This window comes from Schistocerca piceifrons, chromosome X (genome assembly GCF_021461385.2).
Source record: "Schistocerca piceifrons isolate TAMUIC-IGC-003096 chromosome X, iqSchPice1.1, whole genome shotgun sequence".
Classification (NCBI taxonomy): domain Eukaryota; kingdom Metazoa; phylum Arthropoda; class Insecta; order Orthoptera; family Acrididae; genus Schistocerca; species Schistocerca piceifrons.
The window spans coordinates 799,915,987-800,060,165 of record NC_060149.1 but is presented as its reverse complement, the minus strand read 5'-3'; positions in this window follow the sequence as shown (position 1 = coordinate 800,060,165).

Below are 144,179 nucleotides of genomic sequence, written 5' to 3'. Positions count from 1 at the left end.
CCCTCCCCCCCCCCCCCCCGTGTCTTTCGACACTGCACACACAAGTGAGATTAATAATGGGCTTCCCGTGACGGCGAAGTCCACCAATGGAACGTTGGCGGGCACTTGTGAAATGCGACCGGAGCAGACGCGTGCTGCGGCCAGATAACTGGGATTTGTGAGCAGCAGCGCCGCCTCCATCCAGAGTGCCCTGTAAAAGGTAGACGTGCTTCCGGGCGATAACAGCTCAACAGATGGCTTCTCGCCGCGGGAGGCACCGGCCACGTGCTGCGCCACCCACTGCTTAGCTGTGCTGTGCTCCGTCTATAATTTTTTTTGTCTTTATAATGCTGAAACATTTAATGGCCCCTTTCTCACCGATTTCGGGAAAAAATGTAATCTAAGGAACGTCTGAGAGTGCTAGAAACGTAAAACAGGGTCGATGTTCGGGTCTATGTCTTCAATGAAAAGAGAAGCATAATCTAAGAAGACGCTTTTTCAGCTAAACTCTTAAATCTGCTGGTTATAATGCAACTGTCAGCCTATTTTCAGTCTTGGATATTCATCTGTATGAACAGTATATGACAGTGGACGATAGGCTATTCCGTTCTAGAAATTACAAACGAATAAGATGGATAAAGTGATGTCTGTCAGCTAGAGTTGCACTTTACAAAAATTACGATTAGCTTGTTTTGGTGCCCCCTCCCTTCGGAGGTTCGAGTCCTTCCTCGTGCATGGGTGTGTGTGTTGTTCTTATCATATGTTAGTTTAAGTTAGTCTAAGTAGTGTGTAAGTTTACTGACCGATAGCCCTTAGAAATTCACACACATTTGAACATTTTTTTTGTTTAGGTGCAGTACATAAATGACATAGTAAACGGTGATACTACCGGTAGTATTGGTAGCATTGGTAGGGAAAGAAACATAACTGAATATGTAAGAGAGAAACTGGGAGCCGATGACTTCTCTTAGTTTCTTTTCTTTGTTTGTTTGTTTTACACATGATTGCAACCGCACATCGTTCAGTGTTAGTCCATCGTGTGTTTTATATTGTGCCGTTTCTCTGCACTCACCAGGACGAATAGTCTTGAAGAAAATTTGGTTCTGATTTCGTGACAATGAAAGTAATCATTTGGCGTCAAGAGACATCTGTCATCCATCAGCGAGAGCAAACGTTTACTCTTATCTTTGACAAGCGCGTGAACTCATTAACACGTTGGTATTCAGCGTTGAACAACCTGACACCGATAGCATGATGGTTAGACGGTTCATTGCCAGAACGAATTAAATGAAAAGCTTCCTCCAGTATTCGGTCTCTGACATCAATAACGAGCTCCTGAAGCATAAACAGGTCTCGTGAAGACTTCGTCTATGTCTGTTAGGAACTGTTGCAGAAGTGCCCCATAAAACTGATGATATGGCGTTCGAGAGACTAGCTTCCACATCAGATGAAGTCGCAGAAGTAGCAGAAATTGCTGTTTCATTAAATGTTTCTGAAGTGGTCATCGAAATTCTTCCTGATCCTTGTAAAGGTTCCTGACAAGGGAACCTCCCCATCGCACCCCCCTCAGATTTAGTTATAAGTTGGCACAGGGATGGGCCTTGAAAAACTGAACACAGATCAATCGAGAAAACAGGAAGAAGTTGTGTGGAACTATGAAAAAAATTAGCAAAATATACAAACTGAGTATTCCATGTGCAAGGTAGGCAACATCTAGGAGACGCTTAGCTTACGAGCGCCGTGGTCCCGTGGTTAGCGTGAGCAGCTGCGGAACGAGAGGTCTTTGGTTCAAATCTCCTCTCGAGTGAAAAGTTTAATTTTTTATTTTCAGACAATTATTAAAGTTCAGGCACTCACACATAATCAACTTCGCTCTCCAAAATTCCAGGACATGTTTAGATTTGCTTGGACATATGCAGGATTTGACGGTCTACACACGGAAACATTTGAAAACGTAAAGAAACATATGTTTGACACAGCACAGGGAAAACTGTGCGACTGTGAAACTGCTGCATTCATTTGTTGCAGTTTATGTGACAAACTCTTATGTTTTCATCACTTTTTTGGGAGTGATTATCGGGCAAGGTAGAAGAATCTTTTTACCCATTCGCCAAGTGTGCAAGTTAGGTGGGTGGACACCATATTCCTGTCATGTGGTGCACATGCCGTCACCAGTGTCGTATAGAATATATCAGACGTGTTTTCCTGTGGAGGAATCGGTTGACCTATGACCTTGCGATCAAATGTTTTCGGTTCCTATTGGAGAGGCACGTCCTTTCGTCTACTAATCGCACGGTTTTGCGGTGCGGTCGCAAAACACAGACACTAAACTTATTACAGTGAACAGAGACGTCAATGAATGAACGGACAGATCGTAATTTTGCGAAAATAAAGAAAGTAAAATTTTCACTCGAGGGAGGACTCGAACCAAGAACCTCTCGTTCCGCATTTGTTCACTCTAACCACGGGACCACGGCGCTCCCCAACTCAAATCCTCCTTGATGTTGCATATATTGCTCATGGACTACTTAGTTTGTATATTTTGTTCATTTTTTCATAGTTCCACACAACTTCTTCCTGTTTTCTCGAGTGATCTGAGTTCAGTTTTTCAAGGCCTATCCACTGCGTCAATTTATAACTAAATCTGAGGGGGGTGCGATGGGAAGGTTCCCTTGTGAGCACAAGTTTGATATATTGTGGATAGATTCTACAGTGCTGGAAGTTATCACGCTGATGAGTAGCCACTGCATTATGATATACATATGGTCAACAGTAATCACACGTGGCTTCCGTCTTGGTTTCGATAGTCTCTGTATTGTACAATTTCCACAAATCCAAACCACGACGCATGATGAAGAACGTTGATCACCTGCTAATGTTCCGTATCTTAGGCGGCCCTTTATATCTCCTCACTGCGTTTCTAGACGGTTCAACGGCTCAAAGCGATCGAAATGAAGTAACACCAGAAATGTATGAAACACACCTAATATACAAGTAACGCGACTGACCAAGTCCACTGGGAAAACATCCGTAGTCTACACTTATTTATGATAGACTACAGTAGACTACGGTAGTTTTAAAGCTCTACTGTCTGCACACACAAACCTTTAGAAAGCAATAAAAGATTGACTTGAATACAGATTTGCGATTTATTGTCAGCAGATGATAAGAATTGACAAATGGATGGGAAGACAAGTAATGTAGGATTCTGCTTAATTTTAACTGGGTGTCTACACTTACTTATAATAGTCTACGGTAGCCTACGGTAGTTTTACAACCCTACTGTCTACACACAAAAACCTTTAGATAACAATAACAAACTGACTTCAATACAGATGTTGCGAGTAAGAGTGAGTATAAGAGAAAAATTAGTAAATGGAAAGGAATGAAACTCATGTAAGATTCTGGTTAATTGAAGCTGAGTGTTTTGAAAAGATTAATGCGAAACAACTTCTGCATCGAAACTAAAAGCTTTCAGTGGCGGCAGTTGTAAGTTGTCGGTTCATGCGGTTGCTTCTAGACGTCTCCCTGGTGCACATAGTTCGCCCGATCGCTCGCTTGTCCATGGCCCAACGTGCGTCGATTCGAGAGACCAACAACACAGCAGCATAAGGAGATTTGCCTTCTCCGTTTCAACAGGTGCTATTAAGCTACAAACGCGCGGCTTGGTTTTCGTAGAGATTTCGGCACTGCGCCTTGTACACCTCAAAGCATTCGACGATAGCATCAGTAATTTCAAGACCCTCCGAGGTCACCTGTAGTTTTTGAATGCAGTTTTTTGAGGGGTTTGTGAAAGACACAGTCTATGTACTTCCGCTTCCAACTACTCTGAGTGGACAGCAATAGCAGCGAATGTAGTATCTACACCTACATCTACATACATACTCCGCAAGCCACAATACGGTGCGTCGCGGAGTATATCCTGTACCACCACTAGTTATTTCCTTTCATGTTGCAATTGCAAACGGAGCGACGGAAAAACAACGGTCTGTATTCGTCCGCAAGAGCCCTAATTTCTCGTACTTTATCTTTTTTGTCCTTACACGAAACGTATGTTGGTGCCAGTAGAATGATTCTCAATCAGCTTCAAATTCCGGTTCTCTAAATTTTCGGAATAGTGTTGCTCGAAAATAGTCGCCTTTACTCTAGGGATTCGCATTTGAGTTTGCAAAGCATCTCTGCAATACTTGCTTGTTGTTCAAACCTACCAGTAACAATTGTAGCACCTACTGTAACTGTTTCCATGCCTTCCTTTAAACCGACTTCTTGCGGACCCCAAACACTAGAGCAGCACCAAAGAATACGTCGCACCAACATCCTATATGTGGCCACCTTTACAGATGAAGCACAGTTTCCCAATATTCTCTCAATAAACCGAAGTCGATCATTCGCCTTCCCTACCACAATCTTGACATTATCATTCCGTTTTACACCGCTTTACAACGTTACGCCCAAATATGACGTGGCTGTGTGAAGCAGGATGCTGCTAATGCTGTATACAAACGTTACAGGTTTCTTTTTTCCTACTCATCAACATTAACGTACATTTTTCTACATTTAGAGCCAGCCACCATTAATCAAACCAACTAGAAATTTTGTCTAAGTCATCTTGTATCATCGTGCAGTCACTCAACTTCAAGACATTACCGAACATCACAGTGTTATCAGCAAACAGTCGCAGATTGCTGTCCACTAGATCATTTATGTACACAGAAAACAATAGCGGTCCTTTCACAGTCCTCTTGAAGAGACTCTTATCTCTGATGCACACTCGCCGTTGAGGACAACATACTGGGTTTCATCACTCAAGAAGGCTTCGAGCCACTCACATATCTGGGAACCTATTACATATGCTCGTATCCTCGTTAACAGTCTGCAGTGGGACACAGCCTCAAATGCTTTTCGAAAGTCGAGATCTCCAGACATGCTCACAAAAATATGGGATGAGGTTGACTATCGTATGGATGTTTCTCGTGCCTCCGGCGGAAGATTAGTTTAAAGTTTGTGAAAAGAAAATGAAAATTTTGGTCCCAAACATAATTGTAAATAGTACGACAAGGATGTATGTGCCCCATTCAACGAAAAAGTTTCATTACTGGCTGGTTCAAATGGCTCTGAGCACTATGGGACTCAACTGCTGAGGTCATTAGTCCCCTAGAACTTACAACTAGTTAAACCTAACTAACCTAAGGACATCACAAACATCCATGCCCGAGGCAGGAGTCGAACCTGCGACCGTAGCGGTCTTGCGTTCATTACTGGATTAATAAAAGAAAGAGCAAAGTTAATGCTTGAAGTGTGCTACATATTCTCCCCCAAGTTGAGTACAACGCACTGGACTTTCATACAACCACGTGAATCTGTAATAAAAGTCCTTTTTTGGGACGTTGTTCAGTTCACATGTTGATGTTGTTGTTGTGGTCTTCAGTCCTGAGACTGGTTTGATGCAGCTCTCCATGCTACTCTATCCTGTGCAAGCTTTTTCATCTCCCAATACCTACTGCAACCTACATCCTTCTGAATCAGTTCACATGTCACACTGAATTGAACGTCGTCAAAGTATCGGCCCTGTGCGTGAATCTTGGCACTTTGTCGTTTTGTGATAGGATAGTATTACTAACACGAAGTCTCGTCATCCGTGAATATCTTTTTCCACAAAAGGCCTGTCAACGCTTTACATTACAATCAAGGCCCGGCAAGAGTTCACACGTTGTTGATTCTGAGAGGAAGCCAAGGTGTGGGAAAAACTTTGCACACACTTTTCTGTTCTTCGAAACACTCTCGAGAATTTCTTAAGCATTTGGTTTGAAAATGTTGCCTCACTGCAATTAGTGACACCACGACTTTGACACACTAAAGCCACACCTCCTCTGCTTAACACTGCCTGCTCACAGCTGACTGGTCGAATGCACATGTGTCGCTTACAGTTGTTAGTTCAAGCAGCTACCGTAGTTAATGCGCTGACGTCGCTTATACGCTGGGAATAAATTCAGTCTCGGAACTTTGTTGACTAACCGTGTATATGCATGTCATAGTTATACCGTTGTGAATTTGTATCATTCTTTCGAAAAAAAATATCTCCAGCGCTCGAAGTTTCTATTTTGATTGATGTTGAAAATATACTCTCCTGAAATCAGAAGAATCTGTTTGAAGCACCCACGACATCTTAAAATCACACTACACTCTTTGTGTGATGTATACAGCACCATTTTACTTGAGAGCACTTTGACTAAAATTAATTGCCTGGTTCATGAGTATGCCTTTTCTAATGTCTTTATTGTAACGATACGTCGGAATGCAAGTTAATCGTATAGTTGTAGCGTGCGAGCAGGAAGCGAGATACGACTTGCTTCCGCCTCCAGCTTTATCCACAGCGACGCGCTCGTGACCGACTCAGTTTGGTGAGTTGCACGTAGATTCTCAGAATGAGTCTGGAGTTGAAAGCAGGCGCCTTTGATGTCAGTTCGTGTCTGTTACCTCTGAGGCTCAGATCAGATATATCCAACCACTGAACTTCGTCAGCTCGGTTGTGTACGTATGCTCACGCCTAGATATTATATTGGTGCAGATTTTAACGATTATCATCCTTTCAAGTTCTTGCTACAGCTCTTTGCATTGCTTCCTCACTGTTAATAGTTGTTGGGATCTTCCTCACTCGCAGCAGAGAGCCATTTTTTCTCGTCATAGTCAGCATTAAAATTCTTACAACCTTTTTGGTTCGGCCATTGACGGGCGACATTCCCTTCCTACGACTCATTTATGTGCTTTCTCGGCGTGAGACTGCAGAAGCTGGCCAATAGGGCATACAGCGGCCAGCGACTGTATCAAATTGTGAATTATATTTTCTGCAACCATTACACTCATGAGCCAAAACATAATGACCACCTGCTTAATAGCTTGTTTTCCGTCTTTGGAACGAAATTACCTCACTTATTCTGCGTATCAAGGATCCTACAGTTTTTGGTGGGTTTGTGGAGGTATGTGGCGTTAGATGTCTGCGCACAGGTCACGTAATTCGTGTAAATATCGGGCCGCTGATTTGCGTACGCAGTGATGGCACCCACAAACGACCCGGATGGGCTCCATAGGATTTACATTAGCCGAATTTGGTCGCCGAGACATCAACGTGACCGAGCTAAGTGTCGCAGTGGTTAGCACACTGGACTCGCATTCGGGAGGACGACGGTTCAAATCCGCGTCCGGCCATCCTGATTTAGGTTTTCCGTGATTTCCCTAAATCGCTTCAGGCAATTGCCGGGATGGTTCCTTTGAAAGGGCACAGCCGATTTCCTTCCCCGTCCCTTCCTAATCCGATGGGACCTATGACCTCGCTGTTTGGTTCCTTCCCCCAAATCAACCAACCAACATCAACCTGAGTTTACTATAATGCTCCTCAAACCACTATAGCACTGTTCTGGCTCCGAGACACAGACAATTATATTGCTGAAATGTGACATTGCGCCGGCCGGGGTGGCTGGGCGGTTCTAGGCGCTACAGTCTGGAACCGAGCGATCGCTACGGTCACAGGTTCGAATCCTGCCTCGGGCATGGATGTTTGTATGTCCTTAGGTTAGTTAGGTTTAAGTAGTTCTAAGTTCTAGGGGACTGATGATCTCAGAAGTTAAGTCCCATAGTGTTCAGAGCCATTTCAACCATTTTTTTGTGACATCGCCATTGATAAACATAACAAGCATGAAGGGATGCGGGTGGTTCGCAGCTGTAAGCATGTCTTCGATTACTACCCAAGATCAACGCAAGCGGGGGAGAATATCTCCCATAGCATACTACTGCTCCCACCAGTCTGCGTCCACGGCGCGCTGCACGTTTCGAGCCACCGTCCACCTCGATGACAGCGTTTGTGGAGACGACCGTCGACCTAGTGTAGCAAAAATGTGATTCACCCGAAGGGCTGACACGTTTTCATTGATCGATAGTCGAATGCCGATGGTACTGGGCCCACTGCAATTGTAATTGACGATGTCGTTGGGTCAACATGTGAACACGAAGGGGTGGTTTGCTGCACACTTCCATGTTCAGCAATGTAGGATGAATGGTCTGGACCGGAAAAACTTGCGCGTGCACCAGAGTTATGCTCTTTCGTCAGGGATGCCACAGATCACACTCTATCCTATTTTATAGAGCAGACAAGCTTCCGGGCCCCACGTTCTGTGAAAAGTCGTGGACATCCAACTCTTTAGCGCCTTTCACTGTCGTTCTCTCTCTTTCCGTAGATGCTCATGACAGTAGACGTGAACAATCGACCAGCTTTATCCTTTTGAGATACTCGTTCACAGGCTGTGCGTAATAATAATCTGCCCTTTGTCAGAGTCACTTTTCTCTGTGAATTCCTCCACTTGCAGCCCATATCTTCGTTAGGATGATTACCGTTCCATGTCTGCCGCGCTTACATACTTTTATTATCGCGTCACGTGCCAGCAACGCCACCAGCAACATCCAACATCGCGGTGGGCAGTGGTCGTAATGTTTCGGCTCATCAGTGTGTACTACTCTGTGCAACCATTGTACTAAAGGGATCGATAGTTAAATTGCGTATTAATACGAACACCTGTTATGATTTTATCGTGACATTTTGACGAAAAGTCTACGGCGGAGACCCGAACTGAACACGCTGACTTTATTGCTCTGCTTAGGAATTTCATTCCACGGGAATATCTGGCAACACCACAGTAATTTTTGATCTTTTATGTGGTATTTATTTAGCACCTGGGACGTAAGAAAATACGTTTAAAATTTACTAAGCAGGAGTAGTAAAACTGCCCCTGTGATTGTGTCTTATCGCTGTTTAACACAGTTTATCGAAGAAACGTGTAATCCAATATTGTCTAGCACTACCGCTAAAGGTAAATCTGTACGTAGGTGGTTTGTAAGGTTCTCGGAACGAAATAGAAAAAGAGTACTTACATCAATGAAACTATTTTTATTTTCCAATGTAGTCTCCTTGTAGATTAATGCACTTGGTCCAACGATGTTTGCTGGCCGGTGTGGCCGAGCGGTTCTAGGCGCTACAGTCTGGAAACGCGGGACCGCTACGGTCGCAGGTTCGAATCTTGCCTCGGGCATGGATGTGTGTGATGTTCTTAGGTTACTTAGGTTTAAGTAGTTCTAAGTTCTAGGGGACTGATGACCTCAATGGTTAACTCCCATAGTGCTCAGAGTCATTTTAACCATTTTCTTCCAACGATGTTCCAGTGCCTTGATCCCATCTCGAAAATGAGTTTCCTCCAGGACTGCAGAGTAGTTGTCAACTCCGGCTATCAATTCTTCGTTTGAAGTGAATATTCGCCCACCAAGAAAAATTTTCAGTTATGGGAAAAAATGGAAGTCTGATGGAGCCATATCAGGTGAATAAGGCGGGTGTGGCAACGATTCATACCTTAGTTCGTGTAATTTTGCCATGGCGACGGCGCACGTGTGCGGGCGCGCATTATCTTGATGGAAGTTGACTTTCTTCTTTGCTAAACCTGGCCTTTTTTCGAATATCTTTTGTTGCAATTTGTCCATGAGGTTAGCATAGCATTCTACAGTAATTGTTTGTCCATTGGGGAGATAATCTACAAACAGAATCCCCTTCACATCCCAGAACACTGAAGCCACGACCTATCCCGCTGAAGGAATTTCTTTGCTTTCTTTTGTGGTGGAGAATCAGTATGTTTCCATTGCTTTGACTGTTGTTTTCTCTCTGGGCTATAGTAGTGCACCCAGGTATCATCTGTGGTCACAAATCGGCGCAAAAAAACTTGTTCGTTTTTCCTAAAACGGGCCAAACATTGTTCCGATATGTCCATTCTCATGAGTGTTTGATCCAGCGTCAAAAGTCGCGACACCCATCTTGTAGATAATTTTTTCATTTCTAATTCTTCAGTTAAAATGTGATATACCCTTTCAGACGACATCTGGGAAGTGTGAGCAATTTCACGCACTTTCTATCGGTGATCCTCCATGACCATTTTGTGCACTTTTGCAATGATTTCTGGAGTAGTGAACATCTTGGCCGACCTCTGCTCTCCCGACCAAATTTAAATTCATTTGTCCACTTGCCCATAGTTGAATATGAAGGAGCAGAGTTCCCTAGTGTATTCTGGAAATAGGCATGAATGCCCTTTGTTTTCATACCTTTCTTTACGAAGTATTGCTCGAATCTCGATTTTTTCCATCTTCGAAAATCACTACGCTGGAACAAGAACAGAGCCACGTCCCTTGCACAGCTCTCTTCCAAGAGCACTGACGTGGCACGTGTTACAGGCAACAGTCCATTGAATATTACGTGAACAACTCGTTGGGCAAGTGCTGACCTCTCGTGGTGATTCCGAGAACTTCTCAAACCACCCTCGTATAATTAAAGTATGATTAAGAGACTGGAAGACTTTTGTGCATTCGGTGACATTTTAATTCATACAATAGCCGACTCTAAAATTATATCTGTTTTTGAGTGGACGATAATCATCGCATAGGGCTTCCTCAAACCAAACTTTGGAAACGAGAGGTGAAAACTTTGATAAAAATGATGCTTATCCTAAAAATGCGTCCACTTAAAGAGAAGGCGAATGCAACCTGAGCAGTAACTCTAAAGCGTTAGTTACGTAAGAGGTATTTGCATTTCTGGAAAAAAATATCGAAACGAACTACGCTATCTGGACGCACCCTTTCCTTAAGGATGAACGTCTTTTAAGTAACATGCCGTGTTATCTTTTCTCTGTGGAGAAGGTAAGAGAAAACGCATCTACGCTCGTAGCCCTTCTGCCTGCCACAGACTCGGAGGAAGAGAGAGAACGAGTGCTTGCAGTGAAATTTCAACTTCTGCGCCTGACACATGCTCACGTAGCGCCTCTAGTTGGCTAGCAGATTCTCATATTTCTCGTCGGAAGAGTCTCGTACCTCCAGAAAAATGTGTAGAGACATATTTTACAAAAGTACGACAGGCGGTAAATGCTGTTTAATAATGACTAGAGGTCTCCACTCATTTATGAATTTAAGTCAATAAACTTTATTTATTTTCATATCCATAAGCGGATTTTAAACTTTGCATGTATCATATGCAAGTTTCTACGCGATAGAACGTGTCTCACCAGATGTAAGAGACTTTTAATATCATAAGGAACGTAATGGCACTACCCGATAAGAATCAATATCTATTTAGACCGAACAAGAACATTAGCAACCTCTCTGTTTAAATTCCCTTATTTATCGCTGCATTGCACAAACATTCGACAACGAGGCACTAACGCCTCAGCGGCCTTAGGACGTGTGGCATTGTCTTCAATATTAACTGTTGTTACTTAAAATCAGAGCACGAATCCTTTACATAAAGTTAACTTCAGTTATTTCGAAAGAGATGGGGCAACGATTATTTGTATAATGAAGAACTGGGTGCAGAGTCATATCAGACATATTCCAACACTATTTTTTTTTTGGTTAATTCACGAGATTACAGCTGTCGACGATTAGCCAGAGACGTCAGAAACTTACCGTAATGTAAAAAACTTGTATGTAGTGAAAAGGCTCAAATAACGAGTGAAAATATTTGTCAAACACAATAAACATATTTATGGTTGTAGTATTTAATGGGGATATCAGTTCTGATTTCAGTGGTGGAGAATATTATTTCGTACACTTAGTAAACACTATCAGCAATGAATAAGTTTCACTGCTATTTTTCTTGTGACATCTTGTTCTTTGATTACTCCTTTCCCCGGCCGCCCCTACCACGCCGTTATTCACCACTAGAAACTCGACTGACTCTTCATCTTGACCGGAGAACGCGGATAATGACCGGATCAAATCATTACAAGCTTGCGAGGCTGAGGATTTTAGCTCATTTCTCATCGTTTTCGTATTCTCCTGAAACGCAAAACCCTCTGGCCCATAAGAATATACACTTAATTACTGGAAAATTTCTGTGCAATTAATCCGTTTGATTGACAGGCTGTGTGTTGTTCTGCTCATATGTGAGGGTCTACCTTCATCTGAGATTGATTCCAACTGGAGAATTCCACTGATAGAGGTGAGGTAGCGGTTCACAGTTCGGCCATCCCGCTTTAGGTTTTCTCCATTTACCGTACATTGTGAACGTGAAATGCTGCCGTAAAAAATTGGTACAGCTTTTTAGAGGTTTCCAATTCATTAAAGATTTATTGTTATATTAGTGCATATTGAGTACATGAGATGATTACATTTACAGAGCAAAAGCACGAGCGGTTCTGAGGTTCCAGGTATCGACCCATTCTGTAACACCCATACTGGTACGTGGTGTAGCCTCCATGGGCGGCAATGCAGGCGCTGACCCTGACTTGCCGGCCGGGGTGGCCGAGCGGTTCTAGGCGCTACAGTCTGGAACCGCGCGACCACTACGGTCGCAGGTTCGAATCCTGCCTCGGGCATGAATGTGTGTGATGTCCTTAGGTTAGTTAGGTTTAAGTAGTTCTAAGTTCTAGAGGACTGGTCACCTCAGAAATTGAGTCCCATAGTGCTCAGAGCCATTTGAAACATTTGACTCTTGCTTCCAGACAATCGTACAGATGGCGAATACTGTCCTGGGATACGTTATGCCACGCATGCTCGACAAATTCACGTAGTTTTGTAAGAGTTGTTGGTTGACGAGCCGCTCGAGTTACTTGTCGTCCATCATATCCACATGTGCTCCACTGGAGAGAAGTTCAGAGATCGTGCTGGCCAGTGAAATTGCTGTACATCTTGCAGAGCACGTCGAATTTCATGGACAGTGTGTGGGCCAGCGTTATCGTTTTGGAACAACACATCACCTTCCTGTTGCAAGAACGGAAAAAGGACGGATCTAACAACATTTTGTACGTACCGAGCGCTGGTTAGCCTTTCCTCCAGAAACGACAAATGTGAACGAGGGTTGTAGCTTATCACACCCCAGATCATAAAGCCCGGGATGGAACCAGTGTGTCTTGGAAAAAAGCACTCTACGAGACAGCACTCACCAGGTCTACATCTACGCGTAAACGACCATTACTTTCTTGCAGGCAGAATCTGCTTTCATCGCTGAAGTCAACGGCGCACCATTCCGTTTTCCAAGCGATCCTCTCACGGCAACAGTCGAGCAGTGCACGTCGATTTTTTTTTCATCTTTCATTCTTCTCCCAGATGAGAGGCATATGGATAGCATACTGCTCGTTGGTGCCTTTAGCATCTAATTTTATGCTGTTAGGGCACTTTTTATTTTGGTTGGGAGAAAGGATTTTCCTATTCCCTTTGAGTATCTACTCCTTTTTAATCGCTTTGTTTCGCGTGAGAGGGTGGTAATGATCGTGGCATCTGCCCTAGTCTCCCTAGAACGCCAGCAAGGATCTGTTCCATTTTCTCTTGGTTGAATCTTTGCTATTTGTCTTCCTCATCTAGTGTTCAACGTGTGGTCACTTGATGTGAGCTGTGTCCGTGTTTTTTGATGTCGTCTTCCTCTTCAGTTTCATCTTCAAGTATGTGTTTTATCTTGTCCTCTTGTACACCTGTGATGGTAAATCTTATTGTCGTTGTTGTATCAGTCGCCTTTATGCAAATTTTGCTAATTATGGCCGGAAGGAGATATTTAGTTTTGGACATATTAGGACTTATATTGTCTTTCTAGGAGTTCGGTTATCGCTGTTTTGTTCTGATATCGGTTGGTGCCAATTTTGGCAGTTAATTCCAGCCATCTTTTCTTTAGTGGTTTCACCTTTCAGATTTGGAAGACTATATTGTTTCTGGTCCTGGGATTCATCTTTACCGTACTCCTTGATATTGACATCTCCGTGGCAATTATTTTTTCTGCTATTATTGGTTTGCCATCTATGCTGGTGCAGAGTACTGTAGGCAGGGACGAACGACGGTTTTGCAGGTGTATACCATCGATTCTATTTCTGCGTCATATGTGTGTCCTCTTAGCAGACGAAGTAAATTTATCCTTGTTTCAGCTTTTGCTACGATGTGTTTGCATGCTGGATCCATGACATGCATTTGTGGAGGGTGGCCCCACATATCTTGAATTGTCTTTTGCGGTGATGGTTGGTCCCCAAAGATTTTTTTTTACTTCTTCTGGTTTTTGGCTACGGGTACGGGCTTTCTTATGTTGGAAACGTATTAGTTATGTCTTAGATGCATTCGGCTTAATTTTCCTCTCCTGAGCCCTTCTTCTAGGGGAGTTAGGCAGTCTTGTGATTGTTTGTTCGTTTCCTCCGTTGTAGGTGCGTGGAATCAGTGTGCCGTATCGTCGGCGTAGGGTGTTAAACCCTCGTTCCATTTGGTGGGGCCTGGGATGTCTGCTGTGTATAAAGTATGTAGCAGAGGAGAGATGGTGGCCCCCTGTGGTACTCCTGCTTTTGGTGTGAAAGGTTTCGATGCGGAATCATTTGACAACTTTGGACGTGCAATTGTCTAGCATGCTCGACAAAAGGGTAGTAAAATTTGGTGGTATACCTACCTTGAGGAGCTTCTAGTACAATCCCTCATCCCACACTTTGTCGAACGTCCTTTCTAGAAATAGTGCGGATGCACAATACAGGAAATTTAGGCCTTCGATCAGGACACTGCATAATTTTCCAATGGGATGTACAGTGGGATGGTGCTTTCTAACACCCGGTGGCATTTTAATATTTTGTAGTTTCTTTCTGCGAAAGTGGCGAGTGTATTTTTAATTATTGTTTCGTATCTTCTAATTCAGAAAGTCGAGTGATTGGGCGATAAGATAGTGAGTCGTTAGGTGGTTTTGCTGGTTTGGGAAACATCGCAATTTTGCCTCTTTCCATTGAGTATAGACGTGGCGTATTTTCAGGGTTGCATTGTATAGTGCTTTTTCCCCTAAGAGATGGGCAGATTTAGTTTCGTGTTATGCCATCGATTCATGGGGCGCTGTTTATTCCTTTCACCACTGTGGCTTTAGTGGAAGATAGGCTATAGGTGACCGTGCCTGTACTCCCATTGCCAATAATCTGTTCAGAACAGTTCGTGTTGACACTTGTGGACTAACAAGCCCTCTTATCTGTGCTAGGAGCTGTACGATCTGCCGCTCCTGCCCTTACAATACGACGATCCTGGCGGGCGTCTGCTGCGTGGACGCCCAGAACCTCGTCTACATGTGTAAGAATGTTCACGTGACCACTGATACAAGCATCTTGCATAACTAACGCAGCACGTCCAACTTGTGTGGCAGTTCTCAGAAAGGACCATCCCACCACTTACAAGGTCACGATTTGGTGCCTTTCAAACTCGATCAGTCAGTTGTAGGAATCAGGAGTGCCTCTCCGTGGCATCATTGCCTGCTTTCTTCACACTTTTGCACCTCACTGAACCTTCTTTTGTGAAAATTCACTTTTAAAGTTTAGACATACATGGAGCTCTGGTAGCTATGGCACTACATTTTCTCTTGGCGGACATAGTTGAGACCCCTATTAGTACACCTACACTGAAACACCAAAGAAACTGACATAGGCATGCGTATTCAAGTACAGAAATATGAAAACAGGCAGAACACGGCGCTGCGGTCGGCAATGCCTATGTAATACAACAGGTGTCTGGCGCAGTTGTTAGATCGGTTACTGCTGCTACAATGGTAGGTTATCAAGATTTAAGTGAATTTGAACGTGGTGTTATAGTCGGCCCACGAGCGATGGGACGCAGAAACTCAGAGTGGAGATTTTCCCGTATGACCATTTGAGGAGTGTACCGTGAATACGAGGAATCCGGTGAAACATCAAATCTCCGACATCGCTGCTACCGGAAAAAGATCCTGCAAGAACGGAACAAACGACTACTGAAGAGAACGTGACAGAAATGCAACCCTTCCTCATATTGCTGCAGATTTCAATTTTGGGCCAAAAAAAGTGTCAGCGTGCGAACCGTTCACCGAAACATCATCGATATGGGCTTTCGGAGCCTAAGGCCCAGTCGTGTACCCTTGATAACTGCACGACACAATGCTTTGTTCCTCGCCTGGGCCCATCAACACAGACATTGGAGACTTGATAACTGGAATCTTGCCTCCTGGTCGGACGAGTCTCGTTTCAAATTGTATCGAGCGGATGGACGTGTACGGGTATGGAGACAACCTCATGAATCAAATGGTTCAAATGGCTCTGAGCACTATGGGACTCAACTGCTGAGGTCATTAGTCCCCTAGAACTTAGAACTAGTTAAACCTAACTAACCTAAGGACATCACAAGCATCCATGCCCGAGGCAGGATTCGAACCTGCGACCGTAGCGGTCTTGCGGTTCCAGACTGCAGCGCCTTTAACCTCATGAATCCATGGACACTGCATGTCAGCAGTTTAAGTTGGTGGAGTCTCTGTAATTGTGTGGGGCGTGTGATGTGAGACCCCTGATACGTCTAGGTACGACTCTGACAGGTGACACGTACGTAAGCATCCTGTCTGATCACCTGCACCCATTCATGTCCATTGTGCATTCCGACGGACTATGGCAGTTCCAGCAGCACAATGCGACACCCCACACAGAATTGCTACAGAGTGGCCCAAGGAAAACTCTTCAGAGTTTAAACAGTTCTATTGGCCACCAAACTCTCCAGACAAGAACATTATTGAGCATATATGGGATGCCTTGCAACGTGCTGTTCAGAAGAGATCTCCACCCCCTTGTACTCTTACGGATTTACGGACAGCTCTGCAGGATTCATGGCTCCATTTCCCTCCAGCACTACTTCAGACGTTAGTCGAGTGCATGCCACGTCGTGTTGCGGCACTTTGCGTGCTCGCAGGGGCCCTACACGACATTAGACAGGTGTACCAGTTTCTTTGGCTCTTTAGTGTACTGTCCACAGGTGGCATATGCGTCCATCTGATCAAAATCGACGTCGTCTTTCCAGGTGTACTAATTTTTTCCGGCATTGTAGTTAAAAAAAAGACATAGCCGACTTTCGTGCCTATCTTTGTTCAGTCCGAAATTGTGCTACCTCTCTGATGATCTCGTCGTTGATGTAGTGCTAACCACTAATCTCCACTGCTTTATGTTCTCTTACCGGGATTTTCTCCTCAACACAGCATGCCAGTTTACATGGAATACACGAAACACTCTCCTTTCTAGCATTCAATAGACATATCTTCGGTAGCCCTCGCTGCTGCGTCTACTTTATGCAAACCTCGTTCACCGCATTCGCGGCAGGTTGTCAAGCTGTCTAAAGTAAGAAGTCCAATTGTTAAATACATCCTTAGTAGGGTAGAGTCTTTTACCTTGGAACATATTCCAGATTTCGCTCTGAATTAGAAGTTTAATACATTTTCTTGTTTCACCTCTAAATGACGGCATTCACCTTTTATGTGCTGCAGTTTTCCTCTGAAACAACACAAGTTACTCTGGGAAATAATGGTTTATTCCGAATGTAAAAACATATTCCAAAATACGACGTGGACATGTACCGAAGAGCCGGCCGTAGTGGCCGTGCGGTTCTAGGCGCTACACTCTGGAACCGCGTGACCGCTACGGTCGCAGGTTCGAATCCTGCCTTGGGCATGGATGTATGTGACGTCCTTAGGTTAGTTAGGTTTAAGTAGTTCTAAGTTCTAGGAGACTGATGACCACAGCAGTTAAGTCCCATAGTGCTCAGAGCCATGTACCGAAGAACAAATATTTTATTGAAATTTTGAAGAGAAAACCTTGTCAGTACTGTATTTAGTGTTCTACTTGTTACATTATTACATACTACACACCAATAATCAGGAAGTTAGATCAAACTAATCAGAGTATTATCAAAAACCAACAACAAGTTAAACATATTTTGAAATTGAAACTATCGCGCAGACAAGTCAATTGCGCAGGTACACGTGTTCGGGAAAGTAATCCGATTCGACGCAAATTTTAATGGTTGTTACCTTTGTCGTGGGATCGGCAATTTAACTGATGGCAGTTCTGTATTGTGGGGCCAGTGTCTTTAGAAGGAACCTTCTCCTTTAGTCGGCCTGCTGGGCAGTAATTGTCCGAGCACAAGAAGATTTACGACTCACTGGAACACGAATGTTGCAGATATTGGCAATCTAAGCATTTTAGATCGGCTTTATAAGGCAAATTTTTGACATATATGAGCTTCTTTTAGCTCGATAAAATAGGGTGTCACTCAAGAGTAACGAAAGTTAGTTACAATTTTACTCACGAGAAGAAGAATGGGAGTTGGCCTATCAAACACAAATACGAATGCAGGCTGAGTTTTAGAAACTCCCCATGAAAGAGCAGACAGAGGCATACCCCTACAGTGAAACACCTTCCTGTTGTATATGAAGTAAAGCAGTTCAACTTCTGCTGGGAAGCCGTTCATGACTTTGGTTCTGAGCTTAATATGTGCTATTATGAGCTATTATTCTGTCAGCAGATGCGTTGCTCAGTTCGACCCTGCCATTGCCACTCATAGAACAGCTGCCAGATGCTGCCTTTCTGAGATGGAGTGAAGAAGTTGGGGAATGGATGACACAGGGAACAGATATACCGCTCGGTAGAGAAACGCACCAAAGCACCTGAGTAAAAGTCCATCTGCCAAAGGTTCATTTGTCTCAAAGCAATATCTGTACCCAGGAAAGTGACCCAAAGATAAAATATTTAATAGAAAGAACATGTTATAGTTTTCTTTTTGTTCTTAAAATGTGATGTAAGGGCGTTAACTGTTTAAAAATAATTTATTAAACTACTTTGTAAAGGATAAGTACACTAACTTAGACATAGCCAAATTTCATAAATTTTATGTAAATGAAAAGATTATAATTTTTTAAATACATGGTTGCACTAGCCGGATCTAGTGTCCTTATTCTGTTTAAATTATATAGTTAAAGTCAAAATGGTTCAAATGGCTCTAAGCACTATGGGACTTAACAAGGAGGTCATCGGTCCCCTAGACTTAGAACTACATAAACCTAACTAACCTGAGGACATCACACACATCCCTGCCCGAGGCAGGATTCGAACCTTCGACCGTAGCAGCAGCGCAGTTCCGGACGGAAGTGCCTGGAATAGCTCGGCCACAGCGGCCGGCAGTTAGGGTGATTTTGATAAATAATGAAGTAATCAGTGTAGGTTTGTTTCTCATGCCGGATAGCAGAAAAAAATTCCAGCACGACATAAATAAGATTCCCACAGCAGCCTGACAAAAATAGCGCTACATATTATTTGAAACAAAGTAATTTAATTATACACTTCAGTGAACTCTGAAAATGGTCTTTATTTTTAGCGTGATATGCCATGCGGTCTGTCAAGAAAAGCCGCATATTTATAACAACAGCTTGAGCAGCGCGAAGAATACACCCGTAGTTACACGGTTCAATATGCTGGCAATTCTAGACAGATTACTGTATTTAATGTTTTATTTCAGCAAAGTTATGCGGCCGTGTCGTTATGGTAAAAGCTAGCAAACATCCGCAAGAAACCTTCTCGTGTCTCATTAAAGGATAATTATTTGTCTTCTAGCATTCCGCCAAGCAGGTCTCACAACAAAGTTTGTTTTCTGAGCGTTCATCCGCTTACTGTTAAAGCGCTTATTTATCCTCTAAATTTCTCATGTCATGGTACTTCCATTAAAATTCAAGCAGAAAAAGTTTCCGTTTATATCTCGCTCCTTTTGAAGTAACTGCATGTATTCCGTAACGCTCTTTTTAAATACAGAAAATTTTCCAACTTTGTTTTTTGGTTACTATACCCGCAGCCCTTTTCGCCTTGTAAAGATTTTGAAACAAGATTTTGAAATAATCTACATCCCTTAGAGTATTTCAATTTTTGACACCTGGTGTAAAGCGAGAAAATCCCTCACTATTTGCACAGTTTTGAAATTTCTAGTTAAAAGAGTTTATCTGGTAAATGCAGTCGAGCCAGGTCGGACCACATTGTTAGAAGATGAGATGTGTCGCTTTTACCAACATTATGTTGTTTTCAGCGTGTTTCTCACAAAAGCAATTCAGTTCCTGTTTCAGTGTCAGGTACTGTGTTTTGAAAAGTGAAAACATAATTTTTTTTATCACTTGACTGGGTAGGCGAGAACACAGAGAAAAGTTAGTAAGTCAGTCTTTTTCAGTGCCTAATGCCAATGATGTTAGAAGTAAACAACAGTGAAAGCTTCTCATCTGTTTCTCTGAAGTTGCTATACGACGGACATAAATAAACTGCTAGCAGTGATACGTGGATCCAGCGTAAAATGGTATTTATAAAGTATCTAAATAGCTGAATTGTATGTTACTACGACAGCAAAATATACACGGCCCGGGACCGATGACCGTCGCATTCTGGTCCCTTTAATCCCACAAACCAACCAACCTATACACGGTCCAGTTGTATTAATGCGAAAATCGCCTATGTTCGACGTCAGCGTGCAATAACCACTCTCATATGAGGATGGCAGCACTAAACAAAAAAAAGTGCGAGGTCATCGTCATGGGTACTAAAAGAAATCCAATAAATTTTGGGTATACGATAAATCGCACAAATATAAGGCCTGTCAATTCGACTAAATACCTAGGAATTACAATTACAAGCAACTTAAATTGGAAAGACCACATAGATAACATTGTGGGGATGGCGAAACAAAGACTGCGCTTTGTCGGCAGAACACTTAGAAGATGTGACAAACTCACTAAAGAGACAGCCTACATTACACTTGTCCGTCCTCTGCTGGAATATTGCTGCGCGGTGTGGAAACCTTACCAGGTAGGATTGACGGAGGACATCGAAAAAGTGCAAAGAAGGGCAGCTCGTTTCGTGTTATCGCGCAATAGGGGGAGAGTGTCACTGATATGATACGCAAGTTGGGGTGGCAGTCACTGAAACAAAGGCGGTTTTCTTTGCGGCGAGTTCTATTTACGAAACTTCAATCACCAGCTTTCTTTTCCGAATGCGTAAATATTTTGTTGACGCCCAACTACGTAGGGAGAAATGATCATCATAATAAAATAAGAGAAAGATTTAGGTGTTGCTTTTTCCCACGCGCCATTCGAGAGTGGAATGGTAGAGAAGTAGTAGGAAAATGGTTCGATGAACCCTCTGCCAGGCACTTAAGTGTGAATTGTGGAGTAACCATGTAGATGGTTACCATGTAGAGGAATAGCAATGGAAGATGTATAAAGCGTGTTGGGGGACACCAGTGCAGTCGTTGTCGTAATGCGGAAACGGAGCCATTTATCTGATGTGCAAAAGGGCACGATCGAGCAAGATCTAGGAAGCTCGTAATCTGTACGTAAAGGATCAATGGAGGAAGCACTTCCGAATGGCTAAGTTTGTAAGTTGTTCGCGTCCCGCCATGGTTAAAGTACAGGGTTATTACAAATGATTGAAGCGATTTCACAGCTCTACAATAACTTTATTATTTGAGATATTTTCACAATGCTTTGCACACACATACAAAAACTCAAAATTTTTTTAGGCATTCACAAATGTTCGATATGTGCCCCTTTAGTGATTCGGCAGACATCAAGCCGATAATCAAGTTCCTCCCACACTCGGCGCAGCATGTCCCCAACAATGAGTTCGAAAGCATCGTTGATGCGAGCTCGCAGTTCTGGCACGTTTCTTGGTAGAGGAGGTTTAAACACTGAATCTTTCACATAAACCCACAGAAATAAATCGCATGGGGCTAAGTCGGGAGAGCGTGGAGGCCATGACATGAATTGCTGATCATGATCTCCACCACGACCGATCCATCGGTTTTCCAATCTCCTGTTTAAGAAATACCGAACATCATGATGAAGTGCGGTGGAGCACCATCCTGTTGAAAGATGAAGTCGGCGCTGTCGGTGTCCAGTTGTGGCAGGAGCCAATTTTCCAGCATGTCCAGATACACGTGTCCTGTAACGTTTTTTTCGCAGAAGAAAAAGGGGCCGTAAAGTTTAAACCGTGAGATTACTCAAAACACATTATCGTATGGTGAATTGCGAATTTGCTGCACGAAAGCGTGAGGATTCTCTACCGCCCAGATTCGCACATTGTGTCTGTTCACTTCACCATTAAGAAAAAATGTTGCTTCATCACTGAAAACAAGTTTCGCACTGAACGCATCCTCTTCCATGAGCTGTTGCAACCGCGCCGAAAATTCAAAGCGTTTGACTTTGTCATCGGGTGTCAGGGCTTGTAGCAATTGTACACGGTAAGGCTTCTGCTTTAGCCTTTTCCGTAAGATTTTCCAAACCGTCGGCTGTGGTACGTTTAGCTCCCAGCTAGCTTTATGCGTCGACTTCCGCGGGCTAGGCGTGAAACTTGCCCGCACGCGTTCAACCGTTTCTTCGCTCACTGCAGGCCGACCCGTTGATTTCCCCTTACAGAGGCATCCAGAAGCTTTAAACTGCGCATACCATCGCCGAATGGAGTTAGCAGTTGGTGGATCTTTGTTGAACTTCGTCCTGAAGTATCGTTGCACTGTTATGACTGACTGATGTGAGTGTATTTCACGCACGACATACGCTTTCTCGGCTCCTGTCACCATTTTGTCTCACTGCGCTCTCGAGCGCTCTGGCGGCAGAAACCTGAAGTGCGGCTTCAGCCGAACAAAACTTTATGAGTTTTTCTAAGTATCTATAGTGTGTCGTGACCATATGTCAATGAATGGAGCAACAGTGAATTTATGAAATCGCTTCAATCATTTGTAATAGCCCTGTATAATGTGCATCGCAAAATGGCGCTGTATGAAACCGCCGGCCAGGTAACTGTGGTACACCACGGGTCATAAATAAAAGGGTGAACGATGGCTGAGGTGATGTGTACGGGCGAATAGACGTACAACTACGATAATAATCGAAGCAGACGAAATTAATTAAGATTTATACTGCTACCGGGATTCGAACCCTGGTCTTCTTGTTTGCTAGGAATAAATGCTAACCATTACACCACCACACCACAATGGTCAACATTGCTGCATGAACTACCTAAGCTCAGTGCCCTCCCCAACACAAACTTCAATTTATTTTTCCCTTACATATTGTCACTACTGCCAGGGCTCTCCGATATTGGTAAGCACCCCAGCATTGGACGTAATGGGTCGTCCTTGTACCATTGGTGATCTTATAGATCTTCAAATTAAATTTTTCCCTGAGACATTTAAGTCTCTTTTTTATTATCCACGATAAAAATCGAAGCAGACGAAATGAATTAAAATTTGTGCTGCTTCGATTATTATCGTAGATAATAAAAATAGAGACTTAAATGTCTCAGGGAAAAATTTAATTTTAAGATCTATAAGATCACCAATGGTACAAGGACGACCCATTACGTCAAATATTGGGGTGCTTGCCAATATCGGATAGCCCTGGCAGTAGTTACAATATGTAAGAGAAAAATGAATTGAAGTTTGTGCTGGGGAGGGCACTAACCTTAGGTAGTTCGTGCAGTAATGTTGACCTTCGTGCTGTGGTAGTGTAATGGTTAGCATTTCTGACTAATAAGCAAGAAGACCCGGGTTTGAGTCCCGACCGCACAAATTTTAATTCATTTCGTCTGCTTCGATTAATATCGTAGATAATAAAAAAATGAGACTTCAGTGTCTAAGGGAAACATGTAAGACGTACAACTGTTGAGCAAATAACCGCCCAGGTGAACGAAAGGGCTACCAACTGTCTCCTCTTATTGACCGCTTAGCGAACTTTTCTGCATATGGACGCCGCAGCGGGCGCCCATGCTGACTCCTCTTCATTGGCGACGAAGTAATGCAACTGGACGTCCGCTCAGTGACCACATGTGGCCTTTTCGCGTGTAACGGCTGAAACTGACACCCTACGAAAGGGACCAGGCCGTAGGAATGAGCTTTATGATCTGAGAAATATTTGTGTGGCATTTCCTTGGTGATCTCGTCAGTTTGGAAGCCATAATGGCTCAATATGTACAACTATTCTTTGGGACAACGTCTACCCCTAAAAGCAGAATGTTTTTCCTCACCACGGTGGCACCTACCAGCAGACCAGTACAACGTGTCACATAGCTAGTAGTGTATGTGCGTGGTTCGAAGAGCGCCACGATTACTTTACCTTACTCCCCTGGCCACCATACTTCCCGAATTTAAACCCAATCAAGAATCTGTGGGACTACCTCGATCGGACTGTTCGCTCCATGGATTCCGAACCGGGAAACCTACCGCAGGTGGGCACAGCACTGAAGTCGTCACGATTCCACATCCCTGTCAGTACCTTTGAGAAGCCCGCCCGGTTAGCCGAGCGGTCTAACGCACGGTTTTCCGGAGCGGGAAGGAGCGCCTGGTCCCCGGCACGAATCCGCCCGGCGGACTTGTGTCGAGGTCCGGTGAGCCGGCCAGTCTGTGGATGGTTTTTAGGCGGTTTTCCATCTGCTTCGGCGAAAGCGGGCTGGTTCCCCTTATTTCGCCTCAGCTACACTATGTCGGCGATTGCTGCGCAAACAAGTTCTCCACGTACGCGTACACCACGCAATCATAGGGGCTACAGTCGTCTGGCGTGAGACGTTCCCTGAGGGGGGGGTCCACCGAGGGCCGTACCGCACAATAACCCTGGGTTCGGTGTGGGGCGGCGGAGGGGTGAAGTGGACTGCGGTAGTCGTCGTGGGGTTGTGGACCACTGCGGCGGGGACGGAGCCTCTCCGTCGTTTCTAGGTCCCCGGTTAACATACAACCTTCGAGAACCTCACTGACTCTCTTCCTCCACGACTCGCAGCGGTCCACGCTGCAAAATATTGTTATCCAGTCTTCTGACAGGTGGTCGCATTAATGTAACTAGACAGTGCATTAACATTGCAGGCAAGATACTGTTTGATCCGTTTAAGTGAAGTATGTTCTACTATACCAGTCTCTCTATTCATGTGTGCTCGTTTCTCATAGATACACATATGCTGGTGGTCTGGTTCCTTGAGCCATAATGAACAAAGTGGCACAGCGGTTGACGTACTGGACTACCTGTTGGAATGGTCAACTTTTGTTCCCCGCAGGCTCTTTCTGATTTAGGTTTGCCTATAGTATTTCAGGTTGAGTGGCTCCTTCAAGAAGAGCCCAAAGTTTCTGCCGAGTATCAATGGCTAAAATAATTTTACTTCTCTAATGATTACTATTTCGACAGGCCGTCATATGTAATCTTCTACAATTTGTTCATTCCTTCTTCATCTCAAGACACTCCATAAGGAAAATTAAGTTGCAAGCTCCACATAATACCTTAAGAACTCTCACAAAGATGGCGACTGGACTTTTAAATGAATAACGTAGAGTACGTCGTTTCAGAAGAGGGATTATGATGACCATGATAGAATTTAAGATGCTCGACATCTTCATAGGTAGCGTCAGTACCATTTGTGTTGCCTTCGAGAATGCCACGCCGGCCGTTGTGGTCGAGCGGTTCTAGGCGCTTCAGTCTGTAACCGCGAGACCGCTACGGTCGCAGGTTCGAATCCTGCCTCGCGCGCGGATGTTTATGCTGTTCTTAGGTTCGTTAGGTTTAAGTAGTTCTAAGTTCTAGGGGACTGATGACCTCAGATGTTTAGTCCCATAGTGCTCAGAGCCATTTGAACCATTTTTGAACTGAACCCCAGTAATGATTTGCAATGTAACACCCACGGTCGTAATAGCTGTTTCACTGTTAAACACTCACAGGGGTTTCTTATAAATGTTAATACAGGAAACATTATTGCTAGAATCAGGTATCGAATGCTGATATCAGACTGAATTTCGTTCTGTATTCGATGTGACAATGTATGACCCCTCATAACACTTTTTTTTAGCAACACGGACATTCATAATTATTTTTCGAATCTATTACCCATAGTACAACGTGACTTAAATGTCTCGTCGGTTTCTGTTCCAGGACGTGGTATCCATGTTTTCGACGAAATACACGCAGGACTAGAACCGGGCAACCGTAACCTTACTTAGCCAGAAATTTTCAGTGCTTACTCCGCTGTAAAGTGAAATCTTAATTCTAAATACGTTTAGATTGCGACCTTCAGCATAGAGAACGTGTAAAATAAAAAAATAAAATGTTTTCAAAGAACACAACGTCCACGTGCGACCTCCATATCTGGAATTCTTGTGTTTAGCTTTCAGTTCACCTTGTTCACTGTGAAAATCTGCAAATGTTCAGAAGCTCCAGACATTCGCGGCTGGAGAATACTTCGTTGGAGACGTGTGGTTTTTTGTAAATCAGGTTTTGGTCTTAAGCATAGTCTCCTGCCTAATGTTTCGCTTCATGTTATTTGAGGCATAGTCGGAAGCACAGAGCCATTTGAACCATTTGAGAATGCCACACGACAAAATTGAGGGTTGTACACAAGACTTCCTTAGCGTCACTGCAGTTAAAGCAGGCCAATGGTTAAACGATAGAGTATAACACTATTTTAATACGTTTTCTAAGTTTTTTGCGAACGTCTACGGATAAATATCGAAATATAGGCGTACGCCCTTAAAGAAGACTGTCGACTCTTTTGGCCTTCCGAATTCAACTCCGATATTATCCTTCGCGGCTTACTTCTGGACGTATCAGTAATCAACCCATTCCACCCCCACCCCCTCCCACCTCCAGAAAAAAAGGTAAAAGCGTGCGGTTACTGTTCGCAAGGCTATGGCTGCCTGCCTAATCTCAGACAGTATTATTCTATTCTAAAAAGTTCTACGGCTGTCCGTCAGGCAAAACACACTGTCAAATCTGCGAAATTTGTTCGGTAGACGTGTTGCCATTTAGGGAAGAAGCACTTTTTTAAAATTTAATATAAAGAATCAGAGGTCGTTGTCGTTGTGGTACATCGTCTGTACGTGTTACTTCAAACGAAATCCTCCGTCCTTTTAAACGGCGAGCAGAAAATTTTCCACTCACATAAATCGAGTCTCTTTCTGTCGGACCGCACTGTTTGTACGGAGTGTGGAGAGTGAACTATAAAGAGGCTGCGCTGACGGGGGAGCAAGTGGGGCAGACGGATGGGAGCGTCCAGGAGAAATCCTCGCGTAGCTCCGGCTGCAGACTACACAGGCGCAGGCCCAGCGCTAAGCCGCGGAAACAGGATTACCACTCGGACTAGGACACAGTTTTAATCTCTCAGACCAGACCACAGTGGCCGAGGAAGTCCGCTTCCCGGCTGTGCTAAGTGCTAAAGCGACCGCTGACGCACACCGCCGCCGCGGAAGTTATCCTTACGGGTGATATCAAGCAGCTTCAAGCTGACTCCTCTTGTTAAAAATAAAAATAGTTTCGGGAGAAGGGAAACAACCTGACAGGTTTGGCTGCTCATATGTGAAGCTATGGATTAACTTCGGACGCCAATGACTAAAGAAGACTGCACACTAATGCTCCATTCATTCTGACAACGGTTCTTAGACGGTACTTTCCTCTCGCCTTCGCAAGTGTCATGTGTATTTCCAGTTTGCAACTAACCTGCTCAGTAGGTCATATATGTAATGACATTAATATTTTCATAGCTTGAAGCACTTAAAAATGAACAGTCGCAAACCAAACGGTTTCGCAGTTAGCATACTGTAATAGTCTCATTCGAAACTCCTGAAAGCGTTTTTTAATGCTTGCTGGCATGTTGAACCGCTTAATGAGTCAGGTATAAACGAATTATATGGACATGTATTCAAATACCTTTTTAATAAAACAGTGTCAGAAATAACTCTACAAAATTTGTAAACGTTGGATGTACTGATACTTTCATCTGGTATTATTAAAGTACAGTACAGCATACGGAATGCCCAATGACATAGGAGACCTGTAGCACACTTCTAAGAATAAAACAAACAGAATATAAAAAAAAACAATTATTTCATAAGTTATTTGTGCCGTAGGACGTAACGAATAACGACATTGAAAGATTCAACCGCCCGATTGCTCGAAAATGAAAACTGCATTAATTGCGTAAAATCTGTCTCGTAATTACACCGACAAGGAGAAATTGAGTTTCATAATAACTGAGAACGTACATGTTACCCTAGAAATACCGTCAAATTTTCCAAAATGCACATTACTAATAGGGGGGGGGGGGCGGTAGTTGACGCCCACCCTAAAAAAATCTAGAAAAAAATAAATTCGTTAATTTCTGTTTACTTATATTAACTGGATTCGCCGCGCAGGGTAGCCGCGCGGTCAGAGTTGCCCTGTTACGGTTCGAGCGGCGCCCCCCTTTAGAGGTTCGAGTCCTCCCTCGGGCATGGTTGTGTGTGTTGTCCTTAGCGTAAGTTAGTTTAAGCTAGATTAAGTAGTGTGTAATCCTAGGAACCGATGACCTCAGCAGTTTGATACCATACGACCTACAAATTTCCAAATAACTGCATTCTTTTTAAAGAGGTACTGATGTGTAAGCGGGGTCGAAAAAATGAAAATTTCGTTTAGTGCACTCTTACCAATATCAAGGCAGTTTCTACAACTACCAACTGTACTATGACCACAAATACGTTCTAAAATTCAAATTTCGTAATCTGTTGTTTACTCCTACTCACTACATAATTTTTAAGGCACTATTGATGTGTAAGAAAGGTCCTGAAACTGAAAATATCTAATATTACACTTATTGAGAAAATGACATCTACTACTAGGGTTGGAAAACTACTGTAGGCTACTGTAGACTATCATGTATATAAGCGTAGATTTCGACGGTTTTCCAAGTTGCTTTGGTCAGTTAAGGTAGTACCCGAAGTTTCGATGCGTTGGGCGTGTTGTATACTTGTTTGGCGTTACCTCATAATGATTTCTTTTCTTATATATGCACTCAGCGTCTTACTCCATTCCCTTAAATACCGGAAACAGCGAACGGTCTAGAAACTGAGTGAGGATATATAAAGGGCCGCGCAACGTACGAACAGTTTTGTTCTACATGATTATCCTCCTGTCTGTTTCTGAAGAACAAACAGTATTTATAGAAAAACTGAATTTGTCAATGTTTAATTCGGGCTTTATTCGAAAACTGTTGATTCTTAACAAGAACAGGGGGATGTTATGGTAAAGATAATACAGATTTATAATATAGCGCTAGAAAATGCAATTTTCTCAACAAAAAGGTAAAATAAACAAACAATGCTAAACAAAAATATGTCAAACTTCGCTTCAATACTTTGTCGAAATTTTATAAAATATGTGTCCCTTATTCATGAAGAACTTTCGCAGGTATCAATAATAACAGGGAGCTCTTGCCTTTGATCATGATGAAGAACGTACTATTGAATACAAAATGACAACAATTTTGGGCGTGTGTGTGTGTGTGTGTGTGTGTGTGTGTGTGTGTGTGTGTGTGTGTGTGTGTGCGTGCGCGTGTTTGTGTACGGGTGTAAACTGTTCTTGCATGTTTAAACTGTACTTACATCAGAAGTAATTGCTTTGGTTTCATAAAAGCGCAGACGTTACCCGAGCAACTAATTTTTATTACTTATAGGATACAATTTATATTGTGCAAGGATATAAAATGCAGAGTGGACTAACACTGAACTATATGCGATTCTGAAGGTGTGCGAAACAAACAATCAACTAAAGAGAAGTCGTCGGTCCCATTTTCTCTCTTACACATTTATTCATGTTACTTCCCCTACCCGGCTGGTCCGGCAGAGGTTCGAGTCCTCCCTCGGGCGTGGGTGTGTGTGTTTGTCCTTAGGATAATTTAGGTTAAGTAGTGTGTAAGCTTAGGGACTGATGACCTTAGCAGTTAAGTCTCATAAGATTTCACACACATTTGAACATTTTTTCTTCCCCTACCAATTCTACCAGTAATCCTACCATTTACTAGGTCGTATATTTACTGTACCAAAACTACTGGCCCGTAGTTTTGGTAGAGCGCAACTGCCTAATAGTAAGGCATAAATTGTTGGGTTAAGTTTAACTAAAAACTTTAAAACATTTCTGGACTCCAATAGAAGGCTTCGATGGCTTCATTAAAAGCAATAAATACTTTTTTCAGAAATTTAAAATACAAAAAACTGACTAGATTACAGTATTTTCAAAAGGTGGGCATAAAGTGCCCCTTCCCCTAGGTAGTGCGAAGGTTAGTGTCAGTTTATTCATTCCTCCGAAATATTCAGTAAATAAGTCACAGAGAGAAGAAGCAAAGTGATCAGGACACAAGACCTGACGAGCAGATTTTCAGTCCTGAAATTCCTAAACCATGCCCGACAGATGTCAGGATGATACTTTCAACAAGTCCGTTGACGATTTTGTTCCGTGATCCCTACGATTACAATGTTGATGTAACCTTTTGTTGAAAATTTTCACCAAGATTATCATCAGTCGGGTAGAAAAGAAAAACATTGTATTATAAGAAAGAAGCCACCTTTAGAAGATCGGCCACTTGCAAGTTGGGAACAAAATTATAGAACGGAATAAAGAGTATGAATTATCCCTTTGTCTGGATTCGTAGACTTTGAGAAAACTTACGATTCTTTCCAAAAAAGTCTCTACTTGCAGCCCTTGAGCAGCAAGACATTCATTTAACTGTTGTTCGTATAATGAAGAGCATACAGTCTGTTAGAAGTATAAGCGCAGATATTGTTACCATTGGTACCTTAACATTTACACACTTCACTGGGTTAGTTGTTTTTTTTTCTGCGTCAACAGTCCTCCCTCGGACACGTCACATAGTTTACTACCTTTTGTTTTCTGCACAATCGTAATTGCACCATTAGCTGGAGTATGCCTGTCAGTATAGACTAACCGTTTTGCGCCCACTCGTCCTCCCTTCAATACATGTACTGCTGCCTGGGAAGCATTAGCATTACTAGCTTACTCGTGTCATCTGTATCTGGAGGTACTAAATAACCTAAAAACATACTACCCCAAACAGCTATAATTATTAGTTCGCAAGAGATGTAAATACTAGTGTAATGTTTTTCAGTACACTGTCTTCAGTCATCAATAAAAATATCTGCACTTATACCTCTAAAACCCTGTATATATCAAAGCTACATCTTTAATTAAATTTCATGAGAAATTCATACCTGAAAGAAGAATAAAGTAAGGAACCTGATCTTAGCAGCTCTATAGAATGTTTTCAAATCCTTAATCGGGGAAACTAAAGCTGTAAGTGTTGATGAGACATATATAAACAAATAGCATTTTGATGATGAAATTGTACAGTTTGCTTGTAGTGCAAGCAACTAAACTTGATCAGTAAATGGAAGGGTTTACTATAGCAAGTTTGAAAGAAGGTCTGAATAAATTGTAATAAAATTTTAGGGTGGAAGGAACGTGAACTCAACTCCTCTTGAATAAAAGTCCAGTATCTAAATAATTTACCCATCTCTTTTGATCAAAGATTACAAGAAAATCATGAGTCAGTCTGCTGTCTGGCTGCACAGTTATTAGTCATATTTTGTACAATTATACGCTGTTAAATTAGCTGTCGCCAGAAATGTACTAAAATTAAATTTTGTGACGTCATTAGCTCTGTAGATGGTGATCGAATCCCACTTCAACTCCGCCTAGACGATTTTAGACGGTGGTGTCGGAAGGGCATGTGCTCAGAACATGACTTCGTCAGCCGTTAATGTCGGCCATAGGAAATAGAACAGCTATCTCTCCCCCCCCCCCCCCCCTTCCTTCAAGTAGCTCCTCATATTGCGTTAACAGGCTGAGAACATCCTGTTTCATTTCCCCTACCTAAAGAAAATTTCTGGTTGTACTGTTGGTCTTCTGTGTGGCGGTCAGACACGCTCTGTTCTCAGCCCCAGAGGCCAAAATGACTCTGAGCACTATGGGACTCAACTGCTGTGGTCATAAGTCCCCTAGAATTTAGAACCACTTAAACCTAACCAACCTAAGGACAGCACACAACACCCAGCCATCACGAGGCAGAGAAAATCCCTGACCCCGCCGGGAATCGAACCCGGGAACCCGGGCGTGGGAAGCGAGAACGCTACCGCACGACCACGAGATGCGGGCAGCCTCAGAGGCGAACATTTTTTTTATTAGGGACAGAGAATACTAGACTGTCAGTGGAGGAAGTTAATTACGTTGTGATGGTGAGTGATGTATTAGTAAATGAGTGTTTTTCTGCCCCACTGAGAGTGTGTAAACACAGACAGCAGCGTCGAAACACACACTCACTCAAACAGCGAACACTTTCACCAACACTTACCACTGGCAACCTTACACAACATCTAAAATAATTAAAAGTGCATCAGAATAAGCAGTGTAATGCAATCAACCCAGTAAACTTGTTCTAACAGGCTCATCCATCCCGCGGTCATTACACCGCTGTTGGGCTGTAACATTTGTAACTGAACACTTAGCATATAAGTAACATAACAGGTAAATTCCAAGACACATAATATAGGAGCTGAGGGTTAATTAATAACCCCAAGAAATAACATGTTTTACCATCACACACCACTGTGCTCTGTGCTCTCCATAATGTACACAATAGTCATAGAATTTTTCTAAATAGTATTTAGAAACATTAATCAGTAAATTAAACTGTAGCGAACAGGGACTGCAAGGTTTTCAGACCAGGCTGGCTCAGTGGCTCAGATAGAGTAGTATTTTTTTCTTTCTCACTCTCTCTCTCTCTCTCTCTCTCTCTCTCTATATATATATATATATATATATATATATATATATATATATATATATATATATATAGGATGTTACAAAAAGGTACGGTCAAACTTTCAGGAAACATTCCTCACACACAAAGAAAGAAAATATGTTATGTGGACATGTGTCCAGAAACGCTTACTTTCCATGTTAGAGCTCATTTTCTTACTTCTCTTCAAATCACATTAATCATGGAATGGAAACACGCAGCAACAGAACGTACCAGCGTGACTACAAACACTTTGTTACAGGACATGTTAAAAATGTCCTCCGTTAGCGAGGATTCATGCATCCGCCCTCCGTCGCATGGAATCCCTGATGCGCTGATGCAGCCCTGGAGAATGGCGTATTGCATCACAGCCGTCCACAATACGAGCACGAAGAGTCTCTACATTTGGTACCGGGGTTGCGTAGACAAGAGCTTTCAAATGCCCCCATAAATGAAAGTCAAGAGGGTTGAGGTCAGGAGAGCGTGGAGGCCATGGAACTGGTCCGCCTCTACCAATCCATCGGTCACCGAATCTGCTGTTGAGAAGCGTACGAACACTTCGGCTGAAATGTGCAGGAGCTCCATCGTGCATGAACCACATGTTTTGTCGTACTTGTAAAGGCACATGTTCTAGCAGAACAGGTAGAGTATCCCGTATGAAACCATGATAACGTGCTCCATTGAGCGTAGGTGGAAGAAATTAAAATGAGCTCTAACATGGAAATTAAGCGTTTCCGGACACATGTCCACATAACATCTTTTCTTTATTTGTGTGTGAGGAATGTTTCCTGAAAGTTTGGCCGTACCTTTTTGTAACACCCTATATATATATATATATATATATATATATATATATATATATATATCCAAGTCTTTCCTATCACCATATCTTCTTAAAATTTGAAAATTTTTGTTTCTTTTTTCAATTTCCGATGTATTTTTAATTTATTATTACTTCCACTATAATTACTGAGAACAATAATTGCTGTTTTTAATATGCAATATGTTTTGTAATCCACATGAGAAGCTGTAAAGTGAACGACCTGTTATAAAACGTAAGGCAACAGGTCTCTAAATGAGCAATAAAATCAAATCGTTCTGAGAGAATGGAGAACAGCATCAGAGACGATTTTGCAGTGCCTGTTTTGTCGAGAAGATCGACGGAATGTTCCTACGAACATGTATGCATGTCCGAAGAAACAAATGGTTCAAATGGCTCTGAGCACTATGGGACTTAACTTCTGAGGTCATCAGGCCCCTAGAACTTAGAACTACTTAAACCTAACTAACCTAAGGACATCACACACACCCATGCCCGAGGCAGGATTCGAAGCTGCGACCGTAGCGATCACGCAATTCCAGACTGTAGCGCCCAGAACCGCTCGGCCACTCCGGCCGGCCCGAAGAAACAGGCACTGTGAAGATTACAGCCGTTATGCAATACATGAAATGCATTCGGAGTTGCGAATACGAACAACCACCAGTTTTAGAAGGGCATGACGACATTTGTGCCGGACCGGGAATCGAACCCAGGATTCCCGCTTTACGCGAGCGGTCACCTTAACCGCTTTGACTAACCGTGCATGACTAACGGCCAGATCCAAACTTCCACATGTCGTTCCCGCGTCACTACCTGTGCTCGGTCAAACATTATGTAATTCTCGTACAGGGGCGGACATTTTTAATTGAAAGTTGCTGCCCGGTATCGGCGAGTAAATACAATATTACAGTACCTGTGTTGTTAAGAAAAACGATGCAATATCGTTCTCGTTAACCACACTGGAACTGTAATGTCGTATTTGTTCGCCAATACCGGGCAGCGATTTTCAATTAAAATGTCCTCCCTGTACGGGAATCACATAATGTGTGCATGAGTACAGGAACGACGACATAAGGAATTTTGTGTCTGGTCGTGAGTCGTGCACGCATAAAAAAAAGAGGTTAATGTAACCGCTCGCGTAAAGCAGGAAATCTGGGTTCGAGTCCTGGTTCGGCTCAAATTTTCATTGTTGTCATGCCGTTATACAGATTACTGTTCGTATTCGCAATTTTGACTACCACTCAGGCACTAAAAGACATGGAACAGATCCGTAGTAAACAGCTTTCGCGGCTCATATTACATAATGTCAGATTTTGAACAGGACAGGGAGGAGTGTGTCTACAAACACGTATGCAAATTTGACGGTCTACTTGTATATCAGTAAAGCCTAATGGGAGTAACAGTTATTGAGAGGAAATTTCTGCAAGATACGCCGCTTTCATGGCATTGTTTGGACGTGCCGCTCTGTTTACCCGGAGGAAAGCGCGGGAGATGTGCGTGGGAGAAGTGTGGATGGGTGTGTCGGCGGGGCGTGCTCCAGACCACGGCAGCCTGTGGTCTCAGCCAGGCAACCTGCGCGTATTGATCTGCCCGACGGTGTCCGTCACATCTGGAAAACCGGACACACATGTCCCGCCTCTGCTCAAATACATATGGGGCTCTACTCCACAAAATGTCATACCTAGCAGCCAAGAGGAGTCTACATCTAAAGCGATACGCTCGACTTTTGTCGCTCTTACTGGAAAGTTTATGTCGTGTGGTGTAGTACGAAGTGGAGCAAAGGTCACTCTCGGGGCGATGTCTGTTGCCTATGTTATGGAACCTAAATAGAGTGTGATCGGATTTTACTGTTGACCCCTTTCAGTAAGCCCCTTTTTTCTTTGGAAGAAAGGTGCGTTATTGGTTATAGGACCTAAGGGGATTAATTTAATCATGGCATCTAAATATGAACAGTGTCGCAACGCTGTCGGCCTCTTCAAATGCAATCCCTGTACGTTAGATGTGACTCTGGGAACATCCCTAAATTTAAATTTTTAAATCTGAATTAGCCGCTGTATGGCTGGCTGCCATGTTGACATATGGTCAACTAAAGCACAGATCGAGGGTTGTGTTCAGGTGGGGATTTAAGATTTCTTACGTTCTCCTCCTCCCCCTCCCTCCCCCCCCCCCCCCCCCCCCCGCAATCCAATATACAAATATTTTAACACTTTGCCGTCCGCACGTCTCGTACAAATTGATTTCGCTTCGCGCCGGCAGCGCTAATTCGGATTACTTGGCTTGTCGCCGGCCGTTCTTGACATTATCGGGAAATTATAGATTGATAGATTGTTAAGTTCTACTAACCTCATCGTTGGTTCTCACGCGTTCTCAGCCCTGTTCCCCTACTTTCATGAAATTTCGAAGATATACATACCCAAAAAATACAAAATTTGTTTGTTTCATATATTTATTTGTATTGTCTTTGGTATTTAGTATTTCCCTTTCATATGATTTGCAGCAAAACAGTCTCCAAGATGTAACGCAACTCCACAAGACTTGCACATTAAGTATGTTGTTCTTCTTTTTTCGTTTCTGGAACATATATGGCAGTTTCTTCGCTTTCGTTTATTCGTTTCGGAAATAAGTATTATTTGGTGTTGCTTTATGTGACCAGAAAGTCTGTCAACCGGATCATGATGAGACGTACGCGATGTGGTCGCAATGTCCAAGTTGATCTCAGAAGCAGGTACATGGTCTTTTATTTACGAATCAGACACTTTCAATAAAAAATAGTGAAATCGGAGACTCTTGTGTTCTGTATTGAAATAGTGACATGTACGGAATGCATAAATGATGCGCAGTTAAAGAGGTACATGCAAACCTTTTTTGACCATTATATAGTTTTCCTGTATATTGGGTAATAGCTCAAATATTGGTCTGCCGATCCACTCCTTTCATGTAATTGTTGTAGTCTAATACACTTTTTTTTTTTTTTGTTCTGTAATTGGTTTTTGTACATTTTCTTTGATTGTCAGTCAAAGTGGCATTATGTATTGTAGAGATCATTCGTATCGTTTCAGTTTTCGAAGCTCTTCATACCTGTGCGAGAACTTCACCTTTCCGTTGAAGACAGGCTTCAAACATATTGACATTTGCGCGCTTTAATTTTTCCGGAAAGCCACTATTATGTCGTATCGTTCCACACACTCGAATGTTCTTTTCAAGTAACTTCTCTGCAAGTTCTACACTGTTATAATAATTATCCATGTAGAGGTGATACCACTTTCCATAACAAGGTGTCAATGGCTCCATCACTGTTTTTGCTAAAGGCTGTCCAGCCCGGAATATATCTTGAATGAGGAAATGTATCCCGTACTCAAATCACACAGCATCCGAATGAGTATGCCACATTTCGTAATTTTCGACGGATTGTAAACTTTAAAATTTAATCGTCCATGCAACAGATATTTTGACTTAGAAGTTAATTGAAACTTTTTGAAAAAATAATTAATTACGAATTCCACTTTGAAAAGCCGATCGGCATTACCCAGTTTATTGTTGTTGTCGGAAAAATGTTAAAATGATAATATTTGCCTGAATCGGTTGCAGGACATCGTTTTCGAAATATCGGAGTGTCTTTCAATGAATTCGTTGACCACTAATCATCGATCCTTGCTTTCTTTACATTTCCCGTAAGGATAGTGAGCCGAAACCATTTTCTAAGTTCGGGTCCCGCAACGTCGACAGATTTGGCATTTTTTTCATCCAGTTTCCTTCTATTGCAATTCTGACTGTAGGACTTGTTGGTTTCGTTGCTAATATATTCAAATAGATCGTTCCAAATATATAATTTTACGATACTCTCAACGCTCTGTGTATCTTTGGGAAATATGTTTGCACCCGGAGATCCTTCAGATTTATTGCTGGTCCTCGGTAAATCAAAGTCTGGCTACTATGCTCTGTCTTCTTCGTCAGATTCATCCGACTCAGTTGGTAACTGTAGCGTTCGCCGAATTCTTCTTGGACGTATTTCACTATCTTCCGACGATTCTGATACACTTTCATTTTTTTTGAGATCCAATGTCTTCTTCCCAATCGGCCAAGTCGTCCAGAACACCAAACAGGACGTCCGCGCATTCATCGTAAATAATCGTAACGTCTCTTTCGTCTGCCATAATTAAAGGGCCCAAGTACTTATAAATACAAAAAACTTGTTGACGTGTGTAGCTTATTGTTACCTAAACAAAACACCAACAGAATACAAAAGATACTTAAGTGCTGTCGCTGGCCACTGAGCGATACTATGCACACGACACAAATGTGGTCTCACCTGTCACTGAACGATACTATGCACACGACACCACAGTGGTGTCGCCGGCCACTGAGCGATACTATGCACACGACACCAATGTGGTCTCACCTGTCACTGAACGATACTATGCACACGACACCACAGTGGTGTCGCCGGCCACTGAGCGATACTATGCACACGACACCACAGTGATGTCGCCGGCCACTGAGCGATACCATGCACACGACACCACTGTGGTGTCGCCGGACGGAATAAAGTTAATATAATACACTGATGTGACAGAAGTCTTGATATACCAAGATGCACATATAAAGATGGCGGTAATATCGGGTATACAAGGTGTAAATGAGCAGTGCAATGGCGCAGGTGTCTTTTGTACTCAGGTGATTCAAATGCATCGGTTTCCGACCTGATTATGGCCGCAAGACGGGAACTAACGGAGTAAAAAAAAAAAATTCAGGCATTACTTCTGAACACAGACAACGCAGTCGCCGACGGCCTTCACTTAACGACCGAGAAAGCGGCGTCTGCGTAGAAAAATGGCTCTGAGCACTATGGGACTTAACTTCTGTGGTCATCAGTCCCCTAGAACTTAGAACTACTTAAACCTAACTAACCTAAGGACATCACACACATCCATGCCCGAGGCAGGATTCGAACCTGCGACCGTAGCAGCCCCGCGGTTCCGGACTGCGCGCCTAGAACCACTAGACCACCGTGGCCTGCGTCTGCGTAGAGTTGTCAGTTCTAACAGACAGGCACACGGCGTAAAATAACCACAGAAATCAATGTGAGAGGTACTACGAACGTATTCGTTAGGACAGTGCCGCGAAATTTGGTGTTAATGGTCTATGGCAGCAGACGACCAAAGCGAGTGCCTTTGCTAAATGCGCATCGCCTGCAGCGCTTTTACCAGGCTCGTGACCCTATCTGTTAGACCGTAGACGACTGGAAAACCGTGAATGGTCAGATGAGTCCCGATTTCAGTTGGTAGGAGCTGATAGCAGGGTTCGAGTGTGGTGCAGACCAACGAAGCTATGGTCCCAAGTTGTCAACAAGGCACTGTGCAAGCATGTGGTGGCTCCATAATGGTGTAGGGTGTATTTACATTCAATGGACTGGGTCCTACGGTCCAACTGAATCGACCATTGCCTGGAGTTGGTTATGTTCGGCTGCTTGGAGTCCACTTCCTGCCATTCGTGGATTTTGGCATGTCACCGGGATATAGTTGATCGCGATTGGTTTGAGGAAAATTCTGGACAATTCGAGCGACCACCCAGACCGTCCGACATGGATTCCATCGAACATTTATGGGACATAATCGAGAGGTCACTTCGTATACAAAATCCGGTGCCGGCAATACTTTCGCAACTATGGATGGCTGTAGTGGAGGAGTGGCTCAACATTTCTGCAGGGAAGTTCCAGTGACTTGTTGAGTCCATGCCACGTGGAGTTGCTGCAATACGCCGGTTAAAAGAGGTCTGACACGATATTAGGAGGCATCCCAAGACCTCAGTGTAAGAATTTGTTCAGATCGATGCTTAACAAATTGCTTTAGTATAACTTACAACAATAATGAATAATTTATACGATATATAATCGAAGTGTGCACTCATAATTATTAGCATTTCACTTAGCAGGGCGACTGTGAACACAGTTCTGCAGACTGTGGCTATTGGAGCGTGCATACCAGAGCAATGCTGTTTCTCCCAGTCGTTTCCGCCTACCGTCTAGAAAATCAGTGTTTCTGTAATTACTTTTCGCCTTTGCCATTCCGTCTTGCCTTACTCAACTTCAGGTGGTTTGCCGGTTCTGTTGTTGGAAGCAGATACGGTTAACCTGTACATGGGTGCCTTTTCCTGATCGGAGTGATTTCTGCAGCCAGTCAGTACGGTTGTAACTTGCATGATAACCTTACCGTTTTTGACTTCTTTCACGACAGTTTATTTTCCATCAATTATCTAAGAAACTTCGAAATTTATATAGGTAAAAATATAAAAGGTTTTATTAAAACATTTTTTGGTGGCCATGAGCCCCCTTCAGCGTATTTGCATCTGCACCTCATCTGCCACACTATTCCAACCGCGCACTCTCCTGCACCGCTGGTAAAACTTGAAGAAAAAGTGGTTGGAACACTAAGATTTCTCGTTGCACTACCGATAGTTCATTAGAGAGGAAGTGCAACCTCATATGATGAGGATGAGGTACTGTATCGAGCGTGACCTTTTGAATTGCACCATCCCGATATTCAGTTTAACGCAACGGTGGAAAACCTAAATCACGATATCCAATGGTGGGTTGAATTCGACCCCTCCCATGGACACGAGTGGAGTTTCTAGTCACGCCTCAGTATGAATGTGGGTTTCAAACGTGTCTTTGTTTTGTGTGTACTCTATAGTGCAAGATTAAAATATACGTATGTGAAGGTAGAATTCCGTGTTCTGGACCTAGACGGGACAATCGATCCCGACCGATCGCCGTGTCATCCTCTGCCAATGATGTCATCTGATGCGGTGTGGAGGGGTATGTGGGCAGCACACCGCTCTCCCGGAAGTTATCGGGTTTCTTGACCTTGGAACGGCTGCTAATCGATCGGCTAGCGCCTCAGTTGACTTCAAAAGAGTGGGTGCACCGTGTGCTAGTCCTCCTAAAAAAGGAAAAATTCATTACGGTCGCGTTTTTAAACGACTACATTTCTAACAGAAGTTCACGTGTGAGCGGCGTCACAGATTTGATACGTTAGAATAACTTTGTTGTTCAAATGGTTCAAATGGCTCTGAGCACTATGGGACTTAACATCTTAAGTCATCAGTCCCCTAGAAATTAGAACTACTTAAACCTAACTAACCTAAGGACATCACACACACCCATGCCCGAGGAAGGATTCGAACCTGCGACCGTAGCAGTCCCACGGTTCCGGACTGCAGCGCCTAGAACCGCAAGGTTACCGCGGCCGGCCCGACTTCGTTGTCAAGTAATGTACTCTAGTGACTGAATTTGACGCTGCTGTTTGGAGGAGCATCCTTCATGCCTCTGCATGTCATTCTTTATTCAAAAATTCCTCGTGTTCACTAACTCATTCCTGGAAAACCGCGTTTATGTGAATGAATGAGACAAGGCTGACTCTTGACAAGGATGATTTAAATGTTCGCTTCTAGTGTCCCTGCCTTTTATATGAAATCACACCACAACTATGTAGAGTAACTGCCTTTGCTCCTCGTAAAAAATAATGCAGCGCACGAGGAAGTCTTATTGATCTGTAAACGAATCTACCTCCTCACCACTTTCTGTGCATCACGCGAAATTGTAATGACGCCTTTACTGGCATTTACGTACACTAAATCTGTATTCGAGCAACAAGGAGGAAGCTGGACTCTTGATGAAATAAATAGGTGTGTAAAACGGTTGTAAATCTCAAATGATAAACCAAGAAAGATTACGTATTAAAAAAAAGAGTTATATTTTAAAATAACTGACTACATACCACGATCCGTCCGACCTAATGTCAGCACCTCGTGCTTCTCTCTAGCACAGTTCCAGGATGGTTGCTGCAACGACGCTGCCAACGCGCCCTTGCTCAGGACTTGACGTGAGACAGTAATCCGCCGCTAGTAACCTCACAGTCGATGAGCTGTTACCGAATAAAGAAAAATTCCTTCATTGTACTAGGTAAATGCACTGTAGGTGATAGTTCTTCGGCTACGCCTTCATGCTAGTATAATAATAATAATAATAATAATATCTCTCCATAGATGGCCAAAGTGCACAGCAGCAGAGTCGCTGTCTCTTTCGTTTGAATGAGACCAAGTTTCCTAGTATAGAATTAGTAACGCAGAGAGCGATTCTACATCTACACCTACATGGATACTCTGCAAATCACATTTAAGTGCCTGGTAGTGGGTTCAACGAACCACCTTCACAATTCTCTATTATCCCAATCTCGTATAGCGTGCGGAACTAATGAACACTTATATCGTCCCGTACGAGCTCTGATTTCCCTTATTTTATCGTGGTGATAGTTCCTCCCTATGTAGGTCGGTGTCAACAAAATATTTTCGCATTCGGAGGAGAAAGTTGGTGATTGGAATTTCGTGAGAAGATTCCGTAGCAACGAAAAACGCCTTTCTTTTAATGGTGTCCAGCCCAAATCCTGTATCATTTCTGTGACACTCTCTCCCATATTTCGCGATAATACAAAACGTGCTGCCTTTCTTTGAACTTTTTCGATGTACTCCGTCAGTTCTATCTGCTAACGATCCCACACCGCGCAGCAGTATTCTAAAAGAGGACGGACAAGTGTAGTGTAGGCAGTCTCCTTAGTAGGTCTGTTACATTTTCTAAGTGTCCTGCCAGTAAAACGCAGTCTTTGGTTAGCCTTCTCCACAACACTTTCTGTGTGTTCTTTCCAATTTAAGTTGTACGTAATTGTAATACCTATGTATTTAGTTTAATTTACGGCTTTTAGATTAGACTGATTTATCATGTAACCGAAGTTTAACGAGTTCCTTTTAGCACTCATGTGGATGACCTCAGACTTTTCGTCATTTAGGGTCAACTGCCACTTTTCGCACCATTCAGATTAACCATTTTCTTTTCATCAAAACCACATTGTGCAGCACAGAGACATTAAAAAAGTTTAGCAACACACCATCCAAAGCTACCATGAACTTTTAGAGTGTGTCTTGTAACTCAGTATGTATCCGGAAGACCTTGCGCGTTTTACGCTATTATAATGCTAACCATGCTCATTCTATTTCCTGCGAATACATACGGTGTATGCAGAGTCGAAACGACTTTCATAGCCGATATTTCTTTTCATCTATAACACACATCCCATGTATCCAACTTTAAGCTGTAGAGTTCATGTGAACAATGAACGAATTTCAGAATTGTTTTTTTTCGAGAACCTTTGTCCACGATATTAACGATAATGCTTTTCAGACATGCATGCATCACTACAAGATACGCTTACAAGTGTTAATATTCACAGCGCGTTTGAGTGGGTAGATGCGTAATCAAAATCTAGGTACTTCCAGTAGTCGTTTTCCTTAAATATTCTCATTTCGCAGTTGCGCTTTAGTGACCTATCATGTGTCGCAAAAGTTACTGAAACAGCTTACAAACAGTAGGACACTTCGTCCGTTTTACTTAATGGTGACATGTTGTAGCGGATTATAATGGAAGTTACTGACTTTAGAGAAACATTCTACTCACCGGCAGTATACGGACGCAAGAACACAAGAATTGTTTCTACACCGAATTGACCTGAACATGCAATGTAAGTTTTCGTTTTTAGAGAAAGTGGTTCTTATTTCTAGTTTTATTTTGGATACTGTCATTTCTTGCAATGTTTTTGATCAAGTTCCGTCAAACTGTAACAGGCGAAATGGAGTGAACGGAAAAACCAATACTTTAAAAAAATTATCTCATTTTCGAGTTTGTTGAATTGTAGAACAATGCATATTTATTTTAATGGAACAAAATCGAAAAATCTATAAATATTATAAAAATGTGTACCGTATATGTATGTATATTTGCTCCACATCTCCTCCTAAACCAATCTTGGTACACGTATCACTTACTGTCTGCAAAGAACTGCTGCGCGGATAAGAAACACCTACGTATTAAAAAGGTGGGGACGAAAATGAAGTGCAGCCCACGACGCACGAATACTCACACTTCATTCATTTACTATTTGAGAATGAGAGCATTTAGTTACTTGCAACGAACTTTACACATAATTTCAACCCTTTATGAAACTTTTTCTCGTTGACAACCCCCACAAAATGACGAAAAAGGGAAGAACTTGATCACTTATTATATTTTCGCTGTATTCCAAGTGTTTCCTTCGAAGACTTGATTGCAATCAAGTCTTGGAAGGAAGCACTTGGGATACGGTTTAGAATTCACGACGTCCAGGAGCTTATGGCCCCAGTATGACAATATCGTTTATATTTGCGAGATGTATATGGAGCCTGAAAACGGCATAATGGAATGCCGAAACTGGTAGTTAAAATAAAATAAAATGGCATCTCAATTACACAACCGTTGGCGAATTTCATTATTAAATATTTGACCAGCCACTGTTCCGTGTCCACAATGGATCAACAGAGAAAGACGTTTACGGTTGAAAAACGCTTTAAGACGAGCGGAAGTGTTAGTGTAAGCGTGGCCCTATCGAAAGGAGAATTACAAGAAGGCGAAATTCCAGTAATGCTGACTGACACACTTAAAAGTAGATGATGATGATGTTTGGTTTGTGTGGCGCTCTACTGCGCGGTTACCAGCGCCCGTACAAATTCCCAACCTTTGCTTAGTCCAGTTTCGCCACTTTCATGAATGATGATGAAATGATGAGGACAACACAAACACCCAGTCATCTCCAGGCAGGTGGAAATCCCTGACGCTACCGGAAATCGAAACCGAGACCCCGTGCTTAGAAAGCGAGAACGCGACCACGAGACCACGAACTGCGGATCGTAAAGGTAGAGGTAACTATTCCTATGTTTCGAAAATGTCAGTTCCTTCCCTAGGGTGGAAAGAAAAGAAGTTTCAGTAAAGTTACTAAAGAAGGGCTGGTGACACACACCCCAGTTTGAGAGGGTCCTGCCTTTTGTGAGGAAGCTGGCAAAAGGCTGCGACAGATTTAGGTCACAGATAATACAATGGCAGCGTGAAAAGACAAGATTGATTAAGAGCAAGAGGCACAAGAAATGGAATGAACAGCGCAATCTTTATTACTAAACGGCTACTAATCAGGAGCACGTTGTAAAATCCCAGTTGCAGGTTGCTTATCTAGCGAATTCAGGGGCAACGAACATTTGATCTTCAATATTTCATATCATTTTTGACCAAATTTAAAAAATAAAATGCTATTAGAACCTACTCATTAAAATGTGTGTCCGGCCCCGGTAGCTGAGTGGTCAGCGTGACAGACTGTCAATCCTAAGGTCCCGGGTTCGATTCCCGGCTGGGTCGGAGATTTTCTCCGCTCAGGGACTGGGTGTTGTGTTGTCCTAATCATCATCCTTTCATCCCCATCGACACGCAGGTCGCCGAAGTGGCGTCAACTCGAAAGACCTGCACCAGGCGAACGGTCTACCCGACGGGAGGCCCTAGCCACACGACATTTCATTAAAACGTGTAATCTTATAAAGCTTTAACACAGTAAAACAAGTATTACAGTTAGAAACAGTATATATGTGCTGAGGCAGCTGAATTCAAGGTGCGTCAATTAATCAGACTGTATTCATCCATTATTTGATAACGAGAGCTTTCAGTCACTTCCAACGAATCTTAAGCAACATTTCAAACTCTTAAGAAATTTTTCCTTGCTGACACCCCCACAAAATGATGAATGGGAAAAAGTTTATCACGTACTACATTTTCGAAGATCATGCCGTCAAACTTCAGCGTCAAGATGAGGTTTTAATCTATTACTACTTAACTACTAACTCGCAAAAAAATTTAACGAACAGTATCCACATATCCCACTGAATGTACCTCTACCTGTACGACACATAGTTCAGGAGAAATGAAGTCGTAAAAACTGAGACGTATAAAATCCTTTGCTCCAAACGGAGCGCAAATTACGAAGACTATATTCGTTCAACGTTTGATAACGAGAGCAATTAGCGAATTGCAACAAACTTTAAACACTATTTCCAATCTTTTCTAAACTATTTCTCGCTTACATGCTTCACGTGAAATAATTAACACACGAACTCAGTAAAGTGTTCAGACGTTTGAAACTATTACATACAAGAGTTCGATTCTTTAAACAATCGGGAGTAGGAGGTTAACAGGTAAAACCTAAGGGTAAAACAAAAAAGGTGCATTTCGCAGGTATTCCACGGCTACATTTCAATAAAAAAAAATCTCTTTCCAATGCGCTGGTTAATATGCTTCGAAATTGAAGATCAAGTCCACTGTAAACTTGAAGTCAGTCTCCTTTTAACACTTCTCCTTTTTCGTTTTATTCCCAGTTACAAAAATTAGCAGACACTGTTTCACAGACAGAAAAGAAGAACTCGAGTATAGATATTTTCACGTCTTTTCTGACTTTTCTTTTTTTTTGTGAACTGCACCGAATTCACACCTTATTTGTAACAATGCAAGGCGTTACAACGTCTACAGACTGCACGTGTACGTTGCATCAGAAAATTGATGTGAAAGGAAGTGAATGGAACTATCGTACTTTACACAGTTCTCTGCGATTTCAACTAAAGGCACAGAAAAAGAAGGAAAACTGTAATTAACATAATTACTTGGTTTAACAGGTACGAAAGACGTAGGAACACTAATTGGGGACTATGAGAATTGGCCCACTCGTGTCAGTGTTCCGCGACGCAGTAAGAACGCGGGTTTGAAGTCGGACGAGACAGCGAGAACTTTTACAAGGTGTATAGAAGGCAGCGCGCCAGGGCGCGCACCTGTGAGCTATTCTGAAAAGTGCCCTGCGGAGCGTGTCTGCTTTAGCAAACACAGGCCGGCCGCCTTTGTCGGGGCGCGTCTCCCGCGCAGAGCTGTTTGTCAGCGCCACAGGCCCCGCCCACGGCAGACGCCCGCGCCGCCCCCGCAACCCTGCCACCCAGCCGCCTCCGCCGCCGCTCTCGATCCACATCCAGCGGCGCGCCTGTCCCCATCGCCAGTTTTAAACACCGATTTATGAACGACGTAATTACATCTCCGAGCAAGCATGCCGCAAGCCATTCACTGTAAGTGCGCTGCAGAAAAGGGTTTTGTTTCTGCGTCGCTATCGTCGTTTACTTTTCGCGCTTACCTTCTTCTCTTTTTCTAACTATGAAAAACTACAAGACGGCATCAGGATAGTATGCACGTTGACGTATCGCGAATGCTGCAGGGCGTTAAAAATTTTCAGCTCCAAATACTGTAGGAAAGATGATTTTGCTTATGAATGCGAAATGAGTAGGACAGCTATGCAGTGCTTTTAACATAAAACACTCCTCAGGCATAGGAAATGAGGCACTTAAAGTAGTAAAGGAGTTTTGCTATTTGAAGAGCAAAATAACTGATGATGGTCGAAGTAGAGAGGATATAAAATGTAGACTGTCAATGGCAAGGAAAGCGTTTCTGAAGAAGAGAAATTTGTTAACATCGAGTATAGATTTAAGTGTCAGGAAGTCGTTTCTGAAAGTATTTGTATGGAGGGTAGCCATGTATGGAAGTGAAATATGGACGATAAATAGTTTGGACAAGAGGAGAATAGAAGCTTTCCAAACGTGGTGCTACAGAAGAACGCAGAAGATCAGATGGGTAGATTACGTAACAAATGAGGAGGTAATGAATAGAATTGGGGGGAAGAGGAGTTTGTGGCACAACATGACAAGAAGAAGGGACCGGTTGGTAGGACATGTTCTGAGGCATCAAGGGATACAAATTTAGTATTAGAGGGCAGCGTGGAGGGTAAAAATCGCAGAGAGAGACAAAGAGGTGAATACACTAAGCAGATTCAGAAGGATGTAAGTTGCAGTATTACTGGGCGATCAAGAAGCTTGTACAGGATAGAGTAGCATGGAGAGCTGCATCAAACCAGTCTCAAGACTGAAGACCACAACAACAACAACAACAACTCCTCAGGACAACGAAAGTACCGTATTGCACATAAATAGGCTGAAAGACCCGTTGCTGTGTGAATACACGAATTCTGAACAAATCCGGGAAGCAGTCAGATCCGTTAAATGTGGTAGTAGACAAACGGAGTGATTTAAAGTGGAACGACAACATGAAACTAATCATACATAAGGCAGACGCCAACCGAGTTTTATCGGAGGAATCCTCGTAAAGAGTAGTCTACACGCGGATGAAGTTCAAATGGCTCTGAGCACTATGGGACTTAACATCTTAGGTCATCAGTCCCCTAGAACTTAGAACTACTTAAACCTAACTAACCTAAGAACATCACACACATCCTTGCCCGAGGCAGGATTCGAACCTGCACCCGTAGCGGTGGCGCGGTTCCAGACTGAAGCTCCTAGAACCACTCGGCCACCAGCGGCCGGCGCGGATGAAGTGATTACACTGCTGCGGACATAATTACACGTTCTACTCCGCTGTTCCCCATGTCCTGTGGACGTGTATGCGCGCGAAACGTATTCTCCTACAGTGTGAGGCCCACGAGAAAGACAGGTCACGGTACGTACGTCACAGCACGTGACACTGCAGGTGTTGTGAGTGTCAGCAGCCATCTCCCGCGCGAAGCGAGTAACTATTTCAGACGAGTTTGATAATTCTTGACTTCGCGTTTAAACGCATGCTAGCCCTCCACGGCACGCGACAGAGTTAAAACCTTTAGTGGGTACCATTTCAATTACATAATAATTTGCCGTGGGCCTGCACGAAGCCGAGTGTTCACGAAGTTTGGTGGACGAGTTACTTCCATATCTCACAAAAAAGATACTCGTTTCGATATCTTGAAACGTTTATGAAATATGACAGTTGTTATGGCCATATGATTCGCGATACGTAAGGACAGAAATGGGCGCGTCGCGCACGATCGTCTTTCGGATATAAATATCAATAACTCGAGAGCTAAATGAGATATTATCCTGTTGCCAGTTTTTAATTAAATTTCGATATCTTATGTACATTCCATTTACTGCAAAGTATGAGCTAAAATTAACCATACGCACAGTTTACGCAATGTGTTTTTATCACTGCAACCTCTTCAAAAGGTCGTGCAACGTCTTACTTAATTCGATGCAGCGCAGTAAGTGTGACGTATAACGAAAATAAATTCAATTCCTTATCGTGGGAAGATATCAGACTGTAAGATGTACAAATATCCACTTTTCTTACCTAATAGTTTCCTTAAAATCGCATGTTAAGTAGGCCTGTTTTATATCGGCTGAAATGCTGTCTCTACATAGGCACCAGCATACAGCGAGCAGTACAACCGTAACAAAAGCCGTCCTCAGAACGGAATGCAGACAGTAGTATTTCGCAGCAAAAAGGTTAAAAAAAGAACCCTCGTTCGACCGATACTTGAGTACTGCTCGGGAATCTGGGACTCTTACAAAATACAATTGATAAAGGAATTAAAGCAGATCCAAAGAAGAGCGGTGTGGTTTGTCACAGGTCATTAAGTTAGCGCGAGAGCGTAACGAAGATGCTAATCCAGCTCCAATGATTCAAATGGTTCAGATGGCTCTGAGCACTATGGAACTTAACATATGACGTCATCAGTCCCCTAGAACTTAGAACTACTTAAACCTAACTAACCTAAGGATAACACACACATCCATGCCCGAGGCAGGATTCGAACCTGCGATTGTAGCGGTCGCGCGGTTCCAGACTGTAGCGCCAAGAACCGCTCGGCCACTGCGGCCGGCTCCAACTGCAATGACAGTCGCTATGAGAGACACGTGAGTCGCAGTGAATGGAACGGGAAGAAACCCTAATGACTAGTACAGTGGGTCGTACCCTCTGCCATGCACCTCTAGATGGTTCGCCGAGTATAGAGATGTAGATATAGATTCGACGATCTAACGCGCCAGTTGGACAGAATCTGGCGTGATATCCCTCACTAGGCCATCTAACAAATCATTAATCAATGCCAAGTCGAATAACTGCTTGCATAAGGGCCAGAGGTGGACCATCGCGTTATTGAATTGCTCAACTTGTGCAGCTCGTTCTCTTGAATAAATAATTCAGTTTTTAAGAAATTGTAATTTGTCTGTACAGGTACATCACATCTCCCAATTTCCATTACATTCGGATAATTAATTCGTGGTGCGTCTTCCTTTTTTGGCTTAGAGCGTATTGTGAACGAAAAAAAGACAATATTTATCACTCTACAAACTGGATTTCTGCTGTTAAATAGTCACCAGGTACATAGATAAATATATTTAGTCCAGTCACAGTAATATGACCACCGCCAATGTTTGACGTCGAAGTGCAATATCAACTTACTGAATGCAGGTACAAGCACTAACAGCGGAAGGTATGTAAAGTGTGTCACGGAGGGTGTGGAGGGGGGAGGGGGGGAGGGAAGGACGCGGAAAAACCAGGCAGTAGCTGTAGTAATGCACGAATAGAGCAATTTATTCGACGTCCAAAAGGGCATGATCAGTGTCTTCCGGGGCAAGGGTGGAAGCATTTCCGAAACGGCTATGTCTGTAAACTGATTACGTAGCACCGTGGTTAAAGTATACCATGCATGACAAAATGGCGCTATCCAAAACCAGCGCCGAGGCGACTACACTACTAGCCATTAAAATTGCTTCACCAATAAGTAATGCAGATGATAAAAGGGTATTCATTGGACAAATATATTATACTACAACTGACATGTGGCTATATCTTCACGCAATTTGGGTGCATAGATCCTGAGAAATCAGTACCCAGAACAACCACCTCTGGCCGTAATAACGGCCTTGATACGCCTGAGCATTGAGTCAAACAGAGCTTGGATGGAGTGTACAGGTACAGCTGCCTATGCAGCTTCAACACGATACCACAGTTCATCAAGAGTAGTGACTGGCGTATTGTGACGAGCCAGTTGCTCGGCCACCAATGACCGGACGTTTTCAGTTGGTGAGAGATCTGGAGAATGTGCTGGCCAGGGCAGCAGTCGAACATTTTCTGTATCCAGAAAGGCCCGTACAGGACCTGCAACATATCGTCGTGCATTATCCTGCTCAAATGTAGGGTTTGGCAGGGATTGAATGAAGGGTAGAGCCACGGGTCGTAACGCATCCCAAATGTAACGTCCACTGTTCAAAATGCCGTCAGTGCGAACAAGAGGTTACCGAAACGTGTAACCAATGGCACCCCATACCATTAGGCCGGGTGATACGACAAAATGGCGATGACTAATACACACTTCTAATGTGCGTTCACCGCGATGTCGCCAAACACGGATGCGACCATTATGATGCTGTAAACAGAACCTGGATTCATCCGAAAAAATGACGTTTCGCCATTCGTGCGCCCAGGTTCGTCGTTGAGTACACCATCGCAGGCGCTCCTGTCTGTGATGCAACGTCAAGGGTAACCGCAGCCACGGTCTCCGAGCTGATAGTCCATGCTGCTGCAAACGTCGTCCAACTGCTCGTGAAGATGTTTGTTGTCTTGCAAACGTCCTCATCTGTTGACTCAGGGATCGAGATGTGGCTGCACGATCCGTTACAACCATGCGAAAATGATGCCTGTCATCTCGACTGCTAGTGATACGAGGCCATTGGGATCCAGTACGGCGTTCCGTATTATCCTGCTGAACCCACCGATTCCATATTCTGCTAACAGTCATTGGACCTCGACCAACGCGAGCAGCAATGTCGCGATACGATAAACAGCAATCGCGATAGGCTACAATACGACCTTTATCAAAGTCGGAAACGGGATGGTAGGCATTTCTCCTCCTTACACGAGGCATTACAACAACGTTTCAGCAGGCAACGGGGGTCAAAATGGTTCAAATGGCTCTGAGCACTATGGGACTTAACAGCTATGGTCATCAGTCCCCGAGAACTTAGAACTACTTAAACCTAACTAACCTAAGGACAGCACACAACACCCAGCCATCACGAGGCAGAGAAAATCCCTGACCCCGCCGGGAATCGAACCCGGGAACCCGGGCGTGGGAAGCGAGAACGCTACCGCACGACCACGAGATGCGGGCAACGGGGGTGAACTGCTGTTTGTGTATGAGAAATCGGTTGGGAACTTTCCCCATGTCAGTACGTTGTAGGTGTCGCCACCGGCGCCAACCTCGTGTGAATGCTCTGACAAGTTAATCATTTGCATATCACAGCATCTTCTTCCTGTCGGTTAAATTTCGCGTCTGCAGCACGTCATCTTCGTGGTGTAGCAATTTTAACGGCCAGTAGTGTATAATGAATCAAGAGGCACAGATGACAGGAACGAACGACCGCTGCGGGGTCGTGTACGTGCGAGTAGACGTGAACTGCTGATCAAATGATCGCCCAGATGAACCAGTGGGGCTACTAGCAGTGCTTCCTCAGTCACCGTTCAGAGGACTTTGTTGCGTATGGGCGTCCGCAGCAGTTGCCTGGTTCATTCCCTTATGCTAACTCCTGTTCATCGGCGATGAAGACTGGAATTTGCACGCCAATACCGCAACTGGATGCCAGATGAGGTGGTTTTTTCAGATGAATCACTTCTTATGGTCCATCGGGTATATGGCCGTTGGTGTGCACACGGTGAAACGTCGGAAAGGAAACATCTTGCAACAGTCATCGGAATGTTCGTGGCCAGAGGGGGTTCCCTACAGGTGAACTCGTCATTGTGGAAGGCGCAGTGGATCAACACACGTAGTCATCTATCCTTGAGAACCACGTCCACCACTACATGCTGATTGTTTCTCTTCGGCATGGTGTCATCTACCAGCAGGACAATGCAACGTATCAAACAGTTCGCAGTGTGTGTGCGTGGATGGAAGAGCACCAGGTTGAGTTTACCTTACTCCCCAGGGGCCCTATTCTGTATCGTTCATACCTATCGGTGAAGTAGGTTAGTCTCGGTAGTGAAGTCATTTTCGGTTCTTTATCCAAATATCCTATTCAGTAAGCTTCTGATACCTGTTACCGAACGGTCCTTCCACCGATTTTACGAGAATGGTACCGAGAGGTTTTGGATTTCGGTGTGGCCCTGTCGATCGGTGAGCTGTGGTTTATGTACACCTATAATTTGTTATTTTAAACATATTTAGCGGTTTTAGCTCTGGTTTTAGTGATTGTGTTACTAAAGAATCACCAGAGGACGCATCCGGTTGGAAAGTGAGTTCATAACAGACTATTTTCCTTTGACAGAAATATGGCTGGGTCAATATCCTCTCAAAATACGTGTTATTTTTATGCAAATAACAGTTTAAAGATTATTAAATATCAAGACATCGGCTCTGCTTACGTATATTACATGAGTGTAAACTGACGTTACTAGAGACTTTGTGTACTTTTTCCCACAAATGGTTTACTTAGTAACTATCGAAACGTGTTTACAACTTTCAAGTTACAATGGAAAGCAGTTACTAAAGCCTGATATTGGAAATCTTCCAAGGTATCACGCATTTATGACTTACGCAGCACCGTTTGGCAACGAAGTCAGCCTACGTTCCTCTACGCAATAGTACCAGAATTAAGCACTGCGTTTCTGCTGTTTGGCGTGGCGAAGTGATTAGCGCGCGGGGATGCGATACAAAAGGATACGGATGGGTAAAAATATATATATTTTCCTCTTCATATATGCAACACGTTCTCAGACATTGTTATTCGTATAAGTTAAGATTTTTCTGCAATACTCGTTATTACTTACATGTAAGAGCGCACTTCCACAGTAATGATTTCGTGATTTCTGTGTGTTTAAAGAACGAAATACGAAATTGCTGTGAGTGAAACAACCGACAGTGACCTTTATATTTTTTCTTGTCAGAAATAATTCACCATTTTTTCCGAATATGTAGCGATTTCCGAGTATGCGGTTAGACAGGAATCTAAGAGCACAACTTAAATTACTGGGAATGTAACTAGCAGCAGTCATCTTCATAATCTTGCATGTCACAAGTATTTATCTGCGGTCGAAGCCTCAACAACAGCAGACAGAGATGAAAGATCTCCACTGTAATATTTTTATACTGTAGCACCATATACGAAACATTTTCATTCATGAGATGCATGATACAAACTATGACGATTTGCAGGAGCTCTCAAAATTACGTTTTTTCAATTTTGTTTTTAAGACCCAAATCGTTGACGTATCTTATAGGGAAGTGGGCTATTTAATCATTTGGGTCTCTAGGAGCGAGTTATAGCCGCATTCTGTTTATCTTCTTATTCTTTGAAACTCTCATATCAATTTTTCGGGTGTTTTTATAGATGTAATAGTACAATGTCGTACTACACACTATTCCATACTCATTTACCGAAGCGTAAAACCCGAAACACGATGTCGGTGTGAATGAGAATAAGCTGACATAATGTGGCATTTAAGACAATCTGCAGAATACAGTCAAATATGCTGTTCGCATGGAAACATGCGGTCAGGGAAACTGTAAAAATTTCTATGCGTTTCATCTGAGAATCATGGAAATGGATATACTGCGCCTGATACTGTTAAGGAAGAGGCAAGAGCGATGAAGGAGGGCACTTCAGCTCGATGGAATGCGGCGTCATGAGTTATGGCAACGTAAACGCAATTTTCGGTACTTGGAAGAAAAGCACGCCTGTGTCGTCCGCTAGCCGCTTTGTGTTAGTGGTGCTGTGCGCGCTGCAGTGCGCATGCGCGGATCTGCGGCCGCTTGCTTTTGATTGGCTTGCGCAACGCGAACCGATAACAGCGCTTCGGTTCTCTAGACCCGAACGGTATCGCTTTCGAAATGCATACTGAATAATGCAGGGGCTCTAATATTCGAGTACTAGACCGTTCGGTGCTCTTGAGTACCGAAACGATCGGCACAGTGGCGGAAAGATACAAAAATGGTTGAAATGGCTCTGAGCACTATGGGACTTAACATCTGAGGTCATCAGTCCCCTAGAACTTAGAACTACTTAAACCTAACTAACCTAAGGACATCACACACATCCATGCCCGAGGCAGGATTCGAACCTGCGACCGCAACGGTCGTGCGGTGCCAGACTGAAGCGCCTAGAACCGCTCGGCCACCGGAAAGATACAGAATAGGCACCCTGAGCGCCCCGGATTAACGCTCAACTGAGAATCTGTGCGCTCGTTCGGGCTGTTCGCTCCATGGATCGTCATCCAGCTAACGTAGCACAGATATTGAAGTCCCTGTCGATACCATTCAGAACCTCACTGCCACTCTCCTGCAAGTCTCTCAGTGGTCCGAGCTGGAAAAGGTGGCTATTCGAGTACTGTGTACTGGACAGTGCATGTGGCTGTGACTTTATGTGGGACCAACGATTTTAAACTAAGTCCATCAACAGAATATCGCAGTTGGTTTTCAAAGATGACAACTATTAGTGTTTGATTTAGATCTAAAATGAGAGGTATTATTTCAGTAAAATGCGATGTAACATTATTTTTCTTAGATAAAACATTTAACACAGTAAGTTGTTAACTACAGTGTCTAAGATGGACCCGTTAAGGACAAATGCATCATGTTCAGTCATAGCCTCTGAACATGCCTCCATAGTTTACTATATACAGCGTTGTCCAACTTAGTTTTCTTCCCTGAACAATTGTTGTAATTTGTCATATAGCTCATTAGTTAATGTGTCATTTATTTTATCAAAGAATAATAGTACTACATCGCATTTTACTGAAATAATTTCTCTCATTTTAGCCATAAATCATACAGTAATAACTGTCGTCTATGAAACCCCATTGAGATACTGTGTAGATTCATCTAGATTGAAATATTGGTCCCACAGAAATTTCATATCCAAACTTTCACGCGTCACTGACCATGACATAGTAGGCGAAAACCGGTTTATAAAATAATAAATATTGTAGAATATTACACCAGTGTCGTGGTTTTTTCATTCATAATTTATTTAGGCGCATTAGATTTTCGTATGTTCTGAATGTGCTGTCACATTTGCATTAAGTACTGAATATCTGCATGTCTTCAGCTTTTTCAAACTTTTTTCTAACTATGCAAACCCCCCCCCCCTGTAAATAACCGTAAATAAATATGTAGTTTACGAACAGTGTCAGAGTGCTAAAAGTTTCTCCGATCTTACGAACGAACAAAAAAACTTGAATTTCGCACAGTAGATACCTTCGAAAGCCATTTTGATTCCTTCATAGTTGGATATTGTGGATTAAAACGGTTTCTAATGAAGGAACATTTAGTGTCTCTAACCTGAAACCTTCACTTTAGCCATATAACCAGCATTTCAGTTTAATGAAAGGAGGGATGTATGTAGCTAATCACGCTAAGAGGAAGGAGCAAACAAAAACACCCTGAAACTCATTGTGTAATCCAGTTTCTTTTCTTGCAGTTGTGTTTAAAACACCAACATCCTTGGGTCGCTTCTTCAATAATCTCATAAATCATTAGTGATGAGTTTGTAAGGGTATAAAGCCAATCGCGTAGTTTGGTGACGGTTCTCCTATTGGAGGAGGAGGATATAGGCAAATGCATCTAACTGAAATTAAGGTAATTGCAGTGATTAATTAGAAGGAATGTTTTTCTGCTATGGCTGGGTCAGACAAGGAATGCCATTTCGCAGTGGTAGCCTCCCCACAGCCTGATAGGTAACAACACGCCTGCACGTGCCCGAGGGAGACCAACTCCCCTGTTTACCGTAGGCCTAAGCTGTGGTACTTTAGCTTGAAGACCGAAAAACTATTGTGGTAGCGGGTAAGTAAGCACCTCAGTTTTACCATCGAAGTCATGTTGTATCTGAGCTCCGGTAACACTTTTTTGAGAGACTTCTGTCATTTTCAAATCCTTATTCGCACAGTGACATTTCGCCAGTTGATTATGGAAGGGTCCACACAATCGAGTGTGGTCAGGCAACGAATCGAACTGTCTTTATGAGACGATTGTGTTGCATTGCTGATTAGTCACTCACAACTGTCCGCCCCCGGTAGCTGAATAGTCTGCGTGACCGATTGTCAATCCTCTGGGCCCAGGTTCGATACCCGGCTGGTTCGGGGAATTTTCTCCGCCCAGGGACTGGGTGTTGTGTTGCCCTCATCATCATCCTATCATCCTCATCGACTGCAGGTCGCCGAAGTGGCGTCAGATTGAAAGACCGGCACCCGGCGAACGGCCTGCCCGGCGGGGGAGCCCTAGCCATACGGTTAAATAAATAAACACACAACTGGCTGGTGAATTGTATTGGTCAACGTAAGAGCTCGAGAGCGAGTGCTAATGAACTTTATGCAGTGAGTTGATAATACAACAACTTTTAAATAAACTGTTCTACAATGTACGAAGTTTTCTAAATGACAAAGAAAAGCACTTGGTGTCATGTTTAATTTAAAGTCCTGCCACCCATGAGAATTTTAACAATGAATGACAAAATTAAGGTTTATAAGTAACTCAGATATATCATTCAGACATGCTGTACAATTTACTTGAAAATGGCTACATAGCCAAAACCATGCATCAGTAAAAAATAAATAAATAAATAAAGGACATTCTAATCAAAGTTACGACAATAAATGCAGCTGATTACTGCCACTAAAAAAATTATTTCCTGTGATCTCCGTTGCAACTAAAATATCGGAATGAATGGATTAATGCTGGATTTAAGAAAGATCTGATGGGCATATCTACATCAATCGAAAAGATGGATTCCAAATAGGATATAGCTGTAAACCTCCTCCTAACCACTACACAACGGTTCATAAAAGTGTGTTCTATGTTTAAAATTTACGTCCTGTCGTAAGTTTCTAGCCCAAGTATGAGAAGTTAGTGGAGACACTTATTACAGTTTACCCATTAGAATGAAACACACACACACACACACACACACTACCACTACTATAAAAATTCATAAAACAAAATTGTTCCGCAGATGAAGTTAATATTTGCAGTCATGGTTTTGTACAATATGTGCCACATACCAAAATCAAATTTCACTGAAAACAACGTCATTTATCTGCCAGTATCTTCGAACTATTTCAGTTCGTTGTAGTAGTGACGATTATTTGAAGAGTAAGCGTATCATGTTCGTGTTGTGAAACATGATAGATTTCTCTCAGAATTTATGATTTACCTCCTGTATGCATCTCCAGGGCCAAAATAAGACTATCATATTTCCAACGAGATACTTAGGCGGTCTCTAGAAGCCCCGTAAATGGAATCCAGCGACTGGCATTATAGGATTCCGCAGGATTACTGTGCTCGTTCGCTTGGTGCAAGCCTCCCGTAATTACACTGCGATCCAGCCCTCCCGCTACGCTTACATCGCGTCTCTGCCAGAAGTGCGCCTTCCGCGATAAAGACCTCTTGTTGCCTCTTTATTATGTTTCCTTTTCATTCGGTTTATTTTATGACAGCGGAGTCTTTGCTGCCAACCTGATGAGTTTTCTGGGTAATGTTGTAGGATTTTCCTAAGATGTCTTGAGGGTAATTAGCGACGAAAAGCGGAGCAGCTTTGTGACGGAGAGGAATTCTTTCTCCCGAGCTTTGGCCACTACCCAAACAAACAAGAGCATCGTTATGTTTCTCCAGCAGCGAAGTAACCGATGCCGGCAACACGGTCTCTTCGGTCTAAAAGCAGGTTTCGTTTCGTTCCTTTTTTCTCTCGTGCTTGTATCTTAGGAAGTGTATGTATCTCTGTACCGAGACTGTGATCCCGTGACGAAGGAGCTTCCATAGATTCTCCTGCCAAGAAGGGAACTCGGGCTAAGAGAAAGCAGATAACGGGTGACAGGTTGGGTAAACTTTGGGAATGCCGGGATGTGACTAATGCGTCTCTGGAAGAGAGATTCTAAAGGGAATTGCGCAGAAGGGAAGCCTCGGGAACTCGCAGAGACTTATCCCGTGCCACTGCAGATGAATAGATTGTACGCTTGATAGCCAGATTCCTTCTGTCTGGGGCAACGCTCTCCTTACGGGGTAGCTTCGGATCAATGAAACCCGTGACGCCCTTCTATAAATCCTTTGCGGTTTCGTAGCTTTTTAGCGAAGTGAAAAAGCGGCGATGCTGTTTCACAGAGGCGCGGAGTACCCATACGAGATGTGTACTGAAAACGATGAGCGGTGTAAAATCGTTGTAGATATATAGCTTAAGAATATACCGTACGAACACTGTAATAAGTCATTAACGCTTTCAGTTTAGTTTGAACAGCTACAAATGAAAGTACTTGTTGAAAATCTAGAAAAAAGTTGAGATGGGTGTGTTCGACAAAATTTCATTTGGGTACGGTGGCGTTAATTCCTCAGGTAGTAATTACAGAGTTTTAGAAAAGACGAAATTTTAATCCTGAAGAGTTATTAGATGTATTTATTCACCACGAACTTGATTTAGACTTATTGTCCCATTCTCAATTGAAACCTCGCTATGAAGTGCGTCAATGTATAACGTTCCTTTTATGACACCGTCCTAGTGTCAACCGTGTTTACATATTACTTTTGCATAATTAGACAGGAGTATTTGTAGCTTATATAAAAGAACGCAGCACTTTATGTAATGATTAGTATCGAATCCTTGTCATCTGCACCCATAATTTCAGTTGTGCGTCCACGAGGTGCGATATTTGACAAATGTCCTCTTAAAGGAAACTATATTCATTGATTCACTTCATAGTAACCTGTCATGCGAGAATTACTCACTCCGTAGGACGCTGTAACCCAGTCTTTCGAATGAACTTACAAGTCGCATATACCACGACAGAATCTAGAAGGAGCAGACAATAAATGTCATGTGTGGAATTGATTGTCGAAGATATTAGCTTGAAAAAAAGTCGCTAACGCCCGTCTGCCCGGTGGCGTTCGACTCATAAGTAAGCCGGTTCGAATCCTGGAGGTGATTCAAATGGCTCTGAGCACTATGGGACTTAACTGCTGTTGTCATCAGTCCCCTAGAACTTAGAACTACTTAAACCTAACTAACCTAAGGACATCACACACATCCATGCCCGAGGCAGGATTCGAACCTGCGACCGTAGCGGTCGCGCGGCTCCAGACTGTAGCGCCTAGAACCGCTCGGCCACATCGGCCGGCTCCTGGAGGTGAGTGAAATATTGTCTGCCAGTATTTGGTCAACAGTAGAGGAAAGGTGGTGGAATACAGTTTCTGACCAACAGACTTTACGTCAATATCCTGTATTGAATTCCAAACCTCTCCGCTGTTTTACGTGAAGTGAGGAAATGTGATACTGCTGTTGATAAGTCTTTCGGATGGGGACGTTAAGCCTGGAGGGACCATTAGTGCTATTTGAGATGAGACGGCAAAGTACCAGCACCGGGTCTCACCACCTTCCTTATTTTATCATCATCATCATACAACACAAACATAACACAACACCATATTAGTCGACCACAGTATTATTGCACCTGGGAGTGACAGCGCTTCGGTCTGCTTATGCTGAGTTTTTATCGTGATATTTCACTTGGACACACTGAAACACTTAACAGCGTACGCACAACTGTCTTCAAATCATTCACAGTGCGATTCATTTTCCTTAGTCACCTCTGTACTTGTTTACTGCAACGTAACCGCGTGTTTCTGACAATAGCCACGGGGAGCCAAGTGCAATAATATCGCGGTAGGGCTATACACACATCCGTTACACTCACCTACAGTCAACAGACACACGTGAGCCACACATCTCCCAGTCCGCAAGGAAATGGGCCACTGCGTTCGACGGAAAAAACGATTTCCGCCCAGGCGGCTGAACCTACCCCTTGGGTTTCCAAGCCACCAACGCCATATGACTTTACTCAAGAATGGCATAATGGGCTGAAATCGTGATCTTGGTGGATAACTACATTTAACAACAATTCAGCCGGAAAATGTCATTTCTAAAATATTGCTGGGCTTTAGATGCAAGTAAACAGACGGGGAACAAACAGCGACGTTATCGGTCCCATTGGTTTAGGGAAAAATGGGATATGAAGTCGTCCGTGCCCTTTCAAAGGAGCTATCCCGGCATTTGCCTGAAGCGATTTAATGAAATCACGTAAAACCTTAATCAGGATGGCCGGATGCGAGTTTGAATCGTCGTCCTTCCGAATGCGAGTCCAGTGGGCTAACCACTGCGCCACCTCGCTCGGTGTTCAGAGTAGTTAGAAACTATTTGATATCATAAAGCTACGCATTTACCAACATAAATACAAGAACAGAGAAAATTTGATACTAATATTCGTCGCATTCGATATTTTTCCCGTTTTCAATAAAAGAGAGGTCTCTATGGTAATCAGGCTACCGCCAAGACCTCTTAAGATTTGTTTTTTCTTCGTGGCGATGTTGGCATCCTTCCTCAATATCCCAGTTTCATTGAGAGTGGAAGGACATGCATTTTGTCCTCGGATCAACCTGAGAAGTTGTTATTTGCAGACAATCGAAAACCATTTCACCGACATTGCTGGTGACAATGTAGTTGCTTCCAGATGTCTGCGCACCAAGGTTGTGGGGCAAGATCTTGTTCGGAAATGAGTCCCTATTCATCCTCCTGCACCGTGTATACGGAGTAGACGCACATTTCGCGCTCCAACTATTATTCGCATCATTTGTCTCAGTTATTCCCCTCACCTCCCCCGCGTGTTTGTGTCGGCTGGTAGTGCGCAAATGGTTATTTACTACCGCCACCAAGATGTCACCAGTCTCATCGCCGTCCTATCATTATATGTTACCTCTACCAGCTACTGGAAGTAAACCACAGTCATGTAATTTTAATTCCACTTTTGTTTAGTTCCTGTCGCTGTGACCGAGCGGTTCTAGACGCTTCAGTCCGGAATCGCGCTGCTGCTGCGGTCGCAGGTTCGAATCCTGCCTGGATGTGTGTGATGTCCTTAGGTTACTTAAGTTTAAGTAACTCTAAGTCTATGGGAATGATGACCTCTGATGTTAAGTCCCATAGTGCTTAGAGCCATTGGATGCAATTTTTTGTTTAGTAAGCACCTCTTGAGTAATGTAACGTGTCATTAGAAATCAGTTAGACGCTCGTTTCAGAGTGAACTAGAAGAGCGACAAAGGAAAATACCTACAATTCAGTTTCATATTGCGCAAATGTGAATACATAGATCTCACATCCCATTCCTTGCCAATAATTCTCCAGCTGATTAAAACTCCGTGGCCGTCTTCGGAAGAAATGGGATACATATCTCAATCCAGGCATCCAACTTTAGGATTTAATTAGAAAAACGCCTGGATGGTTCCTTTGAAAATGCCACGGCAGACGTCCTGATTACGTATATATTTATTTCTCAAGTCAACATCTTTTTATCAACATCGTAGATGACCAGTTTCATACCTACATGTTAGAAGCTAATATATTAATCACGAATAAGAGACTCCCTTTTGGTATTAGCTGCCAATGGCCTCGCCGCAGTGGTACCACCGGTTACCGTCAGATAACCCAAGTTAAGCGCTGTCGAGCTTGGCTAGCACTTGGAATGGTGACCGTCGGTCGATCGAGCGCTGTTCGAAAGTGGGGTAAACTCAGCCCTACTGAGGCAAATTGAACTACTTGAGTGAATAGTAGCGGCTCCGATCACGGAAACTGGCAACGGCCAGGAGAGCGGTGTGCTGACCATACGCCCCTCCGTATCCGCATTCAGTGACGCCCTTAGGCTGATGATGACATGGCGGTTGGCCAGTACTGTTGGGTCTTTCGAGACCTGTTCGGACGGAGTTTAGAGTTTAGGGGTTTCATATTTCTTTACCATAAATACCATTTTATTTGTTTTAAAGTACTGATTAACTGTATAATTTGTATACAGCATTATCACAGATAATAACCGTGCCCACTGCCATAGTCCATTATACCTGTCCGTGGTACAAGTTGACTTATCCTAAAGAATATACTTTCCAAAAAGACAAACATATTTTTCATTGTCGCTTTGAATTGTGATTTACCTGTTGCTACTACGCCCTTTCATACTTACTGTAACTGAAAATATTTGTCGAGTTAAAGTTATAGGTTATGTGGCCCTGCTAACAATCCCTAATCTCTGCATGTCATACAAGTCGGGACAAACATTTCGAATGCACAACTCATTTCTGGACATGTGGAAACGTATATACAAGACTGTATCGTGACCATTATTTCATGTCATTCGGTTCATTGTGAAAGATGTTTTCTCTTCATTCCTTTTGTGTCGTCTCGTTGTCCCTGTAGAGCTGTACCATGGGAAGGAACGAGAGGATGTTGTCTGGTGGCCAGTATCCTCTTTCTATAACACAACTGCATCCATATATTAACAGGGCTCTTTATTCATAAAAGCATAAAGCTGCTTAACTCAAGATAGTCCAGGTGTTGGGATACAAGCTCTTCTGTAATAGTAAACGTTAGTCTCACTGTTAGTGAAGTACAACGTCCCACTATGCACACTACTCTGCTCGCTAGGCACTGACTGACTCTGAGCTAGAGGCTGAGCTAATTGCTACTGCGTATCCCACTGGGCTGCGACAGATGACTCGACTCGTTGAATCACTCGATGACTGACTGGAACTGACCGACCCTCTGGTTCGCGGCGGCGATCTAAACAGCGGTGGAGACTGCGTTGGCGGAACCTCTCTTGCGAGTCTGTCTTTGGCCTCTATCGATCTTCACGCAATCTCTTCGATGCCTGGTGAGCTGGCGACAGCTTACGCCAGCACAATTCCCACAACTACTTTTATCCCAGTGACTACACTTATTCCAAATACTGTCATTATTTAAAATTATAAAAGTGCGAACATTTCGCACAGGTCCCCTGGTATGCTTTAAAATACTGATTATTTGCAAAATAAGAAAATGGTTTGTCATCGTGATCATAAAAGCATTCTGCAGCGAGTATCTGTACATCAAGTCCGTGTTTTTATGTGTAACTGACTCCTTTTCATTTATCATCACAGGAAAATAGGAAGCGACGTACTCGTTATGTTGTACCTGACGCTGAAATGAATGGGGTACATCTTTTAAGTTTTTGTATAATGTTTGATCTCCTACCCAAGCGACCATGTAGAAGATTTAACACCTTGTCGTTGTGGCTAGGTCATCCATTTACTAGTGTTAAGCCTGCCACAGTAACATGATGTATCGTTTTAAGAAGAAGAAGAAGAAGGAGAAGGAACAGTAGGGTTTAACGTTGCGTCGATAACGAAGTTATTAGAAAGGGAATATAAACTTGTAATACGCAACAAGTCGGCACGTAATTTTTCCAAATTTTTCTAACCTTTCTACTGAACATTACGTTATATTTTCAGACACAATATATTAAACTTTTTGCAGTTTGTGTATTTGATTCTGAATGTGTAAATGTATGCAAGGATAAAGCATATAACAACCTAATTTGGTTTTCATAAATTCGTTGTTCAAATTTCAGTTCTTGACCACATCCGTTTGTACTTACTTGTGTAAAAGCACTAATAATATTTTCGTTGATCGCCACGACAGTAAATAATCATCCTCTGAGAGAGGGAGAGAGGAGTGAGAGAGAGGGGGTAGAGAGGCCCATTTCATTAACGTCGATATGCAGCAGGATTTTGGAACATACGTTGTGTTCGACCATTATCAATTACCTGAAAGAGAACGATATATTGACACACAGTCAATACGGATTTAGAAAACATCGTTCTTGTGAAACACAACTAGCTCTTTACACACACGAAGTGTTGAGTGCTATTGACGAGGGATTTCAAATTGATTCCATATTTCTAGATTTCCAGAAGCCTTTTGACACTGTACTACACAAGCAGATTGTATTGAAATTGCGTGCTTATGGAATATCGTCTCAATTATCTGACTGGATTCGTGTTTTCCTGTCAGAGATGTTCAAATGGCTCTGAGCACTATGGGACGTAACATCTGTGGTCATCAGTCCCCTAGAACCTAGAACTACTTAAACCTAACTAACCTAAGGACATCACACACATCCATGCCCGAGGCAGGATTCGAACCTACGACCGTAGCGTTCACGCAGTTCCAGACTGAAGCGCCTAGAAACGCACGGCCACTCCGGCAGGCCCTGTCAGAGATCTCGCAGTTAATAGTAACTGACGCATAGTCATCGAATAAAACGTAAGTGATTTCTAGTGTTCCCCGAGGTAATGTTAAAGGCCATTTCCTGTTCCTTATTTATATAAACGATTTGGGAGACAATCTGAGCAGCCATCTTAGGTTGTTTGCAGATGACGCTGGCGTTTATCGACTAATAAAGACGTCACAAGATCAAAGCAAATTGCAAAAAGATTTAGAAAAGATATCTGTATGGTGAGAAAATTAGCGATTGAGTCTAAATAATGAAAAGTGTAAAGCTACACAACGCTTGTCCGTCCTCAAAATGGTTCAAATGGCTCTAGGCACTATGGTACTTAACATCTGAGGTCATCAGTCCCCTAGACTTAGAACTACTTAAACCTAACTAACCTAAAGACATCACACACATCCATGCTCGAGGCAGGATTCGAACCTGCGACCGTAGCAGCACCGCGGTTCCGGACTGAAGCGCCTTGAACCGCTTGGCAACAACGGCCGGCTGCTTGTCCGTCCTCTTTTGGAGTACCGCTGCGCAGTCTGGGATCCTTACCAGATAGAATTAACGGAGTACATTGAGAAAGTTCAAAGAAATGCAGCACGTTTTGTATTATCGCGAAACAGGGGAGAGAATGTCACCGAAATGATACAGGATTTGGGGTGGATATCTTTAAGACAAAGGCGTTTTTCGTCGCGGCGGAGTTTCCTCACGAAATTTCAATCACCAACTTTCTCCTCCGAATGCCAAAATATCTTGTTGACGCCGACCTACATAGGGAGAAAAGATCCTCATAATACAATGAACCATGGACCTTGCCGTTGGTGGAGAGGCTTGCTCCTCAGTGATACAGAAAGCCGTACCGTAGGTGCAACCACAACGGAGGGGTATCTATTGAGAGGCTAGACAAACGTGTGGTTCCTGAAGAGGGGCAGCAGCCTTTTCAGTAGTTGCAGGGGCAACAGTCTGCATGATTGACTGACCTGGCCTAGTAACACTAATCAAAACGGCCTTGCTGTGCTGGTACTGCGAACGGCTGAAAGCAAGGGGAAACTACAGACGTAATTTTTCCCTGAGGGCATGCAGCTTTACCGTATGGTTAAATAATGATGGCGTTCTCTTGGGTAAAATATTCCGGAAGTAAAATAGTCGCCCATTCGGATCTCCGGACAGGAACTACCCAGGAGGATGTCGTTATCAGGAGAAAGAAAACTGGCATTCTACGGATCGGAGGGTGGAATGTCAGATCCCTTAATCGGGCAGGTAGGTTAGAAAATTTAAAAAGGGAAATGTATAGGTAGTTAGATATAGTGGGAATTAGTGAAGTTCGGTGGCAGGGTTATAAATACAAAATCAAATAGGAGTAATCCAGGAGTAGATTTAATAATGAATAAAAAATAGGAATGCGGGTAAGCTACTACAAACAGCATAGTGAACGCATTATTGTGGCCAAGATAGGTACAAATCCCACGGCTACCACAGTAGTAGAAGTTTATATGCCAACTAGCTCCACAGATGACGAAGAGATTGATGAAATGTATGATGAGATAAAAGAAATTATTCGGATAGTGGAGTGAGACTAAAATTTAATAGTCATGGGTGACTGGAATTCGATAGTAGGAAAAGCAAGAGAAGGAAACGTAGTAGGTGAATATGGAATGAGAGTAAGGAATGAAAGAGGAAGCCGTCTGGTAGAATTTTGCACAGAGCATAACTTAATCATAGCTAACACTTGGTTCAAGAAGAGAGGCCTGAAGATACTAGAAGGTTTCAGATAGATTACATAATGGTAAGACAGAGATTTAGGAACCAGGTTTTAAATTGTAACACATTTCCAGGGGCAGATGTGGACTCTGACCACATTCTATTGGTTATGAAATGTAGATTAAAACTGAAGAAATTGCAAAAAGGTGGGAATTTAAGGAGATAAGACTTGGATAATCTGACAGAACCAGAGGTTGTAGAGAGTTTCAGGGAGAGCATTAGGGAACGATTGACAAGAATGGTGGAAAGAAATTCAGTAGAAGAAGAATGGGTAGCTTTGAAAGATAAAATAGTGAAGGCAGCAGAGGATCAAGTAGGTAAAAAGACGAGGGCTAGTAAAATTCCTTGGGTAATAGAAAATATACTGAATGTAATTGATGAAAGGAGAAAATATAAAAATGCAGTAAATGAAGCAGGCAAAAAGGAATACAAACGTCTCAAAAATGAGATTGACAGGAAATGCGAAATGGCTAAGCAGGGATGGCTAGAGGACAAATGTAAGGATGTAGAGGCATATATCATTAGGGTTATGATAGATACTGCCTACAGGAAAATTAAAGAGACCTTTGGAGGAAGGAGAACCACTTGTATGAATATCAATAGCTCAGATGGAAACCTAGTTCTAAGCAAAGAAGGGAGAGCAGAAAGGTGGAAGGAGTATATAGAGGGTCTATACAAGGGCGATGTACTTGGGGACAATAGTGTGGAAATAGAAGAGGATGTAGATGAAGATGAAATGGGAGATAAGATACTGCGTGAAGAGTTTGACAGAGCACTAAAAGACCTAAGTCGAAACAAGGCCCCGCGGGTAGACAACATTCCATTAGAACTACTGATAGCCTTGGGAGAGCCAGCACTGACAAAACTCTACCATATGGTGAGCAAAATCTGAGACACGCGAAATACCCTCGACCTTGAAGAAGAATATAATAATTCGAATCCCAAAGAGAGCATGTGTTGACAGATGTGAAAATTACCGAACTATCAGTTTGATAAATCACGGGTGCAAAATACTAACACGAATTCTTTACAGACGAATGGAAAAACTGGTAGAAGTCGACCTCGGGGAAGATCCGTTTGGATTTCGTAGAAATGTTAGAACACGTGAAGCAATACTGACCCTACAACTTACCTTAGAAGATAGATTAAGGAAAGGCGAACCTAAGTTTCTAACATCTGTAGACTTAGAGGAAGCTTTTCATAATGTTGACTGGAATACTCTCTTTCAAATTCTGAAGGTGGCGGGGGTAAAATACAGGGAGCGAAAGGCTATTTACAATTTATACAGAAACCAGATGGCAGTTATAAGAGTCGAGGGACATGAAAGGGAAGCAGTGGTTGGGAAGGGAGTGAGACAGGGTTGTAGCCTATCCCCGATATTATTCAATCTGTATATTGAGCAAGCAGTAACGGAAACAAAAGAAAAATTCGGAGTAGGAATTAAACTCCATGGAGAAGAAATAAAAACTTTGAGGTTCGCTCTAGGAACTCAGTTCGGAACCGCGCGACTGCTACGGTCCCAGGTTCGAATCCTGCCTCGGGCATGGATGTGTGTGATGTCTTTAGGTTAGTTAGGTTTAAGTAGTTCTAAGTTCTAGGGGACTGATGACCACAGATGTTAAGTCCCATAGTGCTCAGAGCCATTTGAACCATTTGAGGTTCGCAGATGACATTGTAATTCTGTCAGAGACAGCAAAGGACCTGGAAGAGAAGTTGAAGAGAATGAACGGTGGTCTTGAAAGAAGGATATAAGATGAACATCAACAAAAGCACAACGAAGATAATGGAATGTAGTCGAATTAAATCGGGTGATGCTGAGGGAATTAGATTAGAAAATGAGATTTGCTATTTGGGGAGCAAAATGACTGATGATGGTCGAAGTAGAGAGGAAATAAAATGTAGACTGGCAATGGCAAGGAAAGCGTTTCTGAAGAAGAGAAATTTGATAACACTGAGTATAGATTTAAGTGTCAGGAAGTCTTTTCTGGAAGTAAGTGTATGGGGTGTAGCCATGTATGGAAGTGAAACGTGGACGATAAATACACTCCTGGAAATTGAAATAAGAACACCGTGAATTCATTGTCCCAGGAAGGGGAAACTTTATTGACACATTCCTGGGGTCAGATACATCACATGATCACACTGACAGAACCACAGGCACATAGACACAGGCAACGGAGCATGCACAATGTCGGCACTAGTACAGTGTATATCCACCTTTCGCAGCAATGCAGGCTGCTATTCTCCCATGGAGACGATCGTAGAGATGCTGGATGTAGTCCTGTGGAACGGCTTGCGATGCCATTTCCACCTGGCGCCTCAGCTGGACCAGCGTTCGTGCTGGACGCGCAGACCGCGTGAGACAACGCTTCATCCAGTCCCAAACATGCTCAATGGGGGACAGATCCGGAGATCTTGCTGGCCAGGGTAGTTGACTTACACCTTCTAGAGCACGTTGGGTGGCACGGGATACATGCGGACGTGCATTGTCCTGTTGGAACAGCTAGTTCCCTTGCCGGTCTAGGAATGGTAGAACGATGGGTTCGATGACGGTTTGGATGTACCGTGCACTATTCAGTGTCCCCTCGACGATCACCAGTGGTGTATGGCCAGTGTAGGAGATCGCTCCCCACACCATGATGCCGGGTGTTGGCCCTGTGTGCCTCGGTCGTATGCAGTCCTGATTGTGGCGCTCACCTGCACGGCGCCAAACACGCATACGACCATCATTGGCACCAAGGCAGAAGCGACTCTCATCGCTGAAGACGACACGTCTCCATTCGTCTCTCCATTCACGCCTGTCGCGACACCACTGGAGGCGGGCTGCACGATGTTGGGGCGTGAGCGGAAGACGGCCTAACGGTGTGCGGGACCGTAGCCCAGCTTCATGGAGACGGTTGCGAATGGTCCTCGCCGATACCCCAGGAGCAACAGTGTCCCTAATTTGCTGGGAAGTGGCGGTGCGGTCCCCTACGGCACTGCGTAGGATCCTACGGTCTTGGCGTGCATCCGTGCGTCGCTGCGGTCCGGTCCCAGGTCGACGGGCACGTGCACCTTCCGCCGACCACTGGCGACAACATCGATGTACTGTGGAGACCTCACGCCCCACGTGTTGAGCAATTCGGCGGTACGTCCACCCGGCCTCCCGCATGCCCACTATACGCCCTCGCTCAAAGTCCGTCAACTGCACATACGGTTCACCTCCACGCTGTCGCGGCATGCCACCAGTGTTAAAGACTGCGATGGAGCTCCGTATGCCACGGCAAACTGGCTGACACTGACGGCGGCGGTGCACAAATGCTGCGCAGCTAGCGCCATTCGACGGCCAACACTGCGGTTCCTGGTGTGTCCGCTGTGCCGTGCGTGTGATCATTGCTTGTACAGCCCTCTCGCAGTGTCCGGAGCAAGTATGGTGGGTCTGACACACCGGTGTCAATGTGTTCTTTTTTCCATTTCCAGGAGTGTAGTTCAGACAAGAAGAGAATAGATGCTTTTGAAATGTGGTGCTAGAGAAGATTAGATGGGTAGACCACAAAACTAAGGAGGAGGTATTGAATAGAACCGGGGAGAAGAGAAATTTGTGGCACAACTTGTCTAGAAGGAGGGATCGGTTGGTAGGACATATCCTGGGGCATCAAGGGATCACCAATTTGGTATTGGAGGGCAGCGTGGAGGGTAGAAATCGTAGAGGGAAACCAAGAGATGAATACACTAAGCAGATTCAAAAGGATGTACGTTGCAGTAGGTACTGGGACATGAAGAAGCTTGCACGGGATAGAGTAGCATGGAGAGCTGCATCAAACCAGTCTCTGGACTGAAGACCACAACAACAACAATAAAATAAGGGAAATCAGAGCTCGCACGGAAAGATATAGGTGTTAATTTCTTCCGCGCGCTGTTCGACAGTGGAATAATAAAGAATTTTTGTGAAGGTGGTATTATGACCCCTCTGGCACTTAAGTGTGATTTGCAGAGTATCCATGCAGATGTAGATGTAGAGAGAGAGAGAGAGAGAGAGAGAGAGAGAGAGAGAGAGGGAGGGAGCAGGGGTACGGAGAGAAGGAGGTTGGCGAGAGTCGACAGAAGCATGAATCTCTAGCAGAGAACTATATACTGGAGAAAAGGTTAGAAGAAAGAAACAGAGAATCTGTTCCGGAATTCCGATAGTCAGCCATTTCCGGCAGCTTTCGTGGAAAAACGGATCTATTACACTTTGTACGGCGCAACACACCCTTTATTACACAGAAAATAAGGATACAGTATAATATATCGCAGTCGGATGACAGAGATACAGCAACATCCTTCTCTTCCGTCGAACTTACTGCCTTTTTGTCGTCGGACCTTCCTACTGAAATGTTAAAATTAGCAAATACTGTTAATACTTCATTGTTTGAAGTGGCTACTTACCAGCTGCCAGGCAAAGGAAATGCTTCTTAGCGGTCTTGTTAGTTCGAGGAGGCCCTGATCTGCTGTAATGATAACCTTTGCCGCCCTCCGCCCCCGCTACCAGCACACGTACGGCGCCGCCGCACGAAGTTTGCGCTGTACGTAACGACAGCAGATCTTGTGTTCCCACTCACTGCTGGCTGGGTGAACCGGCTTATTGCGCTCCTGTTAACCTTCTCGCCACTAATGATCTCGTTACCGCCGATACGCAGCTGCACACGCCCGGCGTCGCCACAACATACCCACAGCGCCAGCGAGACCCTCCGAGTTTTCCAACATTCTGAGTCTCACACGACATGGCTGCTGGAGATGATGGTGATTAAGCCGTATGTAGAATATCCCAAAACTATCGTCCCAGCCCTTTGCGTCGAAAATGGTGTGTACGATATTCTATAGTATGAAATGCAATTCAAGCAAAGGACTGACTGAACGTTGAACCTCGTGTAGTGCTTAAAAACTGCTGGAAAACGGAGAAAACGAGATCAGTTTAAAAATTTCAAATGTGAAGATATCTCGAAAATATGTGGTTGAATATTATTCTCGAAACTGAACATCTCTTTCTATAATAATTTTTGCGTGTTGCTCCATTCGGTGATATTATCTGGCGGTATGAATAACAATTAAAAGAAAATAAATATAAATTTTGCAACATAATGAATATGCTCAAAAATTCATTTTTAATTTTTTAGTGAGAGAAAAACGTTCTAAAGTATTCCCGCAATTTTCTAACGTTAAAAATTATAATTTTTATATTGTTAACTGTCATATTGTTGAAAAAGTATTGCTTTGAGGTCATAGCGAAGCTTTTTATTTCATTTCGTTCAGAGGCTCGGATTACTGAACAAGGAACTTCACACCTTACTAGACAACGCAATATACAGTATACCGATTATTACCTGAACTCCTGTACTTACATTTGCCACTCGTCTTTTGTTATATTACTTGTTGATAATATTCCGACAAAGATATCGGCAATACCAGGACACAGTCTGTCATCACAAGGTCAGCAGTTCTTGCTGTGGAATAGCAGACTCGTTGCTAGTAAATACGTAGGAATTTACAGAATAATCACCTCTGATAATTTGTTTTGGACCCGAAAGAATCCAAAAGGCAGTTAACGTTACCGCTTTCGTAAATCAAGAAATCGGGGGTCGAGTCCTGATAGGGAATTAATTTTCATGGTCATCAATACGTTTTGCATCTGGAGTTTGATCATATTCCCAACTGTATAGAATTGGTGTGTCTGTCTGCCTATCTTCTTTTTATATTCTTCTTAAAGAAAAACAATAAAATTTTATTTATATTTCAACCTTAAATTATTTTTATTTTGAAAAGTATCATTCTTTGTAGATGTTGCAGATAAAACAAAAGAAAAGAAAACTGTAAAAAGATAAAAAACGAAAATTGTAAGATGTATGACCTGTTTTAAACATCAGGTAACAGGTCTATAATTTGGCAATAAATAATATGAAATAAAAAATATGCGCCTGCCTGTAGCGGCCTACGAAATGAGGTAGAGTAGTAATTCACTTTGGAATTATTTTGATACGACACCGAGTTCAGCTCATGCAACTGCAGCTGTTACCATTAACACCAATAAAGCAATGGGGACTGTTTATCAGTATGTAATAGAGAAAAATCCGTTCAGGAAACAGATCCCACTCAAATGGCGCAATCTAGAGCTCGGTTATACCCAGAACGTGACAGGTTAGCAAGAAAGTACACTATGTGATCAAAAGTATCCGGACATATCAAAAACATACGTTTTTCATATTAGGTGGATTGTGCTGCCACCTACTGCCAATCAGCGACCTCAGTAGTCATTAGACATCGTGAGAGAGCAGAATGGGCACTCCGCGGAACTCACGGGCTTCGAACGTGGTTAGGTGATTTGGTGTCACTTGTGTCATTCGTCTGTACGTAAGATTTTCGCACTCCAAAACATCCCTAGGTCCACTGTTTCCGATGTGATAGTGAAGTGGAAACATGAAAGGACACGTAAAGCACAAAAGCGTACAGCCCGACCTCGTATGTTGACTGACAGAGACCGCCGACTGTTGAGGAGGGTCGTAATGTGTAATAGACAGACATCTATCCAGACCGTCACACAGTAATTCCAAACTGCATCAGGATCCATTGCAGGTATTATGACAATTAGGCGGCCGGTGAGAAAACTTGGATTTCATGGTCGAACGGCTACTCATAAGCCACCCATCACGCCAGTAAATGCCAAACGACACCTCGCTTGGTGTAAGGCGCGTAAACATTGGACGATTGAACAATGGAAAAACGTTGTGTGGAGTGACGAATCACGATACACAATGTGGCGATCCGATGGCAGGGTGTGGGTATGGCGAATGCCCGGTGAACGTCATCTGCCAGCGAGTGTAGTGCCAACAGCAGAATTCAGAGGCGGCGGCTTTATTGTGTGGTCGTGTTTTTCATGGAAGGGGCTTGCACCCCTTATTGTTTTGCGTGGCACTATCACAGCACACGCCTTAATTGATGTTTTATTGAAGAGTAATTCGGGTATGGCGATTGCATCTTTCAACACTATCGAGCACATGTTTATATTGCACAGCCTGTGTCGGAATGGTCACACGACAATAACATCCCTGAAATGGACTGGCCTGCACAGAGTCCTGACCTGAATTCTACGGAACATCTTTGGGATGTTTTGGAACCTCTCCTCAGTGCAGCACTCCGTGAAGAACAGGCTGCCATTTCCCAAGAAATTTTCCAGCACCTGATTGAACGTATGCCTTCGAGAGTGAAACATGTCATCGGTAATTCCAGAATTACCGATGGAGGGTGCCACGAACTTGTCATTTTCAGTCACTTGTCCGGATACTTTTGATCACAGAGTGTACTCACGTGTAGTGGCCACACCAGTAGCGACGTTCAGTGACGAAGGTAACAAGTCACGAATACTTTGTAAAGGGTGTGTGTCTCGGCTACTTCGAATACACATGGCACAAAATTTAATCATTTTTTTTACAACCCGATATGAGAAGAACTAGCACCTGGGCATCTCGAGAACTAGGAAATCTGATCCACTGAAAATCTAAAATCGGCATAAACTAGCAGAAGTGATCTGTTCTGTTTTATATATTTACTTCCTTTCTATCTCTTGTCTGTTGTGAACATTATAAAAGAAATTTAGGAACACGCGAGACAAAGCTGCCCCTACGACTTATCTCAGAATATAGGTTAAACTAAGGCAAACATACGTTTATAGCATTTGTATATATAGAGAAAACTTTTGAATATGTTGACTGGAATACATTCTTCGAAATTCTGAAGATAGCAGAGATTAAATACAGGGACCGAAAGATCATTTACAACTTGTACAAAGACCAGACTGCAGTTAAAAGCGTAGTAGGGTATGAAAGGGAAGAAGTTGAGAAGGGAGTGAGACAGGGTTCCAGCTTATCCACGTTGTTATTTGATGTATATATTGAGAAAGCAGTAAAGTAAACAAAAAAATCTGGAGAGGAATCACAGCTCAGAGAGAAGAAATAGTTACTCTGAGGTTTGCCGATGATATCGTACTTGTGTCAGAGACAGCGAAGGACGCGGAAGAGCAGTTGAACTTAATGTATGATGTTTTGAAAAGAGGTTAAAAGCTGAATATCAACTACAGTAAAGCAAAGATAATCGAGTCTAGTCGGAGTAAATCAGGCGATGCTGAGGGATGAGATCAGAAAATGTGACACTAAGTGGAGCAGATGAGATATTTTTTTTTTTTTTTTTTTTTTTTGGCAGCAAAATACTGATGATGTTCGATGTGCAGAGAATATTAACTGTAGATTGGCTGTAGCAAGAAATGAATTTCTGAGAAAGAGGAATTTGTTAACATTTGATGAAAATTTCTGTGTTAGGAAGCCTTTTTTCGAAGATATTTGTCTTGAGCATAATCTTGTACAGAAGTGAAATTTGGACAACAAGCAGTCCAGATAAGAATTGAACAGAACCTTTGGTGCTGCAGAAGAATCCTGAAGATTAGACGAGTAGATAATGGGGAGTTAGTGAATCTAAAGAGTGGGGGAGAGGAGAATGAAATATGAGGCACAGCTTGTGTAAAAGAAGGGATCTACTGATAGGACACATCACGAAGCATCAAAAAATCGTTAGTTTGATGATGATTGAAAACGGAGGGGGAGGTAAAAACTGTTGAGGAGATTAAGGGATGAAAACAGTAATCGAGTTCAGTGGATATACAGGGTGTTTCACAATCACGTTACACACTTTTAAAGGCTGTAGAGGGGATTTATCAGATCAAGATTTACATAGGAACCCATGTCCCGAAACGTCATTAACGACGCTATAGAGTGTCAAAGTTATAGGCGCCGGCGCCAGTAAATTATGTATATAAAGGATGATTCCGTGATGATCCACAAACTTTCTTGTATGTTGCTGAAGGATAAATGCAGCAATTTCAGATCCCTGTACCGGTGAAGATCGAGTCAAAAGTTATAAGCGAAAACCGTTTTGATACCTCTGACGGTAGAGTACATCTAATCGTAGTGTTGTTGCTAAGATTGTAGGGTAGGTAACTTTCAGAGGTATAGTATAGACCAAAAGAAGGAAAAAATCTGCAGTGCATATGGACTCTAAAATGTATACATTAAGAGCTATGAGTACTTGTTCAATATAGCAGATGTGTTACACAGCAGCGAAGATGAAGAAATGCTCGCAGTTTGTCAGGTATGCATTTTAGAGCCAATATTTACTGAAAGTTTTTCCTTGCTTTGGTCCATACTACTATCTCTAAAAGTTGCCCGCCCTTCAGTCTTAGCAACAGCAGTATGAGTACATGTATCCAGTTGTCAGAGGAATCAGTATCAGAACGGTTTTCGTTTATAAATTTCGACTCGTTTGTTTCCGGTACAGGAAACCTTACCTCAAATTGATACATCTATCCTTCTCCATCGTCCTTGAAAGTTTGTGACATCATCACGGAATCACCCTGTGTATACATACACTACTTGGCCATTAAAATTGCTACACCAAGAAGAAATCCAGATGATAAACGAGTATTCATTGGACAAATATATTATACTAGAACTGACATGTGATTACATTTTCACGCAATTTGGGTGCATACATCCTCAGAAATCAGTACCCAGAACAACCACCTCTGGCCGTAATAACGGCCTTGATACCCCTGGGCATTGAGTCAAACAAAGCTCGGATGGCGTGTACAGGTACAGCTGCCCATGCAGTTTCAACACGATACCACAGTTCATCAAGAGCAGTGACTGGCGTATTGTGACGAGCCAGTTGCTCGGCCACCATTGACCAGACGTTTTGAATTGGTAAGAGATCTAGAGCACGTGCTGGCCAGGGCAGCAGTCGGATATTTTCTGTATCCAGAAAGGCCCGTACAGGACCTGCAATACGCGGTCGTGCATTATCCTGCTGAAATGTAGGGTTTCACAGGGATCGAAAGAAGGGTAGAGGCACTGGCCGTAACACATCTGAAATGTAACGTCCACTGTTCAAAGTGCCGTCAATGCGAACAGTAGGTGACCGAGACGTGTAACCAATGGCACCCCATACCATCACGCCGGGTGATACACCAGTATGGCGACGACGAATACACACTTCCAATGTGCGTTCACCGCGATGTCGCCAAACACGGATGCGACCATCATGATGCTGTAAACAGAACCTGGATTCATCCGAAAAAATGACGTTTCGCCATTCGTGCGCCCAGGTTCGTCGTTGAATACACCATCGCAGGCGCTCCTGTCTGTGATGCAGCGTCAAGGGTAACCGCAGCCATGGTCTCCGAGCTGGTAGTCCATGCTGCTGCAAACGTCGCCGAACTGTTCGTGCAGCTGGTTGTTGTCTTGCAAACGTCCCTACGTGTTGACTCAGGGATCGAGACGTGGCTGCACGATCCGTTACAGCCATGCGGATAAGATGACTGTCATCTCGACTGCTAGTGATACGAGGCCGTTGGGATCCTGCACGGCGTTCCGTATTACCCTCCTGAACCCACCGATTTCATATCCTGCTAACAGTCATTGGATCTCGAGCAACGCGAGCAGCAATGTCGCGATACGATAAACCGCAATCGCGATAGGCTACAATCCGACCTCTATCAAAGTCGGAAACGTGATGGTACGCATTTCTCCTCCTTACATGAGGCATCACAACAACGTTTCACCAGGCAATGGGGGTCAACTGCTGTTTGTGTATGAGAAATCGGTTGGAAACTTTTCTCATGTCAGCACGTTGTAGGTGTCGCGACCGGCGCCAACCTTGTGTGAATGCTCTGAAAAGCTAATCACAGCGTCTTCTTCCTGTCTGTTACATTTCGCGTCAGTAGCACATCATCTTGGTGTTGTAGTGTGGTGGGCATACTGTAAGACCTTCAGTACACACACCATCAGGTTATTTGACTTGTCGCTCTAACGAAGTAGGCGAGTGTCAGCAATATGTCTCGTGGTCTTATCGTGGCGTGTTTATCTTCTGCCGTTAGGTCAGACGATAGAAATGCCACTTGCACGCTTAGAATAACAGATTGACTGTGACCAACTTTAAACAGAACCTGATTAATTTTCACACACATTTATTAAAATAATAACAAGCATAAAACAGAACTTGGTTCTGGATGTTATTTACAATTGACAGTCTAAAGTTCCTTTGGTACTGGTACGTTAATCTTATTCTCACATATATCTCTGATACTTGACAAAAGTGTCTATAAATTTATCTTCATGGCTATGTACAGGAATACGGTAATCCTATTACGCGCAGACTGAACCTTGACTATAGACTGGTACAGACAAATGCAGACTGGTACAGACAAATGTAGACTGACAAATCGGAGTTCTGTACATCCGTTATAATACCTCGCGCGTTCATGTATCACTGCGCGAGTGTGATCCGGGAGGAGAAAAGGTTCTACGTTAGCATCAATCTCACTGTCTGCGTTATATATTAGTACGCAGATCGGCGGAAGCAGAATTTGGTCTGTCTCTATGGCAGCGCCATCGCGTAGTGTGGGGACGGACGAGCGCTGCGCATGCGCTGTTATGCTTAGCGGTGCGCGCTGTAGTGGAAGTTGTGTACACGCTGACTACGCGGAACTATATAAACAACATGAAGCAATTTTAATAGCCAGTAGTGTACATTTACACGCGCTGGTGCCTATAACTTTGACGATCTGTGGCGTCTCTGGGAGACGTTTTCTGACATGTTTCCTGTGTAAGGTTTTATCTACTGAGTCCCCTCCCACAGCCTCTAGAAGTGTGCAACATGAACTGTGAAACACTCTATATTTTGTAGTATTTATGCAGAGATGAAGAAGGTCGCGCAGGACAGACCGACGTGGAGAGCTGTACCGAACCAGTCTTCCGAGGGAAGACGGCGACGACAAAAAAAAGTGCTACGATTGTACTTTGTCCTCATTATTTTTACTCCACTTTTTTTTGTTAAACATCCGATGTTTTCGACAACGCAAAAAAATCATTTCTAAAATTTTTATCATTATAGTCGCCATTATAATCCGCAGCTCGTGGTCTCGCAGTAGCATTCTCGCTTCCTGAGTATGGGGTCCCGGGTTCGATTTCCGGCGGGGTCTGGAATTTTTCCTGCCTCGAGATGATTGGGTGTTGTTGTGTCGTCTCCATCATCATCATTCATCCCCGTTACGGTGGGAGGAAGGCAATGGCAAACCACCTCCACTAGGAACTTGCCTAGTAAGGTGGCGCGGGTCTCCCGCGTCGCTCCCCTACGCTCTGTAAAGGAGTATGGGACTCATCATCATCATAATCACTGTAACCATTCCTTTGTCACTTGTGTGTGTGGTAGCATAGTTTGTATTTGTTCATTTGGTGCTGGTGGTACTACGTACAAAATGAGAGCGTCTCGCTGGTTGCGTGTTGCAGTCGCGGGCACGCTGGTGGGGCCGTCGTTCGTGCGGGAGCCGCCGGCGCGCGTCGACTTCGCGAACGAGACGGGCGCGCTGGTGGAGTGCGTGGCGGCCGGGTCGCCCGCGCCGTCCGTGGGCTGGCTGACGGCCGACGGGCGCCCCGCGCTGCCGCTGGCCGGCGTGCGCCTGCTGCTCACCAACGGCTCGCTGCTCTTCCCGCCGTTCGGCGCCGGCTCCTACCGCCACGACGTGCACGCCGCCACCTACCGCTGCATCGCCGCCAACCCGGCCGGCAAGATTGTCAGCCGCGACGTGCGCGTGCAGGCTGGTGAGTTGCGACCTCCTCCCAAAATTTTCAATTTTTTACACAGAACAGCCAAAACATTATGACCACTTCCCACCGCGGCGTCGGAGTGCCGTCTGGTGGCTTTGTGGGCACGTGATGCAGTAAAAAGAGTATGTAAGCGGAGCGGACACTGAGGGTGGATCACCCTAGCGAAGATATGTGCTGCAAATGGGGGAATCCGTTGAGATAAGCGACTTCGACAAAGGGCAAATTATTATGACGCAGAGTCTGTGAACGAGTATCTCCAAACGGTGAAGCTGGTCGAATGTTCACGTGCTACTGTCGTGAGCATCTACGAACAGTCAAACTACTACTAGGTGCTAAATGGTTGGACGTCCACGACTCTTCACAGAACGTGGTGTTTGGAGGCTTGTCTACACTGTTGAGGGGGGTAGGACGTCAAACAGGCGGACTTCGAGAAGGAGAGGCACCACAGGACATTTTAATTTGCACTGTCTATACTTTTACAAATATATTCATAAAACTTTGTGTTGTGTACATAGTTCCGCATAGTCAGCGCGTACACAATTTTTCCACTAGAGCGCGCCCCGCTAAGCACAACAGCGCAGGCGCAGCGCTCGTCAGTCTCCGCACTACTAGATGGCGCTGCCGTAGAGACGGACCAAATTCTGCTTCCGCCGATCCGCGTATTAATATGTAACGCAGCCAATGAGATTGCTGCTAATGTAGAACCTTTTCTCCTCACAGATCACACTCGCGCAGTGATACCTGAACGCACGAGGTATTATAACGAGTGTACAGACCTCTGATTAGTCAGTCTGCATTGGTCTGCACCAGTCCTTACCAGTCTGTACCAGTCTGCATTAGTCTGTACCAGTCTATAGTCAAGTTTCAGTCTGCACCTAATAAGATTACCATATTCCTGTACATACCCATGAAGATAAATGTATAGACACTTTGTCAAGTATCATAGATATGTGAGAACAAGATTAACGTACCAAGACCAATGGAACTTCAGATTGCCAATTGTAAACACCATCCAGAATCAAGTTACATAATGTCTATGCTTTTTATTATTTTAATAAATGTGTATGAAAATTAATCAACTTCAGTTTAAAGTTGGTCACCGTCAATCTGCTACTCTAAGCGTGCAAGTGGCACTTATATCATCTGAGCTAACTGCAGAAGATAAACACGCCATGATAAGACCAAGAGATATATTGCTGACACTCGCCTACTTCGTTAGAGCGACAAGTCAAATAATCTGATGGTGTGTATACCGAAGGTCTTACAGTATGCGCACCACACTTTGTCAGCATGACCAGAAAGGATTGAGGATTCACACTCATAGCAGTCGAAGTTCGAAAACATTTTTTAAATGTGAAATTTCATGATTGTTGCTATAGGTACACTTTTCTTCATAAGTAAGAGAGATTCTTCGATGAATTTTGCACAGCTTACAAACCATACTTTCAGGTATATGAAACTCTAGAATTTATTTAATCTATGGAAAAATGAATGGGTTGTTGCGTTTTAAACTTCGTGTTTAGAGAAAACTCGAATTTTATAGTTAATTATCTCAGTTTTTACCACAGTTTTTAACAGATTTGGGAACTTCTAGAGTTTCATACACCTGTAAGTATGGTTTGTATGCTGTGCAAAATTCATCGAAGAATTTCTCTTACTTATGAAGAAAAGTGTACCTACAGCAACAAATGCAGCCAATACCAAGAGAAAAAATGATGAAATTTCGCATGTAAAAAAAGATTTGTTTTGTTATGTTTTTGAACTTCCTCTGCTATGAGTCTGAATCCTGAATCCTTCCTGGTCATGCTAACAAAGTTTTATGAATTTATTTGTAAAACTATAGACAGTGTAAATTAAAATGTCCTGTGGTGCCTCTCCTGCTCAAAGTCGGCCCGTTTCACGTCCTAACCCCCTTAAGTAGGATAGATGCTGGCATCTCTGCGTAAGAGCACAATTCTGGTGCACGCAAGAATGTTTCGGGACATACTGTTCGTCGTACACTGTTGAACGTGCATTTTTGCAGCAGACCACCCCTACTTGTTCATATGCTGACCCAACGACATCTTCAATTACGATTGCATTGGGCACGGGGCCATCGGTATTCGACAGTAGATCAATGGAAACGATCGGCTCTTCGGGTTAGTCACATTTTTGCTACACTAGGTCACTGGTCGTCTCCACAAACGCCGTCATCTAGCTCGAAACGTGTAGCGCGCCACGGACGCAAGCTGGTGGGAGCAGTATTATGCTGTGGGAGACTTTCTCCTTCGCTTGCACGGGACATAGGGTAGTAATCGAAGATACGCTGACATCTCTGAACCAGCTGCATCCCTTTATATTTGATGTCTTCCCTGATGGCGATGTTATCCTTCAGTAGTACAAATATCCATGTCTCGGAACCACAACCGTCCTACAGTGGTTCAAATAATTCAAATGGCTCTGAGCACTATGGGACATAACATCTGAGGTCATCAGTCCCCTAGAACTTAGAACTACTTAAACCTAACTAACCTAAGGACATCACACACATCCATGACCGAGGCAGGATTCGAACTTGCGACTGTAGGAATCGCGAAGTTCCAGACTGAAGCGCCTAGAACCGTACGACCACTACGGCCGGCCGTGGAACTCACGGACTTCGATAGTGGTCAGGTGATTGGGTGTCTATTGTGTCATTCGTCTGTACGTGAGATCTCTAGTTCCACTGTTTCCGATGTGATAGTGAAGTGGAAACCTGAAGGGACACGTACAGCACAATAGCGTACAGGCCGACCTCGCATGCTGACTGACAGACACCGCCGACAATTGAAGACGGTCGTAATGTGTAACAGGCAGACATCTATACAGACCATCACACAGGAATTCAGCTGCATCAGGATCCACTTCAAATACTATGACAGAGGTGAGAAAACTTGAATTTCATGGTCGAGTGGCTGCTTATACGCCACACATCACAGCAGTACATGCCAAACGACGCCTCGTTTGGTGTAAGGAGCGTAAACATTGGACGATTGAACTGTGGAAAAACGTTTTGTGGAATGATAAATCACGGTACACAATGTGGCGATCCGATGGCATGGTGTGGGTATGGCGAACGCCCGGTGAACGTCATCTGCCAGCGTGTTTAGTGCCAACAGTAAAATTCGGAGGCGGTGGTTTCATGGTATGGTCGTGTTTTCTGTGGAGGGGGCTTGCACCCCTTGTTGTTTTGCGTGACACTATCACAGCACAGGCCTACATTGATATTTTAAGCACCTTATTGCTTCCCACCGTTGAAGAGCAATTCAGGGATGGCGATTTCATCTTTCAACACGATCGAGCACCTGTTCGTAACGCAAAGCCTGTGGCGTGACGAATGGGCTGCCATTCCCTGAGAACCCTTTCAGCACCTGATTGAATGTATGCCTGCGAGAGTGGAAGCTGTCATCAAGGCTAAGGGTGGACGAACACCATACTGAATTACAGCATTACCGATGGAGGGTGCTACGAACTTGTAAGTCTTTTCAACCAGATGTCCGGACACTTTTAATCACATAGTGTACTTCCACAAATCTACCAGCAAACTCGGTTCCCTGATACGCAGAATAAGTGATGTGTTTCGTTCCAAAGACGGACAAACAAGCTGTTAAGCAGGTGGTCATAATGTTTTGACTCATAGAATGGCAGTTGTTGTGTACGATTTCGTGCACAGTGGTAAGGAGGGGTGGGCTACAGAATGGTGCGGTAGTTGTTGTTGTGGGATAGTTGAAGAGGTGGAGAAATGACTAGCGAAGAAGTTAACACAGTGTGCAGAAGATTTACTTAACTCGTGCTTCTCCAAGCATACAATAACTCGTTAACAAGTAATGCAGCAAGAAACAGAGTCTAGCTCATACAGTAGCAACTTGGATAGGGCTCAAACTGGAAATTGGTTGTAAGATACTATGGGACCAAACTGCTGAGGTGATCAGTTGCTAGGCTTACACACTACTCAGTGTAACTTACGCTAAGGACAACACACACGCCAATGCCAGAGGGAGGACTCGAACCTCCGACGCGGGCAGCAGCGCGAACCGTGGCAAGGCGCCTAAGACCGCGCGGCTGCCGCGCGAGGCGATATGTCTCAAAGGGATGGGGCATCTGTCTTCCACCGGCCGCCCTGTATTGCGGCAGCAGAGTGTGCTCTTAGTACATATCTGCAGGAGGTGTGGCTCAACGAACGTGCAGGCCTGGTTCCGCCAGATACCGAGCAACCAGACAGAAACTTGCCGCGCGGAGTGGCCGCGCGGTTTGAGGCGCCGTGTCATTGATTGCGCGGTCCCTCCCGCCGCGGGTTCGAGTCCTCCCTCGGACATGGGTGTGTGTGTTGTTCTTAGCCTAAATTAGTTTAAGTTAGCTTAAGTAGTGTGGAAGTCTAGAGACCGATGACCTCAGCAATTTGGTCCCTTAGGAGTTCCCACACATTTAAAAAAAAAAAAAAAAAAAAAAAAAAAAAGGACAGGCACTTGCCATTCCATTGCCGACCTTGATACAGCGTGGTGTGAGATCGATACGTGATACCATAGCAGAGATGTGTTCTTTAGGAACTATGAGAAGTAATGATTTGAGCGCTACAAATAGGTGATAAATTTCAGTACCTCCTCTTTTGCCACGTTTCAAAACAATAAAAGATTGTCTGAACTGCCTATCGTCCACGCTTCACTTCTGTATTAAGCTAAATTCCAGGCAAATACCATGATAAAAAATTTCCTAACACCTAAATTTCTTTTTTAGAAATTCTTTCCTCACTATAGCTAGTCTACTTTTTATGTCCTCTGTACTTCAGCCATCATCAGATATTTTGCTTCCCAGATAGCAAAATTCTTCTACTACTTTTAGTGTGTCATTTCCTACTCTAATTCCCTCAGCATCACCTGATCTGTTCGACTGAATTCTACTACCCTTTGTTTACTCCTGTTGATGCCGATCATTAAATTAGCATAATTTTTCTCTACAGATCGCCGATCTTGGCACTCCATTAGTCTCCCAGTAATTTCTTTTTCTTATTTCCTTTAATCGGCTCCAATGACCCAATTACAGGCTGCTGTATGTAAGAGCTATGATTTGGTGGATTATCAAGTGCGATCAGTAGCGGTCAATGATCTAATTCTGTGGGCTCCTGCCGTGTGATATTGAATAGCACAGCTGCGCATATTGACTTGAAGATGATATCTCCGGCAATTAATCTCCGCTTATTTCGCCTTATAGGGGAACGCTTCATTCACTACCATTAGTCGCTCTTCCTCTGCCAACTTCGCAAAAATACATTCCAGCTAACAGGTTTTAGTAGGGTCCCATATCAGATCACTATTTCAGGGCTGTCGACATCTCCAACAATTCGCTGCAATTGTTTATCAGTAATTTTGCCAGCAGCTAGGTTATAGCTTGCTGCTCTTGTAAAGGCATTATTATTTCGTCATTATTATTCTTTTGTGTGGGTAGAACAGGCTTCAATTGTATTTATCAGGAATGCGCATCTGCCGTGGTCTCTGTTGTTTCATAATACTTCAGAATCTGTATGTACGAAGTGTGTAGTGTCTTGAAAGGAGGATATGAGATGAACATCAACAAAAGCAAAACGAGGGTAATGGAATGTAGTCGAATTAAGTCGGGTGATGCTGAGGGAATTAGATTAGGAAATGAGACACTTAAAGTAGAAAAGGAGTTTTGATATTTGGGGAGCAAAATAACTGTTGACGGTAGAAGTAGAGAAGATATAAAATGTAGACTGGCAATGGCAAGGAAAGCGTTTCCGAAGAAGAGAAATTTGTTAACATCAAGTATAGATTCAAGTGTCAGGAAGTCATTTCTGAAAGTATTTGTATGGAGTGTAGCCATTTATGGAAGCGAAACATGGACGATAAATAGTTTGGACAAGAAGAGAATAGAAGCTTTCGAAATGTGGTGCTACAGAAGAATGCTGAAGATTAGATGGGTAGATCACATAACTAATGAGAAAATATTGAATAGGATTGGGGAGAAGAGAAGTTTGTGGCACAACTTGACTAGAAGAAGGGATTGGTTGGTAGGACATGTTCTGAGGCATCAAGGGATCATTAATTTAGTATTGGAGGGCAGCGTGGAGGGTAAAAATCGTAGAGGGAGACCAAGAGATCAATACACTAAGCAGATTCAGAAGGATGTAGGTTGCGGTAGGTACTGGGAGATGAAGAAGCTTGCACAGGATGGAGTAGCATGGAGAGCTGCATCAAACCAGTCTCAAGACGGAAGACCACAACAACAACAACAGCAACTGATCGAAGCATCAAAACAACTACTGTGAGTGCGATGCTCCGTTTGTTTGCCTTTAAAGACAGCAACACAGTTTTAGAATACTACTCCATTAGCTTACGGTTTGCATAAAGTGTATTAACAATCAGCTCTTTAATGTTAGTGCTCTATAGCTAAGATACAAGGCGCATAATCGGGCTAACATGACGCAGCAATAACATGATTATCTCGACATTCTTGTTTACAAATTATTGTGCGTCCTATCCGCTCACAGGTCTTCTTCGACGGCCATGACATTTTAAAGCAGAAAAACTGTCTGTGTCACAAATTTCGCCTGATATTAACACTATGGAACACATGGAACGCTATAAGGAGCCAACTCCGCGCTGAAAAATCACCGGCCCCTAATTTAAGTAAATTTTGTGACCTGTGCGTAGACATTCTGATGCCACATACCTCCGGAAACCTACCAAAACTTGTCGAATCCATGCCACACCCAACTGCTGCTGCATTACATAACTAGAAAAGCCTGTATGGGATACTTCCTAGTACCGGTTTCTAAATATTTTTGAACAGTCAGCGTCCACATCCTGCATCTTTTAGTACGTAAACACGCATTTCTCACAATAATTGTCCAGAGTGTATTTGATACTGTTAGGTAAATGATGCGGTGGCTTACGTGGGTTTAATTATTAAGAAGTTGCCTCTAAATCTGGAATTTAAAACAATGCGCAATGTCCGCTGCTTTGAACTGTGGACGTGCGACGAAAACTAGGTAGCTAGATGGCACTTGCACAATAGTCACGAGAACCATTCAAGTACAGGTGCCAGAGATCACAACTGCAGCTCACGATGGATTTGTCTCACAAACTCTCCTGCAGGGGAACATTCCCAGGTGTAAACAAATTCCGGCCGCTGTGGCCGAGCGGTTCCAGGCGCTTCAGTCCGGAACCGCGCTGCTGCTACGGTCGCAGGTTCGAATCCTGCCTCGGGCATGGATGTGTGTGATGTCCTTAGGTTAGTTAGGTTTATGCAGTTCTAAGTCTAGGGGACTGATGCCCTCAGATGTTAAGTCCCATAGTGCTTAGAGCCATTTGAACCATTTGCAAATAAATGATCTTGATGTAGAGGGGTCCAATTAAGGCAATACGTATTTTATCAGTTTCGCCCAATTTCATTTTTATGGGGTAAAACACGCCCCGAAAGGTAATATGTCATATTAGGTTTAGAGGGAATATCATATAAACCATGAAATATAAAAAATATGTTTCATATAAAAGATAAATGTATTTAACGTATTCGAAAACTGTGTAATCAACTTTTGTAATACTATAAAATTCTGTGAAGTATCCCACCATCACTGATCAGTTTTGAAAAATGAAAACTTTTGTTGCAATATAAATTAAAGAAGCATTCACACCACATCCAACCACGTACAATAAATCTGGTTTCTGAAATATCATTTTGGGAAAATCAGTTTTACATAATGTATAAGTATTGTCAACTTTCGTAATTAAAATATCTAGATCTTCATTATTTTTCTAATTTTTTTTACTTCATTTTGTTTTATGTTTTTGATTGTTATTTTGCGTTTTAAGTATATGTTTATCGTTTTTTGGTTCACCATTTCCAATACGCATGTTTTCTTCATTGAAAATAATAAGTAACTCATTATTATGATACAAAGTCATTAGAATGATCATAATCCGTAAAGAAATATTTAAAACGTGACGTTTTTTTCACACTATGCACAGAAAATGAACGAAATTGTTTTACATAATACACACGTCGGACAACACAACATAAACAGAATAAAAAGCGATTCTAAAATTTTGATGAGCAATCCTCTAAATATCGTGATTTATACCCCAATTTAATAGTTTTAAAAGAAACTAATGGAGAATTTGGACAGAGAGTTCGAGAATCTCCTTTTGCAACCCCAAATGTTCTTGTGACGACATCGGAATCTGGTAAGGTAGCCGTCTGACTACATCCAAAAATATTTTACAGAAGTTTTCTTTCCTAATGCGGCAGAAAAATCCTTATAATTGTTAGAATCTTGGAGTGGCCAGTGTGAAAGACCCGTTTTGAGCGTCGTACTTAAGGACAAGGAAGTTCTTCATTAGGTGATCCCGAAAGGCTCCACGAGACAGGTACAGCAGTGGGACGTATACGACTTTAGATGTTAGAAGCACTTTGAGAGATTTTCAGCCTGCTGAATTATTATCATGTCGATCTCCATTTGCGAAACAATGTAATCAAGTTGCAGTCACTAGCACATAACCAATTCTCTTGGCCGATATTTTTGAATGTACTGAAATACGCTTGGTACATGTCAGGATATTCATATGATCGACTGTCACAGTTCAAAATTTTGCTGAATGTTTTTTACATTATTCTTTACTCGAGTGTATGATGTGAAGCAATTTCATTAATTTTATGTGTCTGATGAAAAAATACGTTTTAAGCATTCCTTTACAGATTATCTGTATTGTAATGATTTTGAATCATGATAATGAGTCATTTGTTGTAGGAAAATTCTTGTAGAATTTAAATACTTTAGAATTGAAGGAGACCATTCATGGAAAAGTAGAGACGTTGAGTTGTCGCTAGACATACAAAAAAGAAAACTTGCAAGCTTTCGGAGATATCATTTTTTTAAATATCGATATATCGGATTCCCAATGTTCTTAAAAATATCAACAGTCCTACTCTCGACAGTAGTACGCAAACAGCCGTCCAGCTTTGTCGTTTCCATGATGCTTGTTCCCAAGCTACGGGCTATAACTTTCTGCCTTATGACACAGTGGCTTATATCAGTGAGTTTCCCCATATGTGGCCCGTATCGTTACTTAAATGGTTCCCCTTTCGTCTATGCTACGATTACATATATTGTTTACCGTGTCTCGTGCCCACAACGCCATCAGGTGGCATCGTGGTTAGCAGTGATCATAAAATTTTGGCTCAACAGCGTATATATTAGTATGATAGATATTTTGAGGAATTTAAAGTGGGTCTTTCACATCACGAAGGGATTTGTTATTAACTATGTTGTTTTCATCAACAATTTTTTTTATCCCTAACAACATATCAAAAACAACATATCAAATATACTCTCTTTCTATTTTCGAGAGTGCTTCTTATTTGATCGATGCTAAAGCGCAGAAAAAAGGAACTGAAACATATTCAAACACTTCATCTTTCGTCTTCTGGTTTTTTGTAGGAGATGAATAATTCCGCTAACAGGATGGTAGTTTATAAAAGCTAATTCCTGTAGAACTTGTTTTTCCAGGGAAGTACAAAAAATTAACAAGTAAACACAGTGCGTCAAATAAAATACAGCTGTAAGCAGCAAAAGATTACTGACGTTCAAAATATATTCGACCATGTAGATTTGATTTTCTTTTATTGTCTCCTATTGACACATTGTACACATACGGTTTCAAATGTTAAGGCATTGAAGTATTTTGAGTGGAGATGAATTTGTCTGTCAGTATCAACAAACAGCGACTGAGAATTAGAGGTTTGACAGTTTTTTTTTTTAATTTTGGCACCGGAAACTGACTAAAGAGAAAAAATTGTTTCAAAAAAAGCACATTCATTAGTAATTATGTATTTCCCTGGCCTAAGTACCCACTGAAGCGAAAGCAAACTGAAAACTGTTGCATTACAAAAAAATTAGTCTAAAACCCACAGCTGTTGCCACATACCGCACGTAGTATTCGAGTAGTGAATCATTTGCGGTATGATGCAAATGTCCGACATTCCTAATTTTATGTTTCAGTTGTACGTAAATATGGACTAATATCGTACTGGATGTAGAATTTAACTTATTGTGCTATTCATTAGTTCTCTGTCCCTAGACTGTTTCTTGGTGTTTACTACGAATTACCAACGTCTGGTGTTGAAAGTAATCGAGCGCTGTCAAGACCTCATTCTACCGCTTTATGCGCTTTTCTATTATTGCCACTTTTATTCTCCTTATTTGAGTCGCTAAGAATTTTTTAGTGGTAGAGGTATCTTCTATTTTACGTTGCTCTATTGCGGTAGTTCTCCTATGATTGCTGGCAGCGTATCTGTAATGAATTGTTAATACTGGAATGCTAGCGACACTAGACGCACTGAGTCTGCAGTGGCTTCCGTGCTGGTTTCCCATCCCCTCGTCCTCCACAGCTCCCACTATCCATCTTCGTATACGACGCGTAAACTCGCACTAGACTCTTGAGCAGTTTCGCGTCAATCACTTGCTATAAACGAGAAGCACTTCATGGCACGTTCGCGCTCCATGACAGCCGGAAGTGCGCTGCATGCGACACATCCACGAGAGTAACTGACGGGGCTCTTTGCGTTAAGTGCTTATGCGAAACATTTCCCACCGCTTCCGTGTCACAGAGCGGCCCAATAAAGCATGTTACTGTATGAACAGAGCTAACCCTTATAACGGGGAAAGAGTGGGAGTATAAACAACAAGATACGCAGTGCCAGCATCGAATTTTCCTTCCAGTATTAAACAGTCTTGTAAACACGCAGCGTGCTAGCTTGTGAGACAGAGAACTGAGCCAAGTCAATACCGAATCCGCATGTTGTACTATAGTTCAATTCTTTTATCTTGGCGGTTCGCGCATGCCTTCCCAGACGCGGGAGATTGCTGCGTTGCCAGTTGCACGCGCCAAGAGAAGCAGCGCCATAGTATAGTATGGTTCGCAAACTTACGTTTAGGGGGGAGCGCGCAGTTTACGAAGTAAAGCCACCACGGCCGCATTAACCCTTTCGCTGCTACAGAGCCGTGCTCCCCGTATTCCGCGCTGTGCGCAATTTTGTGATCACTACACTGCTCGCCTGTGCAGACACACGGTGTTTCGGCTGCTTTGACACACTTTATCATTCGATTTCATAAAAACTATTTGGCCCAAAAATTTGATTTTTACACATTTTCTTGACTGATACCTTCCCCCCATAAATGGCTTAATTTTGTTTCGATGTTCAACGCAGTTATTGTGCAGCATTAGATGCAGTAAACCTTTGCACGAAATTTTGAAGAGTTTGCAGAGGTAAAAGTCCATAGCGTATACTTCCCATATGATCGATTTTAGTTGCCACTAGAAATTTCAAAAAATTACATTCAAACGAATAAAATTCATGAAGTAAGACACTTCGTAATTGTTTTTAAAAATATTAAGCACCGAACAAGGTTTGAACTCAGAACCTTTCGCTTAGCAGCCATGCACTTCAACCATTACACTAACACAGCTTGTCATTCAATGTGTCAATCGGAGGACTTTAAAATATCACGCGAAAAACCGATAAACGCTGTTGGTATGACTATTAATTATTCACGTTTCGTCGAAGTACAATAGGAAATAAACAATTACCGCTGCTCTTTATTGCAAAAAGGCGCTTAGTGAGAATGATGCAAACACCTTTCCTTGCTATCGCCTGAATTAGGAGGCTTATTGCTTGTTTGGTTTAATTAATTAATAGAATATGAAGCAACTGTCATAAGGAATGCTTTTTCCAAACTTTCTATAAAAGGAAGTCTGTTATCAAGACATTGCTTTTGTTCAATTACTTTATTCATGACTGAACGTTTCTAAAACTGAAGACACTCGTCCGTGCTCTGCACTGCAGTCGAGCTCTGGCAACGTCGTTCTCTGTTCATTGGCTGACTGTGTTTTGTGACGTCAGATGCGCAGAACGAACCTAAACTCGGCCGCCGTCGTAAATGACGCGCACTTTAACGACCGTTGGGCTTGTACACCGAACAGTGAAGTACGTTTCACAGGCGATTTTACTACATTTAGGCAAACGGCTGGCGGGCCCCACATCTGCCCCTCAGAAAATACGATACACTAACAGTTAAAATGCGATAACACACAGAATGAAGTTTACACGATTTACAGGAAAATGGCGTGCACGATTTCCCTCCCTTGTGTTAACTGCTGTCTGCGGTGGCACCTGGCCACCAATTTAAAATAAAATATGTTTTCTAAATCGTGAAACCTCTTGATCTTTGCAATACGTGACAGAAACAAGGAAACAAATATTAATGAATCCATGGGAAAATAGTTGTTTGGCACATTGTTTGCAAGAAATCAAAAATGGTTCAAATGGCACTGAGCACTATGGTCATCAGTCCCCTAGAACTTAGAACTACTTAAACCTAAATAACCTAAGGACATCACACACATCCATGCCCGAGGCAGGATTCGAACCTGCGACCGTAGCAGTCGCGCGGTTCCGGACTGCGCGCCTAGAACCGCTAGACCACCGCGGCCCGCTGCAAGAAATCATCTGAGGCTGTGCAGACAACTCTAATGATTGCTGTAAAACGCTCGCAAAATTTTTTGAAACTTTCAACATCATAGAATTTAAGAAGTTATCTCTGTAGCTTCCGATTATGCCTCAAACAAAATGAAGCGAAACGTTAGGCAGAAGACTATGCTTAAGACCAAGACCTGATTTACAAAAAACCAAATGTCTCCAACGAAGTATGCTCCCGCCGTGAAAGTCTGGCGTGTCTGAACATTTGTAGAATTTCACACAGAACAAGGTCAACTGAAAGTTAAACACAAGAAGTTCAGCCGGCCGCTGTGACAGAGCGGTTTTAGGCTCGGAAACGCGCGACTGCTACGGTCGCAGGTTCGAATCCTGTCTCGGGCACGGATGTGTGAGATGTCCTTAGGTTAGTTAGGTGTAAGTAGTTCTATGTTCTAGGGGACTGATGACCTCAGATGTCAAGTCCCATAGTGCTGAGAGCCATTTGAACCATTTGAACAAGACTTTCAGATATGAAGGTCGCACGTGAGCGTTGTATTCTTTAAAAACATTTTTTGTTCGGTTTCACGTTTTCTATGCGGAAGGTCGCGATCTAAACGTACTTATAATTAAAATTTCGCTTTACAGCAAAGTAAGCACTGAAACTTTCTGGCTAAGTAAGGTTACGGTTGCCAGGTTATAGTCCTGTGTGTGTTTGGTCGAAAAAATGGATGCCACAGCGTAGAACAGAAACCGACGAGACATTTAAGTCACGTTGTACTTGGGTAATAGATTCCAAAAGTTAATTATCAATTTTTTGCTAAAAATATATTATGAGACGTCATACACTGTGACATCGAATACAGAACCAAATTCAGTCTGATATACCTGATTCTAGCAATCATGTTCCCAGTGTTAACATTTATGAGAAGCACCTGTGAGTGTTTAGCAATGAAAGAGCTGTTAAGAGGGTGAGTGTTTATTGCAAAATCATTGCTGGGTTCAAAATGGTTCAAATGGCTCTGAGCACTATGGGACTTAACTGCTGAGGTTACCAGTCCCCTAGAACTTAGAACTAGTTAAACCTAACTAACCTAAGGACATCACAAACATCCATGCCCGAGGCAGGATTCGAACCTGCGACCGTAGCGGTCTTGCGGTTCCAGACTGCAGCGCCTTTAACCGCACGGCCACTTCGGCCGGCAATCATTGTTGGGGTTCAGTTGCTCGTCAGTCAGTATTTTTTTTTTTCTGTAGCTTATCGCTATTTTCACCTTTGCCAATGATTCACATACGTAATAAAGTTTAAGCTTCACCGTGGTACGGAGGTGACGTTAAGCTATAAATATCCCTTACGACTGGTCGAGGGAGTCAGTTAAAAGTTGGAGGAAGCAAGAGCTGGGGCCTGTTTAGTATAGCATTGCTGTGCTCAATCCAACCTTCTGGCTGAGGACAATTTAACATTTTAGTGCTTACACAGTACAGTAATAGTATCTTATTTTTCTTCTTTGATCATTCAAGTGTCACGTAAATGTAACTACTATTTTTATCCTTGTAAAAATGTTTGATCTTTCTCGTAGTGAATGTACTATTGCATATCTTCACAACATATTCAACCCTCTCTCGATTTTTTTCTGATGTGGGACATCTTTCCTGTTTCCCAGGTCTCTATTTTTTACGTATCTAAGATCGTCTTTCTCTCTCCTTAATGACCGCATGATTTTTTGAAATATCTACCTACCTTATTTTCTTCATGTCTACTTCTCTCAATGTCACTGTCAGCCTACTACATTGCGGTATGATATATAATTCTAAGTTAATCCAGATATTTGCATATAGTCATAATACAGCTTTTAACGATTAAGCTCACTTTCAAGAATCAGCATTCCTTATTTTTATTCACTAGGCACTGCTCATTTTTTCCTTGGGAAAACAGAGGCTACTGTAGGGGGATGAGAATGGGAAGTTATGCAAATTATATCATAATATTCATATTTGATACAATAGTTAACGGTGGTACCAGTCATCAGCAACAAGACAATGGTTTTCTGGAACTCCCAGAGACTGTATTTTAGGACCCATAATAACATAGTCGTCATATATGACATGTAAGGAATTTTTTGCCAGAATCTGATCAATCCGAGCCGGAGATATAATAATAACTTATATTGTTTGAAAGCGTGAAGTTCGGCGCCACTGACAGCAACAGAAAGTTCCGGTTACAGTCACATATTACAAAACTCCTAGCTCTCAACACGTGAATGAAAGGTCGTTTCCAACAGCGACGATTGGAATTTGCTGTTGGGATGTTACTTAGCGTACGTCAGTCGAGGACAGTGAATTACAGGGGACCAAAACGCCTCTATACCCTAAGGTGGTGGGAAACCAACTTACCACCAGCACTGCCGATTTACGGTGCATAAAGCAACTCTACTGTCAGAGAGGGCACAAGGACAGACGGTGTGACTTTCAATTTCCTCCAGAAGTGATAGGACTTGGATTTGCTACCGTGTTTGTGGCACCAGAACTGTATGGGAATACGGTCCGGCAGAGCGAAATGTGCGTATGTGGTGACAACGGCGCATTTTAGAGCGAAGTCTTGCAGCGTATCCAAAAGAATCGGTCGAGTTGGGAAATTACACCTAATGTGAGCAACATCTGGAAGCACGAAACAACGTAAGTGGTAAAGATGACTTCTGAGAGAAGGAGATTGCTCACAATGTGATGGTTCTTTGCGGCAACGAAAGGGTTAACAATCTAGAATTATATCTGCGTAAGACTGCCATACTTGCTGCAGTGAGCGAGTGATAGTACAAAAACACGATTTGCGAAACCAGAACATAACAGACGCCAACTTCCGATCGAATGTGGCAGAAAAAGAGCGCTACTTCCAATTTACAAGACCTTTGCAGTCGACATTAAAAAGTGCAATATTAGGCATGACGGATTTGTAGAGGAAATGTTGAGGGTACAGTGTCACTACTGGGTGTTACATTGTGTTACAGGTAGTAATCACTAACTGGTGTAATATTTAAATTACTCTTTAGATCTTCGCCATTGAGAGTTCGAAACCAGACGTTCTTTATGGCTTCCCCCCTTCCGTCCCTTACAGAGGTCAACATAAGCAAAAAGTCAGCAGTTTATTCCGTAATATCACCATGCATATCATCTACTTTATTAACTTTAAAACACGTCTGTGTATCTCGCCGTTTTAATTATATTGTTTCAACTTTATAAGAATTTTATACCTATTTGTATGAATAACAGTATGCTACTACCGCTACAACAATAAAGGAAATGCAGACTACCGCTACAACAATAAAGGAAATGCAGCAAAAGCAAGACATTATATGGCTGTGGTACATTTATGAGATGAATTACTGATCATGTGTTGCATTTTTTGAGTGCCGTGGTTCTCTACTTAAAGTAAGACTATTATCTCAATTTTAATTCCACATTCGAAGTAAATATACAAAATAAACGTTATTTTCTGTTCGAAACTGGTAATGACAGGAAACAGTAAAGTGATAAATATATTTCATCAAATTAATGGTTGGTAGATGTATCACAGATTATTGTAAAGCTGAGTAATGAGTTGGCTTTCAATTTATGACGCGTAAAATATATCTTCTCGTGATATTTTTGCTTCTGAAGTTGAAAGACATGTTGCTTTTACAGACACAGAAGTTAGTACAAACTGAAAGAGTTTATTTTAGTATTACTACATATACGCCTGTAATTTTTATCAATAAATTATTTCTTCGTTGTATTCAGAGTGTCCAAGACGTCCTTGTTCGTTATACAGGGTGTGAGTCAGGTACCCCTACCGATGTCGTTTTATGCAACCCGCAATGTTATATCTGGCCTTCAAACACCATGTTCGAGATTTTCATATTCTCTGGCTCGCAACATGCCAACTATTAGTCCTTAATGGGATATTTTTGTAGGAAATTTAATGTAGTTAAATTTTGTACTGGGATAAGTTTTCGTCAGAGGCCGTAGTTTTCGAGTTATTAAAAAGAAAGTACGAAAGTCATCTTCAAATGCACGCTCACTCCCACAGTCAGCCCCAAATGATCAGGCCTTCTAGTATGTTGTTCATGGCGCTCCCTCCTACCACTGTGCAGAAATTTTCAACTGCAGGAATTATTTCCACATTCAGTCTTTTTTGGTCTCAACTGGTCTTATTACGCCCCCAGCGTGGTCGAACTTTTCGAAAATGTAAAAATGACGTTTGTGTAAATTTTACTGAACAGTTTTGTGAATTTTTAGAGCATAAAATAAACAGTTACAGCGTTGTATTCGTCAGGCTTTCTCACTACGAAACTACTGTGTTCCTAAGAGCTAAATTTGGATTGAATTGACAACGTAATTAGTTTTAGTTTAACTTTTATAAAATTCTTTTTTCTTCATAAGCCTCACTACACTGGCACGTTAAAATTAATAATTGTAACGAAATGCTGGTGGCGTGATAGACCAATCAACAGGAACCAAAAAAGTTCTAATATCGGAGATAGTTCATGTAGTTGGGATTTTTGTACAGTGGTAGGAGGACTAGAAATACTGACTGATGAGGGATGAGTGTGGCGGCGAAGATACTTTTGAAGTTTACTTTTGTATGTTTTTCTTGATGAATTCGAAAACGGTGGTCTCCAGAGAAAACGCACCGCTTTACAAAATTTCCTACAAAAAGGTCTTGTTCATTTTTTCTATAGGACGAATAGTTTGTGGGTAGCGAGCGAGAGAATATGCAAACCTTGCGCATCGTTTTTGAAGACCAGATGTGGTGTGACCGCCAGACACCACACTTGCTAGGTGGTAGCCTTTAAATCGGCCGTGGTCCGTTAGTATACGTCGGACCCGCGTGTCGCCACTATCAGTGATTGCAGACCGAGCGCCGCCACACGGCAGGTCTAGAGAGACTCCCTAGCACTCGCCCCAGTTGTACAGCCGACTTTGCTAGCGATGGTTCACTGTCTACATACGCTCTAATTTGCCGAAACGACAGTTTAGCATAGCCTTCAGTTACGTCATTTGCTACGACCTAGCATGGCGCCATATTCAGTTACTATAACCTTAACAGATAATATTGTGAATCATGTACCGTCACGAGCGACGTTCATCATTAATGGATTAAAGTCAAGTATGAAACTAATTACGTCCGATTTCTGAATACTCATTCCTTGTCATGTTCCAGACCTCACGTCAGTATAGTTCATCCCTCCTCACGCCATCCTGCGTGAGCTAAAACGCGTGCATTTCGGCCTCCTCTAGTAACACGGTGTTGGCTCTTCTGCCAACACAACAGATATAACATTACGGGTTGCATAAAACAACGTCGATAGGGGCAGTTGAATCACTCCGTATATTTGTATTATTTATTGACCCTTAATAGAAAACAGCGTCTGTGAAATGTTCTAGATGCTGGTGCGTTTTTGATTTGCATAGAACACCCAAATAGCTCGTTACCTCTCACTGTGTGTGAATTCTTAACGGACCAAACTGCTGAGGTCATCGGTCCCTAGACTTAAACACTACTTAAACTAACTTATGCTAAGAACAACACAGTAACCCATGCCCGAGGGAGGACTCGAACCTCCGGTGGGAGGGGTGTCTCTCACTCTGAAGCAAATCATCGCACGGTACTGCTCTAATCTCGAGGCGCACACACACTTCTTGGTAACGAGCGTGGTGGCGCCGTCGCTTAGCCACTGGACTCACATTCGAGCGGAGCGAGATTGAGATTCCCCGATTAAGTTGAATGCCGACATACCTGCGTGGCTGATTTCCTTCCCTAGATTTTTGTTTCTATCTTTCATCACTAGCGACCTCGTCCGCGACGGGGTGTTTAACGCTGCGTCCCTTTTCCTCCGTATTAGGCTAGGCTGTACAGCGAGCACACTTCTTGCCCATACTATGAGGGGAGGACTGCTCTTACGGCGTAAGAAGGCATGCTGAGCACGTCACAGAGAGCACCTGCAATGGGACGTGCTGCCCCCATTTAACCTTCATATAGTGTGGATACACATGCGCTCGATAAAATATTGTTTCAAATAATTATTGTTGTACGTTCGATTGACCGCTCAGCATTGTACACGTCAAAGTATGACTCTTCGAGATGGGAGGTTCAGGCTAGCTTTAATAAATGTAACATTCCTTACGACAGCTTTTTCGGCTTTATTGCTATTCTCAAGTAACATACGGATATGTCATAGTTGAGACTATCTACATATGCGGTAGCGGTCGATGTGAATATTTATACATTTGTAATTTTACTTTGGTACTTACGTCTAGTATGATTTGACGTCCGTACTACACCTATAGTAAAGTGTCACTGTCTATTTCGCAGTAATTATAAACGTATGGATCACGTTTCGAGACTTATTTGACCTTTCATTTACTATGAAGTACGATTTGACACTTATTTGACAGTTTCTTTACTAACAAGGGGAAGGCCTCAGACACGGCCAACCGATTCGGCTCAAATTTTGCAGGTCGCTTGTGCACAACCTAAAACGAAGGACTCTAAGATATTTTGGGTCAACACACCCGCAATTTTGAGAAAATCACCCCTAAAGTTTATGACGAGCAATCGACTCAAAATTGGAGGGATCGATAGAAAATTGTAAATAGAGAATTTTTCGTCATCAGGTATGGGGTCCGCAAACGCAAAATTTTCCAGAAATCGAGGAAAGAAAGTTTTAGAACTGCCGCTTCTGTACCCACATTGTAAACACCTTCCGCCGACAGCGCAATTTCCAAGGTAATTGGCTGATAATCGGAAAACCCGGGTTCTGATCTCGAAGAAACTTAGCGAATGTTATTCTTTTCGTTTGTATTTTTCCATATCTCAATTGATTGGGATAGGAGGGTTAATAAGGTAAATAAATCAATAAGGAATGATAATAATACTTACCTTATTAACCCTCCTATCCCTATCAATTGAGATATGGAAAAATACAAACAAAAAGAATAACATCCGCTAAGTTTCTTCGAGATTCGAACCCGGGTTCTCCAAGTCCCAGCCAGTTCCTTGGCCGTTGCACTATCGGTGCTGTCTGCGAAAAGTGTTTACCATATGGGTACAGAAGCGGCAGTTATAACAGTTTCTTACCTCGATTTCTGGAAAGGTATGCATTTTCGGACCCTATACATGATGATGAAAAATTCTCTATTTACAATTATTTATCGATCCCGCCAATTTTGAGTCGATTGCTCGTCATAAATTTTAGGGGTGATTTTCTCAAAATTGCGGGGGTGTTGACCCAAAATATCTTAGATTCCTTCGTTTTAGGTTGTGCACAAGCGACCTGCCAAATTTGAGCTGAATGGGTTGGCCGTGTCTGAGGCCTTCCCCTTGTAAGATCCTCTACGTTTACGAAGTACAGTTAGTTAAGGAATGATAATGTCTGTTTCATGGACTGGATTTGGTGTGAGACCAAAGCTATAATTCACAACTAAATCGAGTCAGTGAAATGTAACATTATTATTGCTCAACTAAGTATATTTTGTAAACATAAAGTCTTAGTAAACTAAATATCAAATCGTACTTTATAGTAAACGGACTGTGAAATACGTGTCGAAACATATTCCATACGTTTGTAATTACTATATGTTAACTAATCTCTACGAATTAGTGTCAATTTACTATAGATTCAATATGGACGTCAAATCGTACTAGACGTACACTGATTAGCCAAAACATTATGACCACTGAACACCGTGAAGTTGGATGCAGCCTGGTGGAGTTGTGGGCACGTGACACGGTAACAAAAGCATGTAAGCGGAGCAGACACAGACGGGGAACCACCCTAGCGAAGATATGGGCTGCAAATGGGAAAATCTATTGAGATGAACGGCTTTGACAAAGAGCAGATTATTAAAGCGCAGAGCCTGTGAACAAGTATCTCAAAAGCGGCGAGGATGATCGAATGTTCACGTGCTACTGTCGTGAGCATCTCCTTAATGAGATAGGACAGTGAAACTACCACTAGTCGCTAAATGGTTGAACGTCCACGACTCTTCATAGAACTTGAGGTTTGGATGCTTGTCTGCTTTGTAAAGTAGCATAGATGGTGATTTGTGGCATCTCTGCCGAAACAGCGCAATGCTGGTGCACGACCAAGTGTTTCGGAGCACACCGTTCTTCGTACACTGTTGAACATGGAGCTCCGCAGCAGACCACCCCTACGTGTTCACATGTAGACCCAACGCCATTTCACGGTCACAGGTTCAAATACTGCTTCTGGCATGGATTTGTGTGATGTCCTTAGGTTATTTAGGTTTAAGTAGTTCTAACTCTAGGAGACTGATGACCTCAGATGTTAAGTCCCATAGTGCTTGGAGCCATTTGAACCCAGCGACATCGTCAATTACGATTGAAGAGGGCACGGGACAATCGGGATTCGACCGTTGATCGATGGTCGTCTCCACAAACGCTGTCTTTTAGGTGAACGGAGGCTAGAAACGTGCAGCGCGCCACGGATGCAGGCCGATGGGAGCAGTATTATGCTATGGCAGACTTTCTCCTGCGTTTGCATGGGACCTGTGGTAATAATCGAAGACCCGCTGAACGCTGCGAAATACCTGTATTAATTCATGCCTGATGCCTTCTCCGACGGTGATGTCATCTTTCTGCAGTGTAACTGTCTGTGTCTCGGTGCCAGAACCGAGCTACTGTGGTTTGAGGAGCATTATAGTGAACTCACGTTGATGTCTCACCGACTAAATTCGCCTGATGTAAATCCTATTGACTCCATCTTGGTCGCTATCGCGTATGCAAATCAGCTGCCCGTTATTTATATAAATTGCGTGACCTGTGAGTAGACCTCAATCACCACATACCCCCAAAAACCTACTATAAAACTGTCGGATCCATGATACGCAGAATCGGTGATGTATTTCTTTCCAAAGGCGGACAGACAAGCTATTAAGCAAGTCATCATAATATTTTGGCTCATCAGTATAAGCACCAATGCAAAATTAGGATGTATAATGATTCACATGGACAACTACCACTTATGTAGGTAGTCTCACCTTGTTGTATTATCCGATCGAGCACTCGTAAGGAATACTAAACGTATTGGATCTAGCCTGGACCTTTGATCTTCAAAAATTATTGTTTTAATAAAGGCAAATATGGTTCCTTGCTGTTGTTTGCAACACTGTCCAACAATGGTAATATGCCGTACTGAGATATATCGGAAGAATCTAATGAATTTTAATAGATCTACGAAATTTTTCGCTTACTAAAGTCTTTTTCGATTAATTATTCAATATTTTTCGTCAACATGAGATGCATACAAAGTTGGCTTAAAGCAATAGCTAGAAAAAATTCAAAGAAAATCTGCACACTTCATCACGGTTTGTTTTAATCGGCATTCCATCGTCACATGAATTCCCTATAAACAGTTTATATGTGTCGCAGATAGTTTTACAGTAAGAACCGGTAAAACTGGAGAAATTCGAGACTATACTGACAATCGTTTTTCCCCGCCGCGCAATGTCTGTGAATGAAGGAGAGAGAGGAGTGAGCTATTTCTGGGACAATGTATACTCTACGCCACATAAGAAACGGTTTTTGCGGAATGAATGACTAAACGTAGACTGATTCTCGTAAACAATGCTCACTCTGGAATGGTAGGTGCCTATGTTTCATTGACGATGAGGTAATTGGAAGTGAGTAAAACTTCGATTGAACAAGATCGACCGTTTCTTTTCCAAATAAAACTTGCCATACGCTGTTACGAGAAGCCTAAATCCGAATTGCCAGATGCTTATGTGAGCACTGTTCTCATTGTGATTGAGTATGAGTAATTTAATACATTCTTTTGTGGTTCACATCTTCTTGCCTTTATTTCTTTGTTATATGTAGCTGTCAGAGGTAATAATAGTACTAAGTAACAATGTATAAGCCTTTAATTTCAGTTCAAAATATAACAGTCCAAATCTATCATAAACAATACAGTAACGTAGTAAAATGTCCCCAATTTGCTAATTTTCTTATTCACCTACTCGTCAGTCCCAAGGCTTTTCACGGCTCCCTCCTCCCACTCACAAATCCAACAGCACTAAACTTCTCTGCAGTCAATGACGTTTTTAAATGTGTCTTTGTAAGTGTGAATTTTCTTTCAATATGCAACGTTCAGCTCTCTAAAGTAAATGTCGAACCACACAGCGAAAACTATCAAGTGTCATTCTCCACCAACAGATATAGTAGTGTTTTCAGTTCCCCTTTGTTGTTCCCATTTGTTACTTACATTATGACAGCTGCGGCTATGAGAGTACTGCAAAGAAACGAGAAGATTAGAACGGCCGTGCAAATATCGCTCGAAAACGAAACACAAGTCGAAAATGGGAGTGCAGCGAGCTTATAAAATGTTGATTACGCGATTCAGCAAACATTTAGCAAGGGACTCTGACGAACAAGGGGCTGGTAGTGTGTGCTACGTATATTTATTACTATGTTTAATTACACGCTAGCAGTTAAATCGTATGAAGTGAACTATTGGTCAAGACTCTGGACTCGAGTTCGGAACGGGATTCAAATCACGCTCTGACGATTTCGATCTCGGTTTCCCGTGGTTTCTCTAAGTCAGGACGTAGCTTTTTACTGTGTTTCATATGCATGTACCTCCTACAGAATTCGTCGTTACTACAATACTCTTAAAAGACTGGACATAATTTGTTAAGAAATCACCAAACTTTGAACTCAAAATAGTTTCTCTATATTATTTATTTAATATGTAACACTGATGGCATAGCGTCGGTGTAGCAATATACAACGATACGTTCGTTAATGGAAACAACGACGTTGAATTTCTACAGTGTTTGTATACCTTCTGTATCTGTGGGACGGCCGTTGTGGCCGAGCGGTTCTAGGCACTTCAGTCTGGAACCGCGTTGCTGCTACGGTCGCAGGTTCGAATCCTGCCTCGGACATGGATGTGTCTGATGTCCTTAGGTTAATTAGGTTTAAGTAGTTCTAAGTCTAGGGGACTGATGACCTCAGATGTTAAGTCCCATAGTGCTCAGAGCCATTTGAACCATTTGAACCGTATCTGTTCAAAAAAATGGTTCAAATGGCTCTGAGCACTATGGGACTTAACTGCTATGGTCATCAGTCCCCTAGAACTTAGAACTACTTAAACCTAACTAACCTAAGGACATCACACACAGCCATGCCCGAGGCAGGATTCGAACCTGCGGCCGTAGCGTTCATGCGGTTCCAGACTGTAGCGCCTAGAACCGCTCGGCTACTCCGGCCGGCCGTATCTGTGAATTTTGGAAATTTGTGGTAAGATCCTATGGGAGCAAACTGCTGAGGTCTTCGGTTCATAATCCTACGGACTACTTAATCTAACTTTAAACTAACTTACGCTAAGGACAACACACACACCCATGTCCGAGGGGGGACTCGAATCTCCGACGGGGAGAGCCGCGCGAACCGTGACAAGGCGCCTCAGAACGCGCGGCTATCCCGCGCAGCTTTTGTATCTGTATTCAGCTTGCAATTTCATCGTCAGACAACAGGCTACTATCTTTAAAGAGACATGTAAATGATATGCTTAAATTTTTTCCCAATACTTTTAAAGTAATAGTAATCTTTGATTTTGCAGTCGTGACCTAGCAAGAAGCACTGAAAAATTATTAAATTCATGATACAACTCAACTGACATTTGTAACTAGAGAATTACCAATAATTATAACTAATACCTACAAGCATGTGTACATAAATAAGTATCGAAAATTACCTAGAATTGCAGAAAAGATGTATATGTGGTAAAACATCAGAGTATTATGCATTTTAGAATATCATCTTACGTATCTTCCGTCGCTCCTTATTTTAGAAATTGATTATTAATATGTTCTTAGGTCACCAGTTTATTTCTGCCACTGAATTAAAACAGTTTGTTCAGTTGTCACACGCTTTTCATTTCTTTTATTTTCAAAGAATCTTTGATAGCCTCTAGAACATATTTTGTTTGTTACTGTTCTCATATACTATAATATGAAATAAAGTAATTATGAATTTATTTCAGCGTTACAGTTTTTGGCTAATTTTATGTTGAAAACAGCAATCCGATGCACAAGTTATTCTAGAGCTTTTACAGTTTTCTCTATCACTCACAATTCTGTAGGGCTCGTTTCACATGTGAGCGGCGATTTAACTGTATTTGGCTATTCTACGCAGTCCAGGATATCCTGTTTTTCACTTCTGCGCGCACATCTCGCTCAGATAATTCACGTTTACACCACTGTGGTTTTAAAAACATGTGTTTACTTTGTGTAGTTAATGTCTATAATGTTTCCAACTGCCGCGGGAAATTTTTCTGAAACACACGCACGCACGCGCAAAAATAAACAAGCAAAAGACTGATACAGCTATCACAAAACAAACAAAAGATGACAGAAAAAACAAACGCGTCGCGGCAGTTGACAGCTCTTCGTATAGTAATTACATGTGAGATAAACTTATTTCTCCGATTGCTGCCAGGAGAGATTTGTTTCAGCGGTCCTTTCCATCTACCAACAGACAAACAAAACTACGACTATTCACATTGCCCTTTTTTGTAAACATGTAATGCAGCCTATCAGTCCAATCTGATATGGATCCCACACACTTAAACAGTATTCCAATATCCTACAAATATGTGCCTGTTATTTGCTAACCGTACAACTATTTATTGCTCCTCAATATGAACACTGTGTTCAGTATGTGAATGAGTCCTAAACATTTAGTATGCATCCACGATTTTGTAGCATCATATTTGTTCCATCAAGAGTGAAAGGAAAACGAAGAAAGAAAGAAAGATTGGGACAAGAAATAGGTCTACTTTTGCAATCTAGTCTTGTTCACAAGTACCAGAGGAACTGACAAGCTTAACGTCGTGTAGCTGAATGAATATCATCAGCCTCTTACCCACTAGCTATGAGATTCAGATCGAAACGCGACGACTAGCAAGTTGAAGACCTGCAGCTCTGGTAGAGCGCGGCCTAATTCCCTTGTTCTGGCGACCGGATCCTCTCGCCCCTCCAGCCTGACTTACCGGGCTTGGGCTGTGTAGTGAGCGCTTTTTAAAGTCGGAGAGGCCGATAGGGCGTCTCTCATCGCATATTCAGCGGCTTCACCGACCGGGCTGTCGCTTCAGAAATTAAGGCGACATTCACTGATTCCAATTTTTTTTTTAATTTCATCTGCTTGTACACCAGTGACAAATCAAACAACTCCGAAAATTGCGCTTTGTTCGTGGGAGTCCCTCTTTTTCTGCTGGATTTGGCGCTTCTGCCTGCGTGTGCTTGCTGACTGATTCAAAATTTCGTCGATAAAGCGCGATGTATCTTCCACGATCTACTCGTTAGGAAACATATTGCCGGATTCACCTGTGCGGAAACGACGAACGGCTCCGTTACAATAATTTAAAATGTCCAAATGTGTGTGAAATCTTATGGGACTTAACTGCTAAGGTCATCAGTCCCTAAGCTTACACACCACTTAACCTAAATTATCCTAAGGACAAACACACACATGCCCGAGGGAGGACTCGAACCTCCGCCGGGACAATAATTTATTTTAATGATCTGCGATATATAAAGAGTAACTCAACTAAGTTTTATAATACTAGTATTGGTGCTAGTGTAAAATATATGTAGCACTAGTCGCTTGTGAGAGGGCGAGCGACAGCATGACTGCCTTCTAACACGTGGGCTTACGTAGCGACAGCTACATTTATACACGGTCAGAGGGCTCATGGACATTTATTACTATGTTTTGCAGTGATATCTAATACGGTCATCAGGGAGCGGCAAAAACATTACGCCTTGTGAGGTCTAAATTGAATCAGACTGCAAACTCATGTGGACAAGAGTAATGGGCAGTGGTGGAATACAAATAATAACGCGTGTTCTGTTGGCCGCAAGATACAGCCACATCGGCTACACTGTGATTCAGTTGCAGAATACGGAAATACCCTGATCATACTGTAGTACAGGGTGTTTCACAATGCTTTGAAGATTTCTAATTTGAATAACACGTAAAACAATCGCGAAACAAAGCTGAACGTCTTACACGAGGTACAACATTACTTTTCTTTTTTTTTTTTTTTAATTTGTGGTAGGATCTTATGGGACCAAACTGCTGAGGTCATCTGTCCCTAAGCTTACACACTCTAACTTAAACTAACTTATGATAAGGACAACACACACACCCATGCCCGATGGAGGACTCGAACCTCCGACGGAGGGAGCCGCGCGGACCGTGACAAAGCGCCGAATACCGGGCGGCTACCACGTGCGGCGTACAACATTTGTTCGGTTTTACTTACGCAATACTACATCGGACAAATGACGATCATTCGCGACTGCACAACACTCAAGGCGTTTCAGCCAGTTTTTGAAAATATCTTACGTAACTGCTGGAGGGATTCTGGAAGTTTCTTCGTGAATTCGATCTTTTAAGTTTTGCAAGCTTCTCAGCCGGTCGGAGTACTACGCCCTCACCTTGAAAAAACTCCGTATGTAAAAGGCTGGCACTGTTAAATCAGGCGAGAGAGGCGGCCATTCGACATAAGCGCGTTTTGAAAATATGCTGTTATCAAACGCTTCACGAGAACTTGCAGAGTCTTGCTGGATGTGTGGCATGCCACGAGCAGAAATTGAACATCGAAGCTGACTGTTGCATGCTTAGGAAAGGCACGTTGCACGCGCACGAGATTCGGCGTAGCAAAAATAGCACTCCACGGCGAACGCACGATTTGCTGCGAATAGTACGACATGAATACTGACCCATATATAGGATGAAACTTGACACTCTGCAATACTAACAGACGGCGCCACCGTCGCTGTACCTTTTATTTAGCGCGCTTTATTCGAATTTGAAACACTGTGAAACAGCCTGTAGTCATTTAGTCCAACATCCCATCCGAAAGAAATATTTTAGACCACCTGGTTACAAACATACCCGATCTTTTCCATAGTATCTTCGAAAAAAAAGGGATTAGGGACCATAGTGCTACACTGAAGCGCCAAATAAACTGATAAAGGCATGCGTATTCAAATACAGAGATAGGTAAACGGGCAGAAGACGGCACTGTGGTCGGCAACGCTTATATAAGACAGCAAGTGTCTGGCGCAGTTGTTAGATCGGTTACTACTGCTACAATCGCAGGTTATCAAGATTTAAGTGAGTTCGAAAGTGGTTTACAGTCGACGCACGAGTGATGGGACACAGCATCTCCGAGGTAGTGATGAAGTGGGGATTTCCCCGTACGACCACTTCACGAGTGTACCGTGGGTATCAGGAATCCGGTAAAACATCAAATCTCCGACATCGCTGCGGCCGGAAAAAGATCCACGAGTGAAGAGAATCGTTCAATGTGACAAATGTGCAACCCTTCCGCAAATTGCTGCAGATTTCGATGCTGGTCCATCACCAAGTGTCAGCGTGCGAACCATTCAACGAAACGTCATTGACATGGGCTTCCGGAGCCGAAAGCTCACTCGTGTACCCTTGATGACTGCACGACACAAAGCTTTACGCCTTACCTGGGCTCGTCAACACCGACATTGGACTGTTGATGACTGGAAACATGTTGCCTGGTCAGACAAGTCTAGTTTCAAATAGTATGGAGCGGATGGACGTGTACGGCTATGGAGACAACCTCGTGAATACATGGACCCTACATGTGAGCAGGGGACTGTTCAAGCTGGTGGAGGCTCTGTAATGATGTGGAGCTTGTGTAGTTGGAGTGATATGGGACCCCTGATACCTCTAGATACGACCCTGACAGGTGACGCGGACGTAAGCATCCAGTCTGATCACCTGCATCCATGGACATGTCCATTGTGCAGTTCCTGCAGGACAATGCGACACCCCACACGTCCAGAATTGCTACAGAGTGGCTCTAGGAACACTCTTCTGAGTTTAAACACTTCCGATGGCCACAAAACTCCCTAGACGTGAACATTATAGAGCATATGTGTGGTGCCTTGCAACGTGCTGTTCAGAAGACATCCCCACCCCGTACTCTTACGGGTTTATTGACAGCCCTGCAGGATTCATGGTGTCAGTTTCCTCTAGCACTACTTCAGACATTAGTCGAGTCCATTCCACGTCGTGATCCGGCACTTCTGCGTGCTCTCGATGGTTCTACATGATATTAGGCAGGTGTGCCACTTTCTTTGGCTCTTCAGTGCATTACAACAACGATTCTCAGTAAAGAAGGCCGGGAGAGTATTTGTGCTTTGTAGAAATGATAGTCATTTGCAACCTATTTTTAAAAACGAAGTGGGAAAATTTCTAGAACTGTAGAACATTTCTAATCGAAGCTCAAATAAATCACAATTGGTGTTCTTGTTTGGTAGTTACCAAATAATGGAATAACAAACAACATAGACCCGCCTCATCTTTATGGCACGGTTCGAAAAATGTTGCAAAAATAGAGATTTCTTGAAACTTGAAACCATTATACGACTTTCGATCGTTTAAAAATAACCTGTCAATAGTGATCAAATTGATTTTAACCTTCAAAGCATTCACCGAAGTTACAGGCCCACGCACTCGTGTGTTATCGGAAATACAGACTCTTACAGTTTTACTTCGAATGAGAATTTAGGGAAGGAAATGGCTCTGAGCACTATGGGACTTAACATCTGAGGTCATCAGTCCCCTAGAACTTAGAACTAGTTAAACCTAACTAACCTAAGGACATCACACATATCCATGCCCGAGGCAGGGATCGAACCTGCGACCGTAGCAGTCGCGCGCTTCCGGACTAAAGTGCCTAGAACCGCTCGGCCACCGCGACCGGCAGAATGTAAGGAAGCCTGTAGAGAAAAATTAACACGAATTTGTTCATTCGAAGGAAGGAGTAAATCCTAAAGCAAATTCTAAAGTCACATCTTAGCGAAAGATCTTTAATAAAATCCTTGGACATCATGATTCTCTGAAAACTCAATGGACGGATGAAAATCTTCTGTTCGTTATCTCCTGGGTTTATATTGTTAAGATCAAAACCAAGCTAACGCGCTATTGACTTGTTCGCCGACCGGGGTGGCCGAGCGGTTCTAGGCGCTACAGTCTGGAACGGCGTGACCGCTACGGTCGCAGGTTCGAATCCTGCTCGGGCATGGTCGTGTGTGATGTCCTTAGGTTAGTTAGGTTTAAGTAATTCTAAGTTCTAGGGGACTGATGACCTCAGAAGTTAAGTCCCATAGTGCTCAGACCCATTTGAACCATATTCTCTTGTTCAATTTGTAAAGCTCTTTCTCTTAAAGAAATGATCCAGATTTTCTGAAATTGTACTCATTAGTTTGTCTGCAAACGTACACCACATCTACCTTTTTGCGTCCCTTTTGGATAATTCCATCGTTGTGGGTGGTTTTTTATTTTCGTTAGAGTGTACAATGAAACATTATGTAATGGAAGGAATCTTTGATATTAGGAACAGGGAAGGGAAATGGAAGACACAAGTTTCTCTGGAGAATTGTAACGATTGCAACACACCTGTTACAGAATCCATATCCGCTAGTGTGACCTATTCTAATGTACCGCCCCAGTGTCCTAGGTAAGCAGACCTATCGGTGCATGTGGTGTTAGAATCAGAACAGATCGGTGTAGCACATACGAAAGTGGTCCACAGATGCTGAGGGACTTAAATGGGAATCTGGTAAGAAAAGGGAGATGAATTGTTCATTCTGCAGTGAAATGTCCGCTGTTATGAAATCCCGTCGTAGATGAAAACAGTATGTCGGATTGGGACACGGAACCGAAACCTTAGTTACAGCACCTTTGGTTGGTTGGTTGGTTTGGGGAGCAAAGGATCAAACTGCATGGTCATTAGCACATTTTTCCTCATGCAAACAGGTCTCGGATTAAAGCCATTCCCAAACTAACTGGGAACCACACTGAAAGACAACTCGAAAGAAGCAAACCAGAGAAAAAGTGAACTAAAAGGGAAAAAGTGGTTGAACCATTACCACGCCAAATAAATTTTACCCAAACGCAAAATGAAATGTATGATGCTAATGTTTAGCTGCCAAGAGGGACATAACCAGTACTTTACGAAGATGTGAGCAGTGATAGTCTTCTAAATGACACTCTATACTTTTTATTCTATGACTGATTTACTTTCCTCAAGACCTGTTCAGAAATGTTTCCAGTGGACCATTCGTGTGATCATGATGTTATTAAAAACCTAACATGAAATTGAGTTCGTCTCTCCTGTACTGGCGCACCTAGTCTATCGTCAATCGTCCACTTGATGGAGTTGACAGCAAAGAAAATACTCGCTTATCATTCAGTCAACCGTCGTCAGTTTAGTACGCGTGAGTACCATGTACACAAACGAAGATAAGGCGCAAATGCTTCTCATCTCCGAAAAATAACAGTTAGCAGTTTCTTAATTACTATATGGGCACATGTAGTACAGTACTGTAGTGCTTTTAAGCGCTATGTGAAGGCAATCCCTCATCAAAAACTGCATCATCATTACTTTCTTTTATTGCGATTGAAGGTAGGCGCAATGCTACACAGGCAGTGGAACGGTCCAGAGACAATGTGCTAGTGCAGAAGAGTCAAAGACAGCTTTTTATTGCGTTTTTAATCTACATTTACATCGATACTCCGCAAGCCACTGTGCGGTGTGTGGCGGAGGGTACCCTTACTACTACTTGTCATCACCTTCCCTGTTTCACTCGCAAATAGAGCGAGTGAAAAGCCACTGTCTATCTGCCTTCGTATGAGCCCTAATTTCTCGTATCTTATCGTCGTGGTCCTTACACACAATGTATGTTGGTGGCAGTAAAATCGTTCGGCAGTCAGCTTCAAATACCGGTTCCCTAATTTCGGCAACAGTGTTTCTCGAAAACAGCGTCGCCTTCCCTCCAGGTATTCCCCTTTGAGTTCGCAAAGCGTCTCCGTAACATACAGGTGTTGTTCGTACCTACCACTAACAAATGTAGCAGTCCGCCTCTGAACTGCTTCGATGTGTTCCTTCAATCCGATCTGGTAAGGATCCCAAAAACTCGAGCAGTACTCAAGAATAGATCGCACCAGCGTCCTATATGCGGTCTCCTTTACAGGTGAACTACTCATTAGCAAAATTCTCCCAATAAACCAAAGTCGACCATTCGCCTTGCCCTACGACAGTTCTCACATGCTCATTCCACCTCATATCGGTTTACAACACTACGCCCAGATATTTAAACGACTTGACTGTGTCAAGCAGGAAACTAGTAATACCGTATCCGAACATCCATTAACTTACATTTTTCCACATTTAGGGCTGGCTGCCATTCATCACACCAACTGGAAATTTTGTCTAAGTCGTCTTGTACCTTTCTACAGTCACTCAACTTACCGTACACTACGGCATAGTCAGCAAACAACAGCAGATTGAAGCCCATTCTGTCCGCCAAATCATTTATGTATACAGACAACAACAGCGGCCCTATCACGCTTCCCTGGGGTACTGCTGACGATACCCTTGTCTCTGATGAACACTCGCCGTCGAGGACAACACACTGAGTTCTATTATTTAAGAAGTCTTCGAGTCACTCACATATCTGTGAGCTGATTCCATATGCTCGTACCTTCGTTAATAGCCTGCAATGGGGCACCGTGTCAAATGCCTTCCGGAAAGCCAGAAATGTGGAAATTGCCCGTTTCCCTTCATCCATAGTTCTTAGTATATCATTTGACAAAAGGGCAAGCTGATAAACCTTTTAATTGTGTCATGTTGACGTAATCTTACGCTGTGACACGTTTTTGAGCAGATCTAAAGGAGAAGAAGTGGATTATCGAATACAAAATACAGGATGCTATTTAAAAAAGACGTACTGCTGTTCAAAGCTTCGTAACGAACAATGTTACAAGAGAAGCGATCAGGCTGGTTAAGGTCCCCACGGTAGCTAAACAACATTTGTTTGATAGACTTTTTAATTTTGTTTCTGGCCAAAATTTACTAGGCGTTGTCAAGAAAAATGGGACACCCAGTGTAATAGGGCAAGAAGTGCTAGCATTTACATCAACTGCTCTGTACATTCCATATGGTACAGTGGCTGTTGGAACATACACTCAAGAGTAATTGAGTTAGATTCACCTCCATGGTAGTGTGCAACACGTTTTTTCGCACTGATGATGGCAGCCACGCCTCTTAACATAGACACTACCGGACAGTGACCCATACTGCTACATGATGGCTCAACAACCGCCAACAATTCAGATATTCGTAGGAAAAGTGTCTCATTCTTTGGTGTCCCAGGTGTGGTCGAAAGCACTGAGCTGGGCTCTGTGGATGAACCAACGAGCGCGCATGAGCGGACAGTAAGATGCGATTTTACTTCCCTATTGATGTATCTAGCTAATTGGGCTATGCACAGCTATGTTTAAAAAGGATGGTTCGATGAAGCCATAGGGCTAAACTGTACACATCGACAGGGTTATTACAAACGATTGAAGCGATTTCATAAATTCACTGTAGCTCCATTCATTGACATATGGTCACGACACACAACAGATACGTAGAAAAACTCATAAAGTTTTGTTCGGCTGAAGCCGCACTTCAGGTTTCTGCCGCCAGAGCGCTCGAGAGCGCAGTGAGACAAAATGGCGACAGGAGCCGAGAAAGCGTATGTCGTGTTTGAAATGCACTCACATCAGTCAGTCATAACAGTGCAACGACACTTCAGGACGAAGTTCAACAAAGATCCACCAACTGCTAACTCCATTCGGCGATGGTATGCGCAGTTTAAAGCTTCTGGATGCCTCTGTAAGGGGAAATCAACGGGTCGGCCTGCAGTGAGCGAAGAAACGGTTGAACGCGTGCGGGCAAGTTTCACGCCTAGCCCGCGGAAGTCGACGAATAAAGCAAGCAGGGAGCTAAACGTACCACAGCCGACGGTTTGGAAAATCTTACGGAAAAGGCTAAAGCAGAAGCCTTACCGTTTACAATTGCTACAAGCCCTGACACCCGATGACAAAGTCAAACGCTTTGAATTTTCGGCGCGGTTGCAACAGCTCATGGAAGAGGATGCGTTCAGTGCGAAACTTGTTTTCAGTGATGAAGCAACATTTTTTCTTAATGGTGAAGTGAACAGACACAACGTGCGAATCTGGGCGGTAGAGAATCCTCACGCATTCGTGCAGCAAATTAACAATTCACCAAAAGTTAACGTGTTTTGTGCAATCTCACGGTTTAAAGTTTACGGCCGCTTTTTCTTCTGCGAAAAAAACGAATCACTAAAGGGGCACATACCGAACATTTGTGAATGCCTAAAAAAACTTTTTGAGTTTTTGTATGTGTGTGCAAAGCATTGTGAAAATATCTCAAATAACAAAGTTATTGTAGAGCTGTGAAATCGCTTCAATCATTTGTAATAACCCTGTACTTTCATGTCCTGCAGCTAAACACGCAGCAAGTAATATCATACCTGTGGTCCTGAAGTCAAATAGTCTATGCACTGGCTAGAATTCCCAGTTAATAAAACAATCAGAAATATTAAATAAAAGATTAATGAATAATTAATAAAAGCGTTTTATTCTCTCGACTAAAATTGATGTAGACGATACAAGACAATTATGTCCAATAATGTTTATTCAAGTAAGTAATCGCAGATTAATGGAAAGTGGTTCTACAATTACCAGTCATAAAATAGCCAGAAGGATAGCTTCATTAAAATTCAATAAAGTTGCATTAAGTACTCATAAATTACAAGAATGGTAGCACAATCCCCAAGCTACAGAGTCATAGTTGATCACAATAAACGAAATATTCGCCAGCTGAAAATAATTCAGTTTCAGCATGACGGTCTACACATCAGCACACGAGAGGTAAAGAGAGGAAACTCATGCTCTATTTAGTTTTAATTTCAAATGCAACCAGAAAAAGTTAAAGTTCTGAACTGCAGCACATTCAGACTTCACGAAAGTTAAAGCCCAAGTTAGAGTATTTTAGCGACTGTTCACCACCAAGAATCTATCGCCAACTCGACTGCATATCACACGCTACCTCAGGCAGGTCTGCCTTCTCCCAGATCTCGACACAAAGGTGTTCTGACTCGCTCCCTTGAGTACAGCAGTCAGAAAGTGCCTGTCTTCACTTGACTCGAGTGGTGTTCCGCGAGTGCTTGATTCTCATTGGCTGAAGGCCATCTCCACAAAAATAAAAATACATCGTTCTTGTTTCCCACAGATATGATTTGACTCATCTTGAGCACTTTCTACACTAAACTATAAATTATAACAATATTTAACAAAAAGAATGCTATAAATATTTGATAACACTTGGACCACTTCCAATAAGTATAAATAATAGTTTGTTGATAAATAAATAAGCCAGCATTCCTACGCATGAGCACTCACATTAAATGGTAGTAAAATGTTGTTAAATATTAGTTAAACAGTTACTTAGCCCCGTTTGACAAAAATGTCTTTTGGCACCATTTTCAATGATAGTGTGATCGATCACTTTTAAATTACAACAGTTTTTAATATCAGATGTAATCATCATTTAAATAAAGTTTGTGGCAAAAATAATAAAATTTTCATTAAATAACTACAAAAGTATGACAAGATATGAGTCATTCATGCTGAATTCAGTTGCTGTGTTATTGTCAAGAATACGATGTTCTGACAGATATGTTCATAATGAAAACGATATAATAACATGGTAAATCGATAAATAAAACAGATACAAATGTGTAGCTTTCAAGGATGATAACTATAGTTCCTTGCTATCAGCTGAGACATTGAAACTTCCTGGCAGATTAAAACTGTGTGCCCGACCGAGACTCGAAATCGGGACCTTTGCCTTTCGTGGGCAAGTGCTCTACCATCTAAGCAACCCAAGCACGACTCACGCCCCGTCCTCACAGCTTTACTTCTGCCAGTACCTCGTCTCCTACCTTCCAAACTTTACAGAAACTCTCCTGCGAACCTTGCAGAACTAGCACTCCTGAAAGAAAGGATATTGCAGAGATATGGCTTAGCCACAGCCTATGGGATGTTTCCAGAATGAGGTTTTCACTCTGCAGCGGATTGTGCGCTGATATGAAACTTCCTAGCACATTAAAACTGTGTGCCGGACCGAGACTCTAACTCGGGACCTTTGCCTTTCGTGGGCAAGTGCTCTACCATCTGAGAGTCGTGCTTGGGTAGCTCAGATGGTAGAGCACTTGCCCGCGAAAGGCAAAGGTCCCGAGTTCGAGTCCCAGTCCGGCACACAGTTTTAATCTGCCAGGAAGTTTCATATCAGTGCACACTCCGCTGCAGAGTGAAAATCTCATTCTAGCTGAGACATTGTTTGTTGAAATTGCACAAAGCGTTTGAATGTTGCTAATTTCGTGATTTATTGGGAAAATATTCAATCACTGATTTTTAAGATATTGAATATATTATTGTTTCATCAGATGCACCCCAATTTTCTGAGGTCGCTGATATATTCAGCTTTACTTTACTATGGAACTGTGATTTATTATTGAATTTCTAAGAGTTGTAAGTAGCTATATTTTAGACTGCCTTAAACACCGCCATAACTGGTACATCTTCGCACTCTTGCGATGCGAGCAACCACTGTCCAAATTCACCCTGCTCTGGGATTACCTAAATACGGCCACACCCTGACCATCTTTGTACCGGAGCACGCTTGGCGTGGCCGAGCGGTCTCTTCGCCCTGTCTACTGCCAAGAAAATTCACCTCTCTTCAGTACCAGCCCTAAACGGCCGAATAGCTCGGCGAAATATGTATAACATTATAAGGTGTCGATACTGTTCGTCATTGAGAGACGGTGGCAAATGTAACAGTGGCAATATTTCGTATTTCGTAAAATTCTCGTGCCCGTGAATACTCCCATCACCTGCCTGTAAAGCTTCAGTAGATTTAATTAGTTGTCAGGATTCAGCATAGAATGCGTATTCAGCTGAATTCAGAGTAAATCGGGGCTAGGGACTGAAACAACACTACTTCGACAATGAACTCGTGTCACAATATATGAAAACTTCAGATTCACAAATTGCTCTCCCCATGCAAACGGTCGTAGTAGCACTGATTTAGTTCCTTGCTCCTAATTATTTTCCCCTTAGCCGAATATGCATTATATGATGAATCTTGGCAACTAACTTAATTAATTATGGTAGTTGCCATCTTTGATATAGACAGTAAAAATTAAAAATTTTTGCTGAAGGGCGGAAACAGCTTCAGTGGAATACAGAGCTATTGAGCTCAAAGATTCCGAAGATGGCTTGAGGCTGAAACGAGTAAAAATGTAAGTTTATGCAATAAAAGGATATCAAGTCGGAGAATTTCATTGTCTAGTGCAATAATGACTGCGGACTCTTTTGACGATTCCCCGTCATTCGTTAGCAAGCAATTACCTCTAACACCGTTTAGAAATCGGTAACATGTCAATAAGACACGCACTGTACCGTCTACTGAATATCATTAGTGTATAGTCATCTGAAGCAAGAGTTAGGCGTCCTAAAACGGCCATGAATCGTAAAGAAATTTTTCACCAGCGAGCGAGACGACGCAGTGATAGTGGAAGCCCATTCAAGAGGAGCCGCATTCAGATCCCGTCCGACAATAAATGGAGGGTTTCTGAAGTTTCACAAGGCGAAATCCGGGACGATTCCACTGAAAATGACGTGGCCAACTTTCTTTCTCATTCTCCTCTAATTTGAGTTATGCTCTGTCTCCAACAACTGTGTTGTCTATCGGACTCTTTCTTCCTCCGTTCTACATTCATAATTAATTCGTTAAATTTCATAGAATTTTAGTCGATCCTCGAACGAAAGGAAAAGGTGCTGCTGCGAAATTTGGCAAGAAAAAGTCTCACACCAAAGCTAATCATGACAACTGAAAGATACGTCTGGTGTGGAAATACTCTGTTTAATTTTATTTTGGGATGACATTACTTAAGCTGTTGCTATTATTATTTCCACGCATTCCTTGGTGAAATCGTTATCCTCATTGGCCTCAGGTAACAGCTGCTCCTAGCATTCCCACACACCGAGGGCAGACAGCAAACCCAACAATCCCCTACCAAAGAAATTCAAAGCTGTTCACACAGATTCCGGTAAGATAATGACGAGCTACTTCTTCGCCTACAGGATAGCTCTGATCGCTGAATTCCTCGAGTGTGGAACCACAATTAAGGCGCATCGCTATGAAGACACTGTGCAGAAAGTACAACGTGCCAATAAGTCAAAACACCAAGGAATGTTATCAGATGGATTCTTCCTGTTGCACGATAACGCCTGCCCCACCACTGCCAATCGTACGAAGGCTACGCTTCAGCGATTTGGTTGGGAAAAAATGTTCAAATGTGTGTGAAATCTTATGGGACTTAACTGCTAAGGTCATCAGTCCCTAAGCTTAAACACTACTTAATCTAAATTATCCTAAGGACAAACACACACACACCCATGCCCGAGGGAGGACTCGAACCTCCGCCGGGATCAGCCGCACAGTCCATGACTGCAGCGCCTTAGACCGCTCGGCTAATCCCGTGCGGTAGCCCGGGTATTTCACCTTGTGATTATCACATCGTTGGTGACATGAAGAAAGACATGCGTGGGTGTCAGTTTCAGTCGGACGAGGAAGTGTAAAAGCGGATGCACTTGTCGATCCGTCAGCAACCGACAGCGTGCTACGAATCAAGAATTGATCGTGTCCACTCCCAGTGGAATAAATGTCTTACCGTGTGTGGTGATTACTTTTTAATGTAACAATTCCATGGTCTTGTTGTAGCAGTTGTTCGCTTTTCATTTGGCTGTCCATTATATGCATTATAAGACAAAGAAAAAGAACGATACACCACGAAGGAGTTATGTGAATGGGACGGAAATTGGTGGATGTGATATACATGTACAGCAAACAAATGATTATGATTTCAGAAAAATTGAATCAGTTATTCAAGAGAAAGAAATTTACAAATTGAGCATTTTTGTATTGATTATTTTTTTAGAGTGAACGTACAGTTTGCACATTTTCTAAATATCCATGAGGTTTTGTATTATGAAAGGATGAAAGGAAGGTTAAGGTTTAACGTCCCGTCGACGGTGAGGTCATGACGTCATTAGAGACGGAACACAAGCTCGGACTGGTGGGAAGAACAGGGAAGTAAATAGGTCATATCCTCCTGAAAAGAAAGAACACCCCAGCATTTGCTTAAGAATTCTAGGGAAATTATGAAGATTTAAATCTGAACGACCAGATGGGGATTTGAACTACAGTACTCGCAAATGCGATTACAGTGGCTGACCACGACGCCACGTCACTCAGTGGTCGATTTTTTAGGCTCTAGTAAACATACCAAAAATAATTATAACACATAATAAGACAGTTTTTCAGCAGTTGCCAAGCGGTGTGCAAGTCAAAGTATTAAGCGAAATTCTCTCGGCCCCGCTCTGAACTGTGGATTGCTGCAGTTAACAGAAATGAACGTTGACGTAACCCCACACGTCGTTCTCTGCACAGCACTACTCTAGAGGCAGTAAGCGGATGAATGACGCTCAGTCATTATGAGTGCGGCACGGGGAGGAACGAAGAAGTGGTGTGGCGGCAGCTTTCGACAGATTGCGCGGTGAGGAGTCCCTGCGGAGATATTGTGCGGCCAGTGCGGCGAGGAGATGAACGCCTTTGTTAGAGGAAGACGGCCGCAGGGGCTCGGCTCGCTACATAACAGCGCCACGGCCGCGGCCGGCGCACAATTTCTTGCGGCTGGGGAGAGGAAAGAGGAAGAAACGCACAATGCTGGCGGATAACGACCTCACAAATATGTCGCGACCGGCCGACCGTCTAATCAGGTCCCGTTAAGGGGACGCGGCACGTGCTCTTCCTTCCATTCCCGCCCTATATCTTCTCCCCTAAGACCACCCTCGTCTTACGACCGTATTCGTATCCTTTCGTCGCGCCATATCCAGCGATAACATAAAGTAAACTGGCGTATATGGTGCCAAGGCCCGCCGAAATAACCGAGATTGACGGCGTAGAAAACGAGGGGTGTGTTTCAGCGGTGATCTCCGCACAGCCTCTAATAGTTTACACACTGGCTCCATTGTGCACACTTTGACGTGAAAACTTTGAAATTAATGGAGATCATCGAAAAGTGAGAATGGTTGTCTACAACTACATCTACATGATTACTCTGCAATTCACATTTAAGTGCTTGGCAGAGGGTTCATCGAACCACAATCATGCTATCTCTCTACCATTCTACTCCCGAACAACGCGCGGGAATAACGAACATCTAAACCTTTCTGTTCGAGCTCTGATTTCTCTTATTTTATTTTGATGATCATTCCTACCTATGTAGGTTGGGCTCAACAAAATATTTTCGCATTCGGAAGAGAAAGTTGGTGACTGAAATTTCGTAAATAGATCTCGCCGCGACGAAAAACGTCTTTGCTTTAATTACTTCCATCCAAACTCGCGTATCATATCTGCCACACTCTCTTCCCTATTACGTGATAATACGAAACGAGCTGCCCTTTTTTGCACCCTTTCGATGTCCTCCGTCAATCCCACCTGGTAAGGATCCCACACCGCGCAGCAATATTCTAACAGAGGACGAACGAGTTTAGTGTAAGCTGTCTCTTTAGTGGACTTGTTGTTTCTTCTAAGTGTCCTGCCAATGAAACGCAACCTTTGGCTCTCCTTCCCCACAATATTATCTATGTGGTCTTTCCAACTGAAGTTGTTCGTAATTTTAACACCCAGGTACTTAATTGAATTGACAGCCTCGATAATTGTACTATTTGTCGAGTAATCGAATTCCAACGGATTTCTTTTGGAACTCATGTGGATCACCTCACACTTTTCGTTATTTAGCGTCAACTGCCACCTGCCACACCATACAGCAATCTTTTCTAAGTCGCTTTGCAGCTGATACTGGTCTTCGGATGACCTTACTAGACAGTAAATTACAGCATCATCTGCGAACAACCTAAGAGAACTGCTCAGATTGTCACCCAGGTCATTTATATAGATCAGGAACAGCAGAGATCCCAGGACGCTTCCCTGGGGAAAACCTGATATCACTTCAGTTTTGCTCGATGATTTGCCGTCTATTACTACGAACTGAGACCTTACTGACAGGAAATCACGAATCCAGTCGCACAACTGAGACGATACCCCATAGGCCGCAGCTTGATTAGAAGTCGCTTGTGAGGAACGGTGTCAAAAGCTTTCCGGAAATCTAGAAATACGGAATCAACGTGAGATCCCCTGTCGATAGCGGCCATTACTTCGTGCGAATAAAGAGCTAGCTGCGTTGCACAAGAACGATGTTTTCTGAAACCATGCTGATTACGTATCAACAGATCGTTCCCTTCGAGGTGATTCATAATGTTTGAATACAGTATATGCTCCAAAACCCTACTGCAAACCGACGTCAGTGATATAGGTCTGTAGTTCGATGGATTACTCCTACTACCCTTCTTAAACACTGGTGCGACCTGCGCAATTTTCCAATCTGTAGGTACAGATCTAACGGTGAGCGAACGGTTGTATATGACTGCTAAGTAGGGAGCTATTGTATCAGCGTAATCTGAAAGGAACGTAATCGGCATACAATCTGGACCTGAAGACTTGCCCGTATCAAGCGATTTGAGTTGCTTGGTATCTACTTCTAAGAATCTCATGCTAGTGGCTGTTCGTGTTTCAAATTCTGGAATATTCCATTCGTCGTCCCTGGTGAAGGAATTTCGGAAAACTGCGTTCAATAACTCCGCCTTAGCGGCACAGTCGTCGGTAACAGTACCATCGGCACTGCGCAGCGAAGGTATTGACTGCGTCTTGCCGCTTGTGTACTTTACATACGACCAGAATTTCTTCGGATTTTCTACCAAATTTCGAGACAATGTTTCGTTCTGGAACCTATTAAAGGGATCTCGCATTGAAGTCCGTGCCAAATTTCGCGCGTCTGTAAATTTTAGCCAATCTTCGGGATTTCGCGTTCTTCTGAACTTCACATGCTTTTTGCGTTGCCTCTGCAACAGCGTTCGGACCTGTTTTGTGTACCATAGGGGATCAGGTCCATCTCTTACCAATTTATGAGGTATGAATCTCTCAATTGCTGTTGCTACTATATCTTTGAATTTGAGCATGGTGTCTTGTGGCCTCTGTGATCTCTATAAAAGACATTCGCAGGTTCCAGTCCCTTTTCCGCCACGGATGCGGGTTTTAAATGTTCCGGTACTTTGTGTGTTCTACACTGCTGATCTATTTGAAATGGTAATGTGCAATTCATCCACACATCTAGGATAAACCCGAACTCCACTGCCATGATCCACTACAACCAGCAGCGGACTACTTTTACAAATTTAGGAGACGGATTTCTCACATCCAAACAGGAAAAGTACACCACGCAAGTTGGACACAAATGTGTAATCACTTCGAGAAATTCGTGCTTGAACATACAGGGTGACAATTATTGAACTATATGAAATAAAATCGTCAAAAATTCTGAATGGTATGCGTTAGGGCGCTCAAACTGCACGGTTGACCGTGTGGTATGATGGGAATTAGTATGCGCTGTATGGTTTTGGTTTAGCGAGGAAGCCCACTTTCATTTGGATGGGTTCGTCAGTAAGCCAAATTGGCGCATTTGGGGGACTGGGAATCGGCATTTCACGACCGAGAATTCTCTTCGCACTCAACGGGTGACTGTATGGTGTGCAATGTCCCGCCACGGAATAATCGGTGTGATATTCCTTGTTGGGGCGGTGACTACCGAACGGTATGTGAAGGTTTTGGAAGATGATTTCATCCCCATTACCCAAAGTCACCCTCATTTCGACAAGTTGTGGTTAATGCAAGACGGAGCTCGACAGCATGGAAGCAGCAGAGTGTTTGATGTCCTGGAGGAACACTTTGGGGACTGCATTCTGGCTCTGGGATACCCAGAGGCCACTGGAATGGGCCTCGATTGGCCGCCATATTCTCCGGATCTGAACACATGCGACTCCTTGTGGTGGGACTATATTAAAGACAAGGTGTACAGAAATAACTCCAAAGCCATTGCTCAGCTGAAAACAGTCCTTCAGGAGGTCAACGACAGCTTTGATGTTCCGACACTTCAGCTGGTCATACAGAATTTCCCTATTCGTCTGCGCCACATCATCGCCAATGATGGCAGGCATATCGAACGTGTCATAACCTAAATCCAAATATCTGTTGTGACGTTTACATGTTGAATAAAGTGTGTGCACGTCCTAGTTTGTAATTAATTTACCTTTCTTCATGTATTTCAATGATTGTCACCCTGTAAATGAAAATGTTAGTCAAGCCTGCAGATTGCACTGTGGTGTTTGACCACTAACGGAACCTATGCAATGTCTTCACTACATTGAAAATGTGTGTCGTGGTCAGATCAGTGTGCTTTGTAATTGAGAGTGCATTATGTCTGAATTCAGTGAACCCGACGGTGGACAAATAAACATGATTCCGAAGCCATAAAACCAGGACCTTGGAGTAATGGAGGAAAGTGGTTTGGTCGGATGAGTACTGTTTAACGCTGTTTCTGGCCGCTTATACGTCCCTAGAGTGCGGCGTGGCGGAAGTTCGGTTATGATTTGGGCAGCCAGATCATGGTATTCCGTGGGCCTCATGATTAAAATGCAAGTCACATTACTACCAAGGATTATGTGACCATTTTGGTTGATTAGGTCCATCTAATGGTACAATGTTTGTTCTGGAATGGTGATGCTGTGCCCCCCAATGAAACGGCCCCTGTTCACACAGCTCGCATAGTCGAGGACTACTTTGTTGAGCACAAGGATGAATTGTAGCATCTCGCATGGTCACCGCAGTCAACGGAACTCAATATTATTGAGTCTTTGTGGTGTGCTTTGGAAAGAAGGGTACGCGATCACTAACCACCTTCATTATCTTTGCGGGACTTGACACTATTGTGCAGGAAGATTGGCATAAGATTCCCTTGGAAACAATACAGGACATGTATTTAACCATACCGAAATGACTGGTAACTACACTCCTGGAAATTGAAATAAGAACACCGTGAATTCATTGTCCCAGGAAGGGGAAACTTTATTGACACATTCCTGGGGTCAGATACATCACATGATCACACTGACAGAACCACAGGCACATAGACACAGGCAACAGAGCATGCACAATGTCGGCACTAGTACAGTGTATATCCACCTTTCGCAGCAATGCACGCTGCTATTCTCCCATGGAGACGATCGTAGAGATGCTGGATGTAGTCCTGTGGAACGGCTTGCCATGCCATTTCCACCTGGCGCCTCAGTTGGACCAGCGTTCGTGCTGGACGTGCAGACCGCGTGAGACGACGCTTCATCCAGTCCCAAACATGCTCAATGGGGGACAGATCCGGAGATCTTGCTGGCCAGGGTAGTTGACTTACACCTTCTAGAGCACGTTGGGTGGCACGGGATACATGCGGACGTGCATTGTCGTGTTGGAACAGCAAGTTCCCTTGCCGGTCTAGGAATGGTAGAACGATGGGTTCGATGACGGTTTGGATGTACCGTGCACTATTCAGTGTCCCCTCGACGATCACCAGTGGTGTACGGCCAGTGTAGGAGATCGCTCCCCACACCATGATGCCGGGTGTTGGCCCTGTGTGCCTCGGTCGTATGCAGTCCTGATTGTGGCGCTCACCTGCACGGCGCCAAACACGCATACGACCATCATTGGCACCAAGGCAGAAGCGACTCTCATCGCTGAAGACGACACGTCTCCATTCGTCCCTCCATTCACACCTGTCGCGACACCACTGGAGGCGGGCTGCACGATGTTGGGGCGTGAGCGGAAGACGGCCTAACGGTGTGCGGGACCGTAGCCCAGCTTCATGGAGACGGTTGCGAATGGTCCTCGCCGATACCCCAGGAGCAACAGTGTCCCTAATTTGCTGGGAAGTGGCGGTGCGGTCCCCTACGGCACTGCGTAGGATCCTACGGTCTTGGCGTGCATCCGTGCGTCGCTGCGGTCCGGTCCCAGGTCGACGGGCACGTGCACCTTCCGCCGACCACTGGCGACAACATCGATGTACTGTGGAGACCTCACGCCCCACGTGTTGAGCAATTCGGCGGTACGTCCACCCGGCCTCCCGCATGCCCACTATACGCCCTCGCTCAAAGTCCGTCAACTGCACATACGGTTCACGTCCACGCTGTCGCGGCATGCTACCAGTGTTAAAGACTGCGATGGAGCTCCGTATGCCACGGCAAACTGGCTGACACTGACGGCGGCGGTGCACAAATGCTGCGCAGCTAGCGCCATTCAACGGCCAACACCGCGGTTCCTGGTGTGTCCGCTGTGCCGTGCGTGTGATCATTGCTTGTACAGCCCTCTCGCAGTGTCCGGAGCAAGTATGGTGGGTCTGACACACCGGTGTCAATGTGTTCTTTTTTCCATTTCCAGGAGTGTATTTTGAATGCCAGCCACATTAGACATGGTAATGTGTTGTGTTTTTTTGCCGGCCGGGGTGGCCGAGCGGTTCTAGGCGCTACAGTCTGGAAACGCGCGACCGCTACGGACGCAGGTTCGAATCCTACCTCGGGCATGGATGTGTGTGATGTCCTTAGGTTAGTTAGGTTTAAGTAGTTGTAGGTGACTGATGACCTCAGCAGTTAAGTTCCATAAAGCTCAGAGTCATTTGAACCATTTTTGTTGTGTTTTCCTTGGTTCCATATTTTTGTGGACTCCCTGTAAATGTTCGAAAATTTTTCGTTTCTGAGTTTGCAATGAAGTAACATTTTAACGTTCTCTAATTAGAAAATCATAACAGTTGCTCGAATACTTCTACAGTTACTTCTACAGAGGCGTGTACTCGTCGGATCATGGACATTCGCATCCTAACAGATAGCCCTAGGTGGCGTCAAACTGTTTGCAGGCTTCCGTTATAAGCTGACGATGCACCTCTGCATTAGGACTGTATGCTGTACAAACCAATCGTTTGAAGTGCACCTACAGACAGTAATCCAAACACTGAGGTCGGGGGAATGTGGATACTACGAAACTGTTCCTCCTCTACCTGTCCATTCGGCATGGTAAATACCAAACAGTACATCTCAAACAACGTGACTGAAATGTGCTCTTGTCCAGACACACACGATTACTATGATTTGCAGGAGCATGTCTGGAAGAATGTTCTGAACAATAATGTAAACTACTACACAGGGGCCTGCATCTCGTGGTCGTGCAGTAGCGTTCTCGCTTCCCACGCCCGGGTTCCCGGGTTCGATTCCCGGCGGGGTCAGGGATTTTCTCTGCCTCGTGATGGCTGGGTGTTGTGTGCTGTCCTTAGGTTAGTTAGGTTTAATTAGTTCTAAGTTATAGGGGACTGATGACCATAGATGTTAAGTCCCATAGTGCTCAGAGCCATTTGAACCATTTTTTACTACACAGGGAAAATGTTAAGGCAGCTAAACCCAAATATACAGTCTGTTTCCGTAAGAGCGTGCAAAAATATAATGGGACATAGAGAATACTCGACTGAACAATTTGAGATATGGAATCTGGGGTCGGAGAAGCCAGCTCAATGAGATATGGAAGTTAACTTGTCTCCCGCTTTGTCTAGTGTTGTGTACACAGTTCCGCGTAGTCAGCGCGTACACAACTTTCCCACTAGAGCGCGCCCCGCTAAGCACAACAGCGCAGGCGCAGCGCTCGTCCGTCTCCGCACTACGAGATGGCGCTGCCTTAGAGACGGACCAAATTCTGCTTCCGCCAATCCACGTATTAATATGTAACGCAGCCAATGAGATTGCTGCTAACGCAGAACCTTTTCTCCTCACAGATCACACTTGCGCAGTGATACCTGAACACGCGAGGTATTACAACGTGTGTACAGACCTCCGATTAGTCAGTCTGCATTTGTCGGCACCAGTCTGTACCAGTCTGCATTTGTCTGTACCAGTCTATGGTCAAGTTTCAGTGTGCACCTAAGAAGATTATCATATTCCTGTACATAACCATGAAGATAAATGTATAGACACTTTGTCAAGTATCAGAGATATGTGAGAATAAGATTAACGTACCAAGACCAAAGGAACTTCAGATTGTCAATCGTAAACAGCATCCAGAATCAAGTTACGTAATGTCTACACATTTTATTATTTTAATAAATGTGTGTGAAAATTAATCAAGTTCTGTTTAAAGTTGGTCACCGTCAATCTGCTACTCTAAGCGTGCAAATGTCATTTCTATCGTCTGACCTAACGGCAGAAGATAAAGGCGCCACAATAAGACCACGAGACATATTGCTAACACTCGCCTACTTCGTTAGAGTGACAAGTCAAATAATCTGATGGTGTGTGTACCGAAGGTCTTACAGTAGGCACACCACTTCTAGCATTCCTTTTTTCCATCTTATTTACAACTAAAATTCGTACAAGTTTACATATACTGTGCTGTTTATTTACATGTACATTCTTTATTTCCTGCAAGGAATTAAGGACGACGAGCCTGATTACCAGATAGTCATGATGCAGGATTTGTTTACTTTACTCGTCCATAAGGTGGCTCTGTTGTATCGTATTTCCTTTGTCCCATGACAGAACGTGATATGAATCAACGACAGACCCCTCCTTTACTCATTGCTACTCAGAGACGTACAGTGCGGTACAGTATTTCCAGATCGCTGGATTGGAAGAGGAGGTCCTATTCCATGGCCTTCGAGGTCACCTGACCTGATCCCCTTGATTATTTCCTATGGGGATATCTAAAGTCATTTGTGTATGAGATCCCAGTGGATACAGAGATGGAATTAGTTGCTAGAAATGTAGCTGCCTTTGATGGGATTCGAAACACACCAGGAATATTCATCAGGGTGCGTCAGAATCTTGTTCGCCGATATCGTGCTTGCCAATGCCAGGTTGATGGCCGTCAGTTTCAGCTCATTTTGTAAGATATATTACAAATGGTACGTTCGTTGTTTGAATGATTGTACTTGAAGTTAAATAATGTAAATAAAAAAGTACACAGTAATGTGATTTAAATCTTATTATCTCCTTAAGCTGGCTTCTCCGACCCAGGTTCCCTACCTCAAATAGTTTAGCTGGGCATTCTCTACGTCCTGTTAAATTTTTGCACGCTCTTACGGAAACAACTTGCTTACAAATATACAATATGAACATGTCTTGTTAGCAACACTTCGCCATGTGGATACAATGAGCATATCACCAGACTGGCTTGTATCGGTAATATTATTCGATTACGTCACAAAATGAATTTGAATCTTTGGTTACAAACTCTAGTTGCTGGATTTTACGTCAAAATAAGACAATATGAATTTCAGTTAATTACTGATTTGAAAATAAACATATTACATAAGCTGCAATCGCATTGTAGACACTTTTATTGCTTCAAGATGACGGGTTTCAATAGTCCTACGCTGCCGTCAGCTGATCTAAGGGGAAAAACAAAGATAATGAGTGAATATGGAGAGAGACTACAATGAATATGACGGATATATAAAACATCTAATAGTCCAAGTACCTTCTGAAACTTGCAATAAAATTGCCATATTACATTACATGAAATCAAGTCGCACATGTACACGTCTTAAGGGGGGTAGGACGTGAAACAGGCCGACTTGGAGCAGGAGAGGCACAACAGGACATTTTAATTTACACTGTCTATACTTTTACAAATAAATTCATAAAACTTTGTTAGCATGACCAGGAAGGAATCAGGATTCACACTCATAGCAGAGGAAGTTCAAAAACATAACAAAACAATTTTTTTTTACATGTGAAATTTCATCATTTTTTCACTTGGTATTGGCTGCATTTGTTGCTGTAGGTACACTTTCCTTCATAAGTAAGAGAGATTCTTCGATGAATTTTGCACAGCATACAAACCATACTTACAGGTGTATGAAACTCTAGAATTTCCCAAATCTGTTAAAAACTGTGGTAAAAATTGAAATAATTAACCATAAAAGTCGAGTTTTCTCTAAACACGAAGTTCAAAACGCAACAGCCGATTCATTTTTCCATAGATTAAATAAATTCTAGGGTTTCATACACTTGTAAGTATGGTTTGTAAGCCGTGCAAAATTAATCTAAGAATCTCTCTTACTTATGAGGAAAAGTGTACCTATAGCAACAAATGCAGCCAACAGTAAGTGAAAAAATCATGAACTTTGACATTTAAATTTTTTTTGTGTTTTTGAACTTCCACTGCTATGAGTATGAATCCTGAATCCTTCCTGGTCATGCTGACAAAGTTTTATGAATTTATTTGTAAAAGTATAGACAGTGCAAATTAAAATGTCCTGTGGTGCCTCTCCTTCTCGAAGTCGGCCCATTTGACGTCCTACACCCCGTAATAAAAATCCGGTTCATGAAATACACGCAGTTGATAAAATGCACACGAATGACAAAAAGCAAACTGTTAAAATCCTCGTATCATCTATGCAAGCTGGTGGCAAACATGATTCTCTCAGGTCTGCCGCACAGCACCACGCTGCCGGCAGTGTTTACATAGAGACGGCAGACCCGCTACGAAGTTTGCTATCTCGCCGGTGGATGGCGTGTGTAGTACATGCCAAATAACCGCATATTGTGTTTACAAGCAATGAACAGCGGTGCACTGGAAACTAAGCTGGGTTTTCCAAAGAGCCCGATACGACAATTAGGAATGCCGCCTTGCCACATTCAGGGTGAGCCTCTAACTATTGACGCCTAGAATAACTCCGAAAGTATGATAGGAGCTGAAAAATTTGTGGGACAAATGTTGCATGGAACAACGGGGGCCATAATATGACGTTGGTTTATTTGCTGCTAGGTGGGATCGCTTCAGAGAGATAAAAGTCAACTTTGTTTCTCTAAATGGGATGCTATAGTTTGGTACTTATTTTCTGATAGCGGCTATCGAGACGAATACAATGATGTGTAACAGTAAGGTCTTTTAAGGTCAACGAAGGTCACAAAGGTGGCGTGAACGTCCATTTACAGAAGGCGTTCGGAGTAATGACCATTGGTATCAATGCAGTGCTGCAATCTTCTTATCATGGATTGAGTGGTATTCCTTATCACTTCGTCAGAGCAAAATATTCACTGTCGTCCTGTCAGACGACGGAAGCTTTTATGAAGCAGGACCACAAGAGTCACTGCATATTTCACTGTAATGTGCATCACTGAGTACTTAGACATGGAAAGAGGAGGTTGTCAGCACGCTGCCTTGCTGAAAAAGACGAAATTATTGTTTCACGGACGTAACATCCAGTAAACAGTCTTATCAATATGGAGACGGAGTCCTTCAATTTTTGTTTTATAGCTCCAAGTTCATCCTTCACGTAAACTACTGTTGTGTCGTAATGGCATAGAAGCTCAACTGATTATCAGGTAAATAACAAAATGGATTGCGTTAAAATCCAGTTTGTTGTCTACACCAATATTTACTTGAACCACAGGGCACATTTTTGAATAAGAACCTTAAATTTAATTTTAAACTGAAGACCAAGTTATTGCCATTGCGTGAATCTATTCTGAAGCTTGAGAAAGTCAAAGGTGTGCAAATTGCGATGGGATCACTTTCAGTAAGTCACAGTTCTTCTGAAATAAAGACTGTGATTGATGACGGCTTTGCACTTCTTAAGCTTCTCCTTCTGACTTAAATGTTTTTGTTCTTCCACAGATCTAATGCAACAGTGCTCAATATACGAATATCTCTCTCATTTGTATGAACTAAATGATTATATCATCAAAATCAACGACTGTTTTTCCCCCAATAAGAAAATAGTGTGAAAAAGGTATCGTTAACGTTTCCTCGTTTACATTATTTTATTTCATGCTTCTGATGAAGACAGGTTTTAGTTCTTCCGTGTACTAAACACACTAATGAAATTCGCTTTTGGTCATCTCACAGGAAAAAATGATTTCGTAAAGAAATACTAAATTTAAAATAGTAAATGTTTATAGGTGGAGATGGTGCAATGTGTTTGTTTATTGTAGTTTCAGGTTCATGAGGCGTAAGTACATTCTAACTCTTAATTCGTATTAGAAATTCTTATAGGCGAATCTCATTCGAAGTAGAAAATCGTGAGAAATAGCCCAATCCCTAATAAATTTCTTGTAATTATGGCTTTGTGCTGTTTTTGAGGAAAATGAATGGAAATGAGGACTGGTGGTGAAATCATGCGACTCTTTTAACTAAAGACGAAGCTTTTGTTTCAGTTTGCATTATCCCTCTTAATTGTAAAACGTGTGGAAGTAAAAAGAATTCCATGATAAGTTTATTTGAACTTTCATTTTACTGCAGTGCTCTGAGTAGTTTACTGCCTAATCTATATATAGCCCCACTTGCCAATACTGCACAAGAAATACTCAACGTTTTACCACAAACGGTACATGCAAAAAAAAAGAAAAAAAAGAGAAAGTAATGAGAAGCCAAAGGAAACTAATTTCCAGATTCAATTTCCATTTTAATTCGCAGAGTGGCGAAGAAAGAAAAGGAAACCGACATTTATTCTTGCTTATTAGCAGCCGAGAAAGCCGTACGCGAATTTCTAAGCCGTGTACACTATGCGCTTCGGTATAGTGCTATCATTAAACACACACACACACACACACACACACACACACACACACACACACACACACACACGCACATCAGATTTGGCTATGGAAATACAACGTAAAAGCTTTCTGAAAGAAATCACATTGTTTCATATCCATTTGATATTTATATGAAGATACATATGTGTATATTAAAAAAATGGCTCTGAGCACTATGGGACTTAACATCTATGGTCATCAGTCCCCTGTGTATATTAAAAGAAAAGGAACATAAATTCTATGCAGTTTATTTTTCACTTTTCATGTGCTTGAACGCACAATCCGTGGATTGAGGTCCACTTTTCGCTAACGACAGCCACATCCACGTATTCTAGTGGTCACGAGCTGTTGCGCACCGGTACATTTAGTTGCTGATAGTTTCGAAATGATGCTCAACAGTTGGCAGCACTTGCGCGTGATGAAAAGGTTGAACATTCACATATGTGTATCTCAGGTCTGCATTGGGAAAAAAATATTTCTGTTGCAGCTAAGACACAGTAAAACTTAAGATACGCAATTGAAGCCAGAGGGTCTGAAAGGGTTCATTTCGGTGTTCTGGTGCTGAGTACAACAATTATTCCATTGGTGATTCAGTGTGTTACATGTGTGTGTGAATTATCAGTATCTAGATGGAAGATTTGCGCTTCAAGCTCCTCCCGGTTTGAAAGATGGCCCATTGATATATGTCATGCTTGATTTGCCTGGCCACGCAGTAGTCTGTGGCACCTTGCATACATGCATCGTCAATGTAATCTGTTGTATGAAAGTATCTCTCCTGAATTGTATCACACGAATGAAGCGACGGCAGTTTTCCTGTTTGTAGGTCCACGTTTGGTGAAAGTCCTATTTGTTGCCTCGAGGTAACCTCTTGACGCCAAGCTCTGCTCCTGTTTGGCGGTGGCTTATACTTATTTATAACTATAGTTTCTGTTTTACAGTCTGTACCTGCGTTTGAAGTGGGGGGTTGTTGTACCGCCAATTGGATATATTGTGTATTAGTGAACGTTCTCCGTGATTTTATGTTTCGTGCGTTCAGTTTGTTATTCATATAAGTGCCTGTATGTTGAGCATACAGGTTACCCAGCCTTGTCACAGACCCTATTCCGATATTTGCACGGAGTGCACCCAACAGCTGTATCTTCGTGGTAGTCGCCCTCCTGTGGCTTGGTTTCGCACATCTTCCATAGAGCTGTTTTCTGTCACAGTGTTTTGGAAGATGGCCTAGGCCCCAGCAGTTGAAACACTTCTGCACTGCTACGAAATCCTTAGCGACTCAAATTGTACACAACTGGCCATTAAAATTGCTACACCACCAAGATGACGTTCTACAGACGCGGAATTTAACCGACAGGAAGAAGATGCTGTGATATGCAAACGATTAGCTTTTCAGAGCATTCACACAAAGTTGGCGCCTGTGGCGACACCGGCAACGTGCTGACATGAGGAAAGTTTCCAACCGATAACTCATACACAAACAGCAGTTGACCGGCGTTGCCTGGTGAAATGTTGTTGTGATGCCATTTGTAAGAAGGAGAAATGCATACCATCACGATTGCAGCCTATCGCGATTGCGGTTTATCGTATCGCGATATTGCTGCTCGCGTTGGTCGAGATCCAATGACTATTACCAGAATATGGAATCGATGAGTTCAGGAGGGTAATACGGAACGCCGTGCTGGATCCCAATGGCCTCGTATCACTAGCAGTCGAGATGACAGGTATCTTATCCGCATGGCTGTAACGGATCGTGCAGCCATGTCTCGATCGCTGAGTCAACAGATGGGGACGTTTGCAAGACAACAACCATCTGCACGAACAGTTCGACGACGTTTTCAGCAAGATGGACTATCAGCTCGGAGACCATGGCTGCGGTTACCCTTGACGCTGCATCACAGACAGGAGCGTCTGCGATGGTATACTCAACGACGAACCTGGGTGCACGAATGGCAAAACGTCATTTTTTCGGATGAATCCAGGTTCTGTTTACAGTATCATGATGGTCACATCCGTGTTTGGCGACACCGCGGTGAACGCACATTGGAAGCGTGTATTCGTCATCGCCATATTGGCGTGTCACCCGGCGTGATGGTATGGGGTGCCATTGGTTACACGTCTCGGTCACCTCTTGTTCGCATTGACGGCGCTTTGAACAGTGGACGCTACATTTCAGATGTGTAACGACCCGTGGCTCTACCCTTCATTCGATGCTTGCGAAGCGCTACATTTCAGCAGGATAATGCACGACCGCATGTTGCAGGCCCTGTACGGGATTTTCTGGATACAGAAAATGTTCGACTGCTGCCCTGGCCAGCATATTCTCCAGATCTCTCACCAATTGAAAACGTCTGGTCAATAGTGGCCGAGGAATTGGCTTGTCACAATACGCCAGTCACTGCTCTTGATGAACTGTGGTATCGTGTTGAAGCTGCATGGGCAGCTGTACCTGTATACGCCATCCAAGCTCTGTTCGGCTCAATGCCCAGGCGTATCAAGGCCGTTATTACGGCCAGAGGTGGTTCTGGGTACTGATTTCTCAGGATCTATGCATCCAAATTGCGTGAAAATGTAATCACATGTCAGTTCTAGTATAATATATTTGTCCAATGAATACCCGTTTATCATCTGCATTTCTTCTTGGTGTAGCAATTTTAATGGCCAGTAGTGTATACATAGGCTCTCATTTTGTAGCAGCAGGAGACGCACCCTCCAGAATGTTGTTAACAGTGCGCTTTCCTCTTGGCCTTGTTTTCAATTTACTATTTACATCCTCGTTGAAGTCGTCCTTGGTGAAGCGTTCACTAACGTTTATTTCATAGAGCTATTCGAGAAAGTCAGGGCCGGTCAGTGTCGTAGGTTCTTGATATGCTGCCAACAATGGTCTGGATTTCCGAAGATCTTCACATCTGTTATCTTTCAATTTTGCTGTTATCTCAATGACTTTCTTTTCGTCTGCCTACCTTTCTTCCTCGAAAATTACTCTATTTGCAGTTGATCCGATGTCTTTCATTATGACTATATCTTGTTTGGGATTAATGGTTTTTGTTACGGTATCATGCACAGCGTCTGCGTGCTGACTGCTTTCTTACTTGAAAAAAAAATCACAGGTCTGCTTTGCTTTTGCCTGGACTATCTGTTTCTGCACAATGTTTTTCGGCTGAGCTGGCGGTGGCAACATACAGTAGTACCCTTGGCATTGTTTCCTGGCTCATAAGTGAAAGACACAGAAATCGCAGACGCCGTCGCTCTGAGACTGTAACACCTCACAATCAACATTTGATTTTTCTGCAGTACGAGAAATATATAATATCAAATTCGATACACATAATCATACAAAACGTGGTTTCTTTGCTGAAAACTTTTTTAAGTCGTTAAAGAAACATTCTGCGAACTAGTAGCAGTAGCTCTATCTTTCCTGTCGTGTTTAAAGTCTTCGTGGGAGGAAATGTAAACATGAATGTCTCTAAGTGGTGAAAATTCACTGGTTTCCATAAAGTAGAAAAAAAAACACTAAATCAGTAGAAGCTTAGAAAAAATAAGGAAATTTATTTGGAAGCTGAGTATGGTATCATTATAGAACTTCTGGGAATTAGTTACTGATATGAACACATAATTCAACTGCACGTTGGAGTCTAGGACAGTAGTTTCTGCTGTGAGACTGAGCAAAGACTTTGGATAACCTGGATACCAGTGTGCCATTTACTTGAGGACTTGCGGTGGACGGACTTTGGTAAATTGAACAGAAGTCAAATTTAGTCAAAGGTAGATAAGCATTTATGTGTTCGCCATTTTGTTTTTCATAGACTGTAACAGAAATTACTGATCACAAATTTCAGTGTCGTACATGCTGTTCAAGTTTATTGTGGACTTGCGTAAGGCTTTGGTTTATATTGTTTCTTAAGTAGTCATGTGTGACTCTATCAAACTGATAAACTGGATTACAGACATATAGGACACCTTTTTGTTTTAGGCGGGCTCGTCCACAACAGAAATGCATCGTAAGGTGGCGAACTTTTATGAGTGTCCTGCTTCATTTTCAAGAATTAAGAAATGAATTACTGAATTGAAACACGCCGTGCATCTCTTGAAAATGTTCCACTGAAGACACTTAAGACATTCCAAAAATGCAACGGATAAAAAATCAGTAATTGTGATGTAAGGTACTGGATGAATGGCTAACGCTTTTCTTCTAAAAGGTGCCTATGGCCTCTTCATAGTTTCAAGATAACTGCTGGGGTTTCTCGGACTCTCGCCTAGAGTGTTTCCACCATCCAGCAATTAAAAATATCACAAGAGACGTACCATATACTAATGAGTAGACTAGATACAGAGTCATGAAGTTGGAGAAGTTGCCAAAGCTCAGTGTCCGGGCAACTCAAGAATTTGGCATTCAGCCCAGGCGTCGCGACGAGTGACTTCCACGCCATTTACACTCCCCCTGATTATCTCTTAAACCATAAATTTACCAACAGTGGTTGCGTTGATGTGGGTATGAGATGATGGCTTCGATCTCTTCCTATGGCATAATCATAAAATGAAGAGTGGAAATCTCACACGTTCCAAGAGCCAAATCTGACATTAGCCAGGAGAATCAAAATACAATGCATCTTATTTTGTACATAACTAATTTGAATCCAAAATACTGAGAAGCTTTGTGATACCACAGAATTATGCTACTCACTTCATCTCTGCAAAAAAAAGTAATGAGACGAATTCGAAAATAAATGATTAGTTAAAAATGTTCTATATGCAGTACCACAAACTGACTGGGTGTAAACTTTCACGGCTAGAAGTGTCACACGTCACACTTATTAAAATACTAGCTGAGTACCTGGCGTTGCCCGGGAATGTATTTATTCCAATCGTCTATTAGTCAATCTCCTCTCCGCCTCTCTCTGCCCATCTCCTCCTCTTCCCCCTACCCCTCTCTCTTTGCATCTCCACCTGTCCCTTCTCTCTGTCCAAGTCCTCCTGTTCCCTTTCGCTGTCCATCTCCTCCTCTCACCTATCTCTCTCCATCTCCACCTCCTCCTCTCTCTACCCATTTCCTCCTCTCCATGCCTCCGTTCAGTACCTCCTCCCCCCTATTGTCTTCATATCACCCTTCCACCTCTGTGTCTCTCCATCTCCTCCTCCTCCACCCTTCTCTATCCACCGCCCCTCTCTAACCAGTGGGAGGTTGGTGGTTCTTATCCCTAGAGTATTTCTTTCCATATAATACACATTATCTGTACCAAGTTTGGTTGAAATCAATCCAAGAGTTTAGGAAGAGATTTAGAAACTTTTACCCACTCCTTCACCGATTTATGCACATGTCACATATATTTCCCACGTACTGAACATATTTCACACATATTTGTACACATATTTCACCTGCACCTCTAGCGAATCCGAATTCTCCTGCAGTCTGTTTATCGCACAGCTCAAGGTATGCGACGTCGAATCTTCTGAACTATGTTTCGTTCAATGATATAACTTTGCAGGCACATTCCGTGGTACATGTGAATACTGCTAGCAAAATGTGTCAAAAATACAGTTACAAGCAAAGAACTAATAGATTAAAACGCAGTCCCTTATGCGGCTGCGAAAATGTAGTAAGCAATAAACTTCTTTTATTTCTTAGTTTTGTGGGGATGTCGGCAAGAAAAAAAAAATTTTTAAAGGTTTGTAATTACGTGTACAGTTTGTCATAAGTGACTGAGTGCTCTGACCCTCAAATACTGGATTAATAAAGTCTAGGTATTCGCTCGTTGTGCACCGTCACCCCTTCTATAGGGATCCTTTCCAGCGATCCTTCCCAGACAGCGATCCTTTCCAGACAGTAAGTGATACGTGTACCAAGTTTGGTTGAAATTGATCCAGTAATTTAGGAGAAGATGTGGAATATACGCACACACATACATACATACACACACACATTTTATGTTATGTATAGGTTCAAGGCTGTTATTCCATGGTCGGATGTATATCCTGCTGAAATCCAACTTTTCGTCCCCTTTTGAAGAGAATATCTTCAAGGAAGGTTGCAGCTCTCTCGAAGGTGTGATGCACGGCCTGGATCGCTACTAATTGAAGTAAAACTCCGTTTCCGCATGCTCCCTCGCAGAGAAGTAACCTCACCTGTTTTGAAAACTCGACACACTTGGCCGCTGTCTGTTGCTGTCGTCAGATATTGTCATCGAACGCTGCTGGATTACTGGTGCACACTGGTACACAAAGAAACAGTGGACAACAGCAACCGATAACGGCCTGTTGCGTTCGAATTTTCAAAACAGGTGACGTCACGCCTCTGTCTGAGAGCACGCGGAAATGGAAATTTTCTTCTGTTAGTAGCGAGCCACGGTGCACATCGATCCTTCGATAAAACTACAACCTGCGTTGCCCCTTGAAGATGTTCGCCGCAGAAGGGGACGAAACGTTCGATTTCAACAAGAAATTCATCGAATCACGGCATAATAGTCCGGAATATTTTAATAAGTGGAATAAAGATTTTGTTTCAAGTGCGGTTAATATTGAGGCACTACATTTTATTTGTGATAACAGAAGTTCAGAAATAAAGGAATATTTCAACTAGATGATCTGTAGTTAAAAACCATTTCTAATACCTTTTTCATTTTTTATGAGAAAGAACAAAATTAAATTCGAGGAAAAAATCTCTCGGTATTGCTTACCTTCCTTGCACAACTCCATTCTTGGGGTCAGATGTTGCAAAGTTGACTGCAGAACCCCCTCTGCTGGTGAGAATGCAATGGCAACATGGCCAACAGATCTTTCAGTTACGCAACTGATAACCATGGATTGTATTTCAGACGAAGTACGGCATGGAGTACATGCGCCATAGTCATTGCTCTTTTGAATACATAGACATTTTTCCATTCTTGTTTCAAAGTAAGAATTTTTAATAGCTCTTTAAGATGGCTGAGTATGAAACACTTCGATCACACTGCATTTATAGATCTTACACACCTGTATTGGCAATAATATGTAAGCAAAATCTTTAAAATCAAACTCATCAGTTATATGCAGTGAAATTGCTTGGAACTGGGGCATAGCTTCTGCCGAATCATCGATCTTGTGTAAATCTTGCGGAAGAAAGGCCTTACCTACCGTACTTTGTTTCTCTGTAACTGCAAAACCTCATTTGCAGCTCAAAAATCTTGTGCATCATTTCTTGAAACCATCCCAGGCTAAATGGAGGAGATTTAGGTGCACTGCACTTCGATCTCCAAAGAAAACCACTGCATCTCACAAGACAATGCCCCAGGTAATAATAAAGGTCTGAAAGATTTTCTCCACGATTTGACACTTGGAACAAGTCCAGGAACATGCAACGGAGTACCGAGAGTTAACAGCACTGAAAACGCATTTTGTGAGAAATGGCACTTACAACATTTTACATACACGAAATGTATTCGCGGTTGCGAATACGAATAACCATCAGCTGTATAAGGGAATGGTGACGATGAGAATTTGTGTCGGACCGGGACTCGAACCCGGATTTCCTGCTTCCTTAACCGCTTGGCTGTCCGTGAACGACTCGCGATGACAACCAAACTTCCATACGTCGTTGTTCCTGCGTCACAGCGTGTACTCGTACATACATTATTTAATTCCCGTGCAGGAGAGGACATTTTGTAATTGAAATTCCCTGCCCGGTATCAACTGATAAATACGATATTGAAGCGCATGTTGAGAAGAACGATGCAGTGATCCTTCGGACATGCGTGCATCTAACACGTATGTGGCTTTCACCATAGGACAAGCTGAAGCGAGTCTACGTTTTGGCACTCAGGGCGGCAGAATCGGGGCTCGCGTGTTCATTTCTATCCGAGACGTTTTTCTGTCTCCCGACGTTGGCAGCGGATCCAAGCTGCCAGCCGTGACTGCTGCAGGGATCATCTAATCGTCTACACAAATTGGTCCACATGCGATACAGTTTTCAATCTTCGAGCCAATACTACGGACGAAGCTATACGGACGTTACGAGCATGAAGGCAGGATAACGGTTGTGCAATACTGTTGGCACGTCGCGTGACACAGAATTCCCTCGTTGCTACATACGACCCTCTTCTGTCAATCTATCAACAGTTACCACACACGCATCACTGTAATGGTCACACGTCCTACGCTGAGTTAGGGTGGATGCGACTGGATAGACGAGATGATTTTCACAAGCTCTCTTGTCTTCATCGGATTCTTAGTCACTGGTTTTCTCATTATTTTTTGTCTCAAATAAAATACCTCTCATCATTCCGTAACTAATAACATACAGGATACGGCAGCATTTTGGCTGTACCTCTGCGTAAAACTAAATCTACCTCCGTTTATTTCTCAATTTCGGCCGTACGACTCCGGGACAAACTATTATGTAACCTGCGTCTTATCCGAAACCTCTCTGTATTCGAGAAGAGATTAAAGGAAAATCTATTAATATCGGTGTTGCTTTCCTCTCGGCGTATCCCATCTGTTTTCCTTATGTGCAACAGCGAACCAGTATCTCTGCTACGTTTCAAACTATCAATGCTTTCCTCGTCCCTATTTTTTTCTGGTTTCATCCTTCCATCTCACTGCCTAATCTTGCCCTGTTATTTCTCACTCTACCTCTAATCAGTCAAATTCTTGCATACATTTCATTCCTTCTGTACTGCTGCCATACATTTCCATATTGTCATTAACCACTTTATTACTCACGGTCGACAAGTAGGCAATGACGAATTGCTTAACTCAGTGGTAATAAGACTGACATTGTATTAATTCCATATGTTGTTTAATATATATACGTAGTGGCCCAATTAACGTTCCGCTCAAATATCTCTGGAACAACTACAGATACTGAAAACCGACTTTCGCGGATATAAATATAAGGCAGGGGCTCATGAAAATAAATAATATGAGACACTACAAAGCGTAAGCAAATATTATAGTCAACACAAACTTATTTTTTTAATGGACACCTCTTATTATTTCTTACGCAATCAATAACATGAAAAATCACAACAATAATATCGTTGATTGCATCAGGGTACGTCAATTACATCCAGGTAAATCTAATCTCGGGATGCTCAATAGTGGCACGATTCGTTTATTTCAAGCGTCAGCTTCGCTTTGCAATTTCTTAGGATGTAATTGAATATTGCGATGTAACCCATGTCATTCCTTTTGTGATTTTTTATGTTATTGGTTGCATAAGAAATAATACGGGGTGTCCATTTAAGAAACATAAGTTTGCGTTGTAAATAATATTTTCTTACGTCTTAGGAAGTCTCATAGCATTTACTTTCATGAGCCCCTGTCTTACATTCATACACGTGAAAGTCGGTTTTTAATACTTATTATTGTTCCAGAGATATTTGCGCTGAAACGTTTAAGTGGACCAGGATATACAGGGTGAGTCACCTAACGTTACCGCTGGATATATTTTGTAAACCACATCAAATACTGACGAATCGATTCCACAGACCGAACGTGAGGAGAGGGGCTAGTGTATTTGGTTAATACAAACCATAAAAAAATGCACGGAAGTATGTTTTTTAACACAAACCTAGGTTTTTTTAAATGGAACCCCGTTAGTTTTGTTATAACATCTGAACATATAAACAAATACGTAATCAGTGCCGTTTGTTGCATTGTAAAATGTTAATTACATCCGGAGATATTGTAACCTAAAGTTGACGCTTGAGTACCACTCCTCCGCTGTTCCATCGTGTGTATCGGAGAGCACCGAATTACGTAGGGATCCAAAGGGAACGGTGATGGACCTTAGGTACAGAAGAGACTGGAACAGCACATTACGTCCACATGCTAACACCTTTTTATTGGTCTTTTTCACTGACGCACATGTACATTACCATGAGGGGTGAGGTACACGTACACACGTGGTTTCCGTTTTCAATTACGGAGTGGAATAGAGTGTGTCCCGACATGTCAGGCCAATAGATGTTCAATGTGGTGGCCATCATTTGCTGCACACAATTGCAACCTCTGGCGTAATGGATGTCGTACACGCCGCAGTACATCTGGTGTAATGTCGCCGCAGGCTGCCACAATACGTTGTTTCATATCCTCTGGGGTTGTAGGCACATCACGGTACACATTCTCCTTTAACGTACCCCACAGAAAGAAGTCCAGAGGTGTAAGATCAGGAGAACGGGCTGGCCAATTTATGCGTCCTCCACGTCCTATGAAACGCCCGTCGAACGTGTACCTCACCCCTCATGGTAATGTACATGTGCGTCAGTGAAAAAGACCAATAGAAAGGTGTTAGCATGTGGACGTAATGCGCTGTTCCAGTCTCTTCTGTACCTAAGGTCCATCACCGTTCCCTCTGGATCCCTACGTAATTCGGTGCTCTCCGATACACACGATCGAACAGCGGAGGAGTGGTACTCAAGCGTCAACTTTAGGTTACAATATCTCCAGATGTAATTAATATTTTACAATGCAACAAACGGCACTGATTACGTATTTGTTTATATGTTCAGATGTGCTAACAAAACTAACGGGGTTCCATTTAAAAAAACCTAGGTTTGTGTTAAAAAACATACTTCCGTGCATTTTTTTATGGTTTGTATTAACCAAATACACTAGCCCCTCTCCTCACGTTCGGTCTGTGAAATCGATTCGTCACTGTTTGATGTGGTTTGCGAAATATGTCCAGCGGTAATGTTAGGTGACTCACCCTGTATATAAATATGGTGTCCAGAGAAAAGGTTTGAATATTTACAGAGGATGGAGTATGCAAAAAGGGAAGAAAAGATGTTCCTAAAAACATTGTTTCTTCGTATTTTTGGCGTTATTTTCTACTACCACTATTGTCAGCGAATCAGCATGTCTCTGCGCTACTCTTCATATGTGCTCGGTGTGCCTGCCATAAATTGCAATGCAGCCTTCCATTCTACAACTCATGGAATCAGGCATTCCCAAATTCTTAACGGATTGCGTCGCAAGTATTGAACATGGATTCTTTGCTTCCGCCTGCTTGCTCGAAGCAGAAGACCACTTGTATCATCTCCTGTATTGAAGTGGCACCTGCACCTCCAGTGGCGGAAACAGAAATAAATTACAGCTATGTACAGATGCGTCACAACAAACAATGCGCCATGTGAACACTACAGGTACACCAGATGAAAATAAGATGCCTGACAGAAACACTACCGTTTGTGGTACGCTGTGGAATACTGTATGTGTTCTTTTGTTTGACGTGTGCCTGATACAAATTCAACCACGTTGTGATGCATAAAATTCTAGTACGGACGCTGTTTACACATTTGGTTCGTGCCAAAGTCTTCGGTGTGTAAGATATGCTCCTCGTGCACATGGAGGTCATAACTCCGAAAATATAAGGCTTATGACCTATGTTCATAGAAATCTTTTTTCTTCCCTTGATGCATGCTACATCCTCTGTAATATCGTGTAGGGCCCCCACGAGCACGCGAAAGTGCCGCAACACGATGTGGCATAGACTCGACTAATGTCAGAAGTAGTGTTGGAGGGAGTTGACACCATGAATCCTGCATGACTGTCCATAAATCCGTAAGAGTAGGAAGGGGTGGAGATCTCTTCTGAACAGTACGTTTCAAGGCATACAAAATATTCTCAATAAAGTTCATGTCTGGGGAGTTTCGTGGCCAGCGGAAGTATTTAAACTCAGAAATTTGCCACTCTATAGCATTTCTGGATGTGTGGTGTGTCGCATTGTCCTGCTGGAATTACCCAAGACCGTCGGAATGCACAATGGATATGAATGGATGCAGGTCATCAGACAAGATTCTTACGTACGTGTCAACTGTCAGAGCCGTATCTAGACGTATCAGGGGTTCCATATCACTGCAACTACACACGCTCCACACCATTACGGAGCCTCCACCAGCCCGAACAGTTCCCTGCTGACAAGCAGGGTTCATGGATTCATGAGATTGTGTCCATACCCGCACACGTCCATCCGCTCCACACAATTTGAAACGAGACTCGTCCGACCAGGCAACATGTTTCTAGTCATTAACAGTCCAATATCGGTGTTGACGGACAAAGGCGAGGCGTAAAGCTTCGTGTCTTGCAGGATCCGAAATCCCATATCGATGATGTTTCGTTGAATGGATTGCACGCTGTCGCTTGTTGATGACTCAACATTGAAATCTGCAGCAATTTTGCGGAAATGTTGCACTATCGTCACGTTGAACGATTTCCTTCAGTCTTCGTTGACCCCGTTCTTGCAGGATCTTTCTCCGGCCGCAGCGATGTCGGATATTTGATGTTTTACCGGATTCCTGATATACACGGTATATTCGTGAAATGGTCGTACGGGAAAATCCCTCGAAGATGCTGTGTCCCATCGCTCGTGGGCCGACTATAACACCATGTTCAAACTCACTTAAATCTTGATAACGTGCGACTGCAGCAGCAGTAACCGATCAAACAACAGCGACAGACACGTGTTGTCTTATATAGTCGTTTCCGACCGCAGGGCTGTTTTCTGCCTGTTTACATATCTGTGTTTGAATACGCATGCCTATATCAGTTTCTTTGGCGCTTCAGTGTAGATACTGTGTGTGTCTTAAGAGTCATCAGGCGCATTTTCTCTGGTGTTTCGACAGATATTTGAAATTTCTCTTCTGCAATGAAAAGCTGCAGTCAGCCCACACAAATACAGCTCATCAAGTTTTTCATTCGAAACCCATTACCACATAACGTGTTAGTTTATTTCCTGTCACGTGTAAAATGATTTTTAAAGCAGAATTTTACGTGTCCATTCGGTTGCGTGGTTCCAAATTCGTCTTGTGCGATATTTTTTTTCTGGTTATGTATCAACGGGGACAGTAAAACACGACGAAAAACGAGTACACCAGCTGTGACTGAGCAGCGCCGCTGCGTGACGGCTGCAGTCAGCCTGGATGATGATGATTGGTTTGGGGAGCGCACAACGGCGCGGTCATCAGCACCCGTACAAAGTCCAATTCTTTACACAGTCCAATTTTTTTCACAGTACAATCCAGCCACTGTCATGAATAATGATGATGATGATGATGATGATGATGAAATTATGAGGACAACACCCATCCCTCTGGCAGAGAAAATCCCCAACCCGGCCGGGAATCGAACCCGGGATCCTGTGGTCTAGAGGTAGCAACGCTAGCCACTAGACCACGAGCAGGCCTGTCTCTGCTGGAGTACTCTTTATTCGTCGTGTTTTACAGTCACTGTTAACATATACCGATAAAACGACTATCGCACTACACTAATTTTAGACCGGTCAATCGAATGGACACACAAAGTTCCACCATAAAAATCATTTTGCTCGTAACGGGAAATAAATCGACACTTGCTGTCGGCACTGGGTATCGCATAAAAGGCTTGATGAGCAGTATTTGTTTAGGACTGCCACCAGCTGTTTGACGAAAAGAGAGCTAGACATATCGAGTTGTTACCGTGGCACGAATCAGCAGAGGTCAATTCAGAGCCTGACGTACTAAACAAAGCTTATTGAGTCGACGCGTTACTGCATGGGCCGCGTAGCCACTTATTGGAGAGATTAAACGCGGCAAATTTGTGTGAAGCGTTATTTTACACATCTATCTTTTGCACCTCTGTTTTATTTTGGCGATTGGCTGCTCTGCTGGAATATTCTAGTTGACCCTGAGGCTCATTCGTTGACACTGCCCACCTTTCACATCAATACGTTATGCTTCGCAATTTTCTAGTTTGTTATTTAAACCTTAAGTCCAGTCACAGAGATCAGTAAGAAACTGAAAGTTCGAAAGCCACCATGTGTTACAAGCTTTGTCATTCCGTGGCTAAAACCACAGTGCACACTACATTTTTTTAAAAATAGATCACATCATTTTAGTGGATGGTTTTATGATACTGTCCTCTTGCACGCGCTACGTACCGCCATATCTGCTTCCGATACGTAATTTACTTCAGACATTGTTGCTTTCAGTAATCGTGGCTGATGATGTCATTTTGTAGCTGTACCTCACCGACGTACAGTCTCAATTTCGCTTATAGAGCGGTGTAACATAAACTCAGACTACTGAACAATAGGCGCTGCGACTATATTCTCGAAAAATAATGAGTTCAGTATGAAAAAAAAACATACAGCTAATTAGAATCTTGCACAATAAGTTACCTTTCTCTCTAGATGACATGTTGGTATTCCTAAGTCTCCATGAGGACACTAACATTCATTTATATTCATTTGTGAAAGAGGTTCACATTCATGTTTCATTCTTGCATTACGGTTATTGCGTCATACAACCGGCTGTGCAAACTCTGCCGCTACTAGAGCCTGCATTGTGGAATATTAAAGAAGCAATTTTCATGAATTTTACAGTTAAACACTCACTTTACCGAAATACTGTACGTAATAATACACCTGCGAGAGTCTACTCCACAGCACAAGGGAAAATAATTTAGGTAGTTACGTCAGACACTAAAGACGCGATATTTGTAGTGTCTCTTTTCATGTATTGTGTAATAAGTCTTACACGCATACGCGTAACAGAGTGTACGAATTCTGGCAGAATTTTCAACTAGGTACGTTTACTGTTGTTTCCAGTATTGCGAACTAGATAAAATGGTTATACCCTGGGACTCTGTATAC